The 139354-nt window shown below is 46.7% G+C and overlaps 3 protein-coding genes across 3 annotated transcripts; 1 reads left to right on the forward strand and 2 right to left on the reverse strand.

The window, feature by feature from the left end:
• Window positions 1–13493: 13493 nt before the first annotated feature.
• Window positions 13494–51754, forward strand: ZDHHC9 (zDHHC palmitoyltransferase 9). The gene is made up of 11 exons (XM_007992659.3): window positions 13494–13684; window positions 14054–14121; window positions 15310–15611; window positions 28310–28470; window positions 33364–33522; window positions 42158–42295; window positions 43237–43285; window positions 44153–44255; window positions 45500–45603; window positions 46007–46103; window positions 50210–51754. The coding sequence occupies exons 3-11, from the start codon at window positions 15445–15447 to the stop codon at window positions 50324–50326; spliced, it is 1095 nt and encodes a 364-aa protein (XP_007990850.1). The 5' UTR covers window positions 13494–13684; window positions 14054–14121; window positions 15310–15444; the 3' UTR covers window positions 50327–51754.
• A 9544-nt stretch (window positions 51755–61298) lies between these two features.
• SASH3 (SAM and SH3 domain containing 3) lies at window positions 61299–76489 on the reverse strand. Its single transcript, XM_007992656.3, has 8 exons — window positions 76273–76489; window positions 68321–68416; window positions 67814–67960; window positions 65393–65534; window positions 63999–64147; window positions 63639–63848; window positions 63342–63492; window positions 61299–62854 (listed from the first exon to the last, which is right to left on the reverse strand). The coding sequence occupies exons 1-8, from the start codon at window positions 76327–76329 to the stop codon at window positions 62664–62666; spliced, it is 1143 nt and encodes a 380-aa protein (XP_007990847.1). The 5' UTR covers window positions 76330–76489; the 3' UTR covers window positions 61299–62663.
• Window positions 76490–86840: 10351 nt separating this feature from the next.
• On the reverse strand, window positions 86841–117868 carry XPNPEP2 (X-prolyl aminopeptidase 2). The gene is made up of 21 exons (XM_073013410.1): window positions 117587–117868; window positions 114370–114443; window positions 112456–112566; window positions 111262–111325; window positions 110171–110275; window positions 109830–109916; window positions 108747–108893; window positions 105938–106039; window positions 104728–104809; window positions 104209–104404; window positions 103018–103107; window positions 101559–101668; window positions 100791–100868; window positions 99602–99673; window positions 97055–97115; window positions 95727–95796; window positions 95033–95137; window positions 94242–94301; window positions 93529–93605; window positions 88669–88758; window positions 86841–88070 (listed from the first exon to the last, which is right to left on the reverse strand). The coding sequence occupies exons 1-21, from the start codon at window positions 117633–117635 to the stop codon at window positions 87876–87878; spliced, it is 2025 nt and encodes a 674-aa protein (XP_072869511.1). The 5' UTR covers window positions 117636–117868; the 3' UTR covers window positions 86841–87875.
• Between the last annotated feature and the right edge of the window lie 21486 nt (window positions 117869–139354).

The following is a 139354-nucleotide window of genomic DNA, read 5'->3' on the forward strand; positions in this document are numbered from 1 at the left end:
TCTTCAAGGTGAAAAACTAATGTTCCAAGTAGTAGCATGGAACAGTGACCACCCTTGTTCCTTCTCAAACTCCTCCTTAGAAATCATATTCCCAGACCAGATCAGCAGACATTTGTCTAAAGCACTTCTAGCTGGGCATAACATGAACACAGACACCTTTATCATGAGCGTACAAGAACCCGAACACCTAACACATCCAGAAGTTTAATATTTATTTATTGCATATGTGTATAAAAAGTAGGTGTTTTTGGTAGGTTGTTGAGCAAGGAGGGGGTTGCGGTTTTATGCAAGATGGAATCAGGGAGAAATTGTTGACTCTTTTCCAAGAAGTTGGAGAGAATTTCATCAAAGAAGTGCTGTGTAAATGACAGAAAGGAGATGTAGAGAAGGCATTACAGTATGAGTTGTGGTCTGGGAGAAATGTTGGAATTGGGGTTTGGGATAAAAGAAAGACGGTAGTGTTGAGTGTTGACTCGTGAAGAGCAAGGGGAGGCATTAGATTGGCAGGAAGAGGCAGTGAAGGGAGAGTGAGGTAATATGGGATTTGCATTTGTAGATAATGAAGGACCTGTGGACAGAAGTCAGTAAAGAACTCTGTATTTACTATGCTTCCTATATTCCTAGCACTGCAGTCGGAACTATCACTTGGTCTAGAATTTTTCTCTAACCAAGGCGCTAAAGAATGGATTGTGGGTCTGGGTGCTGTGGCTCACGCCTGTAATCCCAGCACTTTGGGAGGTCGAGGTGGGTGGATCACTTGAGGCCAGGAGTTCGAGACCAGCCTGGCCAACATGGTGAAATCCCATCTCTACTAAAAATACAAAAATTAGCCAGGCATGGTGGTGCATGCCTGTAATTCCAGCTACTCGGGAGGCTGAGGCAGGAGAATCGCTTGAACACAGGAGGCGGAGGTTGCAGTGAGCCAAGATCGTGCCATTGCACTCCAGCCTGGGTGACAGAGTAAGACTCTGTCTCAAAAAAAAAAAAAAAAAAAAAAAAAGAGAGAGAGAGAGAGAAAGAAAAAAAAAGAATGTATTGTGGGATAGTATAGTGGGTTTCCTATATCATGTTCTTCTCATAGGTTGACTCTGTTTACTAAACAGTCATACCACTCCCTAATAACTTGTTTTGCATCAATGATCCGCACATTTATGTAAAGCAGGGTTCCTTAGGCTCGCCCCTGTTGGCATTCTGGTTTGAATAATTCTTTGTTGCGGCAAGCTGTCCTGTGCATTGTAAGATGCTTAGCAGCATCCTTGATGCCAGTAACACTCTCCCAAAAATGTCTCTAGACATTGGCAAATACCCCTTGGGAAGGGAGCAAAATCACCCTCATGGAGAACCACTAGTATAAAGCCCCACAAACTTATGTTTTTTGTTCTGTAAATTCCCCCCACCTTTTTATTTATTTATTTACTTTTTCTTTTTGAGATGGAGTTTTGCTCTTGTTGCCCAGGCTGGAGTGCAATGGCACGATCTTGGCTCATTGTAACCTCTGCCTCCCAGGTTCAAGCGATTCTCCTTCCTCAGCCTCCCGAGTAGCTGGGATTACAGGCATGCGCCACTATGTCCAGCTATTTTTGTATTTTTAGTAGAGACGGGGTTTCTCCATGTTGGTCAGGCTGGTCTCAAACTCCCAACCTCAGGTGATCTGCCTGCCTCAGCCTCCCAAAAAACCCCTTTTAAAAAATTAACATCTAAGCTGGATGTGGTGGTGCCCATCTGTAGTCCCAGGTACTCCAGAGGCTGAGGTGGGAGGATCTCTTCAGCCCAGGAATTAAAGGCTATAGTGCACCATGATTGAGCCTGTGAATAGTCACTGCACTCTAGCCTGGGGAACACAGTAAGACCCTGTCTCAAAAAATCAACATTTAAAAATCTTTATCAAAATAATGCATTGGGCTGGATAAGGTGGCTCCCACCTATAATCCCAGCACTTTGGGAGGCTGAGAAGGGTGGATTGCTTAAGCCCAGGAGTTCAAGACCAGCTCGGGCAACATAGCAAGACCCCCATCTCTACAAAAAAATTTTCAAAAATTAGCTGGGCATGGTGGTGTGCACCTATAGTCTTAGTTACTCAGGAGGCTGAGGTGGGACAATGATTTGAGCCTGGGAGGTTGAGGTTGCAGTGAGCCAAGATTGCACCACTGCACTCCAGCCTGGGTGACACAGCACGACCCATCTTGAAAATAATAATAATAATGATAATAATAATAATGCATTTATGTAAATAAAAATCACTCATAATAGAAAGCAACTATCTCCTGCCTTGCCCCTGCCGACCTGTAGTCCCATTCCCTAAGAACTGCCACTTAACTGTTTCTGGTTTGGGTTTTTCTAATGATTTCTGCCATATATATTCACCTGTTTATCCATTTACTTAAACAATATATTAGTTGAGCACTGTGCCTGTTTGCTCGGGCTGCCATCGCAAAATACCACTAGGTGACTTAAACAACAGAAATTAATTTTCTCACAGTTCTGGAGGCTGCAGGTTCAAGATCAAGGTGCTGGCAGGGCTGGTTTCCTGTGAAGGCCATCAGGGAAGGATCTGTTCCAAGCCTCTCTCCTTGACTTTCAGATGGTTGCTGCCTTGCTGCCTCCAAACCTGGTTGTCCCTCTGTATATGTGTGTCCCTGGTGTCTCTTCCTCTTCTAAGGACACTAGTCATATTGGATCAGGGCCATACCCCAATGGCCTCAGTTTAATTTAATCACTTTAAGTGAAGACCTTACCTCCAAACATAGTTTCATATTGAGGTACTGGGATTTCAGTATATGAATTTTGGGGGACACTATTCAACCCAAAGCAAGTACCTACTGTGTGCCAGTCACCGTTCTAAACACTGGGCATGGAATAGCCAACAAAACAGATGAAAATCTCTGCTCTTGGTCGGGCGTGGTGGCTCACATCTGTAATCCCAGCACTTTAGGAGGCCGAGGCAGGTGGATCACTGGAGGTCAGGAGTTTGAGACCAGCCTGGCCAACATGGTGAAATCTCGTTTCTACTAAAAGCACAAAAAATAGCCTGGCATTGTGGTGGGTGCCTGTAATCCCAGCTACTTGGGAGGCTGAGGCAGGAGAATTGCTTGAACCCGGGAGGTGGAGGTTGCAGTGAGCCAAGATTGCAGCACTGCACTCCAGCCTGGGTGACAGAGTGAGACTCTGTCTGAAAAACAAAAACAAATAGAGTATCCAGGGAAAACCTCTCTGAGAAGTGGACATTTGAGTAAGGACCTGAAGAAGGTGATAGAGAACGCCATGCAAATGTCTAGGAAAGGATAATTCTAGGCCAAAAGAACTGCTGGTGCCAAGGTCCTGAGGTGGGAACATGTCCAGTTTGCTCAAGGAACAGCAAGGAGGCTCCTGGGGCTGGTGAGGAATGAGCAAGGGGGAGTAGCAGGAGCTGCAGGGGTTGGGGGATGGTGAGGCAGATGATGGCATAAGGCCTAGTAAACCATTGTCATGGCTTTGGCCTTTGTTCTGAGTGAGATAGCAAGCCATTGGACAAGTCATGGGTGGAAGTAGGTTTCAAAAGAATCTCTCTAGCTGCTCTGTGAATAACAGACTAAAAGGCGGTTTGGGGGAAGCAGGGAGACCAGTAAGGGGAATGTTGCAATAATCCATTTTTTTCTGAATCCTTCCTTGGTTTACCAGCTCTAGACATCCTCTATTGACCTCCTGCTCTGATAGGTGGGGATTTAGCTCACTTCTGCTGCAGCGCTGCCTTTTTCTTCCTCCTAATATATCACTAGTTTTAATTTCTCTGTTTGGGTTCCTTCCCCAGAGCCAATCATTCTAATGGTATCTTTTTGTTTGTATGCCTTTTTGGTTATCTTTGTGCCTTTTTTTTTTTTTTTTTTTTTGAGACAAAGTCTCACTCTGTTGCCCAGGCTGGAGTGCAGTGATGTGATCACAGCTCACTGCAGCCTCGACTTCCTGGGCTTAAGTGATCCTCCCACCTCAGTCTTCTGAGTAGCTGGGATGACAGACTTGCACCACCAGGCCCAGCTAATTTTAAAATTTTTTATAGAGACAAGTGTCGCCATGTTGCCCAAATTAGTCTTGAACTCCTGGGCTCCAGCAATCCACCACCTCAGGCTCCCAAAGCCCTGTGATTACAGGCACGAGCCACTGTGCCTGACCTCTTTGTGCCTTTATACAAGGTATGTAAACCTCTATTTCTTGTTCACCTATAGATAATATCTCTAATTGTACACTTTTTTAAAATTAGAGTATTAACACCACTATACATCCTTCCACCTCCCCTAATTCTGTCTACTTTCCAACTTCTGTAAGCTATTGCTTGTACATTAAGTTTGTTAACATTTCCTTTATACTTTGTAATCATAGTTAAATTTCCTGTGATTTGTCTCTAGGTTAGATTCCAAAAGTTGAAAACCAATATAGTGTTTACATTATTATAAGTATATAAATATTTTTCCGTGTAAAGCCAAGGGATGTGCCTTGATTGCATTTTCTTCTTTATAGTTCCAATGTCACAATTTCCATCAATTACTCTTTATCATTCCATGTTCTAGCTGCCTTTATTATTAGAAAATGGCATTCTTGCTTGCCTTTTTTTTGTGGTTAAGCTAGATATATGCCTTCTTTACCATATCTCTGCTATCTTCCAGCTTCTTCCTTATTTTGTCTATTACTCAGAATAAAGTCTATTCTTCTTAAAGCCCACTTCCTGTGTTAATTCTTTTGTTGTTGTTGTTGTTGTTGTTGTTGTTGTTTATGGAGACGGAATCTTGTTCTGTTGCCTAGGCTGGAGTGCAGTGGTGTGATCTGGGCCCATTGCAACCTCTGCCTCCTGGGTTCAAGTGATTATCCTGCCTTAGACTCCTGAGTAGCTGGGATTACAGGCATGCACCACCACGCCTGGCTAATTTTTGTATTTTTAGTAGAGACAGGGTTTCACCATGTTGGCCAGGGTGGTCTCGAACTCCTGTCCCCACTTGATCTGCTCACTTCAGCCTCCCAAAGTACTGTGATTACAGGTGCAAGCCACTGTACCTGGCCTGAAAGTTATATTTTATTAATGTAAATGTTAGGCTTAATATATAGGGGACACTTGCTTGTCAGCACACAGATAGTTAATTATTGAGAATATATATATATATATATATTTTACAAGAGTGTTCTTTATTTGTACAAAGCATTACAATCTTCTCAGCATTCTTCACTCACAAACTTTTCACTATATTTATTTAACAAGTTAACAGTGTCAAACTACATGTTACTACCTGTCAAACCCCAAGCGCTCAACTTAGAGACAAACAAAAAGTGCTTGGAGCACTGAATGGAAACAGAAAAAGGCTAAGAAAGGCCAACAGAGATATTTTAGAAGCAGTTAAAGAGGATGGTTTGGGGCCGGGCGCGGTGGCTCACGCCTGTAATCCCAGTACTTTGGGAGGCCGAGGCGGGCGGATCACAAGGTCAGGAGATGGAGACCATCCCGGCTAACACGGTGAAACTCCGTCTCTACTTAAAAAAAAAAAAAATTAGCCAGGTGCGGAGGCGGGCGCCTGTGGTCCCAGCTACTCAGGAGGCTGAGGCAGGAGAATGGCGTGGGCCTGGCAGGCGGAGCTTACAGTGAGCCAAGATCGCGCCACTGCACTCCAGCCTGGGCGACAGAGCGAGACTCCGTCTCAAAAAAAAAAAAAAAAAAAAAAAAAAAAGAGGATGGTTTGGGGAGAGTTAGATTCCTGAGCAACATCAGATTTCCCTTAAGGTTCAGAGGGGCTTCACAAAATAATTTTTGGAAGACATGAGACAAAATTAGCTGGGCTTGGGGGCACGCATCTGTAGTCCCAGATACTCAGGAGGCTCAGGCAGGAGGATCACTGGACCCCAGGCGTTCAAGGATGCAGTGAGCTATGATCATGCCACTGCACTCCACCCTGGGCCAGAGTGAGACAGAGACCCCATCTCTTAAAATAAATAAATAAATAAATAAATATATGTATATATGTATAGATGTGTGTGTGTATATATGCATAGATATAGATAAACAAACAAGGCTGGGCATGGTGGCTCATGCCTGTAATCCCAGCACTTTGGTAGGCTGAGGCGGGCGGATAATGAGGTCAAGAGATCGAGACCATGCTGGCCAACATGGTGAAACCTTGTCTCTATTAAAATGCAAAAAATTAGCCAGACATGGTGGTGTGCACCTGTAGTCCCGCTACTTGAGATGCTGAGGTAGGGGAATCACTTGAACCCAGGAGGTGGAGGTTGCAGTGAGCCAAGATCATGCCACTGCACTCCAGCCTGGCTACAGAGCAAGACTCCATCTCAAAAACAAACAAACAAACAAACAACAACAAACACAATGAGATTAGACCTAAGGAATCAAGAGATCAGAGGAACTCACACTTTGGAGTACTAAGCAGGTAATCAAAGCTCCTAGACTGACAGAAGTGAGAAAAGGAAGGAGAGGAGAAAATGGGATGGGGAGCAGAGGAGAGGCAGAAGAGAGAAAGGAAGTAAGAGGTGCAGAGGGAGGAAGCTGTGTCTAGAGGAAATAAAATTTGGAACTCATCATGAACTGAAGAATGAAAAGCCATAGTCACAAGTCTGGGAGATGGACTTCAAGAAGAGGAAGCCTGGGGTTTTACACCCTCCAGGAGGTGATGACAAATCCTAAAGCTGTACAGTAGCAGAGAGTAAGGTACATGTGACATTATGCCATCTGTTTTTGTAAAAGTAAGACACTGGCACCCTTGCTTGATGAATACCATTCTAAACTGCTGATTTAAGAACATTTGTGACCAGATTACCCCCACCCCAGCAGGTCAAACACCTACAGGCAATATAGAAAGGTTTTGAGCCCAGTGGGTCTATGGAAAACAAAACCCAGTTAATGCTTCTGTCAAGTGAAGAGACAGAACAGATTTTGCTGTTCTCCCACAGCATTTTAGTAGTTTCCTAAAGCTTACTCATTCTGACCAATCTTAGTAAGCTACTATTGTCAAAGACTGTGCAATCAAACATAGGCTGACCATAAGCAAAGCCCCAATTTTTCCTGAGCCTTGGCTGCCTCTGTGATCTGGAACACAGCAGGCAGCATGGAAGTTATTATTACTTATTTGGGGGAATAGGAAAGACTGCGGATCAAAACCCACCTAACCATACATATAAGTAACCAAAAGTGATCAAATTGACTAATTTAGCCGGTCAGAATCCCTCTTGCCAAAAAGTCGTAACCTTCAGATTGGTGAAGCAAAACAGGATTCTGCTATTCAGGTGCTTTGAGTTTAGGAAGTGCTGGTTTTGATGGCATTTCTAGTCAGTTTTTATTCTGATCTTTTCAGGCACTTCTGCCTGAGACTACTCTGCCCAGCATTAAAAAGTTTCACAGAAACATGTAGCACATCTCATCCCAAGTGATACCTTCCAAGGTGCCACAGTCTCCCACCCTATTCGGTTGTCTACTTCTTCCTCTTCATTCTGTTCTTCTTCCAGCCTTTCTTCATGTTCATCATTATTCTCATCTCTGCTCTTGTCTTGCTCTTCCGAGTCTTTTTTTTTTTTTTGTCTTTGTCCTTCTTCTTTTGCTCTGAGGCCTCCTTCTTGCCTTTCTGCTCCTGCCTATATGCTTCCAGAGCTTCTTTTTTAAAAAAAGAATTTATTTGTTTATTTATTTTTTTGAGACGGAGTCTCACTCTGTCGCCAGGCTGGAGTGCAGTGGTGCGATCTCGGCTCACTGCAACCTTTGCCTCCCGGGTTCAAGTGATTCCCCTGCCTCAGCCTCCTGAGTAGCTGGCGCTACAGGTGCGCACCACCACACCCGGTTGATTTTTGTATTTTCAGTAGAGACGGGGTTTCGCCATGTTGGCCAGGCTGGTCTCAAACTCCTGGCCCCAAGCAATCCACCTGCCTCAGCCTCCCAAAGTGCTGGGATTACAGGCGTGAGCCACCGTGCCCAGCCTCAAGAAAATATTTTAATGTAAAATTTCCATTGAAATATACCCACATATAGGAAGGCAGTGGTCTGCTCTTTTCTGTATGAATGTCATATACCATTATTTTTAAGAGTGGCATGGTACTGCACTATGTGGATTTCCAATAGTTAACGGCCTTTTTTGTTTGCTAATTTTTGCAATTACACATACACAATTATGCACATTCACAAACGATTGCAATGTGTGTAGTGAACATCTTTGAACATATATGTTTGAACATTTGTGCAAGTATTTCTAGATAGAAGTAGGATTGTTGGGTCAGTGGTTGTGTAATGCAAAAATGTTAAAAGATAAGGCCAAATAGCCCTGCTGAAAGATTTTTGCCAATTTACTCCTGTACCAATAGTATTTGAGAAGCTACAACCCTTTGAGGCAAGATCTCCTTAAGAGGTTGGAGACTGTGCTATGCATAGTTGAGAATTTGACTTTGCACTGTTTTGTATTTACCTTTAATGACTTCATAGGCACAAGTCTTTTTGCCCCTAGAATATTTTAAGTTCCTTGGAGGCTGGGATCACGTCATATACTTCCTTGGTATTTCCCATATTGCCTAGTACAGGCTGAGCAAACTGTGGCTGCTTAATACATACTTCATGATTGACTGATAAACTGGTTCTATTTTTGGACTGCACAGTGATTGAGGTCAGCTCTTGGAATGAGAGAGCTGGGTGGAGTCAGAGACTAGGGTTGTGCCAGGTCAGTATCAGATGCTCTCACTTGCACATCAAGTTTAGACCGTAATCTGAGAATCTAAATGTATAAAGCACCTACTACAATCTCTGGCTCAGATGAGGTCCCCAATAAATGGTTTTTATTGCTGCTATGATTCTTTTTAATGAGACGATTGTCTTAGGACTGGTGTTGAGGGTTCAAGCATAGGACCTAAAGCCATCCCAGGCAGAGTCAGAAATCCACGGTCTAGAGATGAAGTCAAATTGGGAACCAGTGGGAGCAGCCATGCATCTGAGGCAGAAACAGAGACCTGGGTTTGGGCAGTTCAGTTGTATTGTGATAAACACTTTCCTGGCCATCCCAGGCTGTTTGTGTGTGTGTGTGTGTGTGTGTGTGTGTGTGTGTGGTGTGGCCGGGGGGGAGGGGGCTTTCTGCATGCTTGGCTTTCATACAAAAGTATCTTTTTTGTTTGTTTGTTTGTTTTTGAGATGGAGTCTTGCTCTGTCGCCCAGGCTGGAGTGCAGTGGCACAATCTCAGCCCACTGCAACCTTTGTCTCCCGTGTTGAGGTGATTCTTGTGCCTCAGCCTCCCAAGTAGCTGGGATTATAGGCACCTGCCACCAAGCCCAGCCAATTTTTGTGTTTTTATTACAGCCAGGGTCTTGCCATGTTGGTCAGGTTGGTCTTGAACTACTGACCTCAGGTGATCCACCCACCTCAGCCTCCCAAAGTTCTGGGATTACGGGCATGAGCCACTGTGCCTGGCCATGCAAGGACGTCTTTAAGGTGCTGCTCAGTTCCCAAGAGAAGCCAACAATCTCAGCACAGGGCTGTGAACATAGAAGGTGCTCAGTGAAAGCAATCCCATTTACCTTTTGCCTGTTGAAACAGATAACATGGCAGGAATGTCGATGATTTACTTGAGAAGATGAGGCTAAGGATCAGCCATTCTACTGGAACGAGATTACTATCCAGGCTTTCCCCAGTCCCGGGTGGAGTAGGGGACTGGGAAACCCAGTCAGATAAGGATTCAATTCAGTGATGAATTTAGAGGCTATGAAAACGTCGTGGCACATGGATGACAAGGACTCTATACAGTGAAGAATGGGTCTCATTTTTTCTACCTCTCTACCCCAGTCAGCAGGGTGGCTAAGGGAGGGAGGTGGGAGGGGGCAGTAATGGAGATGGCATTATAACATACAGCATTGACTGTGTCTCTCTTCCATGCCAGACAGTTAGCACTCAATTCCCTTTATAACTCCATGAAATAGGTATTAGCTTTATTTTACAGATGAAGAAATAGTCTCAGAAAGGATAAATTACTTGCCACAGGTTATACAAGCTATTACGTAGCAGAGCCAGGATTTGAACCTAGTTCTGTCTGGCCATAAGGCTTATGTGCTTTCTGAGCTACCTACCATCCTGGCTCTTCTATGTCAGTGATAGCAGCCCAGGCCTCAGAGAAACAGATGTTGCTTAAGAATACTAGCTCATCATGCGTGGGTAGGGCATTCCATGGTTCATTCTTTTGCTCATCAATTCATTCTACACACACATATATTTATAGCCAGAAAGCAGAAAGAGATGTGCAAGTCAGAGAGGTGGGGTGGAAAGGGCCGTGTGTGGGGGGAGGAGGGCAAGGTGACATGACAAGTTTGAGGCTACAGAAAATAAAGAATAAAGGAGCTATCATGAGCTCAAAAGCAGGATGGGGGCTGACGCTTTATGTCTGCTCCTGGGTATAGTACTGAATGGGTCTCCGGATGGTTACAGAAGAGAGTCTTTGAAGCAACACTACCAGGAAAACTTCAACCCAGTAGTGGCACTCAGGATCAAACAGCACATCACACCTACACCTACACACACCTACACACACACACACACGCACACACAAAGCATAAATATGGAGACAGGTATTTTTAAACAAATACTCCAGAACATATATGATAACACAAGGAGCTGTCTTATAAATTGGAAGGCTATACCTTGATTTTTTGTGGTGCTTCTAGTGCTCATCACATGACTATAACCCCTTTTCTTCCTCCCTCCCTCCCTCTCTCCCTCCCTCCCTCCCTCCCTCCCTCCCTTCCTCCCTTCCTCCCTTCCTTCCTTCCTTCCTTCCGTCCTTCCGTCCTTCTGTCCTTCCTTCCTTCTCTCTCTTTCTCTCTGACGGAATCTCGCTCTGTTGTCCAGGCTAGAGTGCAGTGAAGCGATCTAGGCTCATTGAGACCTCTGCCTCCCAGGTTCAAGTGATTCTCATGCCTCAGCCTCCTGAGTAGCTGGGATTATCAGTGCCTGCCACCATGCCCAGCTAGAGATGGAGTTTCACTATATTGGCCAGGCTGGTCTCGAACTCCTCTCCTCAAGTGATCTGCCCACCTTGGCCTCCCATAGTGCTAGGATTACAGATGTGAGCCAATGCGCCCGGCCTATAACCTCTTTTCAAAAGAGCCAACACTGACTTGGATGTAAAAAGTGGGAAGTCTGTTGAAAAGAGAAGAGGAAAGAATAGGAAAAAACAGTCTCATTTTATAGTCACAATTTAGTTGTGTGTGTGTATTAAGACTTTAAGGATTATATAAAATGATGTAATTACATAGAAGGAAGTACTATGGGATATTTGTCCACATAAATTTTCCTTATTTTTCTTTGAGTGGTGAGCATAAATAATAATAGATTGTAATAAAACAAACCTGACTCACATAGCCACTTAATCTCAGAGGGAATGTGACCCAGAGCAGGGAGGGGCAGAGCTCAGGAATGTGTCGCCATGACACATCGATTCCAGGACTCCTCAGGCTTCACCTGCACCTGAGCTATGGACAAAATATGTTTGAGTGCTACAGAGGCTTATTTTTCACTGCTCCATAGTCAGAAGGATGGCAGCTGGGGTGACCATACTATTCCTAAGGGCATCTGATATATACAGGCTTGGAAATCCAGAGAGCTGATGAGGTTTAGGGAAGTTCTTCTCCCTCCCATATCAAGTGTGTGCAATACCAGCACCCTCCAGAATTCAAAGCAGGAGAATTGGAGGCAATGATACTGATCGTACCCTTCATGAGGAATAAACTGATGATTGTAATCAGCATGAGTGCTAAGGAACAATGGAAGCTTTATAAAGACAAACTTTCCTTTGAAAATTAATTACAACATATCTCAGAATTACCTAGTGTTTTTTAAATCCTTTGAAAGTTTTGAAGGGTGCCATGAAAGTGTCAAATGTAATTATTATGTAGCTTTTTGTTTCATATCGTGTGGGACACAAATACTGTAAAGGAAAATAGTTCTTGACTATGTATGTGGTCCTTCAACTAACATACAACTGCCTTAAGAAGAGCTTTGACGGTCTCTTCTGTACTAATTCCAAATACCAAATTTCTAAAACTTTGAAATTTTTCTCATGCTTAGGAAAACCTAGGCTGGTAATGTTGGCATTCTCTTCCAATCTTCAACCTTTTCTCCTATTTCCTCTTACACTTGGAAAGGAGATGCCACCTTCAACCTTTTCTCATATTTCTTCTTATATTTGGAAGGCAAGAGCCATACTAATGAAAACAGACCTAGTGTCTTTTAAAGTCACCCTATAATACAATACTGTGGTTCTCAATTGTTTAATTGTTTCCCCACCTCAATCTCAAACCTTTTTTTCTTTTTTTTTGAGACAGGGGTCTTGCTCTGTCGCCCAGGCTGGAGTGCAGTGGCATGATCTTGGCTCACTGCAACCTTCACCTCCTGGGTTCAAGCAATCCTTCTGCCTCAGCCTCCCTAGTAGCTGGGACTACAGGTGAGTCCCACTGCTCCCGGCTAACTTTTGTATTTCTAGTAGAGACGGGGTTTTGCCATGTTGGCCAGGTTGGTCTTGAACTCCTGACCTCAGGTGATCCACCAGCCTCGGCCTCCCAAAGTACTGGGATTACAGGCGTGAGCCACCGCGCCCAGCCCAATCTCAAACTTTTAATGCATGCAACTCACTCGGCTCAGTAGCAGTGGCTCATGGTGGCAGTAATGCAGAGCTGGGTGGCAGAAGGAAAGAATCAATCTGGTTGGTGGGTGGGAATTCTGCATTAGATTCTCCCCTTAGTTATCATAAACTCTCCAAACAGAATAAAAATTTACAAACTTTTTGGCAATCTTTACTTCATTACCTACCTGGAAGAATTTATGTCCTCTCAGTGGAATTTCTTTAACTCCATTAATGTCAATTAGTTGTTTTAGGTCTGCAAAATGATAATATGTTCTTGGGACATTTATCCTTTACAACATGCTTTTTATGCTTGTTTGTATGTTTTGATTTGAAAGCCTTAGAGATGCAGGCTAGGGTGACTGGGACAGATATGGGGTTCCTGGCTACTGAATGAGACTTGGGAGGCAGAGGACTTGTTTTTATGCCAATAAAGACTAAAATCTCAAGTTGTGGTTGATTTTAATGCAAGTAGGGCTGGAGAGGCCCACGACAGACCTAGTTTGGGGTGAGCACCCGGATCTGTGAGCTAGCGTTGCTTCAGCATCTCACTGTGTGTGTGTGTGTGTGTGTGCGCGCAGGCTGGTTCCACCCTTCATTCTCCCATCGGCACTACCCTTCACCTCCGTCTCTGCGTAACTATATTAATAGAAGGCAACACTTCACATGCTGGCGCTCAGACCCCAAAGAGAGGCTGGCAGTGGCTGGGCAGGTGGGCATGCAGCAGGGAGATGGGTGGAGGAGTGGGCGGAGGCATCGTCGAGTGGCGTTCGACATATCCAATGGCAGTTCGGGATAGGGGCGGCCGGGGCGGAGGCGCCGAGGCCGATCGGCCAATAGAGGGCGAGCAACTACTGGAGCGACCTGGTGACGTGAGGAGCGTTCCATTTGGCCAGCGGTGGGCGGTTGCCACAGCTGGTTTAGGGCCCCGACCACTGGGGCCCCTTGTCAGGGGGAGACAGCCTCCCGGCCCGGGGAGGAGAAGTCGCTGCCACCTTTGGCGGCCGACGCGATCCCCTGGGACGGTCCGCTTCCTGCCGTCAGCTGCCGGCCGAGTTGGGTCTCCGTGGTTCAGGTAACGAGGGGTGGGGGCGGGGGTCTCCCGGGCTGGTCTGCAGGGTGGGCTGCCTCCCCTTCCGCTGCGCCGGGACGCGGGGACGTCGGCACCGCCCTTCTCAACTCGGCAGCCGCCGAGCCCCTGGCCCGGGGTGACTACACGTGGCGGGGCGTGTGTGAGTGTGTACGAGCGTGTGGCTGCGTGTGCGTGTGGATGTGGCGCGCGTCCCAACCTGCCTGGGGCGGTGGTCCGCGGCGTGGCAGAGGCAGGGCGGGCCTCGCGAGGCCGCGCCCGCGGCCCGGCCCCGATCTCCGGCCTCTGGCCTCCGGCCCCCCGCTGGGGAGCCGGTCGCTGCTTCCCGACGGATTTTGATCTTTGTTCTTCCAGGCCGGCTCCCCCTTCGTGGTCTCCCTTCTCCCGCTGGGCCGGTTTATCGGGAGGAGATTATCTTCCAGGTTAGTTTTACACAAAGGACGGGTTCTCTGCACCTCTGGGCCCCCTTCCCCTTCCCCGAGCCTTCTACCTTCTCGTTTCCCTGCTCCGCTCCTAGGCTGTTTTTGGACGTTTGCCCTCTCCAGCCCGGGAATGATCTCGAGTTGGCTGTTTCTCCCTCTGTCCGTCGGGCTGCAGGCTTCCGCCTCAGTCCTGCCAGCGTGGGGCATGTGGTGTCGGTAAATAGAGGCCACGGCACCACACCTGAGCGGAGGAGAAGGGTGGCAGAGGCTGAGAAAGGCTGGGCCTGGGAATTCAGGATGCTGAGTAGAGATGGTACTTAGGACATGTCCCAGAAAGCGCCCTTGTGACTTTTCTTAGCTGCTGCCATTCCCCACCCCCCAACCAGCCATCAGCAGTCACCAACCATTCCAGAATCTCTCCTGCTTAAGTCAGCCTTTCACCTACAGGTCTCTGATGTGGTTTCATTATGATTCCCACAAATGTTAGGCTAGACCAGCCAGATTGTTTCATTTCCCGGACTCAGGAAGTTGCAGAGGGTTTGAGGAGGGGAAATCTGTTTTGTGTAAATACAATGCACGTATGTGCACAGAGCGTCCAGAACCTCCCGGCCCTGCCAGAGGGTGACTTGGTCCCTGCTGTGATTCATATTCGAGTGGCTAATTGAAGAAAGAAGGTGAAGTGAAGGAAGGGAGGGAGGCTTTATAGGGACAGAAACTCTACTATTATTTTTAGAGTCCTTTTAATGATGTTGAAAAAACATTGTGGCATAGTGGAACATGCCCTTGACTGGAAGTTAGCAGTATCAGCATTGCTGCTATGTGGCCCTGGATAAGTTATTTCCTCTCTCTGGTCCTGATTTTACTCATTTACAAAACAAAGTATTAATAATTGGCACGATCACCTATAAAATCCTCTCTAGTTCCAAGGTTCTGTGATGATCAGATCATCAGCATTAGATTGGAAGCATAGAGGCTTATTTAAGAGGAAATACTAGCCCTTTTCCTTATTTGAGAACCTTTAATCATATCTTCTTGTAGAGAACAAACACGAATTGGAAATAAACTTTTCCCCACTTCCCCGTCCCCACTCCTTCAGTCAGTTTTCAACTTTCTGTCTCTGGGAAAGGAGGGTTGAACTGTATTTTTTTATTCTTGCCTCATTTTTTTTCTTTTTCTGCTTTTTCTTAGGGCTGGCAATTGGACTTTTGATGATGTTTGACCCAGCGGCAGGAATAGCAGGCAACGCGATTTCAAAGCTGGGCTCAGCCTCTGTGTCTTCTCTTGTGTAATCGCAAAACCCATTTTGGAGCAGGAATTCCAATCATGTCTGTGATGGTGGTGAGAAAGAAGGTGACACGGAAATGGGAGAAACTCCCAGGCAGGAACACCTTTTGCTGTGACGGCCGGGTCATGATGGCCCGGCAAAAGGGCATTTTCTACCTGACCCTTTTCCTCATCCTGGGGACATGTACACTCTTCTTCGCCTTTGAGTGAGTTTTGGTTGAGTAGAGTTGCCTGATTATGCTTACTTTGGGTCTAGGGGGAGAACCCGCTTTCTGGGGAGTTTGGGGCTGGTCCTTGGATGACTTTAATGTCCTCTTGAGCAATGTCTGTAGATGATGCCAGCTGAATTCATTGCTTCATGGTCATCACAGAGTATGTGCTTCCCCAAAAGACCAATACCTTTGATACCAATTTTGTAGTACTGGTTTGGGGCTATCCTTGATAGACTTGGGAAATAAGGAAGTTTGTCTTAATTACTCACCTCTCCCTTTTAGTGGTCTCCTTAGAAGCTGAATGACAGATGGCCTCCCCTGCACACAAACCTAAGGGCACCCCTCATTGTTACATCACTCAGCAATCCTCACCTATTTTGTTATTCTGGGCGCTGTTTCCTTAAGGCTCAGCTCTCAGCTAGCTGTTACGGTGAAAACCCAACTGAACTGGGAACCTACGGATTAGTTCCAGCCTCAGCTGGACCACATACTAGTTGTGTGCGTGGCACATACGTGCTTATTAGAAGTGAGTTGCTCTTTCTTTCCCTCAAAATCACTGAATGTAAACAACTCTGTATTCTGTGTATGCCTGGTACCAGCCTTGGAGTGATTTTTTTCTGTGGTGTAATACCTTGTACTCGAGCCACTGTTTGAAGTCTGTGTAGGTCTCGTCTCTAGGGGAGGTGGCCGGTTGGATTCTAGGGCACTGTGGCGTGTCTCCTGGGTGTGCTGAGAATGCTCTACACTCTAGGGATGGGAGCAGTGCTAATTGTTTTGGGATTACTGTGAGGAGGCCTTTGAGAGCCAAGAGGTGTGTGTGTGGACTGTAAGCCACACCTGACGTGAGCCTGCTATGGTGTATGTACATGGGTGACCTGGAAATGGAGGCCTCATGCTGGGGTGTGGCCATGGGAGATAGGAGGGGGCACCTTGGCCAGCCTAGTGGGGAAGTAAAGTGAGCTCTGGTCCCTTGGGGCTCATTTTTGGTCCTTCTGTGAGGGCTTCAGGCTTTCCCAGTGCACCCAGAGTGATTTTTGGGCTGCTTTGCCAGACTTTTGGATGGTTGCAGCTGGCTTGAGTAACAGCAGGGGGAGGAGGGGGACCCAGTATATAACGGGGCTGGGAAAGTAAGGTCAGAGGAACTCTTTGTTAAAGGTCCTTTTGCTGCTGCTGCCGCTACTGCTGACTTTGTGAAGTGTTTAGCGAAGTCAGGCAGGTTGCTGAAGGCTTCTTACTTGCTCTCCAGTTTGAGTTTCCTGACTGAGGGTGTGTGCGTGCATGTGTGCATGCACGTGCTTGTGTGCGGTACCAGTGAGCATGTGTAGTCAGGCAGGCATAAGTCCCTAGCATTAAAAATCGTTTTTCCTTCTCCTCACCCTTCTCTCCAAGTTTTCCTTGCCTCATTCCTGCCCTGCTTCTTCTTGGAAGTGAATAGCTGACCTCTGTTCTTTATTATTCTTCCTCCCTTTTTCTCTTTTTGTCCCCACCCCCACCCCCATGGTTAAATTTTTATTATTGCAACCATTCCAAACAGAGATGAGCCTTGTTCCCAGGCTTTGAGTTAGTTGGTAGTTCTGGGCCCAGGAAACCTCTGGTTTGACTGGCCAGGGGTACTTGAAATTTGGAACTATTGCCATTTGTCCCCTTTTGTATCTGGGAGCTAGCAGAAGAATCTGATTGGAATCTGTTCCACTGAGGCCCCTGCAGGCCTCTGAAGAAAACTGCTGGTGGGATGAAGCTTCTAGTTAGCCAAGCTGCTGTTTGACAGAGGCAGGTTGAGTTTTCCACCATGATGACTTCCCCCCCTAGGTTGTTTCTTGCATTTTGAAGGGTGAGGTTATTTGTAAAACTTCCTTGAGTACCAGCTGTGTGTGTGAAAGACTAAATATTTTTGAACATAGGGCTGGAGGAGGGAGTAGTGGGAAGAAGAGGGGAGAAGGAAGTAAATGTGTTAGCAGAGGAGTGGAGTGGGGAGATGGAAATGTGACCAAAGAGGAGAGGACCCTGGTGATGAATACTTTGTACTGAGAATGGCGGAATTTGTGTTTGTGAATGTGCATGCTTGTGTATGTGTGTGTGTGTCTGTCATATATAAACACATAGACACTTTAGGTGGTGGCTGCATTGTGCCTAGCCAGTGACAGGTTGTACAAGGTACACCAGCATGCCTCTGAGGAATGAAGTCTCCTTCTGGTCGGCCTTTTTCTTTGGCGTCTATAATTTCCTGTCCACCACATAGTGGGTGCACGGTTTGGGGAGCAGAATGTGGGCTGCTTTGTTAGTATTAGAACTTAGCGCAGTGGCTCATGCCTGTAATCCCAGCACTTGGGGAGGCCGAGGCAGGCAGATCACTTGAGGTCAGGAGTTTGAGACCAGCCTGGCCAACATGGTGAAACCCCTATCTCTACTAAAAATACAAAAATTAGCCCCGTGTGGATGTTGTGTGCCTGTAGTCCCAGCTACTCAGAAGGCTGAGGCAGGAGGATCCCTCCCTTGGGAGGTGGAGGCTGCAGTGAGCAGAGATCTTAGCCTGGATGACAGAGTGAGACTCTGTCTCAAAAAAAAAAAAAAAGAAAAAAGAACTTAGTGAGACCTCAGGAAATCAGTTGATCTAGCCGCCTGCCTTCAGGCAGGTGAAGGTATCTGAATAGACAAATGGTAATCTATTTTCATCCTTACATTGTCTAGGAGTAGAGACTCCACATCCTCTGGCTGCTGCATTTTTGCCTTGTGGGAAGATAGTCCAACTCTTAAGGCACATCTGGAGCTGCATTTTAGTAGCAGGGTCCTGCTTGCAGCAGGTGCTTAGGAACAAGTGTGAGTTGATTTACAGCTGCCTGCAGCACAGCTCTGGGCCAGCCAGATGGCTTGAGGAGTCTGGTCAGGCATGTGGGTGCCCTTTAATGAAGAACGCACAGTGTTAGCAGTGCTGGCAGATGTCCTTTTATTTTTGGATTATGCCTTTACATATCTTCTAGAAGACTTTTCAAATGAGTGACCTGTAATTTTCAGTGGACAGATAGTAGATTGAATACATAAAACAAAAAAAGATTGTTCCACCCTGGGGCCAGTTAGCTCTGTGTTGTTAGAGTGTTTCTTTTTTCTTTTTTTTTTTTAACTTATTTTTTGAGACAGAGTCTCACTCCATCGCCCAGGCTGGAGTGCAGTGGCATGATCTCAGCTCATTGCAACCTCTGCCTCCCAGGTGCAAGCAGTTCTCCTGCCTCAGCCTCCCGGGTAGCTGGGATTACAGACACCTGCCAAATACAAATAATTTTTGTATTTTCAGTAGAGACAGGGTTTCACCATGTTGGCCAGGCTTGTCTCGAACTCCTGATCTCAAGTGATCCACCTGCCTCAGCCTCCCCAAGTGCTGGGATTACAGGCATGAGCCACTGTGCCTGGCCTGTTAGAAGTGTTTCTGAAGAAGCTGGGGAGTCTCTCTCAGGGCCGCTGTCACAGAGTAGAAATTTGGCCAAATATTCACTAAGCCTCTTGCAACTCCAAGAACCTGAAATTCTGTATAACTCTGTGTTTCTCTGGAAGACTCAAATACGCATGAAAGAGATTATAGATTACCAGTAGGTTGTTATATTTAAATATAATTGTATTCATGGTAAACGTATTTAAACTTAAAAGCAGAGTGAAAATGGTATAATGCTTAAAGAAAAAGGATTTTCTAATTAATTCTTAGGGTGAGGTATTTAAGAAATGTGAGTGTGTATTGCCAATTTCAGCTTTGAGCATATGAACAATTTTCACTTCTTTCTGCTCAAGCTCTACCCAGCTTGTGCGAACACATAGCTACCAGCTTGGCCTGAAGTGTCAGGACACTGTAACAGAATGACACTGACAACCTAGGAGCCATCCAGCTACTGAAAGGCTATTGAGGTATTCAGGCAAATTCAACTTCCTGATAAAATGTGATCCCGGAGAAAGGAACAAGTGCACTGTCTCCTGGAATTGGCTTCCAGCTTTCTCTTTTAGCTTTCTGAGCAGGCCACTAGTGGGGCCAAGGTCCTCAGACTTCCCTTGTGGCAAGAATGACTGTGTGACTCTTGACCCCTGAAGCAGAAGCAGTTTACTGCTATAATCAGTGCTTATGGTCTCACTGTGTCCTCTGTATATGAAGGAAATCTTATCAAGGCACTGTCAGACCAGGTTCTGTCAGATTGGTCCCCATTCGAGCTTTTGATGTATATATTGGCAGAAGAGTCATTGAATTGGATGAACTGAAAACAGCTTTGTAACACTGCTTAGTAATCAATAGTAATCAATACAAAAAATACTTGTCTAGTGTATCCAAATTCTACCCCTCCCTCAAATTCTTTCTTGAGTCTTCATGAAAACTTTCCAGTAATTTCTGCATTCATTGGGCTAATTGTACACACCACTCATTCAACAGATAATCACATGACATTTCTTATAGTTTGGAGCTCTATGGTGATTACACTTCTCACTGTTGTTGTCCCCTACAGCTAGTCTCTTTCAAGGACAGAGACTATGTTCAATGGCTGTGTAGCCCCCACAGTGCTCTCTACCATGCCTTACATAGAGTAGATGGCCAATAAGTGTTGCTGAATTAAAACATTCTGGATGTACTTAAAATTTAACAATCTTGACCCACAGAATCATAGGATGGTAGAGCTGGAAAGGACTTTTGAGACTATCTCTGTTCTTGTGTGGGTGAGGAAACCAGGCCCACAGAAGTGAGGTTCCTTCATCAAGATGAGTTGGCCAGCCAATGTCTCTATACTGTCTCAGGGCTTTTTCTTCTAATTTCGACCTTTCATTGTTACCCTTTGGCTATGGAATCCTGAAGACATTCAAACCCACATGCTTTAGTAAAGTGTACATAGTACCAAATACTAGACCAGCATATTCAGGATTCTTGCGAGCTAGTGTGTGTGTTACCCAATGGCATCTAGGCTCTTGGGGTCTCCCAAGCTTATGCTCCTAGAAAGTGAAGGCATCTTTGCAGAGAACTGATGGTGTTGCAACATGGCATTTCTGGTAGCCTTGCAGGAACAGGGAAGCCTATCAGGAGCTTTGTGAGTTAACGAGGGATCATCACTGCTGTGGCCACTCCTGGTCCCTGCTGCCAAGATGAGGATGACTTGGAGAAAAATCGAGCAATTTGTGCTCCATACATTGTTACTTAGTGAGTTATCCTGATGAAAGGGGCAGCGTGGGCCAGGTGCAGTGGCTCATGCCTGTAATCCCAGCACTTTGGGATGCTGAGGCGGGTGGATCACTTGAGGTCAGGAGTTCGAGACCAGCCGGGCCAACATGGTGAAACCCTGTCTCTACTAAAAATACAAAAAATCAGCTGGGCGTGGTGGTGCACACCTGTATTCCCAGCTGCTTGAGAGGCTGAAGCAGGAGAATCACTTGAACCTGGGAGGTGGAGGTTGCAGTGAGCCAAGATTGCACTATTGCACTCCAGCCTGGGCAACAAAACAAGAGCAAAACTCCATCTAAAAAAAAAAAAAAAAAAGAAAAAGAAAGGGGAGGCGTGTCTGGAAGACAGGTGAAATAGAAAAAGCAGACCTGATAATATGAACTTACTAGGTTTGAGGAGACACAAGACTATGTAGACTAAAGCCAAACTTTGACATGCCAGAATGTTAGTGCCCACAGTGACAAGGTCCAGGTTCCTGAAGAGCATCCTTATGAGAGATTGGGAAGAGGAAAAAGTGACTATATTGTGCTCTCTAACCAAGAGTACATTCTCTGGAGAATGACTCTATGGAGGTCAGTCTTGGCTTTATCTAGCTTCGGATTCTGTCTGTGACTTGGCTAACCAAATGAGTTTTAGAAAGGCATAGTTGCCTCTTTGATATCAATCTGTTACAGTACTTAGCTAAACTTAACTTCCTGATAAAGTATGTTCCTTGAGAAAGAGTTCTTCCAAAGAGTTCCTTGGGTTGTGTCTCCTGAACAGTTTGCTTTCTTTTTTCTTTTTTTCTTTCTCCTTTGAGACGGAGTTTCACTTTTGTTGCCCACGCTGGAGTGCAATGGCGCGATCTCAGTTCACTGAAACCTCCGCCTCCCGGGTTCAAGCGATTCTCCTGCTTCAGTCTCCCGAGTAGCTGGGATTACAGGCATGTGCTACCACGCCCTGCTAATTTTGTACTTTTTAGTAGAGACAGGGTTTCTCCATGTTGGCCAGGCTGGTCTCGAACTCCCGACCTCAGGTGATCCACCCGCCTCGGCCTCCCAAAGTGCTGGGATTACAGGCATGAGCCACCGCACCTGGTGGCAGTTTGCTTTCTTTTAATAATTCATTTTTTTCTTTCTTTCTTTTTTTTTTTTTGAGATAGGGTCTCCCTCTCTTGCCCAGGCTAGAGTGCAGTGGTTTGATCTTGGCTCACTGCATCCTCTGCCTCCTGGGCTCAAACAGTCCTCCCACCTCAGCCTCCCAAGTATCTGGGACTACAGGCATGAGCCACTATACCTGACTAATTTTTGTATTTTTTGTAAAGACAGGATCTCGCCATCTTGCCCAGGCTGGTCTTGAACTCCTGAGCTCAAGTGCTCCAACAGCCTTGGCCTCCCAAAGTGCTGGGATTAAAGATGTGAGCCACCACGCCGGGCTCCTTTAATAACTCTTTATGGTTCTGTCATTCAGAATTTCTCTACATTTTCAGCCTCTATTACCTTTTGTGGTAATGAGTTTCACACTGTCAGTCTCCACTGAATGCCTCTCCCATCTTTTGAGGATGAGTCTTAATTAAATACAGTGATCCTCTGTTTTGGGAAAAGCAAGCCCAGAGAACAGGGATGTTTCCCAACATGTTGACATCAGTTGAGATGTTATTGAGGGAAAGAAGAGACTCCTAAATCTTTCTCCTCAGAGATGCAGGAGCTGGTATTGTGCTAAGAACAAAGGAGGTACCTTAGGCTATTTGCAGTAGCAAGAAGCTAGCTAATTCAGGGTAATTAATTAGTGGGATGTTTCTGGAATGGAGTGGGGAAGACAGGGGCCTTATGATGATGATTAGATAAGGCCAGTTAATGGAGAGCCTTGGAATACTGACCTGTGGAGTTTGGGGCATAATGTAATAGGCAGCAATGAATGGTTCTGAGTTCTCGAGCCTGGGTATATTGTAATTGAAATTTGAACTTTGTTATTATAATTGAAATTTGGAAACCACTGAGCAGGTTTGCCTGGGTAGAGATTTTGATGAGAGGATGGCTTCTCACTTCAGAATTGAAAATGTCCCTGTTTGTTTAATTTTCTTTATTGCTACTGGAGCAAAAGAGGGTTGTACATTTTTCTCTGACCTTCACGTAGAAGTAAATCTGGAGGCTGATTGTAAATTATGTTTTTAGTGTTAAGGGAAACTTCCCCTCTCAGCAGACTCTGAGGGTCATCAGAAAAATCTTGGAACAGTCTTATGGGTGGTTCTACATGTTTATTGTGTTCTAGAGGTAGTGTCTTAGTTTATTCTGGTTGCTGTAAGAAACTACCATCGAGTGGGTGGCTTGTAAACAACATAAATTTGTGTCTCACAGTTCTGGAGGCTGGCAAGTACAAGATCAAGATGCCTACAGGTTTGGTGACTGATGAAGGCCTACTTTCTGGTTCATAGATGGCTGTCTTCTCTCTGTGTGTTCACATGGCCAAAGGGGCAAGGGAGCTTGCCAGGATTTCTTTTATAAGGATGCTAATCCCATTCATGAGGGTGGAGCCTTAGGTGACCTAATCACCCCCCAAAGGCCCCACCTCCATAATCCATCACATTGGATGTTAAGATTTCAACATATGAATTTTGCAGGGATACAGACATTCAGTCAGTAGCAGGTAGGTAGTAAGAGGACAGATGGCCGTCTATATCAGGGAGGTATTATAGCAAAGGCTTATTTCTCTCATGTGTGACCAAAGAGTATCGCGGGGCTCTGATCCTTGGGCCTTCCTCCTTAAAGCCATATTTACCAGCTGCTACTGGAGCAGTTTCAAGCAGCCAGCAGCTCCCCCACAGAGCTGTTCCCTGACCACTTACAGCCCATAGAGGCTGAGTCACCATTATAACACTTGATTATCAGTCATCTTATTCTTTAGCTGTTTCATATGTCAGTTATGTTTTCCCCAACAAAATTAACTCCTATTTCCCTTGTTCTTCATTTGTTAGACCAACAAATACTTGTTGGCTGACTGATTACATTGATAAAAGAACAAACAAACCAAAAAACATAGCAAGAAAGCTATTAGGGAGACTTGGAAGCAGTGTATTGTACGGAACACCAATCCAAGCTGCCAATCTGTAAGGCATAGCTCTCTGTCTAGATTCTTACCCATTCTACTCATGAATCTCTTCTGAGTGTTTTCATGTGAATTGAAGTCTGTGTCATTACCATCATCCCTCCAGTGAACTAGCATGCTAGGGATGGGGGATGGGACATGACACATGAGCCCAGCCTGGCACTGATGGTTACTGCTGGTCAGTACCACCGTGCCGCCTGAGGGGACATGTGGGAGTCCAGTTGTCTAGTCCAGCTATGGTAGCCTGAGGACAGTCAAGAAGTCAGTAGAGGATGGCTTAAAATGATGATGTCTCTTCAGGTGGCAGAAATGAAGACTTAGTTGGGACATGGTTGCATTTATAAAATTCATAAGGGAGAAAAGGAACTCTAATCCCCAGGAAGGAGAAAGGCCTCTTGGTACTTTGAATACAGGAGAGTTCTGTTTTAAGAAGTATATGGATATTATTATTCCAAGGAGTGATATAGGGCGTTTCAAAAACACTTAGTTTATATTTGTGGATGACAGATCTGATCTAGTCTTTTTTTTTTTTTTGAGATGGAGTCTTGCTCTGTCACCAGGCTGGAGTGCAGTGGTGCAATCTCAGCTCACTGCAACCTCTGCCTCATGGGTTCAAGCGATTCTCCTGGCTCAGCTTCCCGAGTAAGCTGGGATTACAGACGTGTGCCACCATGCCCGGCTTGTTTATTTATTTATTTAGTTAGTTAGTTAGTTAGTTTTGAGACGGAGTCTTGCACTGTCGCCCAGGCTGGAGTGCAGTGGCACAATCTCCGCTCACTGCAAGCTCCACCTCCTGGGTTCACGCTGTTCTCCTGCCTCAGCCTCCCAAGTAGCTGGGACTACAGGTGCCCAACACCACGCCCGGCTAATTTTTTGTATTTTTAGTAGAGACGGGGTTTCACCGTGTTAGCCAGGATGGTCTTGATCTCCTGACCTTGTGATCTGCCTACCTTGGACTCCCAAAGTGCTGGGATTATAGGTGTGAGCCAACGCGCCCGGCCTTATTTTTGTATTTTTAGTGGAGACAGGGTTTCGCCGTGTTGGCCAGGATGGTCTTGAACTCCTGACCTCAGATGATCCACCTACCTTGGCCTCCCAAAGTGCTGGGATTACAGGTGTGAGCCACCGTGCTTGACTGATCTAGTCTTTATCTAAGACAGTTAGTGATGTTTGAGGACACTCCTGACTTTGGAGGTCTGTATTGGGAATTACTACCAAACTTTCACATAGCTTATTTTTGTCGGAGACAGACTTCCAGCTTATAGCAATTATGGGACTAGCCTAGGGTGATATTTTTGAAGTATTTTTAAATTGACAAAAGTTGAATATATATATATATAAAGATATATATATACACACACACAAATATACATATATAAAGATATATATATACACACACACAAGGATATATATATCTCTCTCTCTGGTATACAATATGATGTTTCGATACATGTATACATTTGGAATAGTTAAATCAAACTAATTAACATATGTATTACCTTACATACTTATTTTTTTAATGTTGGGAATACTTAAAATCTACTCTCCTAGCAATTTTCTGGTATACAATATAGCGTTATTAACCATAGTCCTCATGCTGGGCAATAGATCTCAACTTATTCTTCCTTACTGAAATTTTATGTCCTTTGACAAACATCTTCCCAATCCTCCCTTCCCAAATACCCCCACCAGGGATATTGGTGGGTTTTTTATCATAACTTTTGAAGACAAACACTATGGGTTGCAGTTCACAATAGTCATAGTGGCTGGCGCTCGAAGTTTCCCCTTACTCAGAGTAGAAAGGCCTGCTGGTCCCACATCTGGCTTCCCAGCCACACCCACTCTCTAGAGATGACTGGCTGCCAATAGCCTCATCTCTGGAGGAGAACAATACAATAGGCCTGTTGTGTACTTGTTGACATACAGAGTGGATTGTTTTAGCAGGTGCAGAAGATGCTCTGTGTGGAGATTACAGAGACCTTTATCCTTGATGGCGTAGCGCAGTTCAAGTCTAAGTTGTCCTTTGTCTGGCCTACAAGCAGGTGTTGGAACTGGACTTAGTTAAGCTTGGGTCCTTCTGTGTAGCGGGGCAGCATTAATTTAGAATTTTTTGCTGCTGTTCTACTCACTCTGTATGTTTTCCCTTTAATAAAAAAATTAAACTCTCTTTGGTGGCCAATCAGATAGATCTGATTTTTTAAGGCTTTTGATTGGAGATTATACATCCAGGGCAGTTTGAGTCCTGGAGACATTACTTCTTTGTTTTCAAGAATGATCTTAGTGATGGGCAGTGGCCAGGAAGATTCCTATTTGCTGTTAGTGTGGTGATTTCACTTTGCTTGTTCATGAAATGAAGCCTCATGCTTCTCCTGCATCCTTTGGGTTCCTGATAAGTGGAGGTGATTTTCGCTTCTGAATTCCCTTTTTGGTTAATCTGTACCAGTGAAAAGGAGTAGTGGAAAATAAGGTAATCCACAAGCTAGTGATATGTAAGAACCTTAATTACTCTGAACTCAGCTGCCAGATCCTTCAGTTCTCCAATTTTCCCCCCAACCCTTGGCTTTTAGGAGAAGGAAGTAAATCATTAAAGAGCAACCTAAGATGAAGGATTTTGTTAAAAATAAGCAAGCAAGCAAACAAAAAAGTCACTAAAATCATCCTCCAGGTTCAGTACATACGTTCACCTTCATCGAAAACTGCTTAGCCTAATATAAAACTTGGCTTGTGTCCCCGCATGCAGTTGTGTGTGTGGCGGGGAGCTAGGGGAGGACCTCATGGGGGTTGTTCCGAAACTGCAGAGAATATATAACCGGGGTTAAACGTTTGCTTTGAATGGCCAGCAGCTTGCTTACTTCTCATGCTGATGAGGTAAGCGTTTTTCTTAGCTTACTTTCTCTGCTCTCCCTCTGCTCCTTGCTCCTCCACTTATAGTCTGCCTCCAAGTGAAAACTCTGTTTTCAAGGAGAAATGTGCCTCAGGAGGAGGAGGATAAAAATAGGTCAGCGATAACTCTCCTCACATATTCCTATTTATTTTGTTTGAAATTCAGTTCAGATCAACAAGTATTTATTGATAGCTTCTTTGTTCCCTTACTTGTATTAGAGCTCTGGGAGATACGGAATCATGGTGATAATGTTAATAGCTAACATTTTACTTAGTGTTTAGTATTTACTGTGTGTCAAGTGCAGTTCTAAGCACTTTATACTAGTGCATTTGATCCACACAGTGACCTCATCAAGCACTGTTATTATCCTCATTTTATGGATAAGGAGACTGAAGTTAACTAAGTCACCCAGCTAGGAGCTGGTAGAGCCATAATTCAAACCCGAGCATTCCCAGTCCAATAAAACTAGGTCCTTGCTCTTAGAAAGTCCGGTTGAGGGAGATGCCATCAACATACTGAGAAATAGCTAGGAAATAATGCAAGGCTCTGGAAGTGAGGACCACAGGGAGTAGAGAAGAGAGAGATTATTGCAGCTTAGCATAAGCCTTTTGGAGAAAGTAAGTAAGAATTCTCTAATTCCCAGATTCTTCATGTATCAGATGGGTATAGTAGAATCTATTTCATAGATTTAGTGTGAGAACTGGATGGGATAATGTAGATGAAGAGCTTAGTACAGTGCCTGGTTTATGGAGAGCCATCAATAAATTATAGTTGCAATGATGACAATGATGATATTGATGTCTCTGGCACTTGAAAGATGAGTAGAGTTGGGATATTCAGAGAGAAGGAGAAATAGCTTGCCAGGTGCATTATGAGGAAAGGGGGGAGTGAACATGATGTTGGGGAGGGGTACTAAGGAGAAACGGTTTTCTTATTTTCTTGCTGATGGTCATTAGTCACTTATTAGCTGAGCTAATTGAGGAGACCAGAGGAATGGATGTTGCAGAGTCAGTCAACAGCCCTGAAGGTTTTCATTGGTCTTGAAGCATGCGGAGATACTCTCTGACACTGTGAACCTGCTTTCTGGTTGGTTCTCATCTTTTCTCCCTCCTCATCAAGCTCAGCCTGAATGCCAGATCAGTGAATATGAAAAGCCCTGGACATTCCCAGAGTGAGATCAACCTGTGTTGCTTAGAAATCCAGGCTCAGTTGCTTCCCTATTCTTAGCAGGTGTGAACTTTCCTGAGGTAGAGGAAATGTAGCTCCCGGTGGGCTGATAGGATAGACTGGACTTGGGGGTAAGAGAGTGTCCTCAAGACTGTCTTCTGCATGTTATAGGTGGCAGCAGTCAATTATTTGTTGAGCTCTTACTATGGGTAGAGCCATATGTCAAGAGTTTTGGGTAAATCAAGAGAAAAAACATGGTCCCTGCCCTTGAGGTGCTGCTGATTCTGTTGTGGGGGCCAGATTGACATACTGGTAACAATTGGAGATCAATATAGGGTAGGTATCATTAAATGTTGAATTACCTGCTTTCTTCAGGTGCCGCTACCTGGCTGTTCAGCTGTCTCCGGCCATCCCTGTGTTTGCTGCCATGCTCTTTCTTTTCTCCATGGCTACACTGTTGAGGACCAGCTTCAGTGACCCTGGAGTGATTCCTCGGGCGCTACCAGATGAAGCAGCTTTCATAGAAATGGAGATAGGTGAGTCTCCCAACCAGCTGGCAAGCTGCTGTGTAGTGGGTGGCCCTAATCAGTAAAAGAATGGAATCATAATAGTAGTTGCAGATAATAATCACTTCTAGCCTTTTCTCTCTGAGATCCTGAATCTGAGATCATGACTACTCTGTGAATTTAGTAAGGCAGGTGTAGCAACAGTCTAAAGTAATAGGCTTTGTCCTTCACTGCATTGGGTCACATTTGCGGAAGGATTTGTTACCAAGGTCCTGCTGTATTGTTCCCAAGAGGATGGTTTTATTACTTATCTGGGGGAGGTGGTCACCAACACGTTTTTTCTGAAGCAATGAAAGCACAGATTTATTATCATTTTATTTATTTATTTATTTAGAGACAGAGTCTGGCTTTGTTACCAGGCTGAAGTGCAGTGGCATGATCTTGGCTCACTGCAAGCTCTGACTCCAAGGTTCAAGTGATTCTCCTGCCTCAGCCTCCCGAGTAGCTGGGATTACAGGCACGTGCCACCACACCCAGCTAATTTTTGTATTTTTAGTAGAGATGGGGTTTCACCACATTGACCAGGATGGTCTCGATCTCCTGACCTTGTGATCTGCCCGCCTTGGTCTCCCAAAGTGCTGGGATTACAGGTGTGAGCCACTACACCCGGTTAGCACAAATTTATTGAAACAAAAGTACACTCCACAGAGTGAGAGGGGGCTTGAGCAAGTGGCTCAAGAGGCACTTTAGGTTTTTTGATGAAAGCTGTAAACCTTCTCCCCCTAAAAATGCTCTTATATGCATGTACATGTACATAGTTTTGGATGTAATTTCAGGGATTCATAGATCTTCTGAAGCACATTCATGTCCCCCCCAACCAAGAATTCCTGCTTTAGGCCGGGTGCTGTGGCTCACACCTATAATCCCAGCACTTGGGGAGGCTGAGGCGGGTGGATCACTTGATGTCAGGAGTTCAAGACCAGCCTGGCCAACATGGTGAAACCCTGTCTCTACTAAAAATACAAAAATTAGCCAGGCATGGTGGTGTGTGCCTGTAATCCCAGCTACTCGGGAGGCTGAGGCATGAGAATCATTTGAATCTGGGAGGTGGAGGTTGCAGTGAGTCTAGATTGCACCACTGCACTCCAGCCTGGGCAACAGAGCGAGACTCCGTCTCAAAAAACAAACAAACAAACAAACAAACAAAAAACCCTGCTTTAGGGGAACATGCAATGTGAAAGGGGGCAGCTGTGGCGCCAGGAACCACTGAGAATTCTAGGAGGGGTAAAAGAAGCAATTGCAGGGTCAATAGAGTGCAGCCCGCAGCTCAGGATAAGGATCTTTGGTACAGAGATGAAGTCCTACATTATCTAGGAGCCAGGGTGGCTTCATGAATTGAAGCAGAACTATCCCAGGGCCACAGGAGGAGATATCCTGGGATCTCACAGTGAGAAGAAGACTATGATGCAAGTACTAGGAGGGAGTGGGAGCCCACCAGTGCTTACCTAAATGGTTCTCAGATTTGGTACCCAGGTAGCTTGAGTTGGCATCCAAGCTAGACAGAGTAAGAAAAAGGGACCCAGGACTTGTAAGACTAAGAAGCTGTGCCAGTAGAGCACCAATCTGTGTTCTTTGAGGGTGCTTTGAAGGCTTCCATGTATTTCTTTTTTCTTTTTCTCTCTCCTTCCTTCCTTCCTTTCTTCCTTCCTTCCTTCTTTCCTTTTTTTCCTTCCTTCTTTTTTTTTTTTTTTCACAGTTTCACTCTGTCCCCCACGCTGGAGTGCAGTGGCGTGATCTCATCTCACTGCGACCTCCACCTCTCAGGTTCAAGTGATTCTCGTGCCTCAGTCTCCAGAGTAGCTGAGATTACGGGCGCCCACCACCACTCCCAGCTAATTTTTGTATTTTTAGTAGAGACAGTGTTTCACCATATTGGCCAAGCTAGTCTCGAACTCCCGACCTCAAGTTATCCTCTGACCTTGGCCTCCCAAAGTTCTGGGATTATAGGTGTGAGCCACCGTGCCCGGCCCATGTATTTCTTTTGTTTATTTTAGCTGTGTATTCCCTTAGGCTTCTTAATGGATTTCATTTTGAAAAATTCCAGCCTGTTTTAGTTGAGCTAAGGAGAAATGGGTTTGTGCACATGTGAGCTATAACTATTTGGGGGTGGGGTGAGGGTGGGGATAGTGGGAAGAGAGCAGAGGTGACGTGTGTTGGCACAGCTGGAGTTCTGGGGAGACCCGAGAGAACTAGGAGTAATTAGGAGCAAGATGGTGAGGAAGAGTTGTGAGTGCTGTTTTTTCTCCATCTGGTTTATTCTTTTCCAGTTCCCTTCTCATTCACATATGGAGAAACTGAGGGTCAAGGCAGTACCTTGACTTGTCTCTTGCCTCTCACAGCAGATTGTTAACAAAGTTATCTCTTTTCTGCCCGATCACTGGGCCTGGGGCTCAGACTCAAGCTGTCACATCGCGGCCTCTGCATTTAGCATGTTTCTCTTGGTAGAAGAGTACATTTTTCAGTTTATATGTGTGTTTATGTTAGGAAGTTTTTGTCATCTTGTATTTAGTCCTGTACTGGGTGTGCTGTGGGTGGGGGATGGGGAGAGAGGAAGTCATGTGATGCCCTTGCCTGATACGGCCTCCCGGGGAAGGTGAACCATGAACCCTGTCTCCCAGGTGCCCTCATGGAAAGCATATGCATAGAATATTAAGGTGGCATGCTGGTACTTATCCTCTAATGAATAGCTGTCCTCATCCTTTTAAGACTTGTGACACACTGTTATTGTTTGATTTCACAGCATCTACCCCACTCCACAAAAAAAGGAAAAATGTTCCATATGGCAGATATTTTTAAAATCAAAGTGAATTGAAAAATATTCTGTTTTTAGAATTATACTGCATGGCGAGGGTGCAGTGAGACAGGCACTCTCATATGCTGTGGATGGGCAGGCATGCAAATTCATACGGTCTGTCTGGGAAGCAGTTTGGTAATAAGTAATATGTACTTTAAAGGGTCATACCCTTTGACCCAGTAGTTCTACTTCTCTGAGGGTTTAACTAAAAGAGATAAAGATTTTTACAAATTACTGTAGAAGGATTCTTAGTGCATCATTTTTTCTTTTCTTTTAAATATGAGTAGCTATTTTAATGCCGGCAACCTCATGTATTACTGCTTAGACTTCAACATTCTTTTCTTTATTCTTTCTGTTTTAGAAATTAATTTTAACACATGAATATGTTCTTGGAAGGGAGGAGGGGACTAGGATTGAGGTGGTGATCGAAGGGGATTTAAGCTTTTATCTGTAATATTTTAAATTTTTACATGTAACGTCAGCTAAATAGTAAAAATCCCAACAGTATGGAATATTTAAATAAATCACAGGACACATATATGATGGAATATTACCAGTAGTTATGTTTTAGAAAAAGATTAACAGTGAGAAAATGTTCACAGCATATAATATTAAGTAAATACTTCACGGTACAAAACTGCATTTATAATATTATCTCAATTTTTAAAAAAAATTATGAATGTTTACCTGTTAATAGAAGATTAGAAGGAAATACACCAAAAAATATAAATATCTCTGAGCTGAGAGACTGTCAGTGATATTTATGTTTTCTTATTTATACTTTCTGTTTTTTCCAAAAAAAAATTTTTGAGATGGAGTCTCGCTCGCTCTGTCACCCAGGCTGCCTCCCAGGTTCAGGCACCGCGCCTGGCCCTGTTCTGTTTTTTTCTAAATGTTTACAATAAGCAAGTGTTACTTTTATTTCAATAACTGTTTTTGTATTACGAGTCGTTTCTTTTCACATGCATATATTTTATGTTTGCAAGATAGTATTGTTTTCTGCATATTGCTTTTTAACATTTATTTTCATTTTGCCATATATTGTATTTTCCTGTTTTCACCATTCTTTCATCTATATCATTTTTAATGGCTGCATAATATTCCATTCTATGCACATAACATAATTTACTTAACCAACCTCCTATTGTGACATTGAAGTTATTTTTAGTTTTTCACTATTAAAAGGAACTCTGTGACAGATATCCTTATACAAACATCTTTCGTATATCTCATTATAATTTTGATAAGTTTCTAGAAGTAGACTCGGTCAGTAAATGAATACACATGCTTAAAACTTTGGTAGCTGGCTGGGCATGGTGGCTCACGCCTGTAATCCCAGCACTTTGGGAGGCTGAGGCAGGCGGATCACTTGAGGTCTGGAGTTTGAGACCAGCTTGACCAACATGATACAACCCCATCTCTACTAAAAATACAAAAATCAGCCAGGCATGGTGGTGGGCCCCTGTGATCCCAGCTACTCAGGAGGCTGAGGCAGGAGAATCACTTGAACCCAGGAGGCGGATGTTACAGTGAGCCAAGACTGAGACCACACCACTGCACTCCAGCCTGGGCGACAGAGCGAGACTCCATCTTAAAAGAAAAAAAAAGTTTAGTAGCAGCTGCCATATTGCTCACTGATAAGATATGAGAATGACCTTTCCCCACCCTTGTTAACATGGGGTATTTTTGTTCTTTGTATTGCTTTTTAATATGATAGGTATAAATGGTATCTTTGTGCTTTAATTTTTATTTCTCTGATTATTAGTGAAATTGGATGTTTTCATGTAATGTATTTTTAGCAATTTTTTTAATGAATATTTTTGTTTGTAATCAGAAAAAAAGTCTCGAAGAAACACTTTTTCATATGTATACCACAGAACTGCATACACTTAGTGGAGTTTTATGGGCATATTCTGTGATGTTGAGTGTCTAGTCTGTAAATGATTGCCTAGAGAAGACAGTGGGCTTCGGGAACCTTTGAATGCCCCCATTGGGTTTGGAGAGGTGGTGAGACTTTTGGGCTGAAATAATGGCTAGCTGTGATATTAGCTGTCTTTATTGATTTACAGAAGCTACCAATGGTGCGGTGCCCCAGGGCCAGCGACCACCCCCTCGTATCAAGAATTTCCAGATAAACAACCAGATTGTGAAACTGAAATACTGTTATACATGCAAGATCTTCCGGCCTCCCCGGGCCTCCCATTGCAGCATCTGTGACAACTGTGTGGGTGAGTAAAACTACGGGGACATTGCCTAGGGAAAAGGCTGAGTTGAACAAGAAAGTCAGGGTGGTCGCCAATTCTTGGGAGAAATCAGTGGGGGAGGGAAGATAGATTTAGATGGAAAATGAGCTAGATTTAGATAGGAAATTTAGATAGGCAACAAGCTCCTGAAAAACTGCAAATCAGCTGTACTTATGTAGATCGAATCACAATTTAAATATCCTCTAGCCTAAACTTTACAAAAACCTCTTTAGTAAATGAGAAAAATAAACTTTACCTATTTTTGAAATTTAGGTTTTCCTGTACTGGATTTTCACGTGGGACCCACCTTATATAGTGGGAGGAGACTCCTAGTCCACTGGAGGGCAGTATTGAGGAAGGAAGGCCTAAGACACAACCCAAGAAGAGGAAAGTTGCTAGTAGCATTTATTGAGTTTCTACTACATGTTGGGCACTGTGCTAGGTGATTTACCTTTCTCTCATTTAAGACTTGTAACAGCCCCATGAGATTGGTATTATCCCCATGTTACGGATGAGGAAATAGGTGAAGCGCCAGTATGTAAGTTCATATAATTAGCATAAGATGAAGCTAGAGCAGGTCTGATTCCAGACTGCTTATTTCTTCTCTCTGCTGCTGCTGCAAGAGGGTCGGGTGTAAGTGTGCATAATACAGTGGTCTGTGCTTCCATCCACATATATGTGACTTCGTTGTAATCACTGCCTACTGTGTGCTAAACCCTGGCCAAGATGAGAAATGGGCCATAAAGGTTCCTGTTGATAGACCTATATGTGAAATTGCTTATATCATCACCAGGCATACTTCTAATGTTCTTTTTAGAATTACTTTTTCTTGAGTTCCCATGATTGGATAATGTTTTTTCTGTATACCATGTGGCATTCTGAGGCGTTGCTTTCCTCTTACTAGTCATTTCTTTAGGCAAAGGTTGGGAGATATATCTTGCTTTATGTGGTAAAAAGCTATATGGTACTCTCTTCGGCAGCATGTATACTAAAAAAACTACTATATGTAGATAAGATTTTTATAAATCAAAACCCATTTTATTATTATTATTTTTAAAATTTTACTTTAAGTTCCAGGATACATGTGCAGAATGTGCAGGTTTGTTACATAGGTATACATGTGCCATGGTGGTTTGCTGTACCTATCAACCTATCATCTAGGTTTTAAGCCCCAAATGCATTAGGTATTTGTCCTAATGTCCTCCCCCCTCACCCCATCCCCCTGACAGGCCCCAGTATGTGTTGTTCCCCTCCCTATGGCCACGTGTTCTCATTGTTCAGCTCCCACTTATGAGTGAGAACATGCAGTGTTTGGTTTTCTGTTCCTGTGTTAGTTTGCTGAGAATGATGGCTTCCAGCTTCATCCATGTCCCTACAAAGGACATGATCTCATTCTTTTTTATGGCTGCATAGTATTCCATGGTGTATATGTGCCCCATTTTCTTTATCCAGTCTATCATTGATGGGCATTTGGGTTGGTTCCAAGTCTTTGCTATTGTAAATAGTGCTGCAATAAACACATGTTTGCATGTGTCTTTATGGTAGAATGATTTATAATGCTTTGGGTATATACCCAGTGATGGGATTACTGGGTCAAATGGTATTTCTGGTACTAGATCCTCAAGGAATCGCCACACTGTCTTCTACAATGGTTGAACTAATTTACACTCCTACCAACAGTGTAAAAGTGTTCCTATTTCTCCACAGTCTCGTCAGCATCTATTGTTGAAGCCCATTTTATTTTATTTTATTTTTGAGATGGAGTGTCACTCTGTCGCCCAGGTTGGAGTGCAGTGGTGTGGTCTCCACTCACTGCAACCTCCACCTCCCGGGTTCAAGTGATTCTCCTGCCTCAGCTTCCTAAGTAGCTGGTATTACAAGCGTGCACCACCACGCCTGGCTAATTTTTGTGTTTTTAATAGAGACGGAAGTTCACCATGTTGGTCAGGCTGGTCTCAAACTCCTGACCTTGTGATCTACCCACCTAGGCCTCCCAAAGTGCTGAGATTACAGGCATGAGCCACCGTGCCCGGCCCTCGAAATCCATTTTAAATGAAGCAGGAAACTTGATATTTAAGGAAGGTCTATACCCAGTAATGAGATTGCTGAGTCAAATGGTATTTCTGGTTCTAGATCTTTGAGGAGTTGCCACATCTTCCACAATGGTTGAACTAATTTACATTCCCAACAACAATAGGGTTCCTATTTCTCCGAAACCTCGCCAGCATCTGTTGTTTTTTGACTTTTTAATAATCGCTGTTCTGACTGGCATGAGATGGTATCTCAGTGTGGTTTTGATTCGCATTTCTCTAATGATCAGTGATGTTGAGCATTTTTTCATATATTTGTTGGCTGCATGAATGTCTTCTTTTGAGAACAATGAGAACACATGGACACAGGGAGGGGAACAACAAACACCGGGGCCTACTGGGGGATGGGGAGGGGAGGGAGAGCATTAGGAAAAATAGCTAATGCATGCTGGACTTAGTACCTAGGTGATGGCTTGATATGTGCAGCAAACCACCATGGCACACATTTACCTATGTAACAAACCTGCACATCCTGCACATGTACCCCAGAACTTAAAGTTAATAAAAAAAATAAGGGCTGATGTGAGGTAGTATTTCCTTTCCTTATTAATATTCTTAACTATAAGGAACTCATACAAATCAATTTTTTTAAAAGCACTAATGTTCCGGGAGAAATATAGACAGTTCATAAAAATATAATTGGCTAGTTATCATGACTAATAGCCAAAGAAATGATTTCAGGATGCGTTTTTTTTGGAGATAGGATATCATTCTTTTCTCCAGGCTGGAGGGCAGTAGCACAATCACACCTCACTGCAGACTCAACTTCCTGGGCTCAGGTGATCCTCCCACCTCAGCCTCCCAAGTTGCTGAGACTACAGGCATGCACCACCATGCCTGGCTATTTTTTTTTTTTTTTTTTTTTTTTTTTTTGCATTTTTTGTAGAGATGGGTTTTCCCCATGTTGCCCAGGCTGGTCTCAAACTCCTGAGCTCAAGCAGTCCACCTGCTGCAGTCTCCCAAAGTGTTGTTATTATAGGTGTGAGCCAATACTCCCAGCCCAATATGCTTTTTTTAAATCTAGAAAATTAGCAAGGAAAACCTGATATTTATTCTTCCACTAGTAAGTGTAAATTGGAACAAATTTTTTGGAAGGCAGCCTAATAAGAGTAATCAAAAACCTTAAAAAATCTATACTTTTTGATGCCAGTGGTTCCCTTTCTAGGGAGTCTGTCCCATGAAATCAGAGATGTGGGAAGATATTTAGGGGTAGAAATGTTTAACTCAGGATTATTATGACAATTAAAAGTTGAAAAGAACCTAATTGTGTACCAACAGACGAGTAGCCAAATAAATTATAGAGCTGGACGTGGTGGCTCACTCCTGTAATCCCAGCACTTTTGGAGGCCGAGGTGGGCAGATCACTTGAGGCCAGAAGTTTGAGACCAGCCTGACCAACATGGTGAAACCTCGTCTCTACTAAAACATACAAAAATTAGCTGGACATGTTGACATGTGCCTGTAATCCCAGCTGAGATCCCGGCTGAGGCACGAGAATCAAAAACCCATGAGGTGGAGGCTACAGTGAACCGAGATCGTGGCACTGCACTCCAGCCTGGGTGACAGAGCTAGACTCTGTCTCTAAATAAATAAATAAGTAAGTAAATGGACATTCATACATTAGACTAATGGAAAGAGTTCATACCAGAAAGCTAAATGACACAAAACAGGAGATAGGCTACATTTACCGTGTGAAGTCAGTTACCTATTTAAAAAAATATATAATGAGGTATAAAGAAATATGCAAGGAAATACAGGAAATATGCCACAATTTTTATAATTTATTATCTATAGGTTGTGGGATTATGAGTGATTTTGTTTCTTTCATTTTTTCATATGCTGTCCTCCACTGCTGTGATTTCTTCATGTTTTTTTAAATTTTTTTTTCAAGTTTTCTATAATGAGCATGTATTACTTGTATTATCAGAAAAGATGTGATTTAAAATACTGTAAAAAATATGTATCTGTATAACCATTCTTCTCTATACCTTTCTTCCCTTTCCTGAAAAGATATAGCCTCCTCAGCAGGAGACAGACCATTTTTACAGCCTTATTTTTTGACCAGTACACAGCTCACTTTTCTTTCAAATTGATGTATTTATTCTTTTTTTTTCTTTCCTTTTCTTTTCTTTTCTTTTCTTTTTTTTTTTTTTTTTTTTTTTTTTTTGTGATGGAGTCTCGCTCTCTCTCCCAGTCTGGAGTGCAGTGGTGCAATCTCAGCTCAGTGCAAGCTCTGTCTCCTGGGTTCACGCCATTCTCCTGCCGCAGCCTCCCAAGTAGCTGGGACTACAGGCGCCCCCCACCACGCCTGGCTAATTTTTTGTATTTTTAGTAGAGATGGAGTTTCACTGTGTTAGCCAGGATGGTCTCGATCTCCTGACCTCGTGATCTGCCCTCCTTGGCCTCCCAAAGTGCTGGGATTACAGGTGTGAGCCACCGCACTGGCCCAAATTGGTGTATTTTATTCTTTTGTAACCTTTTATTCATCAAAATAACACATGTTCATTGTGGAAAATATGGAAGTACAGAAAGTATAAATAAAACTTAATCCTAAATTCACTCTCCATTTTGCTATATTTCCTTCTAGTGTTTCTGAAAAATTGGACTGTAACATGATAGTTTTTAATCCTGCTTTTATCATTTAACATTCTATCCTGAGTATTTTTCTGCATCTTTAATAAATGTTTCTTTAATATATTATTTTAATGACTGCATAATCCATCATATGGTTCTATTCAAGTTTATTTAGGCAATCTTCTGTCATTAGACATTATTCATTCTTCTACTTTATTCATTGTTATAACACTGCAATCGTAATTATTAAACATAAGGATATGGAACAATTGGAACCTTCATACATTTCTGGTGAGAATGTAAAATCATGCAGCTGCTGTGGAAAAGTTGGTGGTTCCTCAAAAAGTTAAACATAGAATTACCACATGACCCAGCAATTCCACTCCTGGGTGTATACCTATATTAGTCTGCTTGGGTTACCATAACAAAATACGTCAGACTGGCTGGCTTAAACAATGGGAATTATTCTCTCACAATTCTGGAGGCTGGAAGTCGAAGATAGAGGTGCGAGAAGGGATGGTTTCTGCTGAGGCCTCTCCCCCTGGCTTGCAGATGGCTGCCTTCTTGCTGTGTCCTCATGTGACCTTTTCTCTGTGCTCACACACTACTGGTGTCTCATCCTCTCCTTACAAGGACCCCAGTCCCATTGGATTAGGGCCCCACCTGGATGACCGCATTTAACTTTAGTTACCTCCTTGAAGGTTCTGCCTCCAAGTGCAGCCACATTGGGGGTTAGGGCTTCAACATATGGAACTGGGGAATGGGGGAACAGTTCATTCCATAACAATAGCCAAAAGAATTGACAACAAGGACTCAAAACCTACTTGTATGCCAGTGTTCATAGCATCATTATTCACAGTAGCCAAAAGGTGGAACCAACCCAAGTGTCTATCAACAGATGAATGGCTAAACAAAATGTGGTATATACATACAATGAAATATTATCCAGTCATAAAAAGGAATACAGTACTGATACAATGTGGATGAACCTTGAAAACATGCTACGTGGAAAAAAAAAAAACAGACAAAAGGACAAATATTGTATGGTTCCGCTTATATGAGATATCTAGAATAGGCAAATTCATAGAGACAGAATGTTAGAGATTGCTAGGGGATAGGGGAAGGGGGAAATGGAGAGTTACTGCTTAATGGGTGCAGAGTTTCTGTTTGGAGTAATGAAAGGGTTTTGGAAATAGATAGTAGTGATGGTTCCACAACATTATGAATGTAATTAATACCACTGAATTGTACACTTAACATGGTTAAAATGGCAAATTGTATGTTATATATATTTTACCCTAATAGATTTTTTTTTTTTTTTAAACAAGGTCTCACTCTGTCACCCAGGCTGGAGTGCAGTGGCGTGATTTCAGCTCACTGCAACCTCTGCCTCCCGAGCTCAAGCGATTGCCCCACCTCAGCCTCCTGATTAGCTGGGATTACAGGCGTGCACCACCACGACTTGCGAATTTTTGCGTTTTTTGGTAGAGATGGGGTTTCACCATGTTGGCCAGGCTGGTTTCAAACTCTTGACCTCGTGATTCCCCTGCTTGGGCCTCCCAAACAATACAAAATTTGAACTTCAGCTAGGTGCGGTGGCTCACGCCTGTAATCCCAGCACTTTGGGAGGCTGAGGCGGGCAGATCACCTGAGGTCAGGAGTTTGAGATCAGCCTGGCTAACATGGCGAAACCCTGTCTCTACTAAAAATACAAAAATTAGCAGGGCGTGGTGGTGGGCACCTGTAATCCCAGCTACTCGGGAGGCTAATGAGGCTTGAACCTGGGAGGCAGAGGTTGCAGTGAGCCGAGATCACACCATTGCACTCCCAGCCTGGATGACAAGAGTAAAACTGTCTCAAAAATAAATAAATAAAAATAAAAATTTGAACTTAAAATTTCTGTGTGCATTTCTATTTACTTAAGAGAAATTACTGAAAATGGATTTATTCTGCCAAAGGGGTACAAGCTTTATGAAGGCTCTTGATACGTACTGCCAAATTGCTTTCTGGAAAGGTTCTTTCATTTTATGCTCCCACAAGCAGTATGTTAGAGTGTCCATTTTACCTTATTCTCACTAGCACTGAATTTTATTATTTATGTTCTTATTTTGATAGGCATAAAATATGTTACTGTTTTACTGGTATTACACTGAATTATTGGTGAATAGGAAAAATGTTAAATATAGGTTTTATGGTATTTATTAGTTTTTGCCGTATTTCCTTTTTGTTTGTTTTTTGTTTTTGTTTTATGTACAGTTGACCCTTGAACAATGCAATTTTGAACTGCATGGGCCCACTTAATAATGAGGGTTTTTTTTTTCAATAAATATAGTATCAGTGGGTTCCTCATCTGCAACCAAACGCGGATCCAAAATACAGTCGTCCCTAAGTATCCTTGGAGTATTGATTTCAGGGATTGCCCTTGGATACCAAACCCCATGCATTCTCAAGTCCTGCAGTGGCCCTGTGGAACCCATGGATATGAAAAGTCAGCCCTCTGTATCCGTATCTGGGGGTTTCATATTTTGTGAATATTGTATTTTTGATCTGGTTTTAGTTGTGGATGCAGAACCTGTTGATACGGAGGACCAACTGTATTTATTGAAACAAATCCACGTACAAGTGGACGCACACAGTTCAAACCTGAGTTGTTCAAGGTTCAAATATACAGTATTCACAAGATGCAAAACCTGTGTACACGAGGGGCAACTTTTCTTATCCGTGGGTTCTGCAGGGCTGCTGAGTGACTTGAGTATGGGTGGATTTTGGTATCTGCCTGTAATGCTTACCACAATCAAATGAACATATTCATCACCACACAGTTGCCATTGTGTGTGTATGTGCGTGTGTGGTGCGGACACTTAAGATTACTCTCTTAGCAAATTTCAAGTAACTTTTGACTATTATTTTCTTGACGAAGTATTTGTATTTTCCTATTGATTTCTAAGAACTTTTCATATAGTCAGGTACAACTTTACGTAGATTGCCATTGTTTTTTTTCTCTTTAATTTTCTTTATGGTAATTTTAACACACACAAAATATTTTTTAAATTTTTAATTTTTTGTTGGTATTTAGTAGGTATATATATTTATGGTGTACATGATAAGTTTTGATACAGGCATGCAATGTGTAATAATCACATCATTGATCGCCAAGGAAATGCAAATCAAAACCACAAAATATTTTTTTAAAGTTTATGGAGTCAAATCTATTTTTCCTTGTCATGTGTTTTCTTCCAGTACTTTTATGCTTAGAAAGTCCTTCTGCATACAGCGGACAAATAAACATTTATTCTTTGTAGTTATTTTATGGATTTGCTTTGTTTTTACATTTAGCTCTTTAATTCATCTGGAACTTACTATGACAAGTAGTATGAAGACAAAAAAGAAATTGATCCGTATTTTGCACCAAATAGCCAATTGTCACATAATTGTTTATGGAATAATACTTCCTTTCACCTGATTTTGTGATGCTGAGTTTATTAGACAACAAAATCTTATCTGTTCTAAGATCTGTTTCTGGGCTCTTTCCATTCCATTGAGCTATGCCATACCATTTTAAATATTGTAGTTTTACATTTTTCCTTGGCTATTTTCACCTATTTATTCTTCTTGAACTTAGCAGGCCCACCGATTAATATTTTATTTGGACAAGCAGTGTCTCTGCTTTTAATGAGCAAAGTGAGGCAGATCACTTAACCTCTCCATGCCTTTGTTTCTTCATCTGTAAAGTGGGGAAAAGAGTATCTCCTTTTGCTCAAGTTCCAGGGAAATTGTGAGGATCAAATGAGATGGTTATGAAAACATTTTGAAAAAGTAAAAAAATAAAACCCTGTATTTTTTACAACTGAAATAGACAATGATCCTGGAGGTCTTTGAATTAGATATTATGCGGATGGCGGGGTTGATTTTTGTTCTGGAGTCTTTTGGCATTGGACTCTCTCTTTCTTCCACAGAGCGCTTCGACCATCACTGCCCCTGGGTGGGTAATTGTGTTGGAAAGAGGAACTACCGCTACTTCTACCTCTTCATCCTTTCTCTCTCCCTCCTAACAATCTATGTCTTCGCCTTCAACATCGTCTATGTGGCCCTCAGTGAGTATGCAGGGCAGTGTCCGTTGTTGGAGTGGGGCGGGGTGGGGGAAGAGTTAAGGGCGGCTTAGAGGGTGGTTGGGTTTCCTGGTGGTACCATTGTGAAAGGTACCTTAGGACAGGTTAGAAATGAGCACTGTTATCTGCTCTTGAGCAGGGTTGCAAACCTTAGTGCACATCAATGAGTATTACTCAGTGTGTTGGCCTTTTCTCTGACCAACTGCTGGGGCCTGGGGCCATAATTATTGGTCTGTATCCAGAGTACTGGGGCATTTCTGAGGTAATCCCAAAGGTTGGGGATGTATTTTGTCTCGGAAAATCCTCTCTTCTTCTGCCTTGTAAAACTTGCCTTGTGCTAAGGGGTAGAAAAGGGTTTTGCCTGAGAAATGTCTTTTGGTAGCTCATGGTCTATTTTGGGAGATAGAAAGCACACCCACATGTGTGCATGTGCACAAACATACACACACCCCCCCCCACACACACACACACCAGTCTAAGGGCAGATGTGATGTGGAGTTAAGGGAGTGGTCTTAAGACAGCTTCCTGGAAAGAGAAGAGCTCTGAGCTGCATTTTGAGCAAGGGAAGGACACGTATTGGCAAGGAGAGAGGATTTTTCTTGGGTATTTCTGATTTCTTTTATCTGTTAATATCCCCCTCACATGTCCATAGTTGGGGGCTAGGAAAAAGGGACGGGATCCTGCTGCTTGGCTTCTACCCACCTCTCTAGTCCAGGGCCTGGTCCTGCACTGAAAATGTGAACTCTTTAGTCATGAGACTACCAGCTAGGAGATGAAGCTCTTCACCCTTGCCCGAGTGAGAGCTTAGCTCTTGCCAGTGTGTAACATGGGAAAGGGAGGGAAGGAAGTGAGTAGGCACTAGGATAGTGTGTAGTTTTGACTGAAGTCACTAATTTTTCTCTCTACTCCTCCTCCCAATTTCACAGAATCTTTGAAAATTGGCTTCTTGGAGACGTTGAAAGAAACTCCTGGAACATATCCTCCCCTGGCAGTATGTCCCTCTAAAGCCTTCTTAAGCTACTTTCCAGCATGCTTTCTCCCCACATTTCTCCCACTATCTAGTTTTTCAGACATCAGAGAGTGCCAAGGTCTAAAATAATTAAAAAATATATATAGTCTTAGTGGTAGCAACCAGAATGGAAGATGACCGGGACTAAAAGGGAGTTCTTTCCTTCACCCCCTGCTCAGAACGGTGGCTGCATTTCTGCAAAGGGGGTTCAGATGAGATTTCTATAAATCACATCCTCTTTCTTTTCCCTCACTAGTTCTTCATTTATGAATTTTTTTTTTTTTTTTTTTTGAGACAGAGTCTTGCACTGTCGCCCCAGCTTACCTCCTGGGTTCAAGCAATTCTCCTGCCTCAGCCTCCCGAGTAGCTGGGACTACAGGTGCCTGCCACCACGCCCGGCTAATTTTTTGTATTTTTAGTAGAGATGGGGTTTCACCATGTTGGCCAGGCTGTTTTTGAACTCCTGACCTTGTGATCTGCCCACTTCGGCCTCCCAAAGTGCCAGGATTACATGAATTTTGTTTTTTGACAGAATTTCCATTGGCAGTGATGGCCAACATTGTTTAGCTCTGGCCACTCCCACACATCCCCTTCCAAGAGTCAATGATGAATAAATAGGCAAACCCTTAAATATCCTAGATATGCTAGAAATTCTTTCATAAGGGATCTATCCAGTAAGTTCAGAATTCATCTGTTGTTATATATATGGAAACATGACTTTTTGTGATATACGTTCCAGGAGGTAAAGATGGTGTGACTGGTGCCCTGAATATGGGTGGAGGCATCAAGTCTCCTGATGTTGAGTTCTTCAATATTCCTTAACCACACCTCACTGTTCTAGAAGTCCTCATTTGCTTCTTTACACTCTGGTCCGTCGTGGGACTGACTGGATTTCACACTTTCCTCGTGGCTCTCAACCAGACAACCAATGAAGACGTGAGTCAACTTTCTCTTCTCCTCACCACATATTCTTCTTCCCAAAGCCTATCCTCTTGCTACTTGCTAGAGAACTACTTGCTAGAGTCTCCAGGGCCTGGGAGGTTGAGGCAGGCAGAAACGTGGTGTGCGAGATCGTTAAGTCAGATGTGTGGTAGAGAAAGCAGAGGGCTTTGTTTGGAGTTGAATGCTTGTGGAGCATTAGGAAGAAGAGGTTGAAAAGTTGGGTGGGTATATAGCCTTTAACTGTTCACAGGTCCTTAAAGGCTAGCTGGTGCCTCTCTTTGGCATGGAGAGGGACAGTTGCACTGGATGAATCCTTGCTATATAAAAAGTTACCAATTAGGCTGGACGTGGTGGCTGATGCCTGTAATCCAAGCACTTTGGGAGGCTGAGGCGGGCAGATCACCTGAGGTCAGGAGTTCAAGACCAGCCTGGCTAACATGGTAAAACCCTGTCTTTACTAAAAATACAAAAATTAGCCGGGTGTGGTAGTGCGCACCTATAGTCCCAGCTACTCAGGAGGCTGAGGCAGGAGAATCGCTTGAACCCTGGAGGTGGAGGTTGCAGTGAGCAAAGATCATGCCAATGCATGGACAACAGAATGCATTGGCATTCTGGACAACAGAATGAGACTGGACAACAGAATGAGACTCTGTCTAAAAAAAAAAAAAAGGTACCAATTAATCTACATTCACTGTAGAAAATCAGAAAATACAGATGAGCAAAAAAGAAAAAGTAAGTTCCTCTTACTTTACTTCTTAGACATCACCTTTGTTAGTAGTATGATTTATATATTCTAGACTTGTCTAGACTTGTTTCCATGTTTATTTGTGTTTATATTATGTACTTTTAAATAAAAATAATATATATCATTCAGTTATCTGCTTTTTTCACTCTATTGTGAGCTTTTTTCATGGCTGTGTATTTCTTTTTTATTATGATAAAATATAGATAATATAAAGTGTGCTATATTAAATGTCTTTCAACCCTGGCGATCAATGGGGAGACAGATGTTGCAGCCAGATCACCCTCACATCCTAAATGTACAGTTCAGTGGCATCACATTGTTGTGCAACCATTGCCACCATCCATTTCCAGAACTTTTTTATTATCCTATGCTGCATGTGTTTCTTCAACATTATTATTATTTTTTTCTTTTTTGTGTTTTTTTAAAATTTTATTATTATTATTTGTTCTTTTTAACATTATTTTTAATGTCAGCCTTGGCTTTTATCTTGCAGATCAAAGGATCATGGACAGGGAAGAATCGCGTCCAGAATCCCTACAGCCATGGCAATATTGTGAAGAACTGCTGTGAAGTGCTGTGTGGCCCCTTGCCCCCCAGGTACTCAGGGCACTCAAAATTCCTGGGACTCTTGGGATGAGCAGCTCAACCTGGTCCTGTTACCTGGTCTGATGTGTTTTTCTGAATGTGGCCTCTTGGTGTCAAATAGGTCTTCCCAGGGCTTGCCACTTGGTACCATGTCTATATGGACCATAGACCATGGGCTGGTTGTTTTGGAGGGATGATCTTTCATTCTTATTTCATTTGTTTGTTCCCTGGTTAATGTGACATTTCCTGGTTTGTGGAAGAAAAAGTGAATGGGAGATAAGAGGCGTGTGCTGTGTTCAGTCTAGATCGCCAAAGGACAGGTTTATATTTTCCAGTCTATGAAGCAAAATTCAGTAGGCTGGGTGGGTGGAGGGGTGAATGCCCAGTTCTTTGTTAACTCTCTTATCTCCTTCAGTGTGCTGGATCGAAGGGGTATTTTGCCACTGGAGGAAAGTGGAAGTCGACCTCCCAGTACTCAAGAGACCAGTAGTAGCCTCTTGCCACAAAACCCAGTAAGTGTTCCTGACTTAAGGCTGGGTCGATGATAGAGAGGGCGGAGGCCAATTTACAGCTTGGAAATATAATTAGGCAATATTGTATTCTAATCACCCCAGCTTCCCTGCCTCTACAGCTGCCCTGACATTGCCTTCAGATCTTTGTGCCCTTGATGTAGATTAAGATTTAGTCATTTCTTTGGTGTATATTGAGTGACTCTGTGCCAGCCACTGTACTAGCTGCCAGGGATATACCAATGAATGAGGCAAACGACGTCCCTGCTCTCAAGGAGCTCATTGTCTAGTGGGGGCAAGAAACAAGTAAACAGGCCATTGCTCAACATTGTGAAAAGTGCCTTGATGAGGAAAGCATAAAATGCTATAGGGGCAAAGATAGAGGTCAGGGGATTGTATTAGAGTTAGTGATGTGGTTACCTTGGTAGAAGGGGGCTTCCTAACTGGAATATGCAGATGTTGTGGAAACTCTCCCAGCTGTCCTTTTTAAGATATATAAGTGTATCTTTAAAGTATGTAAAGTACTTTCCAAAAAAAAAAATTACTTGAGCTTTTTTTTTTTTTTTTTGAGATGGAGTTTCACTCTGTTGCCCAGGCTGGAGTGCAGTGGTGTGATCTCGGCTCGGCTCACTGCAACCTCCGCCTCCAGGTTCAAGCAGTTCTCTGCCTCAGCCTCTGAGTAGCTGGGATTACAGGTGCCCGCCACCATGCCTGGCTAATTTTTGTATTTTCAGTAGAGACAGGGTTTCACTATCCTGGCCAGGATGGTCTCCATCTCTTGACCTCATGATGTTCCCGCCTCAGCCTCCCAAAGTGTTGAGATTACAGGCGTGAGCTACCATGCCCGGCTGAGCTTTCTTTTTTTTTAATAAGAGCTTTATTGAGATATGATTCACATACCATAGATCCCCCCCCCTTTTTTTTTTTGAGACAGAGTCTCACTCTGTCGCCCAGGCTGGAGTGCAGTGGCGCGATTTCAGCTCACTGCAACCTCCGCCTCCTGGGTTCAAGCAATTCTGCCTCAGCCTCCTGAGTAGCTGGGATTACAGGCATGTGCCACCACGCCCAGCTAATTTTGTATTTTTTAGTAGAGACGGGGTTTCTCCATGTTGGTCAGGCTGGTCTCGAACTTCTGACTCAGGTGATCTGCCACCTCGGCCTCCCAAAGTACTGGGATTACAGGCATGAGCCACCGTGCCCAGCTAATCCCTATTTAAAATGTGTGATTCGCTGATCTAGAATATTCACAGAGTTGTACAATCATTATAACAATCAATTTTAGAGCATTTTCATTACCCTTCCACCCTAAGAAATCCTGTACCCATTGGTAGTTACTCTCCCTTTCCCCTCAACTTCCCCAGCCACACCCCTAGGCAACCACTAATCTACTTCCTCCTAGTATAGATTTCTCTCTTCTGGGTATTTCATGTAAATGAAATCATACAGTATGTGGTCTTTTGTGATTGGCTTCTTTTACTTAGCATGTTTTCAAGGTTTGTCCATGTTGTATTATGTAGTAGTACTTCGTTCCTTTGTATGGCCAGATGATATTCCATTGTATGGCTATACCACATTTCATTTATCCATTCATCAGTTGATGGACATTTGGATTGTTTCCACCTTTTGATTATTATGAGCGATGCTGCTATGAACATTTGTGTACCAATTTTTGCATGGACATATATTTTCATTTCTCTTGGCTATACACCTGGGAGTGAAATAGCTAGGTCATATGGTAGCTCTATGTTTAACCTTTAAGGTACTGCTGAACTGTTTTCCAAAGTGGCTGCACCATTTTATACCCCTACTAGCAGTGTCTGAGTGTTCCAGTTTCTCTACATCCTTGGCAACACTTACTATCTGACATTTTGATTCTAGCCATCTTAGTGAGTGTGAAGTAGTATCTCATTGTGGTTTTGATTTGCATTTCCCTGATGACTAATGATGTCGAATATCTTTTCATGTGCTTATTGGCCATTTTTATATGCTCGTTGGAGAAGTGGCTGTTCAGAGCTTTTGTCTATTTTTTAATTGGATTGTTTGTCTTTTTTGTTGAGTTGTAACAGTTCTTTATGTAATCTGTGTGCAAGTCCCTTACCAGATATACAACTTGCAAATATTTTCTCCTATTCTGTGGGTTATCTTTTCATTTTCTTGATAGTGTCCTTTGGAGCACAAAATTTTTAAATTTTGATGTAGTCCAGTTTGTCTATTTTTTTCTTTTGTTGTTTGTACTTTTTGGTGTCATATCTAAGAAACTGTTGCGTAATCCAAAGTCATGAAGATTTATGCCCCTGTTTTCTTGTTAGAGTTGTACAGTTTTAGCTCTCACTTTTAGGTTTTTGATCCATTTTGAGTTAATTTTTGCATATAGTGTGAGGTAGAGGGTCCACATTCTTTCTTTTGCTTGTAGCTATCCAATTGTCTCTGCACCATTTATTGAAAAGACTGTTCTTTTCCCATAGACTTGTCTTGGCACCCTTGTTGAAAATCTAGAAATGTGAGAGTTCGTTTCTGGACTTTCAGTTCTATTGTATTGCTCAATGTCTGTTCTTATGCTAGTACCACGCTGTCTTGATTACTTTAGCATTGTAGTAAGTTTTGAAATCAGGAAATGTTAGTCCTCCAACTTTATACTTCTTTTTCATGATTGTTTTGGCTCTTCTGGATGCCTTAAATTTCCATATGAATCTTAGAATCAACTTGTTGTTTATGAAAAGAAGCCAGCTGGAATTTTGATGGGGATTTCATTGAATCTATAGATCAATTTGGGGAAATATTGCCATCCTAACAAGATTAAATATTCTGAGCCATTTGCATGGACTGTATTTTCATATATTTAGTTTTGATTTGATTTCTTTCAACAACATTTTGTAGTTTTCAGAGTATAAGTTTTATACTTTTGTTACATTTATTCATAAGTATTTGATTATTTTTCATGTTATTGTAAGTGAAATTGTTTTACTAATTTCATTTTTGGATTTTTCACTTGGAGTGTATAGAAATACAATTGATTTTTATATATGGATCTTATATCCTAAAACCTTGCCAAACTTGTTCATTAGTTATTTTTTGTTTGTTTGTTTTTGTTTTTATTTTATGAGATGGAGTTTCACTCTGTTGCCCAGGCTGGAGTGCGGTGGCGCCATCTTGGCACACTGCAACCTCCACCTCCTCGGTTCTAGTGATTCTCCTGCCTCAGCCTCCCAAGTAGCTGGGATTACAGGTGCCCACCACCACGCTGGCTAATTTGTGTATTTTTAGTAGAGACCGGGTTTCGCCGTGTTGGCCAGGCTGGTCTCAAACTCCTGACCTCAAGTGATTTGCCCGCCTTGTCCTCCCAAAGTGCTGGGATTACAGGTGTGAGCCTCCCTGCTCGGCCCTTGTTCATTAGTTCTAATAGATTTTTAGTAGTTTGAACTTTGTTTTAAAATAGAATCATACTTTTAAGTGAATGCTTTTTATAAGATACATAATTGTTCTCTACTTTGCCTTTCCTAAATTTTGAATTTCCTTTTAAACTACAGCAACCCATGTTTATATTATTGTTGTCAGTTTTAATATTATTTTTTAAATGAGTCTGGACTCAAATTGTAACAATCTAGGTTAGTTATTCTTGGTTTAAAGTGGGGAAATGTGGTTTTTAGAATCACTTGGGGACATTTTCAAACCACATATGACCAGCTGAAAATTTGGACACTTGGCCTTCTTTGGTTCAGAATCACTATTCGAGTGACCTGTGTGTTCGGGCAGAAACACGATTGAGGACCATTGGGTCAGGCCTTGTTAGATAAGTATGTTATGACACTTATTCTGAAGTGGGGAGGACCTGTGTAATTATTTGTGATCCCTATTATTGTGACTATTAATAATAATAGAAAAATCTGTTCCCAACAGACAGTTAAGGATCGAACTCAAATAAACTTCAGTTGTGTTCTGCTGAGAAGATGATAGCCTGGTGTTGGTTCTGAGTTTGGTGTCAGTGGCTGCATATCTGTAGCATCAGTACGGTCAGGGGGCTGAGAGGAAGAGTTCAGTGTCTAAGGCTTATCTGCATTTGGATTTTGAGGGACAGCTTTGTGTTGAATCTGATATCTTTTCCTTCTCAGGCTCCCACAGAACACCTGAACTCAAATGAGATGCCGGAGGACAGCAGCACTCCTGAAGAGATGCCACCTCCAGAACCCCCAGAGCCACCACAGGAAGCAACTGAAGCTGAGAAGTAGCCTATCTATGGAAGAGACTTTTGTTTGTGTTTAATTAGGGCTATGAGAGATTTCAGGTGAGACGATAAACCTGAGACAGAGAGCAAGTAAGCTGTCCCTTTTAACTGTTTTTCTTTGGTCTTTAGTCACCCAGTTGCACACTGGCATTTTATTGCTGCAAGCTTTTTTAAATTTCTGAACTCAAGGCAGTGGCAGAAGATGTCAGTCACCTCTGATAACTGGACAAATGGGTCTCCTGGGCCCTGGCACTGGTTCTCCATGGCCTCATCCACAGGGTCCCCTTGGACCCCCTCTCTTCCCTCCAGATCCCAGCCCTCCTGCTTGGGGTCACTGGTCTCATTCTGGGGCTAAAAGTTTTTGAGACTGGCTCAAATCCTCCCAAGCTGCTGCATGTCCCGAGTCCAGAGGCAGTCACAGAGACCTCTGGCCAGGGGATCCTAACTGGGTTCTTGGGGTCTTCAGGATTGAAGAGGGAGAGTGGGGTCAGAGGATTCTCCTGGCCATCAAGTGCCAGCATTGCCCATGAATCCTTTTAGGAATGGGACAGGTACCTTCCACTTGTTGTATTTATTAGTGTAGCTTCTCCTTTGTCTCCCATCCACTCTGACACCTAAGCCCCACTCTTTTCCCATTAGATATATGTAAGCAGTTGTAGTAGAGATAGCAATCGACATTTCTCGTAGACTACCCAGAAACTTTTTTAATACCTGTGCCATTCTCAGTAAGAATTTATGAGATGCCAACGGCATAGCCCTTCACACTCTCTGTCTCATCTCTCCTTTCTCATTAGCCCCTTTTAATTTGTTTTTCCTTTTGACTCCTGCTCCCATTAGGAGCAGGAATGGCAGTAATAAAAGTCTGCACTTTGGTCATTTGTTTTCCTCAGAGGAAGCCCGAGTGCTCACTTAAACACTACCCCCTCAGACTCCCTGTGTGAGGCCTGCAGAGGCCCTGAATGCACAAATTGGAAACCAAGGCACAGAGAGGCTCTCCTCTCCTCTCCTCTCCTCTCCCCTGATGTACCCTAAAAAAAAAATGCTAACCAGTTCTTCCATTAAGCCTCGGCTGAGTGAGGGAAAGCCCAGCACTGCTGCCCTCTTGGGTAACCCACTCTAAGGCCTCGGCCCACCTCTGGCTATGGTAACCACACTGGGGGCTTCCTCCAAGCCCCACTCTTCCAGCACTTCCACCGTCAGAGTCCCAGAGCCACTTCACCCTGGGGGTGGGCTGTGGCCCCCAGTCAGCTCTGCTCAGGACCTGCTCTATTTCAGGGAAGAAGATTTATGTATTATATGTGGCTATATTTCCTAGAGCACCTGTGTTTTCCTCTTTCTAAGCCAGGGTCCTGTCTGGATGACTTACGCAGGGGGGAGTGTAAACCAGAACTTTTCATCTATTCGAAGGCGATTAAACTGTGTCTAATGCAAACTTCCTGCCTCCTCCTTCCCCCTTCCATTTCAAGAATATGTTTGTGTGTAGGGTGGGGGTGGGGGTTGGAAGGGGTTGCTTGTTACTCCCCAAACTTCCATTAACCAGGGCACCCTTGGGTTGGAGAGCTAGTTCCCAAACTCTCCATTGATCTATACTACATTCTGGGCTGAAGTTTATCTTATTCTGGACTATGAAGAAAGGACTTTCAAGGAAGTATAGTGTGAACAGGATCGGGAAGGTAGAGGGATTATATTTACTTAAGAGAACAAGCTCTATATTCGGATATTGTTTTGAAGCAGATGGATGCCGTTAATTGCTAATGAGCCTTGGTTATTAATGCAGGCTCATCAGGGCCTCCCCTTGGAAATATTTGATCAGTGGTCTTTTACAAGTGATGGTATATGTTTATTTCTAGGTGGTGTATAATCAAGACTCCTTATCAATTCCCATCTCATACTTCCCAGTTAATTGGAATTAATGAAATTTGGCTGCTCCCAGACTTTTTTCCATGTCTTCCTGTTTTCCTTGTAGCAGGATTTAAGTTGAGCATGAGAGAGAGAGAGAGAGAGAGAGAGAGATTGGAAGAGAGATGGGGAGAGACTGACTCAGATCCCTCTCCTGTCTTCTTCTTCTTCTGGTTCTCTCTGTTTTTTTTTTTTTTTTTTTTTTTTCTTGAAGTTATAAAGCCAAACCTGGAGAGTTTGTAAGTTGTTAGGTTTTCCCAGGTAACCTGGCACTCAAGCCCATCTCCTCTCCTGGGCTCAGATGGATCTCTCTCCTCCCTCACCTTACCTCAAGTGTTCTCCTGAGGACCCTTAGGTCAGACAGAGAAGCTTTCTCTTTCTGATGGGGAGGGTCAAAATGGAAATCTCTTATCTTTAGTGTGAAATGATTTTTTTTTAAGTTTCTGCTTTTTCATACTCCCTGCCCTCTTTCTTTTCCTTAATAAATCTTCTGTGTTTAAGATGTTGGCCTGAAGATCTGTCCCATTCATACCATGCACCAGCCGGGACTGTCCCTGTCTGATCAGAGGGGAGATTAAAGAATCAATCTTCCCAGGGGAAAAGGGCCTTAAATTGTTTGGTCTTTTCAATGGCTGACACTGTCTCCAACTCTCCCCTTCCTCCTTTTTCCTCAAGCTTCCTATGCACCCTACTTTCCCAGGCCAGGATGGTTGGCACTGATCCCAAACCTCTGGGGGCAGGTGGAAATTGGCTGTGTTGAGCCATTTCTTCATGTCCATTCAGCTCTGAGGCCTTCCTGGCCCTAGCTGAGATCATCATCTCCTCCTTTGCTTTTTTCCCCAGGAGTGAGGTTGGGTTAGAGGTGGATTCTGATTCCATAGCAGCTAAATTCCATTCTCCCTGTCCTGACCATCCTGCCTTTACCCGTAAAGCACCCGTTCCTACTGACCAAATCTCTTTACCTTGTTGGAGAAAAAAAGTATTTTGTTTTTAAATCTATTTTCTAACTTAAATGCAATTTAATATGTAAATCTCTGCACTTTTGTGTGAGCCTACAAATGTGTATGTGTTGGGGGTTTTTCACTCTCTGGCATTTCTTAATAAAGAAATCTTTCTTTTGGGGGGAAGCCAATTAATGAAGGAGCCTTGAGTGGTTTTAGAAATACAGGGCTGTCTGTTTCTTTGTGCTTCTGCCTCATTTCTTTACTTGTGCCTAGTGTGAGTGATTGGCCTCCCTCCCCTATCTTTTGACCCCCTTCCTCTGAGAGGGCCCCCAACTTAGTGGGGCAGAGAGAAGGACCTGTCCTGTGTCTGGTACCCCTCTGGGACCACTTGGATTGGCTCTAGTAGTAACCTAGCAACCCAGCCCCCTCCCCTCTCCCCATGGCCTGGCCCTGTTAGTCCTTTTCTTCCAGCTCAGTTCATTTTATACTCCTGAGCTGGGGCCAGGCCAGGGAAAATCACCAAGGGAGCACAGTAAATGGTTTTAAAAAAATGATAATTTGTTCTCGTGCCTTGGTGCTACTAAAGAAGAGTCATGTTCCCAGTAATTCAAAAAGCATTTGTGTCAGTTTGGAGAATACGTTCTAGGAATCTCTTGCTGTTCTTGGTGGTAGGCTTTAGAAACAATGTCAAAGGCTACAACTCTGAATATCATTTGTTTTAAAGGATGCAAGCCCAGCTCACAAAAAAAGAGAATAATTATAAACTTTATGTTTGAGATTAATATGAAAGGGCAATGGGAACTGCAAATCTACATCAGTAAAACTTTCAATGTTCTATACGTTAATGTAGGTGGAAAAGACTGGTATAATTAGCTAGACCTGATTATTTTACAAATGAACGCAAAATGTTTTTATAGTTTTAATATATACACTGAATTTCCAGGAGTGCAACAACTGTGTACATTGGGGGAAGAGGATATTCTATTTTGTTCAAAACTTTACTAAGTAAGAGTTGCTCACAACTTTTGAAAATCATGTCACTGATGACAGTGCCATTCATGGGTATTTAAGTTGCCAATATAACATACCTGTATGAGTCTTCATTTATAGAGATTGCTTTCACACTGATATTACATATAGGTAGAAGCACCTCATACTCTATTATATGCTTTAGTATAGTCTTGCCTTAGGTGTCTGTATATTGAAATACATATCCTATTACAAATTACTTTTTATTTCTTCTTTTTAGTCTAATTAGTATATTATGTTACTATTCTTGAAATTATATGCATAAGCAGGTCATATTAACTATGAAGTTCATTTCAGGGTGGCCAAAGATGCATGCAAAATATGACATATACCAAGGGAGTGCTAGGGCTGCTGGTTTTGAGAACCGCTAGACTACATTATCTCAAGGGTTCCTTTCTAACCCTTAATATTTGGAAAACTTGGAGAGAAAATAAACATCCCCCTCCCCTCACACCCTTAATGTACTTTTTAAAAATTTAAAGCTCGTTTTTGAAAATTGGAGAAGTACAGAATAGTAAGATTTGAAAAAATCACCCATAACCTAATCACCAAGATGTCATAATCACCAGTAATGTTTTAGTGGATTTCTTGGTAGTCTTTTTTTCTGTGCACATGCTTTTTTAAACATAACTGGAATTCAACTGTAAATGTAGTTTCGTAAACCTGCTTTTTTAGCTTAGTATTTTCCATATCATTAGAAAGTATTGAAAACACTTTTTTTTTTTTTTTTTTTTTGAGACAGGGTTTCACTCTGTCATCCATGCTGAAGTGCAGTGGTGCAAATTTCAGCTCACTGCAACATCTGCCTCCCAGGCTCACACAATCCTCCTGCCTCAGCCTCCCAGGTAGCTGGGACTACAGGCACGCACCACCAAAGCTGGCTAATTTTTTTGTAGAGACGGGGTTTCACCATTTTGCCAGGCTGGTTTCAAACTCCTGACTTCAAGCAATCCGCTTGCCTTGGTATCCCAAAGTGTTGGGATTACAGGCGTGAGCCACTACTCCCAGCTGAAAATACTTCTTTTTTTTGTTGTTGTTTGAAAATACTTCTTAATGACTTTGTAACACGTACATGTCAGGCATTTAAGAGTTTCTAATTTTTCATTATTACAAATAATGCTGTGATGAACTTCCTTAAATATGGGTGTGTCTGTGATTATTTCTTTGGGACAGATTCCTAGAAGTGGGATTATTGAGTCAAAGGGAATGCTCTTTTAAAGGCTCTTGATAAATATGGCCAAATTGCTTTACTGAAAGACTGTCCCTGTTTGTTTTGCCAGCAGTGCATCAGAGAAGACTCTAATCAACCCATGTCATTTAAACCTTTCGAAGTTTTATTTTAGCTTTTTTGAGACAGAGTCTTCTTTGTCACCCAGGCTGGAGTGCAGCAGCACGATCTTGGCTCACTGCATTCTCCACCTCTGGGGTTCAAGTGATTCTCCTGCCTTAGCCTCCTGATTAGCTGGGACTACAGGTGTGCACCACCACACCTGGCTAATTTTTATATTTTTAGTGGAGATGGGGTTTTGCCATGTCAGCCAGGCTGGTCTCCAACTCCTGACCTCAAGTGATCTGCCCACCTCGGCCTCCCAAAGTGCTGGGATTACAGATGTGAGCCACCGTGCCCGGCCTGAACCTATGGGAATTTGATAGTTGTAAACTTATATCTCAGTGTTATTTAGTTTATATTTACTTGATTAATAGTGAAGTTAAACACTTTCTGCACCTCTCCTCTGCCTTATGTTTATTACCATTTGTATTTCTTCTGTAAATTGTCCTAATCTTTTGTCTATTTTTCCTCAGGCGTTAAGGGGTTTTCTGATTAATTGATTAATAAATTAGAAGTTAGAGCTCACACTTCACCATGGGCCAGGAAATGAAGGGGCCTTTGATTTAGAAGTGGCTTTACAACTCTGGAACCCAGAGTAGAATTACCTCCCTGACATTTCAAGTCCTTAACTTTCTTCATGCTCCCTTGTTTGCCTTATCACTGCCTTTTCTGCCAGCCCTTGCCCTTCTTCAGTTGTTTAGCTGTTCCAACTTGTTAAAAGGGTTGGGGTTTTCTGCCCAAATAGGAGACATGATTATTTGTCATAAAACATGGATGCTGTTGAACAACATAGCTTAAAGGAACATATTGATCATGTAGTCTATACTTCTCTCTCTCTCTCTCTTTTTCCCTCAAATTAAATACTGTAACTTACCCAGGGTCACATAGAGAATTACTGTTAGAGCCAAGACCAGAACCCAGATGTACTGGCTCCCAGTCTAGAGAGCTTTCTGGCATAACTGATTGGTCCTCTGTCAAGCAGGTGTAGACAGATAAGAGAGTTGGAATAACTGCATATGACACTTGAATGAAATGAAGCTTTCATTTATTTAACACTCAATAAATACTTGTTGAAGATTGACTGCATGCTAGGGTTAACTTTAGGAGAAATTGTAGTACCAACCCTCGTAAGTTGAGAAACAGCAATGATTTTTAGGATTATTTGCCATTTGGGATATTACTGATAAGCTCTCCATTTTAGGCATACAGAGGACTGACTATATATAGTCGGGCTGATATGAGGCTGGTTGTTGGATTTTTGTTTTAAACTCAATGCTCTTAAGTCTCTCTCCAGACCCCCGCATTTAGGTTGAACTGATGATGTGGTTTCTTTAGCACAGAAAGTCAGGAAATTGCCTTGCTAAGTTCCCACAGTCAAGTTGGCTGTCCCTTTGTGAGGGCCGTTGCTCTGGGCTCTTTCTGACGCTATCCCTGGTAGGTCCCAGAGGCAATGGTATACAAATGCTATATTGGTCACTGTGAAGTTATAGGAAAAGGTGAAGCCTACATATCAAGTGCTATAGAATTCCATTTATTTAGGTCCTTCCTGGAGGAGGAGTCTTGGCTGAGTCTAGAGGGGAGGCAGTTCCTTCCCACTTGATTGTGTTGTTGGCTGAATAATCTGTAATATGGCCAATGTTGTGTGAGAAGCTATGGTAGCCTCTATTGTGAAGGAGAGGTGGGAGAGCCACTTCTTTACCCCAGTGGGAAACCTCATACCTCATCCTGAATTTCCTGACTTGGGAAGGGGGAAGGGCCTTGTTAGGCCTTGTTGAGATGATGTGCTTATTTTTCCCGTAAAAAACCTCGTTTAGCCTTTGTTTTAATGCCCTAGGTCTCTCATGGCCCAACCATGGGCGGGGAGCTCTGTGAGTAGGAAATGAGAAACTGACTCATGGGGGCTGGGGCCTCAGTGCCATGTATCAGATCACAGTGCCATAGGGTTCGGGGTTTAGGAAAGGGAATTTGTGGAGGCCTTTGGGGGGCTGATCAGAACCTGCTGGGGTAGTCTAAGGTGAGGTTGTGAGATACAGAGGAAGCAAGTGAGAGAGGACATGGTTCATTTGGGCTGTGCCGGTGCCTCCAGCTGCTTCTCCTGACAGGAAGGAGACGCAGAAGGTAGCTCTAACTCTGAGCTGGTGAGGAGCTGGCTAGACTCAACTCTTTCTTCTGAAATCTGGTCTTTATTCTCTTCTTTCTAGCAGCCCCTAGAAGTCCAAGAGAGTTGCCTAAAGTAAGTCTAATGCCCAGGGCTGATCAACTTGCTGTGGACTGGGCAGAGCCAGGGCTGCCCCAGGCTCCTCAGGTGGGCTTTCTTTCATCACCAGCCTCTCTGGGCACCAGAGCTGGCACCCTCTACCCCTGAATCCCAACACCTCCTGGGGGCCTGGACATCAGTGGTCTCTGGGATATGACAGGTCTGAACATCAGTCAGTCCTCAGACAAGCATGTAGTGACACGGCCTTTGTGCCCAGTCTTGAGCTCAGTACCCTGGAGGTTACAAAAAAGTCAAATAGCCGCCATTTAATGCCACTATGTGCCAGGAACTTTGTACGAGTTATCTGATTGATTTCTCTCATGTCCCCCAAGAGGTAGGTATTATTAGATCATTATTCCTGTTCCACAGAAAAGAAATGTATACGTACGTACTTTACCCAATGTCATATAAGTAGTAAGTGATGTAGCAAGAGTTTGAAAACACTTTATTTGAACTCCAAAGACTTTTGCTTTTGGTCACTTCACTATACTAACTGGGGGTCAAAGGTCAGATGGGCCTTGAAAGGAGTGAAATGGAGGTAGCAGGATGGAGCAAATCGAGGCAGCCAGACACACTATCACTCCTTGAGCATTTATTTTGTGCTGGACAGTGTGCAAAGGACTTTATCCTAGTACATTAAATCTTCATAACAGCCCCATGGCGCTAGCGCTAGTATTCCTACATTATTGTTGTGGAAACGGAGGCTCAAGTAGGTTAAGTGGCTTGTCTAAGGTGACCCAGCTAGGAATGACACAGCCAAGACTTGAACTCAGGTAGGCCTGAGCTCCTAAGTGCTAGGCCTCAACTACCCTAGAGAAGCTTCTGCTTGCTCTCCTCAGGCCCTGAAGAGGCCACGGGCAGAAGAAGAGCTTGCCTCATCAACCTCTTAGACAAGCCTGTCCCCACCCTTCCAAGGGGACTGAGCTAGAGGCTACAGCTCTCTGGGCTGCTGACATCCCAGGCTGGGGTGGGCGTGTAAGGTCTCCAGCTGTGAAGAGTCAGCTCTTTGCACCCTAGACCTTGGTTGCTGGGTTCAGGGCACCACTTGGCACCTTCTAGAAGTGCATGGGGCAGGACAAGAGATGTCAGCAGCCCTGTCTGGAGGAGGAGCTTTGGGCCTTGTGACCCTGCTCAGCACTGCCTTTCTTGCCCCTAGGGCCCTGGCCTGTTCTACATTCCCTTGATGCCCCACCTCACCTGCCCCTCCCAAACTCCTGTGATCCCTGGGGTCCTTGCACAGCTACCTACCTCCAGACTGTAATCATCCTATACGCCAAACTGGGCCTGATGTCTGAGACACACTCCCACCCCTGAGCTGCCTCCCCAGGGTAGGAGAGGATTTCCAAACATCATGTTCCCAGGCGTTCCTCTCTTTCTGATCCTTTCCTTTCCCCAGCTTAAAGCAACAGCTATTACACAGGGGTTTTAAAAGGTTTAGGAATCTCCTCTGATAGGTGCACCCTAGTATGCATGGATTTTAAGCACTTTGGCCATTATTCACCTATCATCTTTCCAGAACCGTGTGCCAAAAGGCAGCAGGATAATGGTTTTGCTGCTACTGTCCCATATTGGAGGCCAGAGGCGTGGGCTCTATTTATTTGTTAATTTAGTTTTATTTTTTCAAAAATTGAAATGCAGTTTCCTTTTTTTCATAGATATAAAAATAGTACTTTTGAAATGCAAATAAAACAAGGATGTAGAAAGTGAGCATTTTTCTCCCTCACTCCCCTAGTCCCACCCCATGCGCCTCACAAGATCACCAGTAGTAGTCATTTAGTGCAGATCTTCATAGTCTTTATTCTATGTATATGTTCTCCTTTTCTAAAATAAAAATGGAATCATCCTATTAATAATGTTTTAGGATTTGCTTTCCCCCTTGCTATAACACAAATTTATTTTACAACTAAACTGTTTATACATTATTTGTGTAATTTTCAAATTTGAAATTAAAGAAGGCTGGGTGTGGTGGCTCAATGCCTGTAATCCCAGCACTTTGGGAGGCTGAGGTAGCAAGATCACTTGAGCCCAGGAGTTTGAGACCAGCCTGGGCAACTGGGCAACATAACCACACTTTCTACAAAAACTAAACAAAAATTAGCTGGGTGTGGTGGTGCATGCCTCTAGTCCCAGCTAACTCAGGAAGCTGAGGTGGGAGGATCACTTGAACCCAGGAGTTCGAAGCTGCAGTGAGCCATGATCATGCCACAGCACTCCAGCCTGGGCAACAGAGTGAAACCCTGTCTCTAGAAAAATAAATAAATAGAATCAAAGAATAAAAAAGCACAAAGATTTTTCTCATGTTATTAAATATTTTTCTACAACATCATGTGTCATGGGTGCGTGGTATATGAACAAAATATAAAGTATTTAATTTCCCATTTGCGTTGTTTTCAATTTTTTACTATTACAGACAGCTGTTGTGAATATCTTTGTCCATAGGTATTTGTGCACTTGTGTGGCTGTTTCTGCATTTAGGTGGCTGTTTAAATTCTAGAAGGTCAGAGGGTCAGCTTGCCCTCCAAAGTGCCCAGGACTTTTGAATGCTTGTTGGATGAGGCCTTTGGAGAAGCATTGTAGCATAGGAGTTAAGAACATGGGCTCTGCAGTCAGGCAGACTCCTGCTCTGTTACTTTCTAGTCAACTTCTTCAACCTCTCCAACCCTCAGTTTCCTCCTCTGTAAACTGGGCTGATGAGGGCACCCATCTCAGGGGGACACTGTGAGGATTACATGAGATGCTATATGTAAAGTGCTCTGGCACAAGTGGAGGTGCTCCCTAGATGACTGCAATTATTCAGTACCCTTAGGGCTTTGAGGCTGTTAGGGCTCTTGCATCTTTGGTGAGGATCATGCCTGCAGTTTCCTGGCACCCTGAGTCACTAAGGACGATGGGATGAATGCAGCTGAGAACAAGGCCTGGAAGTCAAGTGGCCTTGTCCTCACTCTGGTGGCAGCTCTCCCTCCAGTAACCCCCTTCCCAATGCCCAAGGCAGTTAATTCTGGCAGAAACAGAAAGGAAGCTAGGGGTCTTCACCTCCATCCCACCTCCCGGGAGATGGTACTGCTTTAGTGGGAACAGGGTGGGGGCCAGGAAAAGGTGGCTTCAGAGGAAAGGCTATGCTGACCCCAAATCTCCCCCTCTTAGACTCTGGACAGCTCCTTAGTGCAGGCCCTTCTTCACAGGGGTGAAGGTCTTGAAGGGTCCTGTTAAAATGAACAGTTATTGGATGAGGGAAATAGTTATTCCCCCTGCACCTCTTGGACTCCAGCAAAGCCTGTGGCCATGGGAACCTGAGCCTTGTTCTGAGGAGAGCTGGTTAGAGGGAAGGGCAGAGCCAGCTAGGGCTTCAGACTGGAGCTTTAGGTCAGCAGAGTCAAGGACACTGAACATTTAAGGGAAGAGAAAGATAGACCTGAAAGGACAGTTAGGGACACTTTGTTGAGTCCAGCCTTGAAGGAGAACGGTCTGGCACTCCCCACAACCCTCTCTCCATAGAAAAGATACCTGGAGACAGTAATTTAGTTCTACCCAAGTTTATTGCTAACAGCTGGTCTCCCTCCACCCTCTCATATTTACACCCAGCCCCTTCCCCAAAGCTAGCTTTTACCAAAGTTCCTGGTAGGAGGTCAAGAAGTGTGTCCACTTAGCTGGCAGTCCTAGATGTAGTGGACGCTGTTTGTCCCCAGGCCAGTTGGGCACCAGGGAAGGGCTACTCTGGGGCTTCAGGGCACAGACTTGGTACCAGGGTCAAGGGAGGCCCCCACTCACAGATACTCTCCTTTCCTCCTGGGGCTCAGTGTACACCAAAACCTTCAGAAAGCAAAGTTGAAGTGGTGGACCCCCAATGTCAAGTTTAGTGCTCTCTTTGCTTGTGAGAACCCACACAAGTGGCCAACTCTGGACCCAGATCTGCAACTGGCTTCTGAGAGGCAATTCTGTCCTTGGAAGCCAGGTTTGACCATCTGCAATCAGCCCTGTGAGAAGTCTCGTTTGAGGGGGCCAGGAATGGAAGGGGAGGGTGCATATCGTGTGAGGTATGGGCATTGTGTTAAGCTGGGGGAAGTTGCAGCTTGTCCTGAGTTACATGGGGAGGAATAAAGTGGGTGGGTAGGAGGAACCATTTCATCTGAAAGCCTGAGGCCCCTCTGGTCCCCTTGATAAACCCCACTGGTGTCCCAGGCCACAGGTAACAGGAGAATAGACATTTAATGTCACAGAATGTCAGAGCAGGCAAGGCCTTCGGTGATCATCCATTCTAACCCCAACCAGTCCTAAGCCTAGAAAGAGGAAGCCACTTGGTTCAAGTCTCATAGGTTTAGTGGCCAAATCTCTAAGAAAGCTAAGGAGAAGGAAAGTGGGAATGGTACTTGTGGATTTCTTCAGGCCTTATTTAGGGGAACTGGATTTACCCATGGTCACTTTGGGTTCTTCTAAATGGCCAGCTTCCCTAGGGTTTTTAGACTGACCTGAAACATTGACTTGGCCCCCTTTTCAGGAGCAGTGCGACAGGGGTAGGTGGTGTGGGGGTGAGGAGGATTTGGAGGCCTTGGTGGTGAGGGACATGGGCAGGGTCTCCCAGTGCCCCGATTGCTGTGGCCATGGCTATGGCGGGGGAGCAGTTGGTGCCAAGAGGGACTGCGCTGTCAGTCGCTGGTGGAGGGTGGGGCTCAGGCAGGTGGGATGTGCCCTTGGGCGACTCCCCAACCACTCCAGCTGAGCCTGGAACCTGTAGGACCCTGGCCTGGCCTCTGCCTAAGTGTCCCTGGGGAAGCAGGGCCAGGCTCAGTGCCAGTCCTCAGGGCCTGGGCCACCACGGGAGGCTGAGCCCACTCCTGCAGCCTTTGCAGCTGGGGCCCAGCCTTGGGTTATTGCCACCGCCACCTCAAGGTGCCCCGGCCAGGGAGAGGCCCTGCAGCTGCTCCTCAGTGCCTGCCAGCTCTGCCTCATCGCGCCCGCTCTCCGAGCCCTCAAAGCAGCCTGAGTCACGCGGGATGTCCACCTTGGGTTCCGACACTGTGTGTGCCACTGGCTCCTGGCTGCTCTCGGCGCCTTCTTCTGCCTCCTCGCTGCCAGCTGCCAGGGACGAGAGAGGGAGACAGAATATGGGGGTGGGGGGAGGGACCTTGGGAAATGCACCATAGGCGGTCTCTCCCTCTGGGCACCTGCCACCACCCTGCCCCTCTCCTCACTGCTTCCAGCTTAGAAGCCGGTAGTTGTTTCCAGGCCAGCTCCGCAGTCCAGGAGCTCACACTTCTAGAGCCAGGCAGTGGACTTGAATCCTGGCTCTGTTACTACTCCGCTTTGAGGCCTCAAGTAAGGCTTTGTGTTCTTTGGCCTTAAGGGTCCCCTTTGATCCAAAGTGGGTTGGGCCCAATCATCCCTACAACTCCTTTGTCCCATACACTTTCCCTGAAATCCTAATTCAAAGTGGAAAGTACCTTTCCACTGCAGAGCGGTCCTAGGGCAGAGCGTGGACAGAGGGCAGGGCCAGGGCAAGCCTCCCCTCCCTGGAATGCTGGCGGGCACACACCCTCGCCAGGCCGCTCCTAAAGCCACTCACTGTCATAGTCCAGCAGCAGCTCGGCGGCCGTGAGCAGCTTGGCCCGGTGCTGCGGGTCCATGATGTTCAGCTCATTGAGGTGTGTTTCTCGCAGCTCTTTGAAGTCCTCTAGTGTCTGGTAGCCATTGAGCAGGAGGGTGGACGTGTGCTCCTGTGGGCAGAGGCAGGCCACCGGCACAGCTGCTTACTAGCCACCCCTGCCTAGATCCTCCCCAAATAACTGTCATTTCCTGGTCCCCATCCCTGGGTCAATTGTGTCTCCCTGATACTAGATACTAGTGAGGTCCAAGCTCAAACCTCCAGGCCGATGCGCTCCAGCAGCTCATGCAGGGTCTTAGGCTTGGGCCTCTTGCCCTTGCTCTGTCGGCGGCTGGGTCGGGCATGCCCCACGGCCTCCTCGGGCAGCACATCCACATAGATGAATTTGAAAGAGCCCACCTTGCCATTGAGTAGGCCCAGCCACGTGCCCACAGGTGGCTTTTCAATGATCTGGATCACATCTCCTTTCTGTTGGGGGAGAGGAGAGGAGAAGGGAGCAAGGGAGAGAGGAGATGGGGGGCCTTGGCCTCCACTGACACTCTCATAGCCTGGTTCAGTTCAGCTTCCTTTTTGGGCGCAGCCTGCCAAGCTCCAGAGAAGCCCGGATGCTGACCTTACCTGCAGTTTCAGCGAGTCGTGGTCATAGGGGCTGGGAGTGAAGTCGGTGTGGACTCGTGCTCGGCCACAGAAGGGCCCTGTGTACTGGGGGGCAGGTGGTTCCTCCCCGAAGCTGCCAGAACCTGGGCTGGGGCTGCAGAGCTCACTGCCTGCAGGAGATGGGGCAGGGAGGAGGCTCACCTTTGTCCTAGGACAGCTGAGACAGTGCCTAGCAGGTGCCTTCCAGGGGGTCTGCCTGGAAATCCCAAAGGTATACACTGGGAAGGCAGCTGCGCTCTGGCAAGCTTTACACTGCAGAAGGGATTCTGAGCCATCCCCTTGGCTACCCACCAGGAGCATGGCTTCACCTCTGGGCCCTTGGACATGAAAAGAATTGGCAACAGGAGGAGAAATGGCTCACTGACCACAGAATGGGCAAATTAGGAGAGCCTCTAGAGACCAACTGGGCCAACACCCCAATGAACAGACGAGGAAATCTGAGGTCACACAGACCAAGTGAACTGCTCAAGGCTTCTCATTTTATAATTGGCAGCACTGAGTCCATTAGACTCCATGTTCCCTGCCTCCCACTCCAATGCTCCCTGCACCTATGAAGCTACCCCCTGCGTTCATATTTGACTTTCCTTGCTTAATAACTCAATGTTTAGTTACAATGTCACATAGAAACTCAGTTGGGCTCCTTCTCCCTGGGAAGGACAGAATAGTGGGCATTTTGAATGATTTTCAGTGGGGGGCAGGGAAGTGTCTGTGGAGCCAGAGAAAGCAGGAAACTTGGAGTGGACCTGAGGGGCAAGAAAGGCACTGCTGAATGGGGCTACAGAACCCAAAGCCCCTGCCTGGAGGAGTTCCCTGCTGGCACCTCTTGTCCTGCCCCATGGACTTCTAGAAGATGCCAAGTGATGCCCTGAGCCCAGCAACTATGGTCTAGGGTCAAGAGGCTGACTCTTCACAGCTGGAGACCTCATACGCCCACCCCGGCCTGGGGCATCAGAGGCCTAGAGAGCTGTAGCCTCTAGCTCCCCTTGGAAGGGTGGGGACAGGCTGGTCCAAGAGGGTGACTGAGAGTCTTCCTCTGCCCGTGGGCCTCTCCAGGGCCTGGGGATAGCAAGTGGAAGTTCCTCTATGGTACATCTGAGTTCAAGACTGGATCACCTTGGGCAAGTCACTTAACCTCCCTAAGACTCCGTTTCCACATCAATAAAGCAAAGATAACAGTACTGGCCCCATGAGGTTGTTGAGAAGATTTAATATGAAGAGGGCTGAGAATGTTCCCAGCAGGCAAAGAGTAAGCATTCATTTCTGTTAGCCCCTTCCCAGACAGAGTGCCACCAGCACGGCTGTAACCCAGTCCTTTCCTCCAGATTCGGCAGGTGTCCCCCGCATCCCCTACTCACCTGTTGATGCCTGGCGGCTGAGCACCGGAAGTTCACACTCCTCTTGCTCAGAAAAGGCCAGCGCCATCTTCTCAGGGCCAGGGCTGTCCAGGCTGTAGTCTGGAGATGTCGGGGAGGCAGAGCCCTCCTCCAGAGTGTCTCCCTGCAGGGAGGGTAGGCGGGAAGCTTTAAGGAGCCTTGCTGGGGTGCGCATGAAGCTGAGGAAATGGGCCTGGGCTTGGTGAAGAGCTGGGGGTTGGCTCAAACCCCAGCTCTGCCACTTACAGGCTGAATGGCACTCTCTGAGTTCTAGTCTTCCCTTTTGTAAAAATGAGAGTGATAGTCCTTACCCTGGCTACCTCGCAGAAACAGGTTCGACCAGGGCACCATGTGGATGTGCTTTTGTCAGCCTCAAGTGGCGATGTACGTACAGAAGAGACCACAGTGGCACAACCTGGACTCAGCCATTGCTACCGCACGACTGGGCAGACAATGGCGCTGGAGAGGAAACTACTTTTGCCTGTGCTTCTGTGTACCAGGCCTGCCTGCCATTTCATTGAATCCTTACAGTGACACTTGAAGGTAAGTGGTATTGTTGGTCTGAGTTTGCAAATGAGGAGTAAGGCCCAAGGGTTACTTACTCCTCATTTGTAAACTCAGGCCAAGGGAATTCAGGTTCAAGTCCCAAGAGAACCCACAACCAAGTCGGCCAGACTCCAGAGCTCCCCCCACCTCACCACACCTCAGTGAGGTGATAACTGTTTAACAGCTGGCCCCGATGAGTTGCCAATTCCTGTGTTGTAAACACTCCCTGCCACGGCCAATGTCAAGCTACTGTTTTGACATCACTGGATGTGTTGTCTGAAATGAGGGCGAGGCTATTTCCACCATGAAGATGCTATGGATGCAAGTAACCTCAGCAGCACTGATAAGAGTAAAAGGTAGCACAAGAATTAGGAAGTGATAAGTTTTGAAGACTTACTGTATTATCTTTGTTCTTTTTTACAACACTATTTATTTATTTATTTATTTATTTATTTATTTAGAGACAGAGTCTCGCTATGTTGCCCAGGCTGGACTCTCACTGGGCTCAAGCAATCATCTTGCCTCGTCCTCCCGAGTAGCTGGGATTATAGGTGTACACCACAATGCCCAGTGTACCTTTTTAAAAATATATAATTTACCGAATTGTAAGTTTCTTTAATTTGATTTTTAATAATGGTTGTGTTTGCAAAATTTTTGACAGTTTGAATATGAGCCAACTCCAGCACACCACTGCCTCAGTGGCTCCTTTTAGAGCCATGGCACCCCAGACCCACTGTGTGATTTAAGCTACTTGGGTCATGCCTGCCCCACAGCTGTCTGTGCCAACTTTCCTCCCTGGGCTGAAGCCAACCTTCGCTGTTTTCTCTCTTTTTTTTGAGATGGAGTTTTGCTATTGTCACCCAAACTGGAGTGCAATGGCGTGATCTTGGCTCACTGAAACCTCTGCCTCCCGGGTTCAAGCAATTCTCCTGCCTTAGCCTCCCGAGTATCTGGGATTGCAGGCACCCACCACCACACCTGGCTAACATATATATATGTATTTTTTTGGTATTTTTAGTAGAGACGGGGTTTTGCCATTTTGGCCAGGCTGGTCTCGAACTCCTGACCTTAGGTGATCCACCCGCCTTGGCCTCCCACAGTGCTGGGATTACAGGTGTGAGCCACCGCGCCCAATCTGTTTTCTCTTATAGGGATTCTATGAGAGAAAATAGGCCTTTAAACCCCAGGGGCTAGTTCCAAAGCAAAGCTTTGAGGTGGATGGATTGCCTCAGGCCATCTCATCTTTCTTCAAGCTGCCGCTGTCCCAGGCCCGCCTCCTCAAGAAACATCCCAGACTTTTCTTTCTTTCTTTTCTTTTTTTTTTTTTTTTTGAGACAGAGTCTTGCTTTTTTGCCCAGGCTGGAGTGCAGTGACCCGATCTCGGCTTACTGTAACCTCTGCCTCCTGGGTTCAAGTGATTCTCCTGCCTCAGTCTCTGAGTAGCTGGAATTACAGACATGTGCCACCATGCCTGGCTAATTTTTGTATTTTTAGTAGAAATGGGGTTTTGCCATGTTGGCCAGGTTGGTCTCGAACTCCTGTCCTCAAGTGATCAGCCCCAGCCTCCCAAAGTGCTGGGATTATAGGCATGAGCCACCACACCCAGCCCTGTTGCCCAGACTTTCATCCCTTCTCAAACTCCATCCCTTCCCCCACCAGCCTCCTGCACCCTCAAGATGGTGCCTGGCTGCCTGTCTGTGGCTAGAGTGAGTTTCCTCTCCCATGTGACCTTCCTTCTTGCATCAGATAGGGCCTTCGGGCCTGAGTAGTGGCTATTGAGGTGGTCATGCTCACATTCTGCCAGAGCGGTCCCCAGGCCCCCATGGACTCCCCCTCCCCTGCGTCCCCAGGCCTCACCATCTCTTCTGATAGGGCCTTCACCATCATCTTGCCCATCTTCCTGTTCATGGTTCGGGAAATCACTGCCCTCCACTTCTTCCCCAGCTTTTTGCCACTCTTCCCAGCATCCTCTGGGGTGGGGACACCTGAGTCATCTTCTGGAATCTGTGACAACAAAAGAGGCGATCCAGGGACCCTGGTGGTCCTGCCTGGGTCCGGGACTTGAGGCACAAGAGGCCTTGGGGTCACAGCAGAAGCTGGAGGGGGTGGAACTGAGACACCTCCATCCCCTCCCCTCTTAGCCCTAGCCATGTCCTTAGCCCTATAAATTTATAAATAGTTTGCTATTTAATTTGTAATTGAAAGGAATGCCAGGGAGTGCTTGGTGTGGGGAGAGGTGGACCCTCTGTGTTAAAGGGGGCTTTGCCCCAACAATTCTATCTCCTCTTCACCTTCCTCCCTCCCACCCCCACTCCCCCACCCAGGGCCTGCAGCCAGGTCCCCCAAGGACACCCTGAAACTCACGTTGTCATCCAGATTAAACTCCTTCTCGCTCACCACGGGGGAGCTGGGTTTGGATTTAGCAAAATCCTTGAAGCTGCTGGAGCGCTGAAGGGAGAGCTGGAAAAAGCGTGGGTATTGCAATCAGTGGGCTAAATGGCTGCCTGATGGCCCACATACTCGCCTCCCCCCATCACGCAATACCCACAGCCCAGAGCTGGCAGAGCCACATTGCCCCGAGAGCCCCAGGCTAGTGGGTGAAGCACCTTGATGTTCTTGGGGCTACCTGATTTCATCCCATTCTTCACTCCAGCCCTGGCCACAGACCAAGCTCCTGACCTCAAGAGCTTCACACCTCAATCGGGCCTCAGACTTAGCCTGAAATTCCACCAATTCCCCAAGTTTGGTCCCCAGAATCCTGGAGTTAAAGACTACATGAGTCAGAGTAAATGTGTGTCTACTACTAGAGACATACCTCAGCATTCACAAGCACATCGCCTGGTGTGTAACTGAGCAAATCCCTCCCAAAACCCGTGGCTCTGGCCTCCATGTCCTGGGTGTGTTCTGAGCCAGGTCCCCAGTCACAGTGATAGGAACAAACACACTGGTGTCTCTAGCCTGATGAATTTGTGTCCTAATAAGAGCAAGACAATCCGACTAGAAGCCAGCAAGACCTGGCATGACACTTTCTGGAAAACCACAGTAGAGGCTTACTCACAGAAGGGGCCCACAGATTTAGGACATATGTGATTGGGGCTAATTTGGTAGAAGGCACCATTTTCTCTTTATTCTCAGCTTTTAATCTTAGCCACTAATGTGATGAGCTGGCAACCGTGACGTTTGCCAGTGTTTGGACTTTTAGGTATGGCCTATTATTGTTTGTGGTTTGTGTTGATGAGATGGTTTTCAGGATATGAGGTTTTTTTTTTTTTTTTTTTTTTGACAGAATCTCACTCTGTTGCCCAGGCTGGAATGCAGTGGTGCAATCTTGGCTCACTGCAACCTCTGCCTCCTGGGTTCAAGCAATTCTCCTGCCTCAGCCTCCCAAGTAGCTGGGATTACAGGCATGAGCCACCATGCCCAGCTAATTTATTTTTATTTATTCTTATTTTTAGTAGAGACGGGGTTTCACCATGTTGCACAGGCTGGTCTTGAACTCCTGACCTCAGGTGATCCGCCTGCCTTGGCCTCCCAAAGTGCTGGGATTGCAGGTGTGAGCCACCGCGCCCGGCTGAGCTTTCTTAAATATATATGCGAGCACATGCAAGGTAGCAGCCAGAAACCAGGGCAAGGCAGGCAAGGGGGACAGGCCCTCGACACAAGAAGTTAAGGCTGAGCCTATATCAAGATAAACAGTCGAGCCCAGAAGATACACACAGGAACCAGGGTTCACAGATGGCCAGACAGATAGAGTGGGATAGACTGCAGACACCCGAGATAAGGGCTTGAGGAACTGAAGCCCCAAACCCACACAATGTTGAAGGTTTCACATCCTCTTTCCTACTAAAGGGGTTGTGTGTGTCCAGTGACAAACTCCCAGGGCAGGGGCACTATCACCTGCCCCCCACCAACACACACACAAATAATTGGCCCCAACTCCTGGGGACTGCAGTGTGGCAGCTTAGCACTCTTGATGGGTCTTGACCAAAGCAAGTCAGCAATTGGGGGTCAGGGGTCACACATTCCTAAAAGTCACAGCGAGGTAGTTGATGAGAAACTAGGTCAGTGGTCAGGCCAAGCAGATGCTAGCACGACTGGGGCCTGATGGGTGGGGTGCCTGCAGTCTCAGTCAGAAAGCCTCTTCTGTGTTGCTCTGGAGAGCTGAAAAGGGGGCCATAGGTAGGTGTGGGGGGGAAGCATGACCACAGGGTGACCACTCTGGTTCACCAGCATCTCCTCCATCTTCCTTTCTTGGTTGTCCCCTTCCACTATTCTTTTCTCTTTTTCTCCCTTTCTTTCCCCTTCTCTCCTCCACCTTCCATTTATTTCCTCCTCTTGTATGGCTAGGATGCAGCTGCCTGGATAACTTCCTCCTCTTAGTATGGAAAAGAGGGAACGGAGAGAGGGTGGGCATCGGGCTGGCCTGGGCCCAAGGAGGGCAGGCTAGGCTGCTATTTATAGGCTGATGGGGCCTATTGTGGCCTTCTCTCCACCAACCCTCAGCCTGATCTGCAGACCAGGAGGCTAAAAGTCGCCCCCGAAACCCTAGGGACTGGTGAGGCTGGAAAGCAAGCAGGAGGGCAGGCATGGGGCCGGAAGTTGGCTTTGTTGGGGAAGAGTAAACTCACCGCCTGCCTGCCCTCTAATTGCAGCTCTTTCCCAAGGTCTTTTCCTGTCATTAATCTGCAGTCTGGGGGCTGGGAGGAGAGGCCTTTGGCTCCCAGGCCCTTGTGCGAGGGTCCCTCTGTCTCAGTTTTAGTCCAAAGCGGGAGGAGATAATCACAAAGGACTATAGAGATGGTGCTGGGTCTTGGACCCAGTTGAACACTCTCAGCCCAGGGAGATGGAAAGGACGAACACATGTTCTTTGGGTGATAGAGTTTCAGGGCCCACCAGGGTGGCATTTTGCCAAGCCTACCTCCAACCTCAGGGACAGCCCCAAATATCTTGACCGCCTTTCAGGGAGAGGTGACCCCCACTCAGGGTTGAGTTGAAATTCTTGAGCCTGGCTGGCTTTTCTGCTGGCTTCCCTTTGGAGTGAGGACTTCCTGGGAGTCATGCCTGACGGAGGAGGTGGTACCATACACTGTTGGCCCCCTTTTCACTTCATGGCTCAGGGGAATGTGTGGGCCTCTTGGAAAGAGCTACATTTCAAATGTATATTACATTTGAAATATACTAAATATATTGTTGAGTATACATGTGTTGTATTGTATATTACATTTGAAATATGTATTATTGAGTATATATGTATCGTATATTACATTTGAAATATATATTTAAATATATATTGTTGAGTATATATATGTGTTGTATTATATATTACATTTGAAATATATATTGTATATATATGTGTTATATTGTATATTACTTTTGAAATATATATTGTTGTGTATATATGTATTGTATTGCATATTACATTTGAAATATATATTTAGTATGCTTCAAATATATATTGAAATATATACTGTTGAGTATACTCAACAGTATATATTTAGTATATTTCAAACGTAATATACAACACATTTGAAATGTAGGGCCACCAAAGAGTATATATACACCATATGATTCCCCGTGTATAATTACAGTTCAAAGCCTGGCAGAACTCACCTATGCTGTTGTAAGTCAGGATAGTGATTACTGTGGGAGAAAGGGGGCATGTAGTGACTGGCAGGGGCATGAGGGAAGCTTTCTCAGAAGTTCAACTCTGGGATGTGTGACCTCCAGCAAGTTATCAAACCTCTCTGAAGCCCACTTCACATCAGGGCAAGTGTTTCCATCTTGGTTCTGCCACTGACTGTGTAAACTAGGTATGTTTCTTAACTTCTCTAGGTTTCTGTTTCCTCATTAGTGGAATGAAGACAAAAGCACTGACCTCATCTGGCTGTTGTGAGGATGAAATAAGCGAGTACGCATACAGTGCTTGGAACATTGTCTGACACAGCAGTCCCTTGTGGAATGTCGGTTTATGCTTACTCTTTCCTACAACCTACCTCCAGCCTCTTACCCTGGGCATTTTCCCACCCGGAATACTCTGCCCTTCTCTCTGTCAGCTGTAGTTTCTCCCCTTTCCAATGTAAGTGGAAAACCCGCAAATGCCCATCATCTGTAGAATGGATAAATTAATTGTGGCAGAGTCACACAAAAGAATAGTACCCAGGACGGAGATAGAAAGGTTCCCAACAGTATGGATGAGTGTCACAAACATATGGTTGAGTAAAGGGGCCGGCCACTAAAGAGTATATATACATGATATGGTTCCCCCTGTAAGTTCAAAGCCTGGCAGAGCTCACCTGTGCTGTTGGAAGTCAGGATAGCAGTTGCCCTGGGGGAAAGGGGGCGTATAGTAACTGGCAGGGGCATGAGGGAAGCTTTTAGACTTCTGAGAGTGTTGTTTCTTGATCTAACTGCTGTCTACAAGGGGATGTTCACATTACAGAAACTCATTCGGTGGAGCAATTATGATTTATCCACTTCTCTGTATGGATATTATACTTCTATAGAAAGATTTTTTCAATTCCAGCTTAAAAGGCAACATCCATGCAGAAACTATGCCCTGATCACTCTCTCAGAGATCCACACCACCCCAGCCAGCATCCTCTTCCCTCACTTCCTGAGCAAACTTGGCTTTCCCCAGTGGTCTCCTGAGCCACTCCCTCTGCTCCTTCAGGGTACCAGGCATATACTGAGCACCCTGTGAGCTCTAGGCCCCTCCTCTGTGTGTGTGAGAATCCAGCAATGAGGGTCTAAACACCTCCCGCATGCCCGGCATCCTGCCAAGCACTTCATGTGTGCCAGCTCACTCCAGCCTCATTGCAGCTCTGCATCATATTCACACCTCAAAGCAGAGGAGACCAAGATGCGAAATGAAGTGCCCTAGGCAGGGTGGCGCAGCTGGTCTCAGGAAGAGCAAGCATCCAAACCCAAGTCTGTGACTCTGAAAGCCCAAGTATGTTGCTGTGCTCGTGCTACCTCAGAGGTCATGCTATTGCTCTGCCCCACCAGTGTAGAAGTTAGCAGTGGATTGAGAATAGTGGTGATGGCATGCAGGTGGTTTTTGAACAGAGCTCCAAGGAAAGCAGGTGGGAGTGCAGAGGGGGAAGGGCTCAGGCGGGGCTTCGTGGAGGAGGTGCATTTGAGCTGGGCCATGCAGGGGAGGCAGGATTTCTCCAGGTGGAGCTCGGAAGGGTTTGAACAAGAATGAAAGTTTGAGATGTTGAGAGCATGGTGATGGGATGGTGGGTGGTGGAGTAAAAAAGGCTGTGGAAGGCTCTTGCCAGCCAGGCCAGGGGCGTGTATCCTGTGGGTAGTGAGGAGCCACTGAAAATACAAAGTGCATGCTGGCAGGGTGGTGGTGGTGGTGGGGGGTTATACTAGAGGTGTGCTGTAGGAAGGGAGAAAGCAGGGATGTGGTAGAGTAGGAGCATCCTTAGGGGAAGCAAGTCCAGGAAAAATCCCTCTCCACTGCCTATACCCTAACACTGGCCTTTGGGTGAAATCAGATCAAAGGGCTCGCAGAGCAAAAACTTGAAGGAAGTGAAAGTCTCCAAAGGGCAGCTAAGAGGTCTGTCTCCCAACCCTGGGGCCTCTCCAATCCTTCATGATCCATGGGAGGCGCCGTGTCCTAGCCCTACCCTTCTAGAGGGCCCGCACCCTCCTCTGCTTTGCTGGCTGGAAGGTCACTCATTCCACAACTATCTGGGTCTGCCCCACGGAGCTCTCCTGCTGATAGGTTGAATCTTTTATGCTCATCAGACTCTTCCAGTGCCTTTGAGATCAACAGGGGGACAAGAGAGTGGAGAAAGAAGGGGTCAAGACTCTGGAGTCAGACAAATCTTGGCTTGGATCCCTGCTCGGCAGCTTCCCAGCTGTGTGACCTTCATCAAGTTGCTTCACCTCTGTGAGCCTCAGGTGTCAAATAGGGATAATGACAATATCTGCCCCTACCTCACCAGGTTGTCGTGGGGAGTGAACAAACTTAGAGATGCACAGCACCATACCTGGCATCCGATGAGCCCTCACTCTGTGGTGGCTCTTGGTACTATTAGGTCTTCTGTTCTCTGCGCCAGCACTGGGGGCATGGCTCGTTCTTCTTCACAGTGTCTCCCTATCCCCACCCATGCCTATAGCAGGCACCCCCTTGTGTGCACGTGCACACATGCGACAGGGTACTCTCACATCTATTCTTTTGGGTGATCTGTACAGCCTCTTGAGGGGGGCAGATTAGGAGTTATCCCCCTTTTCAGAGGCGAGGAAACTGAGGCCCAAAGAAAGTCAATGAGCTGTCCAAGGTGCTGGTAGGATTCCAGCTCAGCTTTCTTGCCCCATCTGGCACATTCTCCATTGGCAGCCCGAAGAGGAGAAGCAGGGGCAGGAGAGAGAGGCCTCTCTTGCCTTTGTGCTTTCCTCTCCACCACGTCATCTCAGCCTCTGAGAGGAAGGGACTAGCAGTGATGGAGCCAGTCCACTGCCTCTGGGCCTGGGGAAGATGCTCTGTACCTTCTGGAAGCTTGGGTTTTTGGGTGGCATTTCCACAGTCTGGGGCTAGCAGAGTGTGTGGAGGCAAGCTCATTCCAGCTCTGGAGGCTGGCACCAGCTCTGGCAGAGTTTGAGGTGGGGTTTGCCTGGACTACCCTCCCCAAAAGGACCCCTTAAAGGACATGGGCTTCAGAGAGCCCCATGGGCCTTGCTTCTCCTGGGAGAGACCTGGGGAAATCCCAGGGACCCACCTGCCTGTTGAACACAGAATCTGGGTAATTGAAGCTGGGAAAGAAAAAGGGGACTTCTGGCTTTGTGTGCCCCTAGGTACGTCCTCGTGATGTGGCACGGGGTCCCAGTGTCAAAGTGTAAGCTCTTTCTCACACTTTCCTCCAGCTCACCACCCCTGTGGTGTGGTTTGAGGCCTAGCAGTGTCTATAGAGCAGTCTATGTTTCCCACCCCCACCAGTCAGAGAGCAAGGGGAAGTGACCCTGCTTGCTTAGGAGTGGCAACCAATGGCAGGCCTGCTGGGCCTAGTGCTGTGCAGGGTTTGGACGGGGATGACAGAGCCCGTGTGAAGATTCATGAACCTCCCCCCTCCCCCGCCCACCACCACTGCAACCTTAGAGAAGCAGCTGGGGTGGGGAGAATACAGCCGGAAGTGGCAGCCACCCCAGGACCTGAGAGCTGGGGCAGGATGCACACCCCAGTGCCCTGAGTCTCAGTCTTTCAGCTGCCTTGGCTTCCATCTCTGAGCTGCTCCCCTGACAAAGGGGATCCACCATAGGGCACCTGGGCTGAGCTCCAGGGAAAACTGGCGGGGGACAGCCTGGGCCTCTTGAACCTAATTCAGGCCTGCTTTGGGACTGTCCTAGCATCCCACTGGATGTGTAGGATATGCTTGCTGACTGTCTGGGAGAATTCTTCAATCGAATTAAAGAATTAGGTCTAGAAATCCTCAAACCCAAACAAAGAAATCTGGAAATCTTCAAATTCAACCACAAAATCCTAGATCTGGCAGAATCTTCAAGGAATCTTCCAGTCCAGTCTCTGTCCCAGGAGGATGAACACCTCAGCTATCCATGACAGCTGTTTTTCCTCCTGGTCTTTAAAATCCCCCCTCCTCAGCCTTCACTCTACTCACCACCTCAACTTCATTTCTCATTCCCCACCCAGGAAGAACCTGTATGCCCCCTGCTTTCCACTGCACTTCCGGACGCCTTTTCCCCCAAGACTGGAATAGCCTCAGGCCCCATCTCCAGGTTGGCTCCATCTCTGGTGGGGCCTGGGAGCTACCACAGAGCTGAGCCAAGTGGGCAGGGTCTGGGCCATGGCCAAAGTGGAGGAGGGGGGTAGCGGTCCTGTGAGCATCATGGCTCCAAGCTGGGCGGCCCAGCGGGGCCCTTTGAGTGAGATGGCTCCTGAGAGGCCGTGGCTGGGGCAGAAGTGGTGGCAGGACCAGCGTAGAGGGGAAAGAATTAAGTACAGGCTTAGGGTTCAGCTTGAGCATTGTATTTTGTCATTCTCAAATTCTAGTCTAAGATTCTGGGCCATAATTTTAGATCTTTTTTCCGATCCTTCTAGGGTTGAATTGCATGACTCTAGACTTCTAAGGATCTATTCTGTAACTCTTTTGCTCCAGAATTTTAAACATCTCTTCTGTACTTCTGTTACTCTTGTAACCTTTGGGTCCCTGTCCCGTTGCCCTCTAGGTGAGTGGCCCTCACCTACAGACTCAACATATGGCCTTTGGCTCTTCCCACTTCCAAGAGTCTTGGAGGGGATGGGTCGAGAAAGCAGAGCAGAGGAAGATGTGAGTTCCCAAAATGCTCCTCACCTTTTTCTTCTGAGTGGGTTCCTTCTCACTGGCATTGGAGGGCTTGCGGCGCAGCATGGTCCTCCACCCTGGGAGACTCCGTCCCTGCTCTCCTAGGTGTCAAGATGCAGAGGCCTCTTGCTCAGCCTTGCCAGTACTGCCTGGGGACACGGCATGAACCGAGCCTTCAGCTGACACTCTGACTGCTGCAGTGGCAGCTTGGGGGTGCGGGCCATGGACACCCGGCGGCAGCAGCATACAGGAAGCCCTGACACGTGACCTACTCTTACAGCAATCGCAGCCCCTGCCGGCCCCTAGGGAGGAAGGAAGTCCAAGCTTCAGTCTCCAGAGATTCTGATGCAGACGGCTCTTGGGTTGAACAGTCAGAGAAAGTCCCTACCTTGTTGTCTCATGTCAATCATCATCAGTCCTTCTGCTCCATCCTCCCAGAGGTGGACAATCAACTCGACATTATATGGCGTACCCAAGCCCTTTATCTCACTGACCAGAATCCAGAAACCAGAAGTTGGATCATCTGCCTGTTGGATCAATGCTCCTGGTCAACTCGCATCTGCAAGGTCGTCACTGCCATCACTACCACTACCATCACCCCTGTGACCATTACCACTGCTACCATCACTCCTATCAATAGCCATCACCATACAGCCATCACCCCTACAGCCATCAGGCCTGCAGCCATCCCCACTGCCATCAGCACACCTATAGCCATAGTCACTACGGTAATCACCTCTACAGTTGACATCCCTCAGCCATCACCTCTACAGTCATCACCATTGCTGCTATCACCCTTCCAGGCGTCATCCTTACAGCTGACACCCTTCCGGACATTACAACCAACTGCAGTCATCAGCCCTGCAGCCATCACTCCTACAGCCATCAGCACACCTAAAGCCATCATCACTAGAGCAGTCACCCCTCCAGTCAATACCCTCAGCCAGCGTGAGTATATTTATCACCGCCACAGCTGAAAAGCACTTGCAGCCAACTCCACGCCTCTAGCAAGTATCCTATTCAACAGGCATTTACCAAACACCTATGCAGTATATTCACTTTGTGGGCTATCTGTGGCAGATTTTAATAACTCCAATAACTTTCTGCTATTACAGAAGCAATTTGTATTTGTGATACAATTTCACAAACACATAAACAAAAAAAATTTCAAAATTTCCCGTCATTGTCCTCTATACTGTTTTAAGCATCTATCTACTCTCTGTCTATACACATTTTTTTTCTTTTTACAAAAATCATACTGCTCAGAAAACATAATTGATTTGGAGAGAAGGGGAGAGGAGAGAAGGGAAGGGAGAGATCACACAGGGTAACAGGAAGCTTTTAGGAGTGATGACTATGTTCACTAACTTGATTGTGGTGGTGATTTCATGGGGGAATACACATGTCAAAACATATCAAATTGTATACTTCAAATGTGTGCAGTTTATTTAGCTCCATTTATACCTCAATAAAGCTGTTTAAATTTTTTTTTTAATTAAAAGGGTCATAATTCACACTATTGGTGTCTGCTTTTCACACTAAGCACAGTATCTTTTTTTTTTTTTTTTTTTTTTCGAGATGGGGTCTCTCACTCTGTCTCCCAGGCTGGAGTGCAGTGGTGTGATCTCGGCTCACTGTAACCTCTGCCTCCCGAGTTCAAGCGATTCTCGTGCCTCTGCCTCCCAAGTATCTGGGACTATAGGTGCGCACCACCCTGGCTACTTTTTGTATTCTTTGTAGAGACGGGGTTTCACCATGTTGCCCAGGCTGGCCTCAAACTCCTGGTCTCAAGTGACCTCTTTGCCTCATCCTCCCGAAGTGCTGGGATTACAGGCGTGAGCCACTGCGCCCAGCTGAACACAGTATCAAGATTGTCTCATGCTATGAAATATTCTTCAACTACATGATTTATAACGGCTGTGGAACATCCCATTGTGTGGATGTGCCATGCTTATTTCACCAAGCCCCTGCTGATGAACTTGGGTTGGCTTAGATTTTTAAATTATTCATTGAACATACTTATGATAAATATTCACATCCATAGTTTTTTCTTTGGGGGAAATACCCAGAAGAGAAATTACTGGGGTCAAAGGTATGCACATTTTTAAGGCTTTCGAGTCTGTGGTACTTGTGAAATCCTGGGCTGGTCCACCCCTGCTCCCAAGATGTTCTTGTGACTTCCTCCTCGATTCTGCTTTATGCCCTCTGACCATCCAACCTTCAGGGCGAGCTCAGGGAAGATAAGATCTTTCTTCCCTAAGCTGTAACCATACATTCTTTGGCCTACTCAGCCTGCCAGGCAGACTCATGAAAAGATTCCACACCCCAGATCTCCTCCCCACTGGCCTGTGTTTTCCACCCTGAAAGTCCCTCCCAGGCGGCCCAGGGGCACCAGCAAGCATGGTAACTGGTTAAGGCTTTTTGGTATATGCAGTAGACTGGCAGCTGTGTAGGGAACCCGTCGGGCCTTTGGGGCTCTGCGTGATCAGGGGCAGGAGGGCAGCCCCAGAGGGTTCTGGGATTGGAGACACCACTGTAGTGGCCTGGGGCACCAGGAGCCAGAGCTGTGAGGGAGGAAGCAGGTCGCAGAATCTTCCGGGCCTGCGCAGCGGCTGCGTCCCTGGCCGCCTCGCAGGATGTGCCCGCTTCCTGTTTGCTCAGCGCCAGCAGCGACCGAAGATCACACACTAACCGCAGAACCTTCAAAGGCGGCCAGCAAACCAGGGCACAGGGCTGGCGAGGCTTGGGAAAAGGCAGCGAGGGGGAGGTGAGGGTGCCTCGGAGAGAAATACAGAGAGGTGACCAGCTCCCAGGACAGAAGGGAGCAAGCGTTTTCAACGGCTTCCTTCTTTCTCCTTTTCAGATCTGTCTCCTCTGATCAGCAACACTTCTTCCCCGCCACCTGGGGACTGGAGCCAGTGGAGATGGAGTGTCCAGGACCCCCCCATTGGGACTTGCCTTCCCCCAGCTTTTCTCTTCAAACAGATTGCCTTGGCTGAATCCCAATAGGCCAGGTCCTTGCTGGCTAATGACCCTTAAACACGTGTTTAATAGATTTTCCCTTCTGGGGAACATATTTGCATTTCACAGGTTATGTTGTTTGAGGTACACAGAGCCCTCAGCTAAGGAAGTGATACGAGTCAGTAGTTCAGGGAACAAGGTCATCTTAAAGTTGATAATGGGCCGGCAGGCAGGACCTAGGAACTTGCTGTGGGCACAGCCTTGTGCTAGACCCCAGGAGGAGGTACAAAATAAATAGCCATCAGGGCCCCTTGTACCTGGGAGCTGACATCCTAGGTGGTGTGGCAAGCTTACATTTGCCCAGCACTTGTTCTTTACCAAGTACTACATTAAGCACTTGACAGATGTTTAATCCTACCACAACCCCGGGAGGCAAGTAGTTTAGTATAAAGATGCACCCAGAAGTATAGATTTGGGGCAGAAGAACCTTGATTTAGTGCCAATACTGCAGGATTGCAGGGTGTGTATGTGTGTGTGTGTGTTTTGGGGTTCCACTGATAGTGAAATCAACCTGAACCCTCAGAGGGTGGATGTAGCACTACCAAAGACACAAAGGTCATCGTAGGCCACATCCAGATAAAGCAGCTCCCATACCAGCACACTCCAAGTATTTTTAATTTTAATTTTAATTTTAATTTTATTTTATTTTGAGAGTCTCACTCTGTCGCCCAGGCTGGAGTGCAGTGACATGATCTCGGCTCACTGCAACCTTCACCTCCCAGGTTCATGCCATTCTCCTGCCTCAGCCTCCCGGGTAGCTGAGACTACAGGCGCCCGCCACCATGCCCGGCTAATTTTTTGTATTTTTAGTAGAGACGGGGTTTCACCATGTCAGCCAGGATGGTCTTGATCTCCTGACCTCGTGATCTGCCCACCTTGGCCTCCCAAAGTGCTGGGATTACAGGTGTGAGCCACTACACTCGGCCAAGAAATTCTTATTTAGTAGATGATCACGAGTGGGATATTTGGGGCAGGTGGGATCCAGACCATGCACAAAAGTGTCTCTCACTCTCTGAATGGATATATTTCTGATTTAAGACAGTAAGAGTTTGGATAGTGAGAGATACCTATATCTGGAAAAACCTCCACAAAGATTCTTTAAGTTGTAATTAATTAATTTGAGACAGGGTCTCCCTTTGTTGCCCAGGCTGGAATGCAGTGGTGTGGTCACAACTCGCTGCAGCCTCAAACTCCTAGGGCTCATGATCCTCCCACCTTAGCCTTCCGGGTAGTTGGGACTACAGCCACATGCCACCATTCCTGAGTTTTTGTTTGTTTGTTTGTTTTTTGCCTGTGTTGCCCAGGCTGATCTCGAACTCCTGGCCTCAAGTGATGCTCCTGCCTCTGCCTCCCAAAGTGCTGCAATTACAAGTGTGAACCACTGCACCTGGCCCCCAAAGATTCTTAATTCCACTCCCCCACCATCCCCACATCTAGCTGAAAATTATTATACTTCATGGCAGGCAGTGGGCTTTACAACAACCTGGTAAGTCAGGCACTATTGTTATCCCCATTTTCCGGGAGGAAGCTGAGGCCCAGAGGAGTTAAGTGAATTGCGCACACAGATAGTAAGCAGTGGATCCCAGTGTTAAATGCAGGTCTGGTCTTGGGCAGGGCCCACACTACTAACCACTCAGCTGAAGTGCCTCTGATGCAGAGTTCCTGAACGGGAAGGTGAGATAATTATGGAGTCCCCGGCTTGCAGCCTTCTCTTGGCACCTGATGCTGGTTTGGGTACCACACTAGGTGCCACAGAGCCACCTTGAAGCAGGCCCAGAGGGGAGTGAACAGGAAGGGGAGGATATCTGGAAGTCGCATCACGTGTGCAAAGCTGCAATAGCTAGGGTCGATTAAGTGGGGGTGAAGTATAGGGAAGTCGTTGTCAACGTGTGAAGTACTAAACTCCTGTCACATTTAGCCTAGGTGATTGGGGTGGGGAAGCAAGTGGTATGAATGATGGGGAACAGATAAATGGAAGGTTTTAGTTTATTCCAAGGAAGGAATTTTGACTATTCAGATGGCACTAGTTCAGCTCTAGTAAGTAATGATCTTCCCATCTCTTGAAATATTCAAGCAGGCCGGGCACAGTGGCTCATGCCTGTAATCTCAGCACTTTGGGAAGCCCAGGTGAGTGGATAACCTGAGGTCAGGAGTTTGAGACCCACCTGACTAACATGGTGAAACCCGTCTCTACTAAAAATACAAAAATTAGCCAGGCATGGTGGCACATGCCTGTAATCCCAGCTACTTGGGAGGCTGAGGCAGGAGAATCGCTTGAATCTGAGAGGTGGAGGTTGCTGTGAGCCCAGATCACACCACTGCACTCCAGCCTGGGCAACAAGAGTGAAACTCCATCTCAAACAAACAAAAACAAAAACAAAACAAAACAAAACAAAACAAAAAAAGAAAGGAAGAAAGGAAAAGAAAAAGAAAAAAGAAAGAAAGAAAGAAAAGAAAAAAGAAAAATAAATATCCAAACAGAGGCCACATAGTTTCTTGAAAATACCTGGACATTTCCAAGGTGAAGCCCATTTTAGTAGCCCGGCCCATTAGCAAATTTAATGGTGGTCATTTTAGGCAGGGAGGGCAGAAAGAGCAAAATTGCAGGAGGGAGAAGGCGGGCAGAGGAAAGCAAGGAGACAAGGGCAGGAGACTCTTCCACCCATTCTTCATGCCCACATACAACACACACAGAGTGGGCAGCTGATGGCAGGGGCTGATGGGAGGGGAGGGAAAGACAGTGATCTTTGGAACTCTGAACTTGTGATAAGGTCTTGGTTTTAAAACAAAACCAAAAACACCTGCTGGTAGCTCTGTCAAGTACCATTAGAAGAGGAGGCTGGACTTTGGTGCTCAGATTAAAACACACTCATGACTCACTGGTGTGGGGGGCACTTTCTATGGGAGACAAGTAGGTGCTGGGCTACTCTGCATAAATCTCTGTCCCAAGGTTACAGGGACAAATGTCTCTGATCAGTGGGCCCCTGCCCCATGGGGACAATTGTCCAGGGCTCCAGGGAAGAGGAGGAGCAGAACATCTCTCAGAAATGGAGTCAGGTTGTCCTGACTGGATTCAGATTGTTGTATGGTCAGCTATTGGCTGCATAACCTTGGGCAAGTGATGTCACCTGCAATGAGCCTTAGTGAAGACGGTAACAGTGATAATGTATAATGTGGGCCTTTCCTGTGGGTGTGACTAGGGTTACTACTCAGGTGACATGCATAGAGGGAGTGCTCTTAGCCCAGTGCCCAGCTAGTAGAAAGTGCTGGGTACCTGGTGAGTGACTCCACATCAGTTCACTTCAGGCTCCACCTGGAGTTTCTCCCCTCGCTAAATACAGGAAGACCTTGGTGACTATTTGGAGCTGCTGCCTTCTCCCTTGGTGTCCCCTTGGAACCTTCTTCTTCTTCTTCTTTTTTTTTTTTTTGAGACAGAGTCTCACTATGTGGCCCCAGGCTGGAGTGTAGTGGCAAGATCTCGGCTCACTGCAACCTCCACCTCCTGGATTCAAGCAATTCTCCTGTCTCAGCCTCCCAAGTAGCTGGGATTACAGGCGCCTGCCACCACGCCCAGCTAATTTTTGTATTTTTAGTAGAGACAGGGTTTCACCATGTTGCCGACCATGTTGCCAGACCAAGCTGGTCTTGAACCCCTGACCTCAGGTGATCCACCCTCCTCGGCCTCCTAAAGAGCTGGGATTATAGGCGTGAGCCACCGCGCCCGGCCTGGCACCTGCTTCTATGTCTCTTGTGGTCCGCATCCGAATCTCTGCCAAATGACCCTGTGGCCCATATCCTATGTCTCCACCTTGTCAAGGGCACATCCCTCAGCCCAAGTTGTTCTAGAACAAAAGAGGTGTGACAAACAAGAGGGCCTGAAGCTGCCTGGAACCCGCTGGGAGAGAAACCAGCTTTTCAGCTTCGTGGCCTTGCCACGGACCACTGGGGCTTTCTCAACCACCCATCCTACCCGACTTAAGCTGCTTGCTCAGTTCCTGTTTCACAAAGAAACAAGGAAGTGAAGAGATGGGCCGGCCTCTGGGCAAAGGCTAGCTGGGTAGGGGTTTGGGGAGCACCTCCCCATCCTGGCTGTGACGAGCCATGAGGGGCAGGAACGGACAAGGAGGAAACGATTGCTACTGAATCTTTCACATTTCTTTTTTTTTTTGGGTGCCAAGAGTGCCCAACCACTGATTTGAGGAAGCAGCCAGTGAGTTGGTAAAATTCACTGCTGACGTGGTTTAGCTGGCTGAAGAGTAGCCAGCCCAGCCCCTTCTGAGGTCCCAACTCACACACAGCTGGAACCAGTTGACTGGCAAACGAGCAAAGGTTGACTTAGTTATTTAAAAAAATGAACTGTTAAGTGATTCACACCTGTAATCCCAGCACTTTGGGAGGCCAAGGTGGGAGGATCGCTTGAGGCCAGAAATTTGAGACCAGCCTAGGCAACATAGAGAGGCACCATATCTACAAAATAAAAATTAAAAAAAAAATTAATCGGGCATGGTGGTGCATGCCTGTAGTCCTAGCTACTCAGGAGACTGAGGTGGGAGGAGCGCTTGAGCCCAGGAGTTCAAGGTTATAGTGAGCTATGATGGCGCCATTGCACTCCAGCCTGGGTGACAGAGCAAGACCCTCTCTCTAAAAACAAAAAACAAAAAACAAAAGGACGATTTGTGTATGTATGTATCTACCTATCATCTTACCTATGCACTTTTCTATTCGGATTTGAAGCTTGAAGGAACGTAGCTCAACACTGTCATCACCATTGTTGTCATAGCTGTGTGACCTCCAACAGGTCTCCTTGGGTCTCAGTGGGTCATTAGAGGCAGTAAGGGAGTGACAGAAGCACACACTGAAAGCAAGAGCGGAGCCATTGAAGAGCTGAGTCAGTATGCTGCGATTTAGTCCTTGCTTTGGCCCCAACGGACTGTGTGACCTTGGGCAAGTCCCTTCCTCTTCCTGGGTTGCTGTTGAAGTTTCCCCATCTGTACACTGAAAGGACTGCACCAGGGTTGTGTGTGTGTGTGTGTGTGTGTGTGTGTGTGTGTGTGTGTTTGGTCATGGAGCTCCTATTCAGGATTGGCTCTGGAATTTTGGGGGCCTTGTGCAAAATGAAAATGCCCGGTGCCCCTTGCTTAAAATTATCGAGAATTTTGAGACCCTGACAGGCGAGCATTAAACCAAGCATGGGGCCCTTCTAAGCACAAAGTCTTGAGGGAATGCACAGGTCCTACACCCGTGAAGTTGGCCCTGCAACTACTTCAAGTACAGTTTTATGGGAAGCCCATCAGGGCTACTTTGTGCAGCAGCTCTGTTTTCCTCGACAGCCCCTGTGGTATTTCTGAGGCATCTCAGGCTCCTGGGAGCATAGTTGGAGAGACATAAACTAGATGTTTGCTCCAGAGCCTTTCTAGTTTCGACTATTTATATATAAAACTTGGATCCCAGACCTTTTTCTTACCTACCTACAAAGTTGAAGCTGAGTTGAACTCGTGCTGGGCAAATAACAGCAATATCATTTCTTGTCTGTGTGGCTTCCTGGTTTAGAGTGCTGCCACATCCGGGTCTCATGAGCTTCTCACTGTAACCTCACCAAGAAGGCAGTATGGGAGATTCCAGAAGGGATAACTGAAGACCAGAGAGAAGTGACTTGCCCAAGGCCACACAGCTGGCACAAGTGGGACTCGAATCCCAGAATCTTAACTCCTAGGAAAAGGGGCTTTTCCACATGGCCCACTCCCCAGGCAATCAGCAGGCGAGGAGAGGTTTGCTAAGCCCCATCCTCCAACATTAAAACAAAGTACTAGAGCCCAAGGGGACAGTTCCTAATGATCTTTCATTCCTAACGATGTCACAAGAGTCCCTGTGTATCAGCCCTGGTGTATGTGCCCTGAATGTTTTCCTGCCTGACCTAGAGTTAACCCCTTAAAGCAGGAATGGTCAAGGCTGGCCATCTGGGTCCCAGGGGAGGGAGGAGCTGGGGTGACTGTGAGCCCTCATTCCAGCCACGTTCCAGGGCTGGGCTCTTCCTCCCAGAATGGTAAGCTGGAAGGGGCAGTTAAGGGGAATCAGAGATGAGGTGGAGTCCTGGGTCTCGCACTGAGGAAAAAAGCACATGAGCTGCCTCGGGCCAAAAGGCCTGTGTGAGGGTGTTGGTCAGGTGCCTGGTCTTGCTACCCATGACCTGCCAGAACCCCAGGAGCAAGTGTCAGCGTACAAAGGGAAAGGTCTGGCAGGGTCTGGGGAGGCATTATGGTGTGGATCTGCTTTTCACCAGCGGTGTGATCCTGCTTGAGCCTCAGTTTTCTCATCAGTAAAATGATGAAAGCCATACCACTCGCCCTTTATTTTATTATTATTATTATTTTTTGAGATGGAGTCTTGCTCTGTTGTGCAGGCTGGAGTGCAGAGGCACGATCTCAGTTCACTGCAACCTCCGCCTCCTGGGTTCAAACGATTCTTCTGCATCAGCCTCCCGAGCACCTCGGACTATAGGTGTGTGCCACCACGCCCAGCTAATTTTTGTATTTTTAGTAGAGACGGGGTTTTGCCGTGTTGCCCAGGCTGCTCTCGAAATCCTGGCCTCATGTGATCCTCCCATTTCAGCCTCCCAAAGTGCTGTGATTACAGGAGTGAGCCGCCACACCTGGCCAGGACTCGCCCTTTCTTGAGAGTGGATTCTAGAGTCCTCTGACTGGTTTAAATCTGGCTTTTTTCATTTACCTAATGAAAAAAGTGACTTAGAGCCACTCTCTATGGGCCTCACTGAGTTCCCTCACTTGTAAAATGGGAATAAGTAAAGGCCCTTCTCAGAGGTTGTGAGGATTAAATGAGAAGATGCATGGAAAGCTTCTTGCATGGTGGCACATAAACACTCAGTAAATGGTAGCCATGATCATGATGATGGTGATGATGATGAAGGTGATGATGACTTTAATTCTATTAGTAGTCCCTGTCTGTGTGGGGTTAGCAGGTGAGGGAGCAAATGACTTAGCAAACAGAGGCCCATCTTTGGGTACTTAGTAAGGCTTGGTCAGGGCTGGGGCCTCTGGATGCAAGCATTGGTGATGGTAACCATCACAGGTCACCCTCACACTCAGCAGACTAGGCCTGATGGTTCCAGGCCAGGAGACTTTTCTGCCTGGTGCCTTTGCCTGGCACCCTGCACCCAGAACCTTGGGTCTTTCCTTCCACCAACTGTGTGCTGCTTGGCAAAGGTGCTAGCCCCAACTTTTCTGGACTACATTTGACAAGTTTACCAGTGTAGGGCTCCTTTCTCTCCCCTCCACAAGGTTACAATACCTTTTTAGCACAGGCTGGAGGTTGGCTGATTGGGCGTGGTGTGCACGTGCATCTGTGCACATGCGCACACATACTCACATGCATGCCCCCACACATACTCTCAAGCCCACGTGCTCCCCCGCTGAGCTTCTAGGAGCCTCATGTCCCCACCCCCACCGTACCCTCTCTTCTTCCTCCCCCACCACAAAAGCCACAGGTGACAGCAGTCTCTGGCAACACAGCAGACACAATGCAAAACCCAGAGGCAAGTGTCTTTGTTAGACTGTTTTAAACATCTTGGCAGGATGTGGACCCAGGTGGCTAACGGCCAATTTGGCCGGAGCAAATTCTTCTCACCACAGTGGGTTCAGAGAATGAGGAGAGGGCTGGGAGGTGGGCTCAGGGACTCTGCATGACGCTGAAGGGTGAAAGAGCTGGAGTGCTGGTTCATCCGGCCCCATCAGCTCTCAACCAAATGTATGTGTCCTTGGGCAAAACCCATCCCCTGTCTGAAGCTCAGTTTTCCTGTCTGTAAAATGGAGAAACCAGATACTGTCCACACAAGGTGAAGGGGCATCCAAGAATGTGGGAGGATTTAACAGCATTGTAGCTGTGGCTGCACTTTGGAAAGTTCAAAGGGCTCCTTGAATGCCAGGGAAGTCTAGAATAGTGACGTGCTCCAGCTGCCCAAGTTTGTTTTCCAACCTCTGGTAGGGTCATATTCCAGAGTGCCTCACCGCATTCCCTCCTACTCCACAGCCAAATTCCTGTGGCTTAACTCCCTCTGCCGTTACTTGGCATAGAGCCCACCCAGGGTTTAGGAATGATGGGTTCACATGTCGGGGGTTGCTGTTTCATGCCCTGACTGGGTGGGAAAAGCTCTGGCTATACCCAACAGGTGGTGATAGGTTTGGACTCTCCTGGGACCATGGCACCCTGGGGTGGTAGGGGCATTGCTCTCTTGGGGTTTTGTTTGGCGGGAGGGGAGCAGCTGTAGCAATCTGTGTTAGGTTATAGGTTAGGCCTACTGAGATCACAGGAGAGAAGAGACTAGCTGGCTGTCCTATCTCGGGGCCTGGGGTTAGGAGCCCAGGGTGCAGTATACAACCCTGGGGTGCAGGGAGGTGTCGTCTGGGGCCAAGAAGCCCTGTGTTCCTGGGGCCTGGTCTTGGAGAAGGAGGATGAATGCAAAGGTTTCCAGGTGATGGGCCAGCAGGGACCCTTGGGGTATGTTCGGTGCAGGGTGAGGGCATCTAAGCAAGGGAGCCCCCCATCTAGATGGAAGGTTACCAGGTAGTCTGGAGCCTCTAGACACTCCAGCTGAGGATGGCAAGAGTGGAGACCACTAACACAGAGGCCCAGGAGGCGGTGTCTGGGGCCCTGGCGGCCAGGGGCTCTGTGTGCTGTTGAAGCCACTTGAACTCCTCCAGCAGCTGGCGCCTCTGCAGCTCTGGACCCACCTTCTCCCGGATGGTCTGGTAGTAGCGATTCAGGTACTGGAGCTGCGAAGGATAGAAGGGGTGAGAGCCTCTCCAAGCCAAGCTGCCAAGAGGTGAAGTCTTGGTGACACCCAATCCCCTGCTGTGGTACTCCAGCTGTCACCATGGTCCAGATTGCCACAGGTCCCCCACCATCATCAGGACTCAGGAATTCTCTGGGGCTTTCCAGAGGCAGTTCCCCTCGGTGGCTGTTTCATGTCATGGTGATGTTCATGGGCAGTGGGGTGGGTAGATTTCAGGCCCGGTAATGGGAGTAAGCTGGGCAGGCATTCTTATCCTCCACTTACAAAATAGGAGACTGAGGCGAAAGAATGGAAGGGATCACTTATAGTTCCAGGCCTTGTAGTGGCTGAGCTCAGAGGCCCAATCTCAGACCCCTCCAGTTATTCACTACCTGGGGTTGGGCAGGCTGGTCTGACTGGAAAGTTCTAGAAGCTCTGGGGTCTCTGATGAGCTGGGGAGGAATGCCCTAGTGTGTGTCTGCAGGTGCCACCAGTGTGGACCCTCCTGGGGGAGGTGAAGGGACAGAGGATGTGGTGGCAGGTAGCAGAGGCAGGAAAGGCCCAGGGTCAGGGAGAAGGCAATGCTGAGGGGCACTCACATGCTCGGGAGATAGCAGGCTGACATCGATGAGGTTCCGGTCATAGGGCACAAATGATACCACTTCAAAGGTCAGGTAGCTCCCTGGGTACTGGGAGTCCACAAGAGAAGGCAGGTAAGCAGGTCAGTGAGGGAGGAGGAGGAGCTGGGCTGAAGGGAAGGAGGGAGCACTCCACCCAGAGGACACAGGGAGCTGGGCTTCATCAACCCTGGACACTCTGGGTAGATCTGAGCCTTCTAGAGTCCCTTCTCTTCTCCAGCCCCCTTGTCTGCCACTTAGTGCTCCACCTTTGGTGCTTCCCTCCTGATTCTGGAAATTTAGACTTGAAGTATGCACATCAACAGCACTTAGGGAGCATGATAAATATGCAGATTTCAGGGCCCACCTCCCAAACCTACTGGAGGCAGAATCCTTAGGGCAGGGCCCAGAAATCTAAATTTCAATTATTTTATTTTATTTTTTTGAGATAGGATCTCCCTCTGTTACCCAGGCTGCAGTGCAGTGACGTGATCACAGCCCCCTGCAGCCTCTACCTCCTGGGCTCAGGTGATCCTTCTACCTCAGCCTCCTAAGTAGCTGGGATTATTGATGGGCACCACCACACCCAGATAATTTTTGTATTTTTTGTAGAGATGCAGTTTCACCATGTTGGCCAGACTGGTCTTGAACTCCTAAGCTTAGGTGAACCGCTCACCTCAGCTTCCCAAAATGCTGGGATTACAGGCATGACCCACCATGCCTGGCTGATCTGATGGTTTTATAAGACAGTTTTCCCTGCTCTTGCTAGTTCTCTCTTTCCTGCCACCATGTCAAGATCCTTGCTTCCCCTTCGCCTTTTGCCATGATTGTAAGTTTCTTGAGGCCTCCCCAGCCATGTGGAACTGTGAGTCAATTAAACCTCTTTCCTTTAAAAATTACCCAGTCTTGGGTAGTGTCTTTATAGCAGTGTGAGAACAGACTAATACACCAGTTTCTACAAAAAAAAATACAAAAGTTAGCTGAGCATGGTGGTGTCCATCTATAGTCCTACTTATTTGGGAGGCTGAGGTGGAAGGGTGGGAGGATCACCTGAGCCCAGGAGGTCGAGGCTGCAGTGAGCTGTGATCGTGCCACTGCACTCCAGCCTGGGCAACAGAGTGAGACCCTGTCTCTAAAAATAAAAGAAGTCGGGTGCGATGGATGGCTCACACCTGTAATCCTAGCACTTTGGGAGGCCGAGGTGGGTGGATCATTTGAGGTCAGGAGTTCAAGATCAGCCTGACCAACATGGTGAAACCCCATCTCTACTAAAAATACAAAAATTAGTAGGGCATGGTGGTGGGCGCCTGTAGTCCCACCTATTCGGGAGGCTGAGACCACAAAAGATGTAGAGGAGAACCTCTATCAATTCATTTATAATCTCAGGGTGGAAGAGTCTTTCTGTGCAAGACCAGAAGCCATGAAGGAAAAGATTAATAACTCTGACTAAACTAAATAGAAAATGGAAACAATGTTTATGGAAACAATGCCATAAACAAAGCCAAGAGATGTGTGACAAATATAGCACACATCACAGAGGGAGGGTGAATTTTCTTATTTACCATGAGCTTTTACAAATCCATAAGACAAAAATAGGCAAAACAGGAAAAAATAGGGCAAAGGACATGAAAAGGCAATTCACTAAAATTAACACCAAATGGTCCACATACATGTGGAAAGATGCTCAAGTCCATCCTTAAAGAAATATAAGGCTGGGCATGGTGGCTAACACCTGTAATCTTAACACTTTGGGAGGCCGAGGCTGGTGGATCACCGGAGGTCGGGAGTTTAAGACCAGCCTGGCCAACATGGTGAAACTCCATTTCTAATAAAAATACAAAATTTAGCCGGTCATGGTGGTGCGTGCCTGTAATACCAGCTACTCGAGAGGCTGAGGCAAGAGAATCACTTGAACCCAGGAGGCAGAGGTTGTGGTGAGCCAAGATCTCGCCACTGCACTCCAGCCTGGGAGAGGGAGACTCCATAAAAAAAAAAGAAAAGAAATACAAATCAAAACAACAATAGCATACCATGTTTCGCCTATCAGATTGGCAAAAATTAGTGACTTTGGTGATTCTCAGTGCTAGTGAGTATGTGAGGAAATGGGCACTCTCACACACTGTTGGAGAAAGTACAACCGGTGCAACCTTTCTGGAGGGCAGTTTGACAATATCTATCAAATTACCTATTAAAAATGCTTGTACTTTTTGTCTCTGAAATCCCGACGCCAGATATGTACCTTCTGGATATAGTCCCAAAAGCTCACCAAGATGTTTATACAGTGATGTTGATTTGTAGCATTGATGGTAAATATAGTAAAAATTTGGAAACAGCCTCAATATCCACGGCTGGTTAAATAAACCATGAGACAGCCACATACTGTTGTTGTGGCTCTTCCACAACCCTTAAAAAGAATGAGGTAGGTCTCCCTGCGCTATTGTAGAGCACTCTTCTAGGTTTACTATTAAGTAAGGGGCAGCCGGGCAGGAAAGGAAGATGCAGAAAAGTATGTATGGTAGAATCCATTTTGTGTGAATTTTCAAAATATATACATAGATAGATACATATGCTGTGTGTGCCTAGGAAACTGAGCAAGAAAGATACTTTTTTCCCCTTCTCTTTTCTTTCTTTTTTTCTTTTTCTTCTTCTTTTTTTAGAGACAGAGTCTTGCTCTGCCAGCCAGGCTGGAGGGCAGTGGTGCGATCTCGGCTCACTGCAACCTCCACCTCCCGGGTTCAAGCGATTCTCTTGTCTCAGCCTCCCGAGTAGCTGAGATTACAGGCACGCACTACCATGCCTGGCTAATTTTTGTATTTTTTAGTAGAAATGGGGTTTCACCATGTTGGCCAGGCTGGTCTGGAACTCCTGACCTCAAGTAATCTGCTCACTTTTGCCTCCCAAAGTGTTGGGATTACAGGTGCCTGGCCCTGATTTGTATTTGTTTGTTTGTTTGTTTTGAGACAGAGTTTTGCTCTTGTTGCCCAGGCTGGAGTACAATGGCATGATCTTGGCTCACCACAACCTCCACCTCCTGGGTTCAAGTGATTCTCCTGCCTCAGCCCGCCGAGTAGCTGGGACTACAGGCATGCGCGACCGCACCCAGCTAATTTTATATTTTTAGTAGAGATGGGGTTTCTCCATGTTGGTCAGGCTGGTCTGGAACTCCTGACCTCAGGTGATCCACCTGCCTTGGCCTTCCAAAGTGTTGGGATTACAGGTGTGAGCCACTGCGCCTAGCCTTGTATTTAAGAATGAACTTGAGCATCTTTCCACATGTATGTGGACCATTTGGTGTTAATTTTAGTGAATTGCCTTTTCATGTCCTTTGCCCTATTTTTTCCTGTTTTGCCTATTTTTGTCATATGGATTTTTAAGAGCTCATGGTAAAATAAGAAAATTCACCCTCTCACAATGCCATAAACAAAGCCAAGAGATATTTGTCACACATCTCTTGGCTTTGTTTATGGCATTGTTTCCATAAACATTGTTTCCATTTTCTATTTAGTCAGAGTTATTAATCTTTTCCTTCATGGCTTCTGGTCTTGCACAGAAAGACTCTTTTCCACCCTGAGATTATAAATGAGTTGATAGAGGTTTTCCTCTACATCTTTTGTGGTCTCATTGCTCACCTTAAAACTTTGGTCCATCTGGAATTTTATTTTGAAGGTTATTCAGTTTAATCCCCCCAAATGATTAGCCATTTGTTCCCCCTGTCCATTTGCTGAATAATCATTTTTTTCTTACTGTTTTGCAAAATCAGCTTTCTTGTAAACTAAATTCCCATGTTGTTTATGGAAATAAGAGGGTTTATTTCTGGACTAATTGTTCTGTTTCATTGTTACAGCTGTCTATTTCATCTCCAGTGTCATACTATTTTAGTTGTGGTAGTTTGTGTTCAAATTTGAGAGAGCTGGCTTTTCTTATTGCTTTTTTTTAGATGGGGTTTTGCTCTGTCACCGAGGCTAGAGTGCAGTGGCGTAATCACGGCTCACTGCAGCTTCAACCTCCCTAGGCTCAGATGATCCTCCCACCTCAGCCTCCTGAGTAGCTGGGTCTATGGGTACATGACACCACACCCAGCTAATTTTTTTTTTTTTTTGTATTTTTCGTAGAGATGGGGTCTTGCCATGTTGCCCAGGCTGGTCTCAAACTCCTGAGCTCAAGCAATCCTCCTGCCTTGGCCTCCCAGAGTGCTGGGATTATAGGCATGAGACACTGCACCTGGCCCTGCTCTTTTTCAGAATTTTCCTAGCTATCTTCGCATGTTTATTTTTACAAATAAACTTTACTATCATTTTGTGAAGTTACAAAAATATCCAGTTAGCATTGGAATTGAGGTTGTGTTGAATTTATAGATTAATTTAGAGATAAATGATATCTTCATAATATTGAGGCTTCTCTCCGGAGAGCACCATTTACTTAAATCTTTTTTATGTCCCTTAGTAGAGAGTTTCTCCATGTAAGCCTTTTTAAGTTTACATCTAGGTATTTTATCTTGTTGGCTGCTATTATACAGAATCTTTATTTCTAACAAGTTCCCCTGGCGATTATTATGTGCATTGAGAACCAATGATATAGGGCAGGGATAATGATTCACTTGGTCTGGAGTGGGGCCTGGGCATGGGCATTTAAAACATGAGAAAGCTCTCTGGGTGATTCAAATGTGCAAGTGAGTTTGAAAAGTCTGACTTATGGAATTCCTAAGGAAGACTCCAAATAAATTCATGCCTGAACACTAAATGTCCTTCTCCTTTGATCTTCCTTCCCAAACCTTTCCTCCCATGCAGCCCAAAGTCACTAACATGCTGCCCACACCTCCAGCCCATCCTGGTGGCAGTTTACCTTGGTCTTTGCTTCTACCACGAGAGCCACGTCTTCGAGACGGATCCCAAATTCTCCATCCTTATAGTAACCAGGTTCTGGGAGACACAGAGATGCTGGTGTCATTAAGCCGGGAGAGGGTCCAAGCCCAGGCTTCCTGTACCTATTGCTGAGTGGCTGGAGGGACTGGCTGCCTGGCTGTCCCCTGGCTGTTCCCTGGCTGTTGATTCTGGTAGCCCCACAACTAGTTAGATGCTTAGCTAAGCAGAGGCAACTCATCCCTGTCAGGCCTTAGCTCCCCCACAGGGGCATCTGTGACTCACCCTCTCTTCCCTGTAGCCCAGCAGGGAAGACCTAAAAACCCACTTGGGTCCTGAAGGTACTACCATCTCTCTGGATGCCACTGTCCTGTTACTCCAGCATTTGGCAACTCCAGAGTCTGGATATACCACTAAGTCTATGGCCATACCACCCTGAACGCACCTGATCTCGTCTGAATATATAGCTGGGAACCAACTCCCAAAGGCAAAAAGAGGGTCTGGGCTGAGGGGAGCTGGGGTTAGGGTGGGACAAGTCATTTGGGGCTGGGTGTAGGGATGGGAATGGGGAGGTGAGTCCCGAGCTGTACTAGTGCCTGCTGTGCTCCTCTGAAGGCTGGTATACCCTAGACTGCAGTTCTGGGCTAGCCCTGCTCTGGGATGGGGTGGTGAGGTAGAGGGGCCTGAGGGCCATACCAATGGAAGTGAACATGCCCTTGGCCATGGCGATGTTGTTGGACTGGAATCCCACTGGCCCTAGAAAGGAAGACATAAAGATGGTATCAGTTATCCTATACTTACCAGCTTGGAAGTGAGCAGTTTCCAAGGAAGAGCAGGTAAGTGAGGATCCCAGAGCATCTCTACGAGCACAGGTCCATTACATCATTGTCTGCCTGGGCCTGGCACACACCAGATTGGCTCTGGCTTTTATTATTTATTTAGGTATTGAGGAGGTCTTGCTGTGTTGCCCAGGCTGGAGTGCAGTGGCGCCATCATGGCTCACTGCAGCCTTGACCTCCTGGGATCCTCCCACCTCAGCCTCCCGAGTAGCCGGGACTACAGGCACATGTCACCACACCTGGATACTTAAAACATTTCTTTCGTAGAGACAGAGTCTTGCTGTGTTTCCCAGGCTGATCTCAAACTCCTGGCCTCAAGTGATCCTCCCACCTTGGCCTCCCAAAGCAGTGGGACTACGGGTGTGAGTCACCACATGCAGCTGGCTCTGGCTTTTATTTCTCTGGGGTCTATACAAGTTAGCCACTAGACTTTGACCCTCTTTCTGGTGCCCTCTTGAATGCCAAGCAGCCAGCAGGACTGGCCTGCTGCTGGCATTCCTCACTTACCCTGTGGAGCTGGGTAACCTTGGTTAGATCATGGCATCTTTGTGGGTCTTTGTCATTTCCATACCTGTGAAATGTTCTACCTTCATAGAGAGTATAATAAAAGTGGGGGGGGGGGCTGGGGAGTGCTGAGGAGACACCTACACTCATGCACACACAGGAAGTTGCCAATGCCGTGGCCTGTCCCATGACCATAATTGAGCCCAGCATCCCACAAGGCTCTGCGGGCAAAGGCCTCCACCATTCGCCCTGGAAGGGAAGAGAGATTGACCCCAGTCAGATGGCTTTACCGAAGACTGTCCACCTTGCCCCTTCCTGCTCCACTATCAGAGTGGTAACCAAGAAGAGGGGCCCCTGAGAGGCTGCTAAGCATGCACTGATGCAATGATGTTGGGTTGGGATGGAGAAGAGCTGATGGATGGAGTTAGTGGTTCCCTCGCCAGACCAGCCCATCACTATCTCCAGCTTATTGTACATTGTATCCATTACCTGGATTGATGCCTCTACTATAATTTCTCCCCATCTGTCAGGGCTTTGCACTTTGACACCTAATTCCTCTAAGAATCCTCCCGTAACTGCTATGGCCCACTGATGTCTCCCACCTCCGAGCAACAGTGTTAGATTAAGAAACTTGAGTTCAAGGCCTGGGTCTCCCGCTAACCTTCTGTGTGACGTTGGGCAAGTCACTTTCTCTCTCTAGGCTGGATTTTCTCATCTACATAAGGGATGGGATGATGACAAAATCCTTGCCCCACCAGCCTCCCAGGGTGATGGTCTGAGTCCTGGTCCTGTGAAATCAGGGCCTGAGGCTGTGTCCATCCTAGTTTCTGAAACCCACCTGATGTAGCAGCAGGAAAGATGAGCCTGGACAAGTCAATATTTCCTATCAGCACACGGGTGTACGCCTCCTGATAGGGAGAGGAAGAGGTGATATGGAGGATGGGAGGAGGAGCCAGGGGAGTTTCCAGTTGCTTGGCCTGTGGATACATGGTGCAGGGCCCAGGCCTGGGTGTGTGTGGGCAGGGTGGGGGGAGTTGCATCGTCATCTGTGGCTGCCCGGGTTCTGGAAGATGGCCAGCAGAGACTGAAGAGGGCCTTCCCAAAGCTGGGGCTCCATCACGTGCTTCTCTATGGCTGGTTTATGAGGGTTATTACAATATCTACAGGAGACACTTGGTGACGGTGAGCCAAGGCTGTGACTCCCTGGGCTGAATCCTGACTCAGCCACTCACTCTGAGACCTTGGGCAGGTGACTTTAACTACTGTGTGCCTCAGTTTCCTTATCCGCGATGGGAAGATAACAGGACTTAGCTCCTAAGGTTGTTGGGAGAGGCGGGCAGACTAATGTATGGAAGGTGCTGCCAACAGTGCGCATGCTTCATGGAAGGTTAGCACTCTCATTCCTGTGGTTGTGACGGCTGCTGAGTTTTCTTAAGGCCTTTCATGAGGGTTGAGGTTTGCTGACTTGGCAGCTTAGCCTTCCTCTGTCAGGGGAGGGAGGTGGGCTGACAGTGGCCTCTTCTGGTCACTTCCAGAGGCGATGTGGTCAATCCCCATCACCACACACAGTGCATAGGCTTGTCACTTTGTGCAGGACAGCCAGAGGCAGCAGACTCTGCCGCTAAACTGTGAGCTCCTGGAGGCCGGCACAGCATTTTGTTCCTCTCTCTGTGTTTCCAGCACAATGTCTGCCCCACAGTTGGCCTGCTGCATGCAGCATGACGGCAGCTCGCTGCTCCACCCCCAGGGCCCTCTGGTGTACAGAGACAATGCCTTCGCCTCTGCCCCAGCTGGCCAGCCTGAACACGTCTGGCTCCTTTCCACTGTGGAGGCTTCACTTGTGCTGTTTTCCTCCACTTGGGATGCCTTTCTTTCTTCTTTCTGCTGAGTATAGGGCCAGGCACACAGGCAGCAACAAAAAGATATTTGTGTACTGATTTACCAGAATAGGACGAGGCTCAGCTTGGGATGAGGCCTTGTCAGTGGCCTGAAATATCCCCAGGGAAGCAGCAGGGAGCACTGGGTTTTCTGGCACCATGTATGACCTTGGGCAAACTACGTAACCTCTCTGTGCCTCAGTTTTAGCCTCTGAAATGGAAGGGATCTTGATTGCTTGGGTGCCCCCTTGAGAGAGGGTGGAGAGGGGAAATCTGGGCCCATGCTTACCTTCTGGAAGGCAGACGGGGTGCCCCAGTGGACTGTTCTGGTGATGTCTGTGGTCCCGTCCCTGTGGAGAAGGAAAACCAACACGTCCTGCTCTTCCAAATGCCTGGGGCTAGTGACTGGGGCCATGTGCTTTCTGTGTGCTTTCCATAAGTGGCAGGGCTGGGATGGGATGCGTGGACGGCAAAAGGAAGAAGACAGCTACCATAATCAAAATCACCTCTTCGGTGCCTATGTGTGAAAGGCCTCTGCAAAGCTATCAAGTTAAAAGCCACTAAGCTGTCTGACAAGTGTGATTCCCTGCCCTACACACTCCTCCCCCATCGCACTCGTTTTGGCTGTTTTGTAGATCTGGGTTTCCTTGGGTCTGGCTGGTTCTCAAAGCAAGGCTTCTTCCAGGTTTCCTGGGAGGCAGAAAGGGGATTGTCCCCTTTTTACAGCTGGGGAAACTGAAGTCCAGAGAGATTATGTTATCATAACACTCTCATATTCAGATAGTTACTGACCATTTATAGGACACTTTTGCTGCTCCCCGGGAAGAATGGCAGAGGAGGCCTCATTATCCCGATTTCACAGATGAGGCCATTGAGGCCATGCAGCTGTTTCCCTCTCTGAACCTCAGTGAAGCCAGGCCTACAGGAAGCACTGCCTCTCCACGCAGTCCTCTCCATGGCAAACACAGATCTGACCCAGTGATTTGCTGAGTTCCATTGAGGTGAAGCCTCAGCCCCAAGGTCTGACTCTCAACCCTCAGCTGCAGCAGTTGCCACAGGATGATCCCTGTGATCACGCCTTGGTGAGGGAGAGGGGAGAAATGGTCCCAGGGCCCTGGGGCTCCTCCTTGGGTCATAGGGTGTGGTGGCCTTCTTCTTCAGAAGGAAAGAAGAGGAAGTGAGGTGACTATTTCTCTGGCCTCACCCTACTCTGAACACACTTCATTCCAGCAACGCCCCCACAAATTCACTTCCCCTTTGCTCACTGGCCATCTCAAGTACACCCAGCATCAAACTCCTGACCAGCAAAGGCTGCTAAGCTGAGCGTCTGCTACTCCAGATCCCCGAGAGCTGTGCTAAGAACAAGCAAAGAGCCTCTGTTGTTAGCACATTCGCCATTTCCACAGGATAGAGACTGGGAAACCATTTGAAACTACTCCTTGCTCCTCCATCAGTTCAGTGCGGCCCTTCTTTTGCCCCACCCCATGCTTCCCACAGTCTACTTCCTTCCTTAATGAGAAGGGAAAATCTTTCAGGTCAGCTCTGCTCAGCTCAACTCTGGTGTGAATGATTGGTTACATGTTTGGAAGGAATAGGGTTAGTCTTTTTTTTTTTTAAACAGAGTCTTGCTCTGTTGCTCAGACTGGAGTGCACTGTCACGATTGCGGCTCAGTGCAACCTCCGCCTCCCGGGTTCAAGCGATTCTCCTGCCTCAGCTTCCCTTGGGAAGCATGCTCCACCACACCCGGCTAATTTTTGTATTTTTATTAGAGATGGGGTCTCACCACGCTGCCCAGGCTAGTCTCAAGCTCCTGACCTCAGGTGATCTGGCCGCCTGAGCCTCCCAAAGTGCTGGGATTACAGGTGTGAGCCACCATGCCTGGCCAGGTTAGCCTATTCTGCATGGCTGTCATGTCTGAGCATTCAGGTTGTACATTGTACAAGGGTAGCCCGTCGAAAGGGTTGCTTCTCTCATCTGCCCCCACCTCTACCCTGAACAGTGCCATGGGGAAGAGGGGGCTGAGGATTCTGCATGATGTTGGTGGTGCAGGGTTGTCCAGGGTGTGCACGGGTGGGTGAGAGTAGGGTGTATGTGTTTGTGTAGCCAGGCAGGGACATTGAATATAGTTGCTCAGACTGTGTAATAATACGTGGACTTAGAAAACATTTTACTTGAGGCTTGGCATGGTGGCTAACGTCTGTAATCCCAGCACTTTGGGACAGCACTTTGGGAGGGCAGGGCAGGTGGATCACCTCAGGTCAGGAGTTTGAGACCAGCCTGGTCAACATGGTGAAACTCCATCTCTCTCTCTCTCTCTCTCTCTCTCTCTCTCTATATATATATATATATATATATATATATATATATATATATATCTCCAGGCATATGGTGGTGAACACCTGTAGTCCCAGCTACTTGGGAGGCTGAAGCAGAAGAATCGCTTGAACCCAGGATGCAGACGTTGCAGTGAGCCAAGATCGCGCCACTGCACTCCAAACCTGGGCAACAGAGTGAGACTCTGTCAAAAAACAAACAAACAAGCAAACAAACAACCCACACAAAACAGTAAACATTTCACTTGAGCAAAGGAAGTCTTTTCCTAATTCCCACAGAGGTGCTGCCTGGGTCCTGCCACTGTTCCAGCCTCTGTGTATTTCCAACTGTGCAGGGACCCTGTGTGTGAAAATGGGAAGGATGTTTGGGGCTCATTCCAGGTCTCTCCTTTCTCAGACAAAGAATCCATGGCTCAGGAAGGGAAAGCTTTGGCTGACTCTTGGCAGGCTCAGGAGGTCTGAGCAGAGACATCTAGGCCAGGGTGAGGTGAGGGGTACATACCAGTACTGCCCCCCAGAGTCCAGCAGGTACATCTCATCTGAGGACAGCTTGCGGTTCAGCTCCTTGGTCGGGCTGAGAAGGGGAAGAGAATGCTGAGAGGGGCAGCCTAACCCTGTACTGGATCACATGGGGGCCCTTGGTGGGAGGACCTCTGGGGTCTGGTCTTCCAGGCCAGTCCCTCTGGGGGAAGTCATTCTATCCCAAAGGGCCCTGGAAGAGAACTCAGCTTCCGTTGCTGCTGTCTTCAGCACAGGTCTGCTAATCTTGCACCCGGCTGAGCCAGGCCCTGGACCCCGGGAGGAGAGAGAGGGTGAAGTCCAGAATGTGACAGCTGGGAGAGCCCTAGAGACCCCCCAGCCCAGCTGTCTCCTTTTCCATAAGGAGAAGCAGGCCCATGGAGGCCAAGGGGCTTGCACGAGGATGCGCAGTACAGCGGTGAAGAGTTGGGCCTCTACCTGGATGCTCCCTTCGGCCCTTTGTCTCTAACTTCCTGCTGCCTCTGAGAGCAGAGGGCCCCGAGAAGAAGCAGAGCACAGGAAGGGAGGGTTCCTCCAGGGTGGGGCTGCAGAGCAAGAGGTGGTAAAGCGGAGGAGCACCCACCGCGACACTCTAGCCTGAGTGGGTAGGAGGGGCTGGGGCAAGGCAGCCAAAAGCGTGGGAGACACCAGGGGACACCAGGGAGGGAATTCTGGGACATATCAGGCACTCCCTTGGAGGGCACTGACCTCTCCCTGCTGTGCCCATGCCAGGCGGAGGCAGCTGGTCAGCTTGGCCCCCCACATTTCATCAGGCAGGCCTGCAGGGGTTTGTTTTCTATAGGGCCAAACACCTGGCTAGCCTGCATCTTGGGCCCACCTTGGTTGGTTCAGGCTGAGTGAACAGGCCTCTCTTCATGTGACCTCGTGAGCTTTAAGCATTAGCTAACATAAGCAACACACGGGAAGCCAGGGAAAACCATCCAATGGTGTCTCCCTTCCAGGTCCCCTAGCCTCCAGTGCTCAGGCCTTTCCATTACACAGCAACTCCCTACTCCACACTGAGCTCCTCTCCCAGCCCCCATAGGGCTAAGGGCCTCAGACCTCCAATGTGGACTCAGTTCCCAGAACATCCCCCTCCCCTCACCCTGTTCCTCTATACACACAACGGGATCCCCCAACAGGGCCCTAGAAAATTAATTTTCCTCAAGTACCTGTAGTGGGCCAGGGCAGCATTCAGACCACTAGCAGAGATGGTTTCAAAACTGGGTCCAGAGGAGAACTGTTCTTCTCTGGAAAGTACAAGGCAAGGCATGGTCAATGAATTGGCCCCTGGACTGGGCTGGGCCTGGGATATCTAATAAAATCCAATGAAGGTCACAGCTGCCTCTACTAGACACCATTTGGCTCTCCCAGCCCTCACCTCCTGGTTTCATCTCCCCAAGCCTTGACCTGTCATTTATAGAGGAAGATCAGAGGACACACTGTAGACACCAATTATTCCCTCTCCACTTCCATTTTACGGATAGTAGTGAAGAAACCCAGCTCTTTGTATCTGAAAACTCCCCCAGTCCTGGAAGAGCATCCTGTACCTCAAACCTACAATCAGGGCCCTGACTTGGGCCAAGCATGCCTTCGGGAATCCTCCTCTCTACCTGGTATTCTCAAGTGGTCCAGGGGCTGACCTGGTCTGAGCCACAGCCTCCCCCAGGGAGAGCCAGACCGTGCCTGAAGCAGACACTAGGGGACGCTATTGAGTTGTGGCCCTTCAAGTTGTCCTGCTTTCAGCGGGGCGGGAAATGTAATCCAACGCCCCCTGCTCAACTCCCCGACCAACCAAGAACCTGTCTCTCCTTGTTCTACAGAGCCCTCCCCCACCCAGCCCGCATATGAGGAGGATCTTCCTTCCCGTTAAGTAAGGGGACAAATTCCCCCTCCCTGCCCCCACTGCAACACTAAAAAGGATGGCCGTGGCTCTTCACCCTCGGAATTTGTCCACGAGCTCTGCCCCCGAGAACTCGTCCACTGTGCCTTTGGGCACGTTCTTCTCCAGCCAGACCAAGTACCGGATCACAGCCACAGCGTCCCGCACCTGGAGTTGGGGAAGCAGGGAAACAGAGGAGCTGGCTGAGGTCTGATTGCAGCCACAGGCTCCAAGATGATGGAGATCAGATAGCTGCTCCAGGATGTGGAGCTTTAAAAACACTGGCTATTTGATGTCAAAGAATTCTTGTTAGTGTTTATATGTGATCACAGTGTGTTCCTGTTTTTGAAAGAGTTCTGTGTTGACAGCAGAAATGACACGCTATCTAGGATTTACTTTTAAAAGAATCCAGCAGCAGAAGGGGTGGTGGTGGTGGTAATGAACATGGGGTTATAGACAAAACAAGAATGGCCATGAGTCAAGGATTGTTGAAGCTGGGTGAAGGGACACTGGAGATTATGATGCTATTTTCTCTACCTTTGTGTGTCTTTAAAATTTCCTATAAGATAAAGTTTTTTTTTTTTTTTTAATGAGGTGGTTTATCTTAATTTTAACAAGAATTCTTTTTTAAAAATTGAGCCATCCTCTTGCCAGTGTGAGGAAATCATTACAGCTAACATTTAACACTTAGAATGTGCTAGATGGTGCTCAGAGCAATATACATATTCATTGAATTCTCACAACAACCATATGCTGTAAGATTACTATTATGATCCTCATTTTACAGATGGGGTAACTGAGGCCCAGAGAGGTAAAATGAGTTGGCCAAGGTCAGTCAGGAATTGGGTGGAACTGGGGTTTGAACTCAAGGCACCCTAGCTCCAGGGCCTGTGCTCTAAACCACTGTACTATATTGGGGGCAAGGATATGTGGTGCATGTGGGCGCCTGGGAATAATTTGGTGTCTGCTTCTTTATTCCTTCCCCTCCATTCCCCTCCCCTCCCCTCCCTTTCCCTCCTCTTTCTTTCTTTCTCTCTTTCTCTTTCTTTCTTTTTCTCCTTCCTTCCTTCCTTCCTTCCTTCCTTCCTTCCTTCCTTCCTTCTCTCTCTCTCTCTCTCTTTTTTTTTTTTTTTGACCTAGTCTCGCCCAGGTTGGAGTGCAGTGGCATGATCTCAGCTCATTGCAACCTCTACTTCCCAGGTTCAAGCGATTCTCATGCCTCAGCCTCCTGAGTAGCTGGGACTACAGGTGACTGCCACCATGCCCGGCTAATTTTTGTGTTTTTAGTAGAGACGGGGCTTCACCATGTTGGCCAGGCTGGTCTCGGACTCCTGAGCTCAAGCGATCCTCTCACCTTGGCCTCCCAAAGTGCTGGGATTACAGGCGTGAGTCACCACACCCAGCTTGCTTCTTTGTTTCATTGAGGGTTTTCTTCAGGCTCTTCTGGAAGCCTTTCCTTTCTAACTCATTAGGCTGGATACTCCCAAAAGGCTATGTCTGCCTGAACGTGGACTTACGTGGCTGGCCTTGAGGAGGGCCTGCTCCTTGCTGTTCTTCACTGCCTTGGTCATCATCACTGGGGAGTAGGTATCTGTCACGAGTTTCTCCTGTTGGGGGCAGGGAGGAGAAAAGGAGGTCTGGGGGCACAGTAAAGGAGGCACAGGGGTGTTTTCAAAGGACTGGCAGGAGGACCCAGCAGAGGTGAGACTTGCCACCGTTTCTTGGCAATGCTCTCTCCTCTGTGTGCTTTCTCTTTTTCCTAGTTTTCCACGTCCAGCTGAACCTTCTCTCCTTCCAGGAAGGCTTTCTTGATTGACACTGCCTTGCTTGGCAGTGAACTCCCTATCTTTGGATCCCACCAGCACTCTGGGATGGATCACAGTCTGGCCTGAGTCAATCGACAGGCTATTCTTTTTTTTTTTTTTTGAGACAGAGTCTCACTCTGTCGCCTGGGCTAGAGTGCAGTGGCCGGATCTCAGCTCACTGCAAGCTCCGCCTCCCGGGTTTGCGCCATTTTCCTGCCTCAGCCTCCCGAGTAGCTGGGGACTACAGACGCCCGCCACCTCGCCCGGCTAGTTTTTTGTATTTTTTAGTGGAGACGGGGTTTCACCGTGTTAGCCAGGATGGTCTCGATTTCCTGACCTCGTGATCCGCCCGTCTCGGCCTTGCAAAGTGCTGGGATTACAGGCTTGAGCCACCGCGCCCGGCCTCGACAGGCTATCCTGACAGTGTAAGTTTCCTGTACATATCATGACAGCTACCATTTATTGAACGCCTACCATGTGTCAGCCATATACACTATCTCCTTTAAATCTCCACTGAACGACTCCTGTGAGGTCGGGACTCTTATTGCCATTTTATAGGTGAAGAAAAAGACCCAGATTGGCTAAGTTGCTTGTCCAAAGTCACTGCACAGCTAGTTAGGGGCGGAGCTGGAATTCATTTTCAAGTTTGGCTGACTCCAAAGTCTCTGCTAGATCAGGCCATATACTCTCCAGCCTCCTGACAATTTTATGAACTCTCTGGACGAACATCCCTGTTTCCTATTCTGTCTCTTCCCAATTAGGCCAAGAAGGGAACTCACTGCACAGTTGTTGGCTGACCAGGTGACTGAATGGCTGAGGGGTTTCATCCCACTTTAGATTAAGACTTCTCAGGCCTGGAGCGGAGATTGGTGCCTGGCTTGGGCTGGGGCCTGGTAAACCCACCTTGGGTATCACTTCATAGATCCCATACATGGTATAGCTGGTCCCGATCCAGATCCTCACATCTCCCAATGCGTAGGCCTGGATGCTGTCACGAACTTGACTGTAATCCTCGATTTGCACACACATGGGGCCTGTGCAACTGGAGTTCAGATAGCTCAAGGTTTCAGAGCTAAAGCGACTCTTGTTTGCAAACAACCTGGGTGGGGCGGGAAGGCAAGGAGGGTCCTGAGCATCTGTTAAGAATGCAAAGGATCAGAGGCAGTCACAGTCCCTTTGTTCCTGGAGGTCAAAGGAAGCCAGCACCAGGGAGCCAAGCAGGCCAGATTTGGGATTCAACAGGGACAGAGTTTTAAAGAGTCAGGAAAAGCCAACAGGGGGTTTTCTAAAGGGTCGTGCTGGGGCAGGCACCAAGCTGATGGACAACCAGAGGGCTGTACATTAAGGCAGGATCAGTGGTGGGGCATCGAGAGGGTGGAAGTTGGAGGAAGTCCACGACAGCAAACTAAGGAAAAGCCATACCTGATAGAAGAGTCTGTGAGCAGTGTGTAGGAATAGAAGAAGGGGTTATAGGGGATGTCACTGGCTCGAAGGTTGAAGAGCCCTGGGAAGAGAATTGACAAGGACTATTTAATGCTGATCTGCCTGAGGCAAGCTTTTCCCTGCCTTCCTTCCTTCCTTCCTTCCTTCCTTCCTTCCTTCCTTCCTTCCTTCCTTCCTTCCTTCCTTCTTTCCTTCCTTCCTTCCTTCCTTCCTTCCTTCCTTCCTTCCTTCCTTCCTTCCTTCCTTCCTTCCTTCCTTCCTTTTTTTGACAGTATCTTGCTCTGTCACCCAGGCTGGAGTGCAGTGGCAAGATCTCACTGCAACCTCCATCTTCCAGGTTCAAGCAAGTCTCCTGCCTCACCCACCCAAGTAGCTGGGATTACAGGTGCCCGCCACCACGCCCAACTAATTTTTGTATTTTTAATAGGGGCGGGGTTTCAACATGTTGGTCAGACTGGTCTTGAACTCCTGACTTCAGATGATCTGCCCGCCTTGGCCTCCCAAAGTGCTGGGATTACAGGCATGAGTCACCGTGCCTGGCCTGAGGCAAGCATTTCTGACACTTTTGCCCTACGGTTTCTTTTGGCCCCCAAAGATTACCAGCAACATGTTTGCATCATCTACCCCTGCATGTTACTCAATCTTTTTTTTTTTTTGGGAGGGGGGTGGTCTTTGAGATGCTGTTGAGAGTTATGGCTCTTTCCCCCCAGAAAAATGCAGATACTTAGCAGTCAGCACACAGTTCCAGTGGGTCCCTGGAATATCTGAAGCCCAGCCATAGGGATCAGACAAGAAGTCCTGAGCCATACCAGAAAGAGTAGGGTCCCACTGGGTGCTAAAGCTGGGAGTGTGAGTGCCCTGGGGTAGTGGCTAAGTTGTTGGGAGGCATTTGCTGGTCCTCCTCCCCTTAATGGGACGGAAGCACTTTGCTGCCATGGTCAGTTCATTCTTCTGGTGGCCTGTGGGCTGGTACCGGCTTGCTCAGGGCTACCTTGTGTCCTTTTTCTGCAGCCATGAGCTCCTGCCCCCTTACCCTTCTTGGTTCTCACGGGCTGTGGCCATGGAGTTCTGAAGAACTGGTGGGCACATGGTTGTTTGGAGAGGAGCTAGCTCTGTGCTACAGGGCCTGGGAGGCTTGGGGCATTGGGGAGACCCAGGCGGCTACCCGTGTCTGCAAATCCACACTCACAGGCCGTCTCCTCAAGCGCCGACAGAAGGACGGCAGTTGGGGCCTTCTGATGCTTCTGCATCTGACTTCGGACGCCAGATACTTTCTCCTGCCAAGTGCTCCCTAGAAGCAAAGGAGCCCAAAGAAAGTGTAAGTGACAGACCTTGCCTTTGGCACTTGGTTCCTGGAAGGTCAGCCTTAGAGTAACAGTTTTGCATCCTCTTAAAAAGCAGCAGAACCCTTTCCTCAAACAAACTCTTAATGACATGGGCCCTGCACCAAGATGGGGCTCAAATCCTGGCTTTGCCATTACTGGATGGGTGATCTTGGGCAAATTACTTAACCCCTCTGTGTCTCATTTTGCACATCTGTAAAATGGGGATGAAGTATAATAAGTATCTGCCTCAACAGGGTTGCTATGAGGATGGAATGAATTAATATTTGTAAAGGACACTCAATGGTATCTTGAGATGTAGTAACTCTTGTATCTTTCTGATTAATAAATAAGCATGTAGACTGAGATCAGGAGAGCAGTTCTAGTTGAAGGACAAAGGGGTAGGGCTGGGGCCATGTTCAACCTTCTCCTCTGCAGTAACTGTAGTATTTACTAAGCCACGGGTACTGGTCTAAGTACTCCATGTGCATTGTTCTAATTCTTACCCGTCCCATTTTACAGATAAGGAAACTGAGGCTTCAGAGAGGTAAAGTGATTGTCTAGGGTTTCATGGATGCAAGACGTGGAGCTGGGATTTGAACTCTGGTCTGTCTGACTGCATGGTCCACGCTCTTAATCTGTACAGACACTACTGTCTTGATAACATCGTCAGTCTCCAAATCTGTCCTTAAACTCTGTGTCACAGCACCGTCCTTTCTCAGATGCTTATATCCAGGTTCTAGGACTTTAGTTTTCATCTTCTGTCCCTGCCCCCTGCAAGGTATTCAAAGGATCTACACCAGGCAGGACTAGGAGTTTGCTGGCCGAAGGCCATAAAGAGTCCTAGTTGGGTTCAGATATGAGCGTAAATAACTTAATGTCGTGAAAAATATTTCGTGTAAACCAGTAAAACTATTCAACAATGACCAAAGCTTTGGGTACAATACATTTTGCAGGTTTATTTTACTACATATTTAACACATAATTTATGTTATGTGTAAAATACACATAGCATAAAACGTATCATTTTAACCTTTTGAAAGTGCACAATTCAGTGGCTTTCAGCACACTCACAATGTTGTGCAACCATTGCCACGATCTAATTCTAGAACATTTTCATCATCCCCAAAGGAAACCCTGTGCTCACTAAGGAGTCACTCCCTATCCCCGCTCCCCTGAGCCCCGGGAAACCACTAATTTATTTTCTGTCTCTATGGATTTGCCAATGCTGGATATTTCATACAAATGGAATTGTACAATTCCATTGAGAAGGCCAGGCCTTCTCTGACTGGCTTCTTTCACTTGCAATTATGTTTTCAAGGTTCAGGAATATGATACCTTTCTGAGAAACCAAATGAACCCAAATTTCAACGGTCTGGTGCGTACAGGTATCTTTGAGTAGCGAACTTTTCATGTTCTGCCCTTTGCACTCTCCTTTCTCCTTTAAAACCTGCAAGTGGCTGGAAAGTCTCTCTCGTCTCTATAAGCTTATTGAAGCTGAACTCTGTTCTTCAGCTTCCAAACTCAAGCTCCAGGTGCCTTTTTCTTGAAGACTGGCAACGTGCGATGACTCGGCATCCCCTCACTTTTGGGAAGTGACAAAACCCTTCCAGCCCCAGAAAGGTTTTTCTGTTTTTTCTCCTCTCCTTCCCGACATAACTTTGACTTTCTTTATCTGAATAAGATGAGTTTTATTTATAATTTAACAGTCTTGGATAGCAAGTTTCTTTTAAAATGGTGTGAAGATGCAGAAAGAATGATTCTACAATTTACATCAGAACAGATAAAGAAAAATGGACACAATTTTCACTTGTTTCATCATGGCTGCTATTTTGAAATCTCCCTTCTGCTTTATTGGCTCCTTTCTAAATGAGAAATTGTGTGGACTTGCATGTGGAAAGGGATCTCTTGGCTTGATCACTGTTACTAGGAATCCAAGTTCATTGGCTCATTCAGAATTCCCAGGGAGATAGGAGTGGTTGATGGCCAAGATACTGATTCATAATCAGTAGCCCGGTCCTGGTCAGGACTTTAGTTAGAACTTACAGGAATCTTACAACATACTGTTCTCTTGTGATGTATTTAAATAGTGTCAACAGGGTCAAGGTTATTGATGTTATATTTTTCTAATTTTCCTGATTGGTTCAGCAAAACCTGAACTGTAATCTATGCTACAGAATGACTCTGAACTTAGTTATTTACTTATTCTGTCCACTCCTGGCCCACCTGACCCCAGCCATCTCACAAATCTAAATTCTTCATCACAAGAGGGTCACAAGTAAAGGTCTGAATGATTCATTATGAATCAGTCTCTGCCACTAGACAAGCAGATCATATCATGCTTTTTTATCTCTCTTGAAAGGGGTTGGATATTTCCTCTCATCTTTCTCTGTTTTCCTTCTTTCCTCCCTTCCTACTCCATCTTGCTTCAAATCCTAAAATTCTTTAATCCAACATTTTCTAAGTATGGTCGGAGGACATTTTGATTCAGACTCCTCAAGGGGAGGGGGCCCTGAAATCTGCATTTTAAACAAGCATCCCAGGTGACTCATGTGCATGCTAAGGTTTGCAAACCACTGCTTTGGTACCTCTGATGATGAAGTTCGCCACCTACAGAATAGCAGCTGGGACGTGCGTTGCTACAAGTTGGGAAGGAAACTGGGCTTACTGAATCACCTGTGAATGCCTCCGGCAGGGCATAAATGGGTTGATTTGGAACCGGTGGCCTCTCTGATCCCCACACCAGGTCCACAAGGTTGGTTGTGATGGACACCAGCTGTCTGTTAGAGCCTTGGAGGGCCAGATTATAACTCTCCCAGGTGTCTGCAGAGACAGGAAGGAGTCACTTGTCCCTTGCCTATTTACACCTCAGGAAAAAATTGTGATTCAAGCAAAGTTAGTCCTGGTTCCCTTTGCCTCCATTTGCAGCCCAGCTGCCCTGAGCCTGCCCCAGCAGCCTGCCCTCCCATCCCCCCGCATGTGTGCCCATGCTGGGGTATGTTTCTCATCCTCTTTCTGCTTTCCAAGCCTAATGCCCTGAGCCTACTCGAACACTGACCGCCACAAATTGGCTAAGCTTGTCTTTTACATTGCCAGTGGCTGTGGGTGGTCCTTCTTTTGGGCACTAATTATTTTATCAGGGCTTCAATGTCACAGTCCAAAGGAATGGTGATGTTCTGGCCATTGGACAGGCTGGCAAAGAAGCCAGTTCTAAAGCACAAGCCTTTCAGTACATATTCATAAGGACTCCCCTTTGGGAGAATGGGCTGGCCAGCTGTCTGGGGCCCCAGAACTCAGAAAGTTGTATTCTCAGGGGCCTTTTTAAAAAAAAAAAAAAAAAACAACTCAGAGGCCCTCCCAACTCTTTTGACCCTTCTAAGCTACCTTCCAGAAGAGGGTTACCATGTGATTCCAGCACCATCATTGGCAGGGTTCCAGAGGAACAGAAGATGGTTCTGAGTTCAAGCACATTCTGCCTATTCATCCACTGGATCTTTAATGATTCACTGAGTCTTCTAGGTTGGGTCTCTGCACTCATGTATTTTAAAATATTTGTACTGATTCTTTTAAATGTATTTTAATTACACAATTCCATGAATACATCCTCATTGCAAAACATTCTGTAACTACAATTTCAAATGCTCTATTTTTATAGTCCCACCGCCCCTCCTTCTACCAAGGTCCATTTCTTTATATCCCAGGAAAGCTAAGTCACCCTTGTTGGCATGGACAAATTCAGGGACCGAGGGAAGACCATACCAATGGACAAGAGGAAGGGGTCAAAGCCCACACACCCTCCAGCGGGAATCTCGGTGAGGAGCCAGGTGACAATAGGAGTGGTGCCAACTGAAAGAAAGATAGGAAGGAATGCAGAGGTCACCCCCAGGGCCAGCCCAAGGCCCTGCAGCCAGGGGTTCTGTCTGACGGTCCTACCATGTGTGTCTTCCTTGAGATCAGCCTCGAAGGTCAGTGATGGCCTCAAATTTCCTAAGCTCCCCATAGGGACCCAGCATGGTCTTACATGCATGCTCTCACCTATATCTTCCTGAACCTAGTCCAGGTCCCAAGACTTGGGGGACAAATCCATACGGCCCTTCTACCTTCCTTATGGAGCTCCCAGTTGCAGTCCATCTGCCGCTCAGCCTGAGTCCAGTAGCGACTGTCGGTCCAGACAGCTGCTTTCTTCATGGTCACCACTGCAGTTCCTGGGGCAGAACAGAGAAACTTGCAGGTGAGGGTGAAGGGGAGGAACATGGCATTAGCTGATGGATGTGCAATTCAGTGCTGGCTCTGAGAATGCCACGAGGGGCCTCTGGAAAGAGATTCTCTCCTCCATTGGAAGGAAGTGAGGAAGGAGATGTTAAAAAGAGCTATGGGGGGAGCTGGCAGAAAGGTGTCCTGAATCAGGCACCTCTGCTTTGTGTCGAGGGCTGCTTGTGGACTTTCAGCAGAAGTGAGGTCAACTTTTGGCTGTAAGTAGGCGCTCTCAGGAAAGATGGGGCTCAGCGTAAAGACTCGGTGGCTGATCGGGATGCTAAGGCAGAGGCTCAGCTGAGGACTGGTGGGGAAGAATAATCCAGAGATTTTGGCAAAGGGAAAAAGAGCCTATGATGCACGAGGCAGGGTAGTTTGAAGCCTAAGGAGGAACGTTTGAGGATCAGAAAAGGAAACTTTGATTTCATTCAATGGGCCAGGATCACGATGCGAGGCCCCTTCAGACACTGTGATCTCATCAAGGGCTTCTGTTTGTGTCTCATTTGGCCATGTGAAGTGATGTTGTCCGTAAAGCAACTGGCAAAGGAAAGCTTTGTCCCCAAATGAGCCCTCATGTGAAGGGAATCGGCAGATTCTTAGTGGTTAGAGGTAGAAGTAGCAACTATTCAGAAACGGAGCCCAGGAGTGCCAGACTGGGCCTGGCTGCAGCAGAGGTAATGAGCATGGGAAGGCAGCCTCTGCCTCATTTCTACACATCGGCCTCATTTCTACACAGAAAGTGGCTGGTGGGCTATGAGATATGTGCCCTGGGGAATATGATGGCTTTGGGCTGGTGGAGGGAGACAGAGAGAGTAGAAGGGTTTTCTCTACAGTAGGTTCTGGGGTCCCAGATGCTGAGAGACTAGCCACATTAGGTCCTCTGTGACCACCTCTGGATCTACCAACAAAAGCAATGGGGCTGGGTAATGATTGTCACCTGCAGACCCTGTAAAGCCTGTAATCCACGCACGCCTCTCGTCATGTTGGCCGATGTACTCGTTCTAGGAAATCAACAACACCATCATTAGCCTTTTTCGTGGTGTCAGATCCCACATGAAAGGCCCCCAACCACATCCCATTATTTCTGTCTGTCAGCTCCAACCCCTTGTCAGCTACAAGCCCAAGCACACCAAGTGCCTCTTCCAGGAAGCCCTCTGTAACTCTCCCAGCCTTCAGTATCTTCCCTTCCTTTGAGCAACCGTAACTTTTGCAATTCAACACCCCCTGCCCCGCCCCATCCACACTGGACTCAGTGCAACACTGGACTGTTCTGCAAAGGAGCCTTGTTGCCCTGCCCTGCAAATTCTATGCAGTCTAGGGTCCTGTCTTTTGGTTCGTTTGGGATTTCCCCTCCAGCTAACCCTTCTCCCTCCTGAGTCAAGCACAGTAGACTGGGAACATCATAACTTCTGCAGAGGGCTTTACATATTATCATATTTTGATCCTCATAATCCTTGGAGATAGATCTCATTACAGACCCATTTCTCTTTGCAGAAGAGGAAACTGAGGCTCAGGGAAGTTCAGACACTTACCCAACATTCTTAGCCCTTCCCAGCATGTAGGAAAACTAATTCAAACAAGCTCATTGACACTGAAAATGCCCTCTCTCCCAAATGGGCTGGTGTTGGAAAGGTGGATGGTATGGAGGGTGGAGCTAGTGATGGGAAACGGTGGGATGGGTGCCCCCCTCTACAATCAACCCCGTACTCCCATAACCCAGGATTTTGGATCATTTTGCTACTCCATTCCACAGAGTATGGGAAGGCCTGGGCCGGAAGGGAGCTTAGAGTTCTTCCAGTCCAATTTCCAGCCCACCTTCTAACCTCCTAGGGCAAGGATACCCTAAACATTCATTCTGGATCTGCCTTCTAGGAATTGATGAAAATTGATTCTGAAGTTGTTTATAGTTTAATTTCTTGAGGTTAAGGAGGTTTGGCAATGTCTCCCCGCCTATGTAGAAGGATACATTCTTTCAGTTGCCCTAAAACTACCATGTCCATGCTCTCCACTTCCCTCCCTTTGCCTGTCTGATCCTTTCTCTGCCTTCATCTTCTGAGTTTTAACAGCTACTCTTTGTGGTCTCTGACCCAGGGTATCAGAGAGGGCAAGGGGGAGAGAAGCTGTCTCTTACCATGTGAGCATCCGTGTCTGGGATGATGTAGGCTGAGAGATTCTGGGTCTGCATCTGCTGGCGGAGGGCTGTGAGTGACACTGTGGTGTTGACCACAGTAACTGGAAGGTACTGACAGATGACAAGAAGATATCGAGACACAAACAAACAGATACACATGTTGCTTAGAGAAAATCACACATGGGTCCCTGGCCTCCAGAAGAGCCCCCAGCCTCTCCTGAAGCAGGGGTTGGGGAAAGTTAGGCTGACCTGGCTTGGGAAGGGTTGGGGCGGCAACTGATGTTACCGCTTAGTCTAGATAAAGATGCCTGGGCTGGGTGGAGATGGAGGTGTTGAAGAGTTTGGAAAGGGACCCCTTGTGACAGTAACGGGACCTGAGTCTGGGATGTGGGTGTGGGTGAGAACTGCAGGGGTCTGAGCTCTGGCACTGGGCCAGGCCATGCAGATGGTCCTTCTTTGGCTACCTGGGGTAGGGTTGCCAGATTAGTAAATAAAAATACAGGACACTTACCTAGTTATGTTTGCATTTCAAATAAACAATGTATAATGTTTTAATGTAATACTTACATTAAAACATGCACAATTTGGGCATACTTGCAGTAAATTCTTATTTGTTATCTAAAATTCAAATGTAACTGGGTGTCCTGTATTTTATCTGGCAACCTTCCCTTGGCAGGGCTTTTTCAGGTTGCCACCCACTGGTCCCAAATGGCAGAGGAGAGTGAATGAATGCCCCCAGCAGTTTGAGATATTGCCCAGAAAGACCCTTTCCAGACCAGTTCTCTATTTCTTTACAGGTCGTTTTAGCTTTAAAACGAAAAGCATGTTTTCGTTTGTGCTGTTTTGCTTTCTACTCCACAATATATCCATGTTTGTTTTAACATAAAAGTAATGTGGTTCGCCCACCCACCTGCCTGCCCCAGGGGGTCCCATAAAGTTGATATTGCTAGCAGATGTACTGCGTTTTTCCCATGGCTTACAGTGCTGCTGGCATGCCTACCCTTAGCCCCTACTCTGATTGTAGAAAGAATCACTCTGCTCCCCAGCTAGGAAGCTGACTACACAAGCCCCTTCTGCAGGACCTTTTCCTCATCTTCACACCCTAGGCCTCCCTCTCTTGCCCTTCCTTTGGCTTTTCTTTGGTTTTGGTTTTGTTTTGTTTTGTTTTTGAGACAGTCTTGCTCTGTTGCCCAGACTGGAGTGTAGTGGCACGATCTCGGCTCCCTGCAACCTCTGCTTCCTGGGTTCAAGCAATTCTTCTGCCTCAGCCTCCCAAGTAGTAGGGATTACAGGGACCCGCCACCATGCCTAGCTCATTTTTTTTTATTTTTAGTAGAGACGGGTTTCACCATGTTGCCCAGGCTGGTCTCGAACTCTTGACCTCAGGTGATCCACCTGACTTGGCCTCCCAAAGTGCTGGGATTACAGGCGTCAGCCACAGTGCCCGGCCTCCGTTGGCTCTTCTAACCCCTGTCTTCCTCCCTCTTCCCTTCTGTGCTTCTCCTTTTGCTGTCTGGAATTTGTCTTTTTTCCCTCCCATCTTCCTAGCCTCTGCCTGGCCTCAGCCAAAGGCCAGCTAGGGCCCTCCTGCCCTCCTCCCACCTCCTAGTGGGGTTTCCCAGACCCAGATCAGCACGGAAACAGATAACCTGCTGCGGGGAATGAGTGGGAGGGAGGGGAGGGCACTGATGTGGAGGGGAGGGAGTGGAGGGGGTAGGGGCCCCAGAGTCCGGAAATCAGGAGAAAGCCTGATAGGGGGAGGGGCTACCAACTGAGCGAATGGGGGATGGAGAAGACGATAGGGCACAGCGGGGGTGCCTCGATGCAGGGGTGCATGGGGCAGGGTGGCGGGGAGGTGCGCTGGGGGGGAGGGGGCTTGTGCGTGGGGCGGGAGCGGGGGCGGGGGCTACTCACAGGAGGGTTGGTGGAACAGTTTCTCACATCCTGCCCTCCAAGGTCCGCTGGCTTTGGGTGGCCCCAGGCACAAGCTAGAAGCCCAGAGAGAAACCCAGGGTCATTTGGGGACCAGCTAGTTACTAGAGAGGGAAGGACCTCAGCCCGCCCCGCAGGGCCTCCGTCCTTTGAAAGGCACGAAGCTGGCCAGCTCTACTTGAGGATAAAAATAATCACATTTCATAGGAAATCAGGCTGAATTGGATAGCACCCTGGGTCACAATCAAAGAAATCTGTTTCATAGACAAGTGATTGCCACTTTTGGATGGGTTTTAGTGCTCATTAAATCAATTTTTCTTCTAATCTAATTGGGTCTTTTCAGGGTTTAGTGAAGTGGAAAAGTTGTGTGTAAATTAAATTTTTGTTATCAAATTTTCTTTGAAATGCTCTAGAGGATCACACTAAATAATCACCCCACCTTCATTTTAGCCTTTTATAAATCTAATTGTATAATACACTGGGTTGACTTCAATTCAAGGCCTGCTTGCACTGTTTCTTACAGTCCAAATCTTTGCCTATCGTTCCAGGCTCATTTTCAATATATTAGACAGAAATCCCAGTCTTCCATGGTGGGGAAAGGTGGATTAATTAGCATTTAAAGACACCCTACTATGTGCCAGATACTGAACGCAGCAATTCACCTACAGTATCTCATTTGATATTTGTGACATCCCTATGAGGTGGAAATTATTGTTCAGTTTCTGCAAAGGAGCAAGTCAAGGCCCAGAGAGATCTGGTAACTTGTCTAACTTGTGCCACCAGCAGTCAGTGGTAGAACAGGGATTTGAACCAGGCCATCTTAATACAAAAGAGGTCGTTTCTGTCCTCCCACTCTGCCAAGTATGAGAGGTGGGCCTGGAAAGGGTGATGCCACAGAAGGGACAGAGTATATGGAGATCTAGTTTCCAGTTAGGGCTCTGCCCCAAATTTAGAGTGACTCAAGAGTGACTCCCCCAATATTGAGCAAACATCTAAGCGCCTACTGTGTGCCAGGCACTGGACTAAGTTCTCCAAGCTCTGGACCTCTGGAAAGGAGGGGCTTGAATTAGACAAAGTCCCTTCCTGCCCTGAAAGCCCAGTGGTCTCTGATAGTCCTTGCCTCTAACCCCTCTGTCTTTTAGGGAGGGATTTCCCTAGAGGGTAATGGGGCCCTGAGTGTGGGGAGACGTTACACTCCCCCTGGCCTCACCCCTTTTTTTTTTGAGACAGAGTCTCTCTCTGTCACCCAGGCTGGAGTGCAGTGGGGCGATTTCAGCTCACTGCAACCTCTGCCTCCCGGGTTCAAGCGATTCTCCTGCTTCAGCCTCCCAAGTAGCTAGGACTAGGCATGCACCCACCACACCCAGCTAATTTTTGTATTTTTAGTAGAGATGGGGTTTCACTATATTGGCCAGGCTGGTCTCAAACTCCTGACCTCAAGTGATCCACCCGCCTCGGCCTCCCAAAGTGTTGGGATTACAGGCGTGAGTCACTGCACCCAACACCCGTCCGCACCTTTTTTTTTTTTTTTTTTTTTTTTTTTTGAGATGGAGTCTCCCTCTTTTGCCCAGGCTGGAGTGCAGTGGCATGATCTTGGCTCACTGCAGTCTCTGCCTACTGGGTTCAAGCGATTCTCTGCCTCCGCCCCTTGAGGAGCTAGGATTACAAGTGTGTGCCACCATGCCTGGCTAATTTTTATAATTTTAGTAGAGATGGTGTTTCACCATGTTGGCCAGGCTGGTCTTGAACTTCTGACCTCAAGTGATCTACCTGCCATGGCCTCCCAAAGAGCTGGGATTACAGGCATGAGCCACCACACCCAGCCACACTTTTAGTGGGTTGAGCTACAGATGCAAGGAGGGTGGCTGGGGTTCATCACCATGAACGCTCTGCGTGATTTTGTCTTGGTCTCATAAACTCAAGGATCAGATGTGACCCATACTTTTTTTTTTTTTTTTTTTTTGAGACGGAGTCTCGCTCTGTTGCCCAGGCTGGAGTGCAGTGGCCGGATCTCAGCTCACTGCAAGCTCCGCCTCCTGGGTTTACGCCATTCTCCTGCCTCAGCCTCCCGAGTAGCTGGGACTACAGGCGCCCGCCACCTCGCCCGGCTAGTTTTTGTATTTTTTAGTAGAGACGGGGTTTCACCGTGTTAGGCAGGATGGTCTCGATCTCCTGACCTCGTGATCCGCCTGTCTCGGCCTCCCAAAGTGCTGGGATTACAGGCTTGAGCCACCGCGCCCGGCCCATACTGTTTATTTAAGAAAATGAACACCCATTTCTGTAGAAACAGATCCCTGGCAAAATGTTGGCACTGAGATGCTAACATAAGAAGCAGGACACAGCCAACTTATGTCTCTCTGGACACCAGAATATGCTGTTCTCTGAGGCCAGGGGTTCCCAAGAGTAGGCTCTGCAGCTGAATGACTCTGTGGTCCCTGGCACAAGGCCTGGCTCTGGGTAGGTGCTCAGGAACTGGACACTGAGTGACTGATCAGGCCCTGCCGAAAGATAACAAAGAAAGGAAGGCTAAGGTGGGAGCGCTGGGCTGGGCACCTAGTTGAGGACAGAGGGTGCCGCAGGAATGATGAAGACTCTCTCCCTGACCAAAGTTTAGTTAGGCTCCCCCAAAGCCTCTTCTCCACTTGGCCTTGACCTTGGCCTTCTGTGTCTGTCCTGCCCTTGCCAGGCCTGCATCACCCAGTCTTAGCAAGAATCTTGCTAAGTCAGTTTAGACACCCTTGATATCTGATCACTCTGGCCTGCTGCCAGCAAGAATCCTGTTCAGTCGGTTTAGCAAGAATCCCCCTACCCTTGCTATCTCCTCTTAATACTTTTCCATCCACTGACCCCCTCACTCTGCTCCTTGGCTACAGATCCCTGGAAGTCTTTTCTGTAATCAGAGTTGAGTCCCATCTCTCTCCTCTATTGCAATGCGGTAGTCTTAAATTAAGTTTTCCTTACCGTTTTAACGAGTGTCAGAATAATATTTTTTCTTTAACGGGGGAATGTAAAGGTGCCAAACCAGACTCGATCCAAGTCATGAGGGCCCCCAACACTGGCCCTGAGGTGCCTCTTCCTCAAGTCAGAGAGAAGAAGCAACAGAAAAAGAGACTCATGCCCCACCCCTCACTCCAACCCTTTCTGAGCTCAGAGGGGAGAGGTCAGAGGTGCCTTCCAGTGGAAGCTAGGATGCACATACCACAGAGGAGGACCAGCCAGGGGCAGCAGCCCCAGTGAGCCCGGGCCATAGGGTCTCCAGATGCAGGCGCTGGGTGGATGGAGGGACAAGGGAGAGAGGGAGGGCTCTTTCCCCGGCCTCTTCCTTCGGGCCTTTCCTGGGCGCGAGCAGACAAGGGGTGGGGGCTGGCGTCAAGAAGGAGGCGTCTGGCTGCTGGATGGAGAGTGCCTCTCTGGTCTTTTGTTTAGGAGGGCTCTGGGAGCCAGGGTGGGCAGAGGAGCTTTGGGCTGCCCGAGGCGGACTCTGCAAGTTCCTAGTTGTCTACGATAGGGTGTGAGGCTATCCTGGGCAGAGTCCAAAGATCTCAAGAGACAGAGGCACAACAGCTGGTCTCAATCAGCCTGCTTTTCCCAGCCCCCTCTCAGCAGCCGAGCCCCAGCCATTCCTTAATTTGGTCCCCTTCTCTCCAGCAAGCTGATTCCCATTAGCTCCCACACTCTGGGCTCTGGCTCCAGCACCTGCTTTTGCTGTGGGGATGGAGATTTGCCTCCTGCTGCTGCTCCTCCTCCTCCCCCCTCTTCCTCCTCCTCCTTTTCCTTCTCTTTCTCATTTTTCCTCCTTCCCCTCATTTTCTGTTTTCCTCCTCCTCTTCCTCTTCCTCCTTTTCCCTCTTTGTCCTCCTCCTTTTCTTTTTTCCTCCTCCTTCTCCATTTCCTCCTCATCCTCCTTTTTCCTCTTCCTCCCCCTCCTTTTTTGTCTCCCCCTCTTCCTCCAAGCTGGCTGGAAAAGCCAGTGTCCTCTCTTCTTGCAGTGCTTGGCAATTCCCACTGTACCCCTTGGGAAAGTTGGTTGTGACTGGAGAGTTACTTTCTTGAGCTGGGACGAGTCCCCCCAGGAGCGCCCACTCTGAGGAAGTGATGCCAGCTCTTCCCTTGGGATCTGGGGAGTCCCATTCCACTGCATTTTCTGAACCTGCACTCTGGGGAACTGAGGCTGTTGGAGTCACTCACACCTGGGAGGAAATGAAAGCCCAAAGATGCCCCTATCTGGAGGGTTCGAAGGATGCCACTGAAGAGGGAAGAAGACCCAGAAAGGGGAGTTTGGGCGCTCTGAGAAGACTAACTTGGTGAACTGGAAATGCTCTTTCTGCCATAGCTTCTAGAACAGCGATTTGGTTACCCCGAAGTGTCTCCCCACGAGGGAAGTGGAGAAGCTGAGGCCTGCCTTGTCTTCACGCCCAGCTGAATCAGAGGGCAGCATCAAGGCAGCTCCTAGTAAATGCTCTACAGAACCCTTGCTCTTTGGGCTCGAGGAAGGCGATGTCCCAGAGAGGAATGCTTTAGAGAGACAAACAGACCCAATGGGGTTGGGTGCTCACCTAGCCTGGAGGGCCCCAGAGGCAAACCGCCCATTCCTTTTGTTTCTATTTTTATTTTTGAAACAAGGTCTTATTCTGTTGCCCAGGGTGGAGTGCAGTGGCATGTTCTCGGTTCACTGCAACCACAGGCTCCCGGGCTCAAGTAATTCTCCAGCGTCAGCTTCCCGAGTAGCTGGGACCCTAGGTGAGTGTCACCATGCCTGGCCACCATTCCTTTTGTTTCTATTTTTAATGGATTTACAGTCTGCTTATGTCCACATCAAGTTTAAAGCAACTTTCGACAATCCAAGAATGACAAAATAGGCCATTTTGAAGAGGGAAAGAGGACCTTCATGGGAGTCTCCGAAGGGGCAGAGTCAAAATGATTGAGGTGGCTCAGTGAACTTCATTCTCAGGAACAAAAGCAGAGGGCAGGAGCCCACAGCCTCAGAGGACAGACCAGGAACAAGGAGAACTTGAGAATGCTGTCATTCAATAACTGCTGAAGCTCCCGCAGCCTTTTCCCCAGGCTCCTCTCTCCCACCCCTTCCAGAGTTGGTAATGAAATTATTCCCAGAGACCAGAGCACTGGGAAATGCCCCCTCAAAGCCTCCTCCCCACTCTGTTCACTGTAGTAGCCATCCTGAAGGGCAAGCAGGCAGAGCTGATGAGATTGTGCATGGGAAGACCCCTGAAGATAGCCTTTGAGGACAAACACAGTCCTGTTTTTCTGTCAGTGAATTGAGTCTTGAAACACTGACTTGGAAGCCATCTGCCTGAGTTTCAATCCCAGCTCTGGCACCCACTAGCTGTGTGATCGTGGACAAGTGACTTTATCTCCCTGAATTCCCAGTGTCCTCACCTGTGAAATGGAGTAATGATAGTACTAACTTTTTAGGGTTGTTATGAGGATTCACTGGGCTAATATTTGTGATGCTCTCAGAACATGCCTCGCGGAGACAAGAGTAAATGTTCTACAAATGTTCGTTAACTCACATACTAGAACTAAATAAAGCCAGTCTCATCTGTACTTTGTTCTTTCTCTCCCTGGCATCCAGCACTCCTGAAATGGCAGTTGTTATAGCAAAGATCAGCTGAGCTGAAGGGCCAATCCCTGAAGCAAACAAACTAAACAGGGATTTCACCCGCATCTTCTGGACTCTGCCCAGGGATGGTCCCCACGTAATACTCAACCCTCTGGTTTCATACTTCTGGGTCCCAGCCTTAGTCCTGGTGGCAAAGATAACTTCACTTGCCTTCATCAGCTCTTTCCTTATCTCCCTATTTTGAAACCACTGTCTTTACTCTTATCAGTTGAGAGACTTCAACCCAAGTTGGCAATAGGCTTGAAGTGGAAAGAAATGATTCAATGTGGGGAGGGTTGATTGGCCGAGTCTTTGCATCAAAGTTGTTTGGAAGATGCATGCGTCACTAGAGTCTTGTTCTGGCCTGCTCACGCAGTGGACTTCTGCTTGTTTTACTTTTTGGTCCAAGGCTAGCCTAAAAGCCAAATTCTGAAATCGGAGGTGATCTTTTCTAGAGTACCTCCTGTCTGTGCCTCTTATTTTGCATCCTGATGCCACCCCAGGCTTGTCACCCTGACTTCCAACATGAGCCTGCCCTCTCTGGGCACCAAAGCCTCCTTGACTTCCATCAGAATACACCTTCCTGACTTACATGTTCTCTTGCCAGGTGACAACCACTAGGTGTCCTGAATCGCAGATGAGGTCACAGTAACAACTCATGTCATGAGTATGAATGAGAAAATGCATATAAAGTGATGAGCAAGCAGGAAGCTCTAGCACCAGGGATACAAACAGCTCTGCTGTGGGAGCCCCAGGGAAGGGTAGAACCTGGAGGAAGGCCAGGAATCAGAGAGGTGGAGTGAACCTTGGCAGTAGAGGTGCAGAGATGGCATTGCAGGAGGTGGTCACAGGGAAGGACAGCAGTCTAGGGGCAGATTGGCAGCAGTAATGTGAAAAGCAGCCTGAAGAAGCACAGGTGGACAGCGCTATGGCCTGGAATAGCTGGTGGCAACAGGGAAGTCAGAGACCCAAGGGGGATATGAGCCCTGCAGAGCATCCCCTGGGGATGTCCCAAGTTACTGAGGATGAAATCATGAAATGATACCTGAGGTTCTGCAGTTCTCCAGGTGGGAAGGAGACTTTTGAGCTAGCACATGCCCAGTCTAACTGTTCATGTGACCTCAGAGGCTGAGGGACTGGGGACGCTTGGCCTCGTGGGCACAGCATGTGATCTCTGCTTCCAAATTCCCTTTATAATCTCCCATCAGATTCCAGCATCTCATGCTGGGAGACAGGCAGGGTTCTCAGCAGGAGAAGAGAAGACAGACTTGGAGAAAAAAAGTGGCTTTGCCTGGGTCCAAGCTGACCTGTGGCAGAGCTGGGACTCAAACCTGGGTCTGGGGAACTTAAAAGCCCATGCTCTGTCCATTGGGCCTCATTGTCACCCCAATCTGAAGATCCTCCATGGCTCCCACCCCCTCAGGGTAGAATTCAATATCCTCAGCTCAGTGGCCAAGGCCTTCCTCCCTAACATTACCCATCTCTTCTTGTCCACATTCTCTCCATCCATCAAAGTCCAGCACAAAAGTCATCTTATCTACCAAGCCCTCATCACCTCAAATTCATCTTGGAGACTTCCATAACATTTTATGGGAGCTTCTATTTTCAAAGACTCACACTGACCTTTTTCTTTCTCAACAACTCTTCTGTCTTAGGTCACCCATCCCCAAGGGCAGGAGCTTGCTTTTTATAAATGTTTAGATCTAGGACAGGTCCTGTCCAGGACAGAGCCCAGCAAAAAGTGGGCTCAACACAAGTTTGCGGAGTTGATACATTAACTCCAAAGTCCAAAATTCAAAGTCTCATCTGGAAATGAGTTCCTTCCACCTATGAGCCTGTAAAAATAAAAAACAAGTTATTTACTTCCAAGATGCAATGGGGGGATAGGCATTGAGTAAACATTTTCATTCCAAAAGGGAGAAATTGGGCAAAATAAAGGGCTACAGGCCCCATGCAAGTTTGAAACCCAGAAGGGCAGTCTTTAAATGTCACAGCTCCAAAATAATCTCCTTCAACTCCATATCCCACATCCAGGCCACACTGACACAAGGGGTGGGCTCCCAAGGCCTTGGGCAGCTCTGCCCCTGTAGCTTTGCTGGGTTTGGCCCCTGTAGCTGCTCTCACAGTTGTTGAGTGTCTGTGGCTTTTCCAGGTGCAGGGTGCAAGCTGTTGGTGGATCTACCATTCTGAGGTTTGGAGGACTGGGGCCCCCTTCCCACAGCCCCACTAGGCAGTGCCCCCAGTGGAGACTACATGGGGGCTCCAACCCCACGTTTCCCCTCTGCACTGTCCTAGCAAAGGTTTTCCATGAGGGCTCTGCCCCTGTAGCAGGCTCTGCCTGAGCACCCAGGCTTTCCTATACATCTTCTGAAATCTAGTCAGAGGCTGCCAAGCCTCCTTCACTCTTGCACTCTGCACACCTACAGGCTTAATGCCACATAGAAGCTGCCAAGGCTTACAGCTTACACTTTCTGAAGCAGCAACCTGAGCTGTATCTGGAGACCTTTGAGCCAAGGCTGGAGCTAGAGTGGCCAGGATGCAAGAAGCAGTGTCCAGGCTGTACAGGGCAGCAGGGCCCTAGCCCTGGCCCACGAAACCATTTGGTCCTCCTTGGCCTCAGAGCCTGTGATGGGAGGGGTTGCCTCTTAGATCTCTGAAATGCCTTTTTTAGTTATGCAAATATCTCTAGCAAGTGGTTACCCCACAGCCTGCTTGAATTCATCCCCTGAAATTGGGCTTTTCTTTTCTACCACATAGTGAGGGTGCAAATTTTCCAAACTCTTACACCGTGCTTCCCATTTAAATAAAAGTTCCAACATTAAGTCATTCCTTTCCTCCCACACCTGAGCATAGATTGTTAGAAGCAGCGTGGTACCTCTTGAATGTTTTGCTGCTTAGAAATTTCTTCTGCCAGATACCCTAAATCATCAATCTGAAGTTCAAACATCCACAGATCCCTAGGTCATGGACACAATACAGCCAAGTTCTTTGTTAAGGCATAACACAGGTGACCTTTGTTCCAGTTCCCAATAAGTTCCTTGTTTCAATCTGAGACCTCAGCAGCCTGGACTTCACCGTCTACATCACAAACAGCATTTGGGTCACAACCATTTAACTAGTGTCTAAGAAGTTTTAAACTTTCCCTCATCTTCCTATCTTCTTTGGAGGCCTCCAAACTCTTCCATCTTCTGCCCATTACCCAGTTCTGAAGCCGCTTCCACATTTTCAGGTATCTTTATAGCAATGCCGCACTTCTTTGGTATCAATTTTCTGTATTAGGCCAACCTTGGATTGCTATAAAGAAATATCTGAGACTGAATCATTTATAGTGAAAAGAGGTATGATTGGCTTGCAGTTCTGTGGGCTGTACAGGAAAGCATAGTGCTGGCATCTGCTTCTGGGAGGGCCTCAGGAAACTTACAATCATGGCAGAAGGCAAAGAGGGAATAGGCATCTCACATGGCAGGAGTGGGAGCAACAGAGAGAGTGGAGAAGGAGGTGCCACACACTTTTAAACAACCTGATCACTTGAGAACTCACTGACTATCATGAGGACAGCACTAAACCATGAGGGATCTGCCCCGTGACCGAAACATCTCTCCCCAGGCCCCATCTCCAACATTGGGGATTACATTTCAACATCAGATTTGGCAGAGACATATATTCAAACATTATCAGTGATTATGGTTCAGGAACTTTGCTAGTGAGACCCAGTGGATCTGGCTAGAGCCCCGTGTAGGCCAGTTAGCTTGGTTCACTTCAGTGGTCACAGACTGAGTCAGATCCTGAGCCCTGGCTGAGTCCAAAGCCCAGCCAGGCATGTCACAAACCTATGCTGCCCCCTCAGGGGCCTTGCACTGCATAAGGATGCCACATAGAAGTTGCCAAGGCTTACAGTTTACCCTTTCTGAAGCAGCAACCTGAGCTGTAACCTGAGCAGCAACCTGAGCAGCAACCTGAGCCTTGCACTGCATAAGGATGCATGGCTATAGCACCACTGGGGCTCACCAAGGTTCCAGTCAATTTCACTCAACCCTTCATTTGGTGGTCTTTGGGCACTCTCCCAACCTTCTGTCCTCTTCAGGAGCCTGATCTCTTTACTTCTCAGCCATCTTATGCCCCTCTCCTTGCCATCTCCAGTCTAGCCATATGCCATTCTTTCAGTCCCTCTTACCGTGTCTCCTCTAGCAACAGGGTCTTTGTCTGTTCTTTTCCCTTCACCCAGAATACCCACCCTTCCTTCCTCTTTTTGCTCTGTGAACTCCTCTTCCTTCCAGTCTTGCCTCAAATGTCATTTGGTCTAGAAGCTTTCCTTGATTTCCTGGCAAGGTTGACTTCCCCTATTAGTTCTGTTACTGCCTTTGTCACAGGTCCCATCATCTGCCTTTCAACACTTCCCCAGTCATGGAAAGGACCACAGCAACTAGCTCATGGTTGCCTCTCCCCAACATGTCTGCCATTACCATAAGTCATATCAAGGTTCCTGTCAATGACCCATCTAATGTCCTTCTTCTTCAAGTCCAAAGCTCCTCAGCTCAAGGCCCTTTCTTCTCCACTCCTCCACTCCTCCTCTCCTCCTCAGCCTCCCACAACCAAAGTAGCATCTTGGGCCTTGCCACTGCTTGGGATCGCTGTCCTTTGACATACTGAACTCCAGCCCCCCATTCTCTGAACACACTCTCCTGTGCTTCTCTCCTTCACTCTTACTGCACCTGACTTTTGACTTCACCAAAACGTCCTGTCCCTTGCCCTATGCTCTTCCTCTCCCTTTCTCAGCATCCCTTGGTTTCCCTTCCCTCTCTATTTGGCTCAAACTATATAACCCATCACTCCAACCTCCCTTTTACTAGCACATTTAACTCTTCTGTTCCTTTGTGCTTCCACTCTATGTATCCTGCCAATGTCCATCCCCAAGTAAAGCACACTCCCATCCCAGAGTCATTGCATATATCATTCCCACTAACAGGAATGCTCTTTCTTCAGATGCCAACATTGCTCATTCCTTCACTTCATTCAGTCCTCTGGTCAGATGTCCCCTTTTCAGAGAGGCCTTCCCGGATCTCGTTATTTAAACAGTGCCTCTGCCATTCTTTATTTCCTATTCTGTATTATTACCTCTTCAGAGTATTTTCCTGACATTATATTGTGTATCTATTTGTTTATTTTTGTCCACTGCTACATCTAAGGGCCTAGAACACTACCTGGAGCTTAGTAGGCATTCATAACTATTTGTTGAATAAATAAGTAAACCCCAGGACATTTGAACCATCTGTCTTCTGTACAGGAGAATATATCCCAACCCTGTGGGTTGGGATCACTTCAAATTGTTGGTGTCCAACCTCAGCAGGCCTCTTGGTGCTGCTTGGCAATCTTTTTCCCTGTCTTGAGTCAGCTATATTTTCCATTGCCCTTGTGGGAGATTCCAGACCTTTATCCTTGTCCTCAAATCCCTACCCCGCTTGCATTTCATGACCGATGGACCTTCGGGTTGTTTCTGACTTTGCATTGTTACAAACAGGGGCCATGAAAATCCATGCACATGAAGTATTGATCTGGGATCCACATCTAGAAGTAGAAAAGTGCACAATTTTGTCATGTCAGTAGATTCTGCCAAACTGCCCTCCAAGAAAAGCTGTAGCAGTTCACACTTCTACCAATAAAATAGCTGTTTCCATAATGTTATCAACACTGGATAACGTCAATGGTTTAAGGTTTTACGAAGTTTATGGGTGAAAATTGGTCTCTTGCTGCTTTGTGTTTACCTGCTGGCTGGTAAAGGTTGACTATGCTTCCTTATGCTTTATTTGCCTTTTATTTTTTTCTTCATCTTTGAGTATCTGTTCCTTTCATTAGCCCATGTTCTCATTGGGTTGTTTGGTTTTTTTTTCTTATTAACTTAAAAATGAGATCTTTATATATTTTCTGCATTCTTCCTTTATCTATTTGACAAATATTTTCTCCCTTTTAGCTTTGTTTTTAATTTTAGAGACTGAAATTTTTTTTGTGTGTAGCCAAAAACCTATCAAGATACTCTTATAATTTCTAGGACTTGTGACTTACTTAACAAGGAAATACTGTCCTATATATTCTTAGAGAGTTTCATATACTTTTTTTGTGAGTGCGCATGTGTTTAGCTCATTAATCCATCTGGGAATTGTATTTGGATATGACAAGAGGTACAGATTCAAGAATATTGCGCCCTAACCCTCCCACCTCCAATTTGACAACTAATTGTCCCAACACCATTTATTGACGGGTATACCTTTTCTTCATTGATTTTCAATGCCTTATGTAGTGTATATTATAGCCTCACCTATACATGGGGTTGTACTAGACTCTTTTGTTCCATTGATCTATGTTGCGGTGCCAACATTACACTGCTTTAATTACTATAGCTTGTGTTGTGCTTTGATAGCTGGTAGTGGAAGACTTCCTGCCCATTTTTCAAACACTTCTCTGCCATATTGCATATTTCCTTCTCTAGATGATCTCAAGATCAGCTCATCAAGTCCTATACAAATTCCTGTTATGATTCAAACTGAGATTGCGTTAGACATTTGGATTAATCTGGGGAAAATGTCCGAGTTTTCAAAAACATCCTGGAATATACCTTGTCTTTTCATTGATCCAGGTATTGTATGCCCTTCTGTAAAGTTGTCTACCCCTATCCTCGTCCACAGTGGTCTGATTTGAGCCCGACCACTCCACCAAAGGAGCTCTTGCTAGAGTCATTAATGACCTTTGTGGTGCTCGCTACTGAGAGGTGGCAGGTTGAGGGGATGTCTCTGTCCACTCCCCTTGAAACTGGGCAGGGTTTTATGAGTATTTTGACCAATGGCAGATGGTGAAAGTGAACTTTCCATGTATTTTGGTCTTCTTTAATTTCTATATGCAATGTTTTGTAGTTTTCTGTATACAAGTATTTCACTTCCTGGGTTAAATTTATTGATAAATATTTTATTCTTTTACGTACTACTGTAAATGGAATTGTTTTCTTCATTTCCTTTTGGATTTGTCATTGCTGATGTACAGAAACATGGTATATTAGTTTGGGCTGCTGTTACACATTACCACGGATGTAGCTTGAGCAATGAACGTTTATGTCTCACAGTTCTGGAGACTGAGGAGTCCAAGATCAAGGTGCTGGCAGATCAGGTGTCTGGTGAGAACACTCTTCCTGGTTTGCAGATGGCCATCTTCTTGCTATGTCCTGATATGACAGGTGGAAAGAGAGGGAAGGAGAGGGTAGAGAGAAAGGGGGCTCTTGGATCTCTTCTTATAAGTGCACAAATCCCACCAGGAGGGCTGGACCCTCATGACCTCTAATCACCTCCCAAACTTCCCCATCTTCAAATACCATCACATAGGAGATTAGGGTTTCGACATATGAATTTGGAAGCACACGAGCATTCTGTCTATAGCACATGGGACCCTTTCTCTTGGTCTTCAGTTGCCATACAAGCAAGTCGACTGCCCGGAGACCTCCAGACTGTGAGAAAGCTCAGAGTAGCCGCTGCAGAGAGGTGGCATGGAGAGGCCCTGAGACCACAGGAAGAGAGAGAAAGAGAAGGCCAGCCAGCCCCCAGGCCAGCCCCTAGCTCCCCGCCACCCAATGTTCTAGCTTCCAGCCCTTCTCTGACTGCAACAATAGGAGAGACTCTGAGCCAGATTCCTTGCCAACCCCAAATTCCTAACTCACAGAAACCATGAGAGATGATAGGATAATACCATGATTTTTATTGCTTTAAGCCACTAAGGTTTTTTTGCTTTTGTTTTTGTTTTTGTTTTTTTACACGGCAATAGATAACCAGAACAGCCTTCTACTTCCCAAATCTAAAGGGCCATTTTAAGGGCAATGACTTCTCTGTGGTAGTCGACTTAGCAGAACTGTTCCCTCATTGAGCCTCTCCTTTTCTTTGAGTTCCTTGACAATTGTTCCTAGTTCTTCTCCTACATCTGTGCCTACTTTTTCTTTAGACTTTTTCCTACACTTCTTTTATTCTCCCTTCCCCTTAACTATTGAAGTCCTGGCCTCAGCCTTCTTCTCTTCTGATGAGTTACACTCAACTCTCACCCATATTCAAGTCGGTGCCAGCCCAGGCCTCTTTCCTGAGCTCTAGACTCATAAAACCAATTGCCGGCCGGGCGCGGTGGCTCATGCCTGTAATCCTAGCACTTTGGGAGGCTGAGGTGGGCGGATCACAAGGTCAGGAAATCAAGACCATCCTGGCCAACATGGTGAAACTCCGTCTCTACTAAAATACAAAAAATTAGCCGGGCATGGTGGTGCCTGACTATAGTCCCAGCTACTCAGGAGGCTGAGGCAAGAGAATCGTTTGAATCCTGGAGGCAGAGATTGCAGTGAGCCAAGATCGTGCCACTGCACTCCAGACTGGCGACAGAACGAGACTCCGTCAAAAAACAAACAAACACACAAACAAAAAACAACAACAACCAAAAAAAACAAACAAAAAAAAATCCAATTGCCTACTGACCTTCCCTACTTTCCCGACCTGGATGTCTCTTACTCCACATGTGCAAAATGGATCTCTTCATTTCCCCCATGCTGCAACATGTCCCTGTCCACCCAGTTGCCTAAGCCAGAATTCTGAGGGTCATTGCAGACCTCTCCCTCCCCCTTGCCTTGACACCATGTCTTGTCAAGTCTACCTCCTACATGTATCTAAAGATCATCACTTCCTCTGCTTTCTGCCCTGGACTATTACCATAGATCCTAAATGATTAGTCTGCTTTCACTCTCTTCCCCTCCAAGCTACCCTCCACACTATGGCCAGTGGTTAAGAACACCAGCTTTGGGGCTAGGTAGATCTGTTTTTCTGTCCCATCTCTGCCATTCATTGGCTCTGTGACCTTGGGCAAGACATTCACTTTTCTGAGTCTCAGTTTCTTCATCTTTAAAATGGAAGTAATAATAATAATTTTACCTGCTTGGAAGGTTGATGCCAGGATTCAGTAAGAATGCATATTCAGCATTTTGCACAGTGCCTGGAACACAGCAAATGCTTAATAAATGATTGCAGAATGTTTGAGAAGGGGGCTTAGATGAGAATATGGATGGCTCTAGTAGCTTCCTTTTTTTGCTGAAAAGAACAGTTCTGAACTCATGGACTACACCAGATGTGGCTTGGCTGTCGAGTCTGAATAGGAAAGACTGTGCATTTGTCCAGATTGAGGGACAGCACGGATATTGCAGAGGACATCTGAGTTGTATTCCTGAGGTAACAGTGGCAGCTAGGGCCTAGAAAAACTGACAGGTCCTTGGAAACTGACATAACTGGCCCAACTGGAACCAGCACATCTGGAACCAGACAGCAGAGGGCAGCAGAGGTTGGTGTGATTGCAGTTTCCTGGGTTGGAGTTGGGGTTGGGGAAGGGAAACCTAAAAGAAAAACTTGGGATCCAAATGGGGGTTTGGCTGGGGGAGCTGTCCAGAGGATAGCAGTGCTCTTGAGCATCCTTTCCCTTAGGGCCTGGGATGAAGATGGTTAAGGAAGCAAGGTTGCTTGGGAGGAAAAGAGGGGGCTAAAATTTAGAGGTGGGAGCTGAGTGAGTTGGAACTTTTACAAAGTATACTAAGAAAAATGAGTCTATCCTAGTCTTGTCTATTTGGGCCTTTGCTCATTTCTAGGAATCCCAATGGTCCTTCTATGGGCAGAGTTATCAGCTGGGGACCCCAGAGGGTGGAGATGCTTTTATGTGTGATAGATGATGAGTTTGTAGTACAGGTAGGGGCCACACCCCTAAGGTATGACTGAAAGAAGCTTCAGGTTCATGAGGAAACCAAGGCCCAGAGAGGGGAAGTGACTTGCCTAAGGTCATATAGTTAGGATTAAGAGTGAAAGCCAATACTTACTGAAACCTTCTAGCTATTGCTGAACACATTCCATGCATTACCTCACTTAATCCTCACAATAACCTCACGAGGCAGAATTAGGTGTTGTATCATCACATTTTACAGAGGAAGAAACTGAAGCTCAGAAAGGCTAAGCCAGTTGCCCAAGGCCAAACAGCCAGTCAGTGTTGCACCAGGATGCAAATCCAGGCAGCCCAGTTCCAGGGCCTGTGAACGTAACCTCCACATTCTGCTACTTGCCTAGGTCAAAGGTTAGGTTTCTGGACTCCCAAATCAAGGCTCTTACCAGTATAGACAATTACTCTATATTGTCTTGGATGGGAACCCAGTTTCAGTAAGTCAAGTCCTGGTCTCAAAATAAGTACACTAGAAAGGCAGTTTGCTACTTTAAATGGAGCCTCAGGTAATCCTTTTGTGAGGTAAATACTGCCATTTTTCTTCTCCTATCTATAATTTACCTGCATTGTGATGTTTTTACACTGTGTGAACTGTCCAGGGGACATATGGTTGGCATGCTTCCTACAAAGCATCACTGCTGATACAGGTTCTGCTTTAAAGGGCTTCTTTCCCAGTCAGCTCTGGATTTCTCCTGGGCTGCCTTCCTACACCACATTGTTGCTGTAGTCCAGGGACGGTGAAAGAAAGTCAGTTAAAGTGATTTTTTTTAAAATCTCTATTTTGTTTTCCTTGTACTATTGCTTGTTGTTGAGCAAGCAACCACTCTTATTCAGTGTCTGTCTGCATAGAGGCATTCATTCATTCATTCATTCATTCATTCATTCATTCATAAAACACTTGCTGGGCGCCTGCTATGCTCCAAGCACTTTGCTAGGTCCTACGAGTACAGTGATGAACAAGGAGAGCATGGTCCCTGTCCTCATGGAATTTTGAGTCTAGAAAAGCAGTATGTCAAATCATCCCTCTCAGGTGCCCCTAACTGAAATTGGAAACCGCCCATCTTCTCCGTCACCATTGCCTTAGCTTGAGCTCTTATCATGTCCCTTCCTTGGATTACTGCAGCTGGTCTGCCAGTCTCTGTTTCTCTCAACCCCCACCACAGCCTGCACACAGCAGACAGCAGCAGATGACTCCACCTTTGAAAACATCCCTTCAAACATGTCACATCCTTCCCCTGCTCAACCTGCTCAAAATCCTTCAATGACTCCCCATTTCCTGTCAAATGACATCCACATTCCTTCACCATCTGGCCTGATTCAAGCAAGTTCATGAGCCCATCCTGCCCTATCCTCTTCTCTATAACCTCATTTCCTACCTGGCCATCTGCTTTAGTAGGTTTTCTTACTGTCCCCATACACTTCCAGCTCATTCTTCACCTGTAGTTCCATCTCCTCATATCCTACCCATCCTACGGAAGCTCCAACTGGGGTACCACCTTCTGTAGGAAGCTTCCCCAAGGACTCCCTCCTTCCTCTGCTCTCCCTTCTCTGTGATCCTGGGCCCAAGGCCTGAGCTGGTGCGAGGATTAAATGGCATGCCATTACGGGCAAATACTTTGTATTGCATCGTGGAGACTTCATATCTGTTCTCATAGCTACCATTTTATTGAGCACGTGTTCTCTGCTAGACAGTGGAGCTCAGTGGCTTAAAGACACCATCTCGTTGAGTCCTCATGACAGCCTATGAAATAGACAATATTGATTAGGCCCATCATTCAGATGAGGAAATTGGCTTAGAGAAGTTGGGTATCTAGCCCATGATCACACTTATAGATAGGTCCATCTGGGGATCCTGTGCTCCTTCCGAAGGTGGTCCGTTGGACTGAACTGGTTTGAATTCCAACTGTGCCTCTTTTTAGAAACCTGTAGTGCAACTTTATGTGACCTTTCAGGTATTTAACTCTTGATTTAAAACTTTCTATTAATATTTTCCCTGGTCCTAATTCTCTGTTTTTATTTTGTCATTATTTTTTCATTGTCATTAACCACCTCAAAGTCTTTGGGAAACAAGGTGGGCTCTGCAAGGCCTTGAGGAAAAGGCAATTCAAATCAGAAGCCAAAGGTCAGTTCTTTCTGTGAAATAAGAGTCCATGCCAGGTTCCCTATCAACATGCCTGACTGTGGCATGGACTCTTATTTCCTTGCATAGTTTTATTTTTATTTTTAAGGAGCCATCAGGTGGTAATGGATGATTCATGCTTTACTTACTCTTCTTGTTTATTTCCCTTCCTCGACCTTCAGAGCTTTTTCCCCTTAATGTTTGTTCCGGGTTTTGACAAAGCACCGAGGTACTTGACTTGAGTTGGTAACTTTTTTTTCTAATGTCTTCTTAGGAAAAAAAAAATAAAAGGAAGTGACAGTATTCCAAAACCATCTTTTATTTCATCAGTGGATGGATTGCACCTGCTGCTCTCCGATTGTTTCCTTTTACAGTAAAACCTCATTAGAAGACACTCCATGAGTACCAAATGGGGATAGCTTGGGCCCTATCTGTCTTGACTTTGTCCACTCTCAACAAAGTCATAAATGAATTGAATAAATGGACTCTGTGCACTGAGTTTCTGTACTTCAAGGCAGCAAACTGTATCATTTCCTTGGCAGGACGCTTTGCATACGAATGATTGATGCTGGGGATTCTTTTCATTTCATTAAGGCAAATCTCCTAAGACCTCGATTAAGCTACAGTTTGTTAGCTTACTTGGAGCTACTGTGAATTATTCAAAACAATAAGCTTCGTTTCTTTACAAGTAACCTACAATACAATGGTTCACTAATTTGAAAGGCTACCTCCAATTAGTTTGAGTAAGTGAGGTTGGACTGCATTCAATAGCAATTTATTGATTTCTTTAATCATACAAATCACTCTCCCTAGGCAAGAATTCTTTTTAATAGCCCCAGTACTCCATGAAGACTGGAACAGTGGCATCTCCCTCAGAGACAAAGATCTGGTGCCCACTCACTCACCTGTCTCTGAGTTGGAATCTTAGTGGTAGAGGTCACTTGCACTATTCATCCACACGCTTGAAATCTTGTTCTTAGTGGCTAAAATTCATGATCAGTATATGGCTGGGATGGAGGATTGGTTCTGTGTGATGCTGGCCAAGTTGCTTTACCTCTCCAGGTTGGAGTTTCTTCACTCTGCAATTATATACTCAGTCTGTGAACGATATTAAGGGCAGTCCGTTACCAAGGTTTAGGCTCATTCTTTGAACAGGGTTATGGAACATTCTAGGCTACGGTTAGTGCTCAGTCAGTCAGTGGCCAGGGTTACAGCTTGCTTTGTGGATGAAGAGCTAAGTGAAGGGGACTTTATTTTCTAATCCTATCTGCCTGCTTATAGGTAGCACTATGCTCTACCCCACTGAGCTGAGGACATAAGACACCAGTAGCAATGAGGCAAGACTGGGATTATAGGACAGGGACACTTAGGAAGATAGGGAAAGATACTGAAAAATTTATATTCCCTGTCTAGTACCTCAACATTTTCTGTAAAGATGACAAGATGGAGAGGCTCACTTGCACAGTCACTGATGTTTCAAGGAATCATCATATTCCAAATAATTATTTGAAATGGGTGCCTTTCCTTGCTGTGAATTTCTTTCTCAGGGACTCTAGCCATGGGGTGCTGCTGGGATCTGTTCCAGTCAAGTTATCTATTCTCTATGTCCCCTATGGGTGTGGAAGAAAGGAGATGGGCTGGGCCACCTTGGCCATGTTTGAGTTAACAAATGACAATAGAATTCCTGCTTAGAATGCTAGGGAAATGGGTTTCTCTGATCTCCTGGGAGGAATTGTAATCACCAAGTTTTGAAAAGGCTAGGGAATCTGTAACTGAAGGCTGCTTTTCATTTGAGACAGGAAGAGACAGACACGGAGGGTGAGACTGATAAGTGAAAGGGCGTGAAGCACCATTTCCCCCCTCAGGATGCTGGGGCTGGGCTGGAGAAGATGCAACAGGAGGTGGTGGTGGTGATGGGGGAATCCACTGTGCCTGACCTACGTGCTCACAACCACCCTATGGGCTCATTACCATATTATTTCCACAGATGAGGAAACTGAGGTACAGAAAGAAACAGAGGTCACCCTGCTAGGGAGTGCAGTGCTGTAATTTGAACTCCAGAACCTCTGAGAGTTATGGTTCTTGGAAATATCAAGTCAATTTGGAATGGCAGGAAGACAAGGAGTAGAGGTGGAGGAGGTTATCGTATCATGGTACCTCAAGTCCCTGGAGGTGACCTCAGTGCCAAGAGGTAGCACAGTGTAGTGGTTAAGAGCATACACTAGGAACTCAACGGTCTAAGCCGACAGACTTGGTTCAAATCCTAGATCTCCCACTTTCTGGCTGTGTGACCTCAGGCAAGTTAGTTGACCTCTCTGTGCCTCAGCTTCCTCATCTGTGAAATAGGGACATAGGGATAATAATAGTACCTACTTCATGGGATTGTTATGAGGGTTGAATGAATCAATGAGGGAGAGTGTTCAGACAACACCTGACACCTAGCGAAAGCTACCTGGCTGTTTAGCATCTAGTGTAGTAATGAATTGCCCACATGCTGGGTCTGTGGTTGGCTGGGGGCTCTTTGAGCCTCAGTTTCTCCCTACAACCTGCTTTAGAGTTGATGTGAGACATAAATGAGGCAAGGCACATCGAGAAGAGCACACCATGAGCTGTTTAGCATTACTACATCAGCCCCTTATAACCCGAAGGTAGAGTCCACATTGGTGTAGCATCTGTGAGTTCAAATGTTGCATTAAATGAGTGGGTCAGTGGCAAGGGATGAAGAAAACCTTTTTATCTGCAAGGAATTCTGTTTTCTTTCAAAAAGTTTTAAGAGATGGGGTCTTGCTCTGTTGTCCAGGCTGGAGTATTGGGCTTAAGCCATCCTCTCACCTCAGCCTGTCGAGTGGATGAGACTACAGGCACACGCCACCACACCTGGCCAATTTTATTTTATTTTATTTTTTTGTAATATTGGAGTCTTGCTATGTTGCTCAGGCTGGTCTTGAACTCCTGGTCTCAAGTGATCCTCCCACTTCAACTTCCCAAAGTGCTGAGATTATAGATGTGAGCCACCGCGCCTGGCTGGAATTCTGTGTTCAATCTAACTGACTTTGGATCCTGCTGACACACAGTGAAGAGGGAAAGGGCCATGGCCTCAGATACCACTGGGCCCAGATCCACAGCCTCAAGAATCCACACCCTGCAAGGTGGTAGAGCCAATGGGTAAGAACTCAGTCTTCAGAGCCAGACCTGTCTAGGTTCAAATCCCAGCTCTATCACATATTGTGTGACCTTGGGCAAGTCACTTTACCTCTCTCAGCCTCAGTTCCCTCATCTGGAAAATGGGGGTAATATTTGTGCCTTCCTCATAGCAGTGTTGTAAAGATTAACTCCATGAACACATGTGGAAAGCTAAGAGCAGCGCCAGGCACGTAGTATAATATTTGTTGATTTATTTCCAGAGAAACCAGGGAGATGAGTGAGAAATGAAGGAAGACTGTGGCACTCCTCTCCACCCTCTCCCCTTCCCCACCGGCTGGAAGATGCTCCTGTCCAAATGGGAAATTGAAGCCAAAATAGCACAATAAAGGAAAGGAAGCGCTCCAGGAGCAGATGGGCTCCCACTCGCCGTCCTGAGGAATGTGCTGACTATTCAGGAACAGGCCTTTGGCAGTCACTTAACACAATCACGAAGCAAAGGGAAATGATCGAGTCTGTCACCAGGGTCAGTGCCAATTTGTTTAAGAACGTGGTGAGGCTGAAAAGGAGGATGTGGGGAATGGGAGGCCCTGAACATTCCTGGAGCCAGTTTGCAAAACCTCCTGGGCAGCAATCCCAGGTGCGTGTGACTGGAGACCTGCCCTCCCCATGTGCCCTCCAAAGTTCCCCAGTGGGCAGCCTTGGCCATGATGAGGGTGCTGGTGGCCTATGTGGGCTGGGTCAAGTTGGGGCCCACATGCTTCCTTTATTCTTTTCTGCAAACTTGTACTGAGTGCCCACTCTGTGCCAGACACTGGGCTAGGAGCCATGGGGTATGTGGGGGAGAATGATACAGGTAAGGTCCTTGCCCTGGAAGAAGTCCTAGAGGATCAGAGCTGTGTCACCTCCACATGGGGAAAACATCTAAGAAAGGCTGAGGGGTCAGGGACTGAACAACTACCCCTTCCCAGGGGTTTTACCTGGAAAAAAAGAGAATATCTGGAAAGGATAATGTTTAACATGGAGTAACTTCTAATGATGGAATTAGTGGGGGTGTTATTTCCTGGTGGGTGGAGGGGCCATGGCAGACTGTAAACTTATTAAAAGAAAAGCTTCTGCTTCTGTGAATTCCTTGACCAGTAGCTAGCATGACTGTACACCTAAACAGACTTTTAGGCAGAGCATTTAGGGTGGATCCTACCAGCTTTGACTGAGTGCCTACTATGTGCCAGGGATAATACCAGGTGCTCTCCTATGCTTTAATATCACAGAAAATCTATCTGAGGTGGATTAATGTAAATATTGAATGACTGGACAGGAATCACAGGAATGTAACCTAGTAGAATACACAGAATGTAACCTAGTAGTTCTCAAAGTGTGGTCCCTGGACCAGCAACATCCGCATCACCTGGGTGCTTGTTAGAAATGCAAATTCTCAGTTCCATCCCATATACATAGTCAGAAACTCTAGGAGTGGGCCCAGCAATCTATTCTTACAAACCCTCCAGGTGATGCTGGTGCACACTCAAGTTGGAGGCCCACCTCTCTAACCCAGCAGTGTTTAAAAGGGGCTCTGGGCTACCATGGAGGTTCTAGGGGAGCCTCTGGGGAGGGGAATAGGCTGAGAGCAACTCTATTTTCATCTGCCACCTTACATGTTGAGCTGCCCTGTTAGATTTTGTTTTAAAAAAGTGTTCCAAACTGCAAAAGTTTGAAAACCATGATTCCGGTAGAACCAACTGCCCTCCCCACTTGACACATCCTGCCTCATCATTTGTGCAGATGGAGAACACTAAAGCCCAGGGAGAGGAGGGCTCTGACCGGCGGGATGGGACTAGCACTCCGGCCTCCTAACTTCCAGCCCAGGGTGCTTTGTGGCATCTCAAGCTGCCCCCTCATGAGAGAAGAAACAGGAAGGCAAGCCTTTGAGCTCTCTTTGAGTAAGATCCTGGGGCTGTCTGCTTCTCTTTTTAGTTATGCCCGGAAAGGCCAGAGGCTTCTGGGGTTCTTGGAGGAAGCCTTTCCGGTTCCTCTCTCCTGTGGCCCAGGGCTTGTAGCTTCGGATCTACCTCGCAGTCAACCTGGACTCTCCTCCTGGCCACACTCATCTCAAGGTAGAATATCATGGGAAGTCTGCCTGCACGTCCAGACTCACCCCCCCATTCCTCAGCCAGGATTCTCAGGCCCACCTGATGTCTGAGGCTCTGAGTATGTGCATTTCCCTGGCCTCTATTTCCTGCCCATCCCCAATCCGGACAATGTTCTGTCATTGCCCTCACACTGTGAAGGGGTGAGGATCACTGTGAGCCTCTCCTGGGGGGTCATTGCTTACTGTACTATATGTCTCTCCCTCCCCAACCTCCAGCACTGCCAGGTCTATTTCCCCAGTGGGCAGCTCACAGGGCTTGGCAAGCGAGCGGCAGAGATATCAATGGGGTTGGGGTCTGCCCTACCTGCTGCTGGTTCTGTCCAAGACTGAAAGATCCAGCTGGTAGGACTTCCCCACTGCTGCCTGGGTCTTTTCTGATATCAGGCATTGCCTTTGACTTCATACTTAAGCCTCTGCCAATCTCAATGTCTGTCTTCCCCCAGGACAAGAGCACCGGCTCCAGCCATCTCCACAATAAAGGGGAGAATGCAATAGCTCCTCCGGGTGCCAACTGAGGACACTGCTGATGCTGGGGTTGCAGTCTCAAGCTGCTGAGCCTACGTGAACAAAGTCAAGGCAACTGCGGCATGGTGTGTGAGTCAGCTGCTTGACTCTTCTGTGTGTGTGCATGTGTGTGTGTGTGTGTGTGTGGTGAGGGAGGTGGATTCTGGATGAGTGAGAGACTAAAAAGAAATTGGAAACACGACTGCTAAAAGACTAACATTTTCAGACCAAGTCAGCTCATTCCCCGCGGCAAAAGAGCATTTGAAACCCTAGCCAGTCCCGCTCCTGTCCGACTTGTTAGCCCCTGTGGACTGGCTTATAGCAGGGATTTTACAACTGATAGAAGTCGGCAGTGTAGGGAAAATAGCAAAAGGGCTCTGGAGTCAGAGAGATAAACATTGAAATCTGGGCAAGGGACTCACCTCCTTGAACCTTGGTAAAAGAATTCGGTAACATTAGGTTGAACCATATGAAAATGCTATTTTGTGGGTCAAAAAAGATTGAATATTGACAATTTCTTATGGTTCAACCCAATATCCCCTTCCTCCCAGAGTCACTGTGCAGATTAAATGAGCTAATATACAAGAGTGTTTATACCAGCATGTGACACATGATAAATGTCCAATAAAGGTTAATGATGATGATGGTGATGATAATGGGTATTTAACACCTAATTTTGACCACAGAATGAACCCTGACGCTGGCCATCTCATAAATACAAGTCCTGGATAGGCTGAAATACCTCAGGGACATAATCTATGGGGTTAAAATATTTCCCTGACCAAATAACATCCCCCCACCCAGGCTGTCCCAGCTCTTAAATTTTTTTGCCTATAGGTCACTCTGTGGTGCAACCACGCTTCAATGAAGGCTCCCACTAAAGAGTCCCCAAAGGAGAAGAGATTCATTCACTGATTCATTCGTTCATTGAACAGCTTGTATCAAGAGCCTATTATGTTGCCAGGCACTGTGCTAGGTGCTAGATTGAAGAAGGTATGGTCCCTGCTCTGGAGGAATTTGCAATTAGATATGAGGGAAAGCCCCCAGACAGGTACCGACAGTCCACTTTTGACCAAGAGTCACAGCCATAAAAAGCATGTCCCAAGATTTGCGGGTCACTGAAGAGGGATCATCCTCTCTGAGGCAGGATAATAGGTTCTGGAGTCAGGGAACCTAAGGCTGTTTCACGCTGAGTTCCTAGAACTAAATTGAAAGGAGAACCCTAACTTTCCATGCCTAAGTAACAAAAGGACCAGAGGCTACTTCTTTTGCAAGCCCCCACCTTTTCTGCGTGGCCGATGGGAAATTGAAAGTACCTCTGATTGGTTGTTAGACATTTGCAAAGGAGCGTAACTTTGAAACTTCACTTCAGCCTCCATAGGTTGTCCACAAACAATCAGACTGATTGCAGGCCAAGTCTTCCTTTGCATAGAAGTGCAACTATGTTAACTTCACTTGAGTCTCTGATTGGTTGCTGTTTGCAACCAATCAGATCTTTGCATAAAAGTGTGCCCTTAGTAATTTCACTTCAGCCTCTGATTGGTTGCAATCAGACTGGTTGCAGACCCACTTCATTTACATGAGGTAAATGCCCTGCCCTGCCCTGCCCTCCTCCCCCCTCCCCCCTCCCCTCCCCCTCCCCTCCCCCTCCCCTCCCCCCCCT

This window comes from Chlorocebus sabaeus, chromosome X, assembly GCF_047675955.1.
Source record: "Chlorocebus sabaeus isolate Y175 chromosome X, mChlSab1.0.hap1, whole genome shotgun sequence".
Lineage (NCBI taxonomy): Eukaryota > Metazoa > Chordata > Mammalia > Primates > Cercopithecidae > Chlorocebus > Chlorocebus sabaeus.

What these genes read in the sequence shown, in the direction of transcription:
- XPNPEP2 (XM_073013410.1), bottom strand. Translation starts at nt 117,635, where the DNA reads ATGGCCCGGGCTCACTGGGGCTGCTGCCCCTGGCTGGTCCTCCTCTGT. An exon ending in CCCCTTCCTCTTGTCCATTG is followed by an intron (nt 108,894 to 109,829) that starts GTATGGTCTTCC and finishes CTGTCTCTGCAG; the next exon opens with ACACCTGGGAGAGTTATAAT. An exon ending in GCTGCCCTGGCCCACTACAG is followed by an intron (nt 99,674 to 100,790) that starts GTACTTGAGGAA and finishes TCCCCTTCTCAG; the next exon opens with CCCGACCAAGGAGCTGAACC.
- SASH3 (XM_007992656.3), bottom strand. Translation starts at nt 76,329, where the DNA reads ATGCTGCGCCGCAAGCCCTCCAATGCCAGTGAGAAGGAACCCACTCAG. An exon ending in TGGAGCGCATCGGCCTGGAG is followed by an intron (nt 63,493 to 63,638) that starts GTTTGAGCTTGG and finishes CTCTGCCCACAG; the next exon opens with GAGCACACGTCCACCCTCCT. An exon ending in GCTGCTGCTGGACTATGACA is followed by an intron (nt 62,855 to 63,341) that starts GTGAGTGGCTTT and finishes CGTCCCTGGCAG; the next exon opens with CTGGCAGCGAGGAGGCAGAA.
- ZDHHC9 (XM_007992659.3), top strand. Translation starts at nt 15,445, where the DNA reads ATGTCTGTGATGGTGGTGAGAAAGAAGGTGACACGGAAATGGGAGAAA. An exon ending in ACACTCTTCTTCGCCTTTGA is followed by an intron (nt 15,612 to 28,309) that starts GTGAGTTTTGGT and finishes TGCTTTCTTCAG; the next exon opens with GTGCCGCTACCTGGCTGTTC. An exon ending in ACCAGACAACCAATGAAGAC is followed by an intron (nt 44,256 to 45,499) that starts GTGAGTCAACTT and finishes TTTATCTTGCAG; the next exon opens with ATCAAAGGATCATGGACAGG.